Here is a 144179-nt window from a genome sequence, read left to right on the forward strand (position 1 = left end):
AAAGAAAAAAAAGTATTACTCAAATTATACCACTTCGCTATCTGTGCTTTTCATTGTTAAGCAGTAAACTACTCAACTGGCTACCTGTGCTCTTCATTGTTAAGCAGTAAACTACTCAGCTGGCTATTTGTGCTCTTCATTGTTAAGCAGTAAACTACTCAGCTGGCTATTTGTGCTCTTCATTGTTAAGCAGTAAACTACTCAACTGGCTCCCTGTGCTCTTCATTGTTAAGCAATAAACTACTCAGCTGGCTACCTGTGCTCTTCATTGTTAAGCAGTAAATTACTCAGCTGGCTACCTGTGCTCTTCATTGTTAAGCAGTAAACTACTCAACTGGCTACCTGTGCTCTTCATTGTTAAGCAGTAAATTACTCAACTGGCTACCTGTGCTCTTCATTGTTAAGCAGTAAATTACTCAACTGGCTACCTGTGCTCTTCATTGTTAAGCAATAAACTACTCAGCTGGCTACCTGTGCTCTTCATTGTTAAGCAGTAAACTACTCAACTGGCTACCTGTGCTCTTCATTGTTAAGCAGTAAACTACTCAGCTGACTACCTGTGTTCTTCATTGTTAAGCAGTAAACTACTCAGCTGGCTACCTGTGCTCTTCATTGTTAAGCAGTAAACAACTCAGCTGGCTACCTGTGCTCTTCATTGTTAAGCAGTAAATTACTCAACTGGCTACCTGTGCTCTTCATTGTTAAGCAGTAAACTACTCAACTGGCTACCTGTGCTCTTCATTGTTAAGCAGTAAACCACTCAACTGGCTACCTGTGCTCTTCATTGTTAAGCAGAAAATTACTCAACTGGCTACCTGTGCTCTTCATTGTTAAGCAGTAAACTACTCAACTGGCTACCTGTGCTCTTCATTGTTAAGCAGTAAACAACTCAGCTAGCTACCTGTGCTCTTCATTGTTAAGCAGTAAATTACTCAACTGGCTACCTGTGCTCTTTATTGTTAAGCAGTAAACTACTCAACTGGCTACCTGTGCTCTTCATTGTTAAGCAGTAAACCACTCAACTGGCTACCTGTGCTCTTCATTGTTAAGCAGTAAATTACTCAACTGGCTACCTGTGCTCTTCATTGTTAAGCAGTAAACTACTCAGCTGGATACCTGTGCTCTTCATTGTTAAGCAGTAAATTACTCAACTGGCTTCCTGTGCTCTTCATTGTTAAGCAGTAAACAACTCAACTGGCTACCTGTGCTCTTCATTGTTAAGCAGTAAATTACTCAACTGGCTACCTGTGCTCTTCATTGTTAAGCAGTAAACTACTCAACTGGCTACCTGTGCTCTTCATTGTTAAGCAGTAAATTACTCAACTGGCTACCTGTGCTCTTCATTGTTAAGCAGTAAACTACTCAGCTGGATACCTGTGCTCTTCATTGTTAAGCAGTAAATTACTCAACTGGCTTCCTGTGCTCTTCATTGTTAAGCAGTAAACAACTCAGCTGGCTACCTGTGCTCTTTATTGTTAAGCAGTAAATTACTCAACTGGCTACCTGTGCTCTTCATTGTTAAGCAGTAAAGTACTCAGCTGGATACCTGTGTTCTTCATTGTTAAGCAGTAAACTACTCAGCTGGATACCTGTGCTCTTCATTGTTAAGCAGTAAATTACTCAACTGGCTTCCTGTGCTCTTCATTGTTAAGCAGTAAACAACTCAGCTGGCTACCTGTGCTCTTTATTGTTAAGCAGTAAATTACTCAACTGGCTGCCTGTGCTCTTCATTGTTAAGCAGTAAACTACTCAGCTGGCTACCTGTGCTCTTCATTGTTAAGCAGTAAATTACTCAACTGGCTACCTGTGCTCTTCATTGTTAAGCAATAAACTACTCAGCTGGCTACCTGTGCTCTTCATTGTTAAGCAGTAAACTACTCAACTGGCTACCTGTGCTCTTCATTGTTAAGCAGTAAACTACTCAGCTGACTACCTGTGTTCTTCATTGTTAAGCAGTAAACTACTCAGCTGGCTACCTGTGCTCTTCATTGTTAAGCAGTAAACAACTCAGCTGGCTACCTGTGCTCTTCATTGTTAAGCAGTAAATTACTCAACTGGCTACCTGTGCTCTTCATTGTTAAGCAGTAAACTACTCAACTGGCTACCTGTGCTCTTCATTGTTAAGCAGTAAACCACTCAACTGGCTACCTGTGCTCTTCATTGTTAAGCAGAAAATTACTCAACTGGCTACCTGTGCTCTTCATTGTTAAGCAGTAAACTACTCAGCTGGATACCTGTGCTCTTCATTGTTAAGCAGTAAATTACTCAACTGGCTTCCTGTGCTCTTCATTGTTAAGCAGTAAACAACTCAGCTGGCTACCTGTGCTCTTTATTGTTAAGCAGTAAATTACTCAACTGGCTACCTGTGCTCTTCATTGTTAAGCAGTAAACTACTCAACTGGCTACCTGTGCTCTTCATTGTTAAGCAGTAAACCACTCAACTGGCTACCTGTGCTCTTCATTGTTAAGCAGTAAATTACTCAACTGGCTACCTGTGCTCTTCATTGTTAAGCAGTAAACTACTCAGCTGGATACCTGTGCTCTTCATTGTTAAGCAGTAAATTACTCAACTGGCTTCCTGTGCTCTTCATTGTTAAGCAGTAAACAACTCAGCTGGCTACCTGTGCTCTTTATTGTTAAGCAGTAAATTACTCAACTGGCTACCTGTGCTCTTCATTGTTAAGCAGTAAAGTACTCAACTGGCTACCTGTGCTCTTCATTGTTAAGCAGTAAATTACTCAACTGGCTACCTGTGCTCTTCATTGTTAAGCAGTAAACTACTCAGCTGGATACCTGTGCTCTTCATTGTTAAGCAGTAAATTACTCAACTGGCTTCCTGTGCTCTTCATTGTTAAGCAGTAAACAACTCAGCTGGCTACCTGTGCTCTTTATTGTTAAGCAGTAAATTACTCAACTGGCTACCTGTGCTCTTCATTGTTAAGCAGTAAATTACTCAACTGGCTTCCTGTGCTCTTCATTGTTAAGCAGTAAATTACTCAACTGGCTACCTGTGCTCTTCATTGTTAAGCAGTAAACTACTCAGCTGGCTACCTGTGCTCTTCATTGTTAAGCAGTAAATTACTCAACTGGCTTCCTGTGCTCTTCATTGTTAAGCAGTAAACAACTCAGCTGGCTACCTGTGCTCTTTATTGTTAAGCAATTAACTTTCAGCTGGCTACCTGTGCTCTTCATTGTTAAGCAGTAAACTACTCAACTGGCTACCTGTGCTCTTCATTGTTAAGCAATAAACTACTCAACTGGCTATCTGTGCTCTTCATTGTTAAGCAGTAAACTACTCAACTGGCTACCTGTGCTCTTCATTGTTAAGCAATAAACTACTCAACTGGCTACCTGTGCTCTTCATTGTTAAGCAATAAACTACTCAACTGGCTATCTGTGCTCTTCATTGTTAAGCAGTAAACTACTCAACTGGCTATCTGTGCTATGCCTACCGCGGATATAGAAATCTGATTTTTAACGTAACAGACATTCAAACTTACTGCCAAGCCACCAGTTAAGAGTTTAAGTTTTATGAAAGATCGTCGCTTAATGTTTATCGTTCTAATATTAAACGTTGTTTTTTTCTGGAAACGGAAAACTGAATTGAAAATTCAGCCCATGTTTAGCAGATAGATGCTCATGGTAGGTTCTGTACAACAGACTTAGAAGAAAGGAATATTTACATACTTCGTAGTGTAGTAGCTACCAACAATTTTATTACACTTATAAGCTCTTTCTTGTCACGTATTTCACTCGACTTTACTACATTTATTACTCATATTCCTCATTCCACGATATGTCATTAACCTAGCTGGTTTTTTTTTTGTCTTGTATTTAACTTTACCTTCTATCTCGTGATGTCACTGGCAGTTCTTATGTTTATTAATCTTATACGAATTTGATTGTGTTGGTTTTTCTTTCAAACCTTATTTTTGACAGTCTGTTAATTTTTCAAATGTAAATATATACAATTAAGCCTTCTCATTCTAAATAATATTTACCTTACTACAAGTTAAGTCAAAGGTCAAAGTATATCTCTCCTAGCTTAACCCTTCTTTGGCGTACTGTCACGCTACCTGTTGTTCAGTTGTTACTGAAGATATTAATACATAGGATCGTTTCGTGTTTCTTTTATTTTTGTTTAGATCATTTAACCAACAGAAAGTTATTATTTGAGAACCACCAACAGATGGGAAGTAATACATTAAATTAACCATCATACAACTTGTAACAAGCATTGTACTGATTATAAATTTTAAACAGAATCCGTTCTTTTGAAAAAATATTAATAAAATCAAATATATTACAAAATACGTGGTGGTTTTATAAACTGTAACATACATTCACATATACATAAAAGGAAAAACCAGCCATTATTAAAATAAACAAGTTAGCATTTTGAAATAAACTTATTGCGACCTAAATAGCAATTAGTGTTTTAATTTAAAATGAATAAACTTAATCTGATAACGGCATGAAAAACAAAATAAAACAGTTACAAATGCAACATAAAGTTTAAAGAAACAATACTTATTTTTAAGGGAAGTTGGAATGGCCAGACTAGTTTCCAAGTATATGATGTTTGAATTACAAGAGTTGGCATCAGGATAGATGTTAGAGTGGTTAGACTAGCTATCAGGATAGATGTTAGAGTGATTAGATTAGCTATCAGGATAGATGTTAGAGTGGTTAGACTATCTATCAGGATAGATGTTAGAGTGATTAGACTAGCTATCAGGATAGATGTTAGAGGGGTTAGACTAGCTATCAGGATAGATGTTAGAGTGGTTAGACTAGCTATCAGGATAGATGTTAGAGTGGTTAGATTAGCTATCAGGATAGATGTTAGAGTGGTTAGACTATCTATCAGGATAGATGTTAGAGTGATTAGACTAGCTATCAGGATAGATGTTAGAGGGGTTAGACTAGCTATCAGGATAGATGTTAGAGTGGTTAGACTAGCTATCAGGATAGATGTTAGAGTGGTTAGACTAGCTATCAGGATAGATGTTAGAGTGGTTAGACTAGCTATAAGGATAGATGTTAGAGTGATTAGACTAGCTATCAGGATAGATGTTAGAATGGTTAGACTAGCTATCAGGATAGATATAAGAATGGTTAGACTAGCTATTAGAACAGTTGTTAGAATAATTAGGCTAGCTATCAGGATAGATGTTAGAATGATTAGACTAGCTATCAGGAAAGATATTAGAATGGCTAGAGTAGTCACCAGGATAGTTGTTAGAATGGTTAGACTAGCTATCAGGATTGATGTTAGAATGGCTAGAGTAGTCACCAGGATAGTTGTTAGAATGGTTAGACTATACATCAGGATATTTATTGATATCACACGCTTTGCAGCTGTTTCAATTAAACAAAATATGAAAACGTATATGACAGGTGTTAATTTACTCATATGACACAAAATACAGGGTATGTCAATTAATCGCAACGTTAATAAACTCTTAATGTTTCATACTGTTGCGAATGACATGCATTCACACTTTACTGATTTGTTATCAATGTGTTTAACACGGTTCATCATTCGCTATCTCTCACCTCTTTTCTACAATTCTAAATTTGGACGTAAAACAAAGTGAGTTGAATAATAAAAACGTTTTAACAACTTTGACAGTAAAACACGAATTTGAGTTTGCAATAAAGACGGAACTTGGTTTTCTAATTAAAACTGACTTTTGTGAAATACTTTTTGATAACTAGAAACAGTTCCGGAAATATTTGAGAGATTCCTTGAAGGCCCCGGCATGGCCAGGTGGTTTAAGGCGTTCGACTTGTAATCTGAGGGTCGCGGGTTCGAATCCCCATCATACCAAATATGCTCTCCATTTCAGCCATGAGAGCATTATAATGTGACGGTCAATCTCACTATTCGTTTGTGAAAGAGTAGCTCAAGAGTTGGCGGTGGATGGTGATAACTAGCTGCTTTCTCTCTAGTCTTACATTGCTAAATTAGGGATGGGTAGCGCAGATAGCCCTCGTGTAGCTTTGCGCAAAATTCAAAACCAACAAACAAATCATTTACTTAAAAAAAGATTCAATAGTTTGAACCGTTTATTCTTTTTTATGTCATTTTGTTTAAATAATCCAATATTAAGAATACGGATGTTTTAAAATGCTAAGTCGCTTTAAAGTACAAAGTTTGGGGTAGTGACTGAGATGAAGAACACAATGTTCGGTGAATGTTTTTGTTTTGTAAACTTGTATAAAATAGCATATCACTATTATTTGCTTAACGCTGGAGTATTGGAAAGTTTTTGGAGAGACATTTGGATTCTGTTCAAGAACTAAAAGTAATGTTACGGATGTCCTTACCGTGACAGAACACTAGCAATGAATGAATGTCTTTATTGTTAACGACATTTGTTGTATTTATATTAAATAATTTTGACAGCTGAATCTATCTTGACTGGATGGTAACAGTGGCTAATTATCTCAGGCTTCACATTCAATTACAAAACAGTAATTTCAAATCATGAAATTATATTAACTTATTCCAAAACAACATGTATGCAATATGAGCCCCCCCCAGTTGCTCAGCGGTATGTTCGTGAACTTACAACGCTAAAACCGGGTTTCGATACCTGTGGTGGGCAGAGCATAGATAGCCCATTGTGTAGCTTTGTGCTTAATTCAAAACAACAACAACAACAATGCAATATGGTGTCAACTAAACGCCTAGATTGGTCAAGCGTGATCTATCTCTTCATATTACCTTTGTTGTCTCACAAACGACCCATATAATGAACGTTTTGAATAAGGCTTTGCGTGTATTGAACACGATAACTTGTTGAGCTATAAATTTGAGTAAAAAGTCTCGTCGACAAGAGCGTGTCACGTGCAAAGCGTGTCATTGAAATGTTTTCATACACCCATCTTTCTGTCACATGGGACAATTAAATAAAAGTGTAAGAAGAATTATTGTACTTTTTATTATGCGTGATATTACTAACATATGTATCCAATATTTCGTTAGGTTATTTTGTTTGAATGAGCAGCCAATAGAAAGAAATGGACCAGAAGATTATATAAATGGTAAACAAAGGCAACCAAAAGAAAACTAAGATTACTGAATACAAATGTGGACGTGGATGATTTCTAACAAAACAAAATACAGGTTTATCCTGAAAATAAGGTTCAAGAGTTGAGTTGCAAGAATTTTGTATTTTCAAGTTGCAACGCAATTAGAAACTGCAATGCTCAGCTGGAACAACAGACCAGCGCGTGCGACAAAAAGGAGAAAACAACACCCACTCGCTGCCTACTTAAACCCGCTTCGCTTCTTCTTTGTGGGTATTTGGGTATGTTTAATTTTTCAATACCCAGGAGGGTCAGGTGCACAAGACCTCTTCCTCCATCCATAGCTTTCATGTCGGCTACTATTAAGAATTTGTTGTTGTAGTGCTTTTGGGCCAGAGTGACCCACAGTACTCTGACCCTTTTCAGGGCAATGTCCATGTACTGTCTTGATTTGCCCTTCTTTCGTTTTTTTTCTTTTATCCATTTACAACTTAAACCCATAGAAAGGAGGTTGGTTGTTTGTAAGCACTAGTTGCTCTGGGTAAATCTGACGCTAGGGTTTCAGTAACTAACATGAGAGTTATTCAAACTGGAAAACTTTCCCCAAAATCTGAATAAACAGTAAACCTGTAAAAATTATGGTGAATTAATTCAATGATATAAAATATCGAAATTAAATGTTATTATTTTTACTATGGTACTGTTTTATAAAACGTTATGCTAAAGTACTGTGTGTAAGGGGGGGATATTTGAAAGCATTTTCGTGATTAAAACTTGTTTTATTCACACCAAGGGAGCCTCAATCTAAAAGAGTTTGGGAACCACTGATCTGGAATACAGCCGTTAGAGATAAAGTTTGGAATTAGAAATATCCAGTTCACATAATTGGTACTTTAACTGTCTTGTAGAAGGACTCGTCCTTTGTAACTTTATTTCTTTTAAATAAATATTGTGTATTGTGATTGTACGTTGTGTTCGGTCTCTATTTATGACGAGCTTGACAGTTAGTAGACATAGAATTTCAATCAGAGTAAACATATTGTCGGATGTTCCGCTGTTAGAGGACTGTTTTTGTCTCCCTGAGTGATACCAGTCTTACCTGAAAAGTACCACACACGCACGCACAAAATTCAGAAATGTAACTACACTAAATCTGTCATACATACTGGCACCGTTGACAAAATATTGGAAAATGGTTTTAGGCTAAACTGTTCAGATGTAAAATAAAACCATACACTTCTTGACTCACCTTGAAAACAGCAACTGTTAACTTAATTTTGATTGGCTCACAAACGAAATTACTGACACGTGATTGCCTCGTCTATACATTTTCTGCGTCTTTGTTGGCCAAGTTTCATTTAGCAAAACTTATTTAGTTAAATTAACTATGGAATGTGAGGTTAGAGTATAATTTGGGATGGGGAGTACATTCCCCCTCATTTGTAACAAGCTTGTCTTTCGTTCCTTTATATTCTGCACCCACCGAATGATCTACTCATTTATGGGTTATAGTTCAAAGGATAAACAACATCTGAACTACACATACGACGATAATCACGTAAAGCGCACAATTATTGGATTTTACGGTAGGAAAGGAAAACCTTATTTTCGCGAGACCTTGACATGGATCGTTTCAACGTTTTAGCGGCAGGTTCAAACTATCCACAGAATGTAACTCATCACAGGGTAAACGACATTCTTTGTCCGTAACTAATATTAAAGTGCTAACTTACATCACGTTCGTGACTAGAATTCGCTTTTTATTTTACTAAAATGTTTTTTCTGCTCAAAAACAAAAGATTGGCGGACAGTTTGAACTTTATTAAAGTTTTGAAAGTACGTCGTAATGCGTTCTTACTACAGTACTCGAAATAATCATTGGCTCAGGGCTGATAATAGTTTTTAGTGTACGTGCTCTAATACAGATTATGTTACCACTTAGGCCTGGCATGGCTTAGCGCGTTAAGGCGTGCGCTTCGTAATCTGAGGGTCGCGGGTTCGCGCCCAAGTCGCGCCAAACATGCTCGCCCTCCCAGCCGTGGGGGCGTTATAATGTGACGGTCAATCCCACTTTTCGTTCGTAAAAGAGTAGCCCAAGAGTTGGCGGTGAGTGGTGATCACTAGCTGCCTTCCCTCTAGTCTGACACTGCTAAATTAGGGACGGCTAGCACAAATAGCCCTCGTGTAGCTTTGTGCGAAATTCCAAAACAAACAAACAAACAAATGTTCCCACTCACAGAACGACGGTTGCTTATTTTTACGTGTGAAACATTCCAAATATTATTTAATAATGTTTGTTTTGTGTGTTTTTTTTGCAATTCACAAAATCACACGTTCATCCTCTAAATGCTAATATTTACTATTAGCTCAGTAGTAGGGTGAACAACACAGAATTATTAATAATGAGTAACAGACAAGCTGCTTGTAAAAAAAAAAAGTAATTTGATTTGTTTTGAATTTCGCGCAAAGCTACACGAGGGCTATCCGCACTAGCCATCCTTAATTTAGCAGTGTAAGACTACAAGGAAGGCAGTTAGTCATTACCACCCACTATCAACTCTTGGGTTACTCTTTTTACCAACGAATAGTGGGATGGACCATTACATTGTAACGCTCCCACGGCTGAAAGGGCGAGCATGTTTGGTGCGACTGGGAATCGAACCCGCGACCCTCTGATTACGACTTGAACGCCTTAACCATCTGGCCATGCCGGGCCAAAAAGTAATTTATCATCGAAACTTTGGCTTAAAAAAAATTTTTAATCTATCAAAACATGTTTCATTACATTTTATGTCTGACCCGACAGGTTAGGGCGCTCGATTCGTAACCTGAGGATATCCAGTTCGAGTTCCTGTTGCACCAGATGCGCTCACCCTTTCAGCTGTGAGAACGTTACAATATTAAAGTCAACCCCACTATTCGTTGGTAAAATAGTAGCTCAAGAGTTGGCGGGGGTAGATGGTGATTAGCTGCCCTCCCTCTTGTCTATCACTGATAAATTAGAGATGGCTAACGCAGATAGCTCTCGTGTAACTTTGCGCAAAATTGAAAAACAAACAAACATCTTTCCACGCTAGACAAAACCTTTATTTCTCATGAATAAAATAAATACACCTCACTTGAGTTTTTACAGTTTCGAATAAAGAAATAGTTATTTATTTGGCAAATTCTTGCAACAATGAAAAATGGATTTTCAGATCTGTATGAACAAGGAAATGACAAAAGACAGCGCGCGAGTTTAACAGTATCCGGTTTTAACTTACGTTTAAGCATCTTTAGTATGTTTTCAATCAATCATGTGATAGGCCTTATCTTTGGTACATCAGACGCTGTTGTATTAGAGAACTTGAAAAGCTTATAGCGAAAAATAATAACGAAACAAAAAAAGTAAAAAGTGAGAGACAACAATATTTCTTTAAGCCATCCTTACTAAATCCTATTAAATGTTGCCACTGAAAGTGACGTACTAAACTGTACCTGAACATAATCTTGCCAACAAATATGACGTAATTAGTGAGTCGTCACTATTTAAGGTTTGGCATCCAAATTCATGCTATCAGTCATGACGTTAGAAGCTATTGATAACAAATTAGCTTTTAGGAAACAACCAGATGTTCTTTTGTCACGGAATCGTGACTTTATTTAGCTTCATATTTAACATTATGATATTTTACACTGATATTTTATCACGTTTAATAAACGTTCTCAGAAATATAACCTTGAATAGTTAAGTACTTGTATTACGCCATAAATTTCATTTCTCTTCTAATTTAAGAAAAATTCTTACGCTTAAGTTAGCAGTCTTTACGAATCCATGGGCCCAACATGGCCAGGTGGATTAAGGCGTTTGACTCGTAATCTGAGGGTCGCGGGTTCGAATCCCCATCGCACCAAACACGCTTGTACTTTCAACCGTGGGGGCATCATAATGTGACGGTCAATCCCACTATTCGTTGGTAAAAGAGTAGCCCAAGAGTTGGCGGTGGGTGGTGATTAGTTGCTGCATACCCTCTAGTCTTACACTGCTAAATTAGGGACGGCTAGCGCAGATAGCCCTCGTGTAGGTTTGTGCAAAACAAACAAGTATCGGGATAATAAACGCTAGCTAAACGTATCTATATGAACTATAAGGACATACGCAAGAAGTGGAAACTTATCTCTCTATATTCGTGAATAACTGAATTTGTTCTGCGTATTCCTTTTAGAACGCGGTGTGTTATCATACACAAAAATAATATTCATACATTTTAGTAAATGTAGAAGGAAACGTACGGTGTAAATTTGCTGTAAACATTGAACAAAAGTAACTTATTGTTTTCAGTAAAATTATAATTTAAATGTCAAAGGTAATGCATATTATAAACGTATTGAACAAAAATTGGCATACTTATTTGTTTCCAATAAAATTATAATCTCACATTAAGTTGGTCCAGTTGGGAAATCTGAGTACAAGATCAATAACCATTGAAATTTGAACATATATTGTATGTTTGTCTGAAATTAAGCTCAAAGCTACACAAATGGTTATCTGTATTCTGGCCAGCACGGGTTTCAAAAACAGGTTCTTATCGTTATAAGTCCATAGACATACCGCTATGCCACTTGGGGAGGTTCAACATTAAAGAGTTGCACAATCAGCAGTGTTTTTAAACGTTAGGTAATTTGCAACGCATAAAAAAAAACACGATTTTATCTTACTCTTAAAAATAGCTGTACATTTATTTAAAGTAGCCTAGCTGTGGTCGGTTCTTTATAGTCTGAACTCAAAATAAATTTGTGTTTATTCTATCAAAAACCTGAACCACATATTCTAACATAATGCAGTATTTGCCATAGGAACCATGAGAGAATTCGGAACCTTTTCCATTTCTGTCTCATTGATTCCAGCCACATAAGGTTTATACTTACATACGATATTAAATGTTTATGATTATTACAAACAGTATGTATTCTGCGCACATACGTTCCGTAATTTTATTCGATATCAAAGCGTCACTGTTTAGAAGGAAATGTGTCGTAATTAACATAAGAACGTTGTAAATAAATTCACGAGCACTTCATTGGCAGTCGTCAAGTTGATCTAGGTCAAACAATAGATTTTCATAACCTTGGTATCATACAGAAGAAAACTGTTCGTTCATTTTTTTCTGCTCTAATCATGTAAGGTAGGGGTCACCAAACTACGGCCCGCGGGCAGGGTACGGTCCTCGAGGTCATTTTGTCCTGCCCGCCAGCAGCTAGCCGCTTGGAAATAAGAAGTGACATTTCATCAAATGTCCGACTGTCATAACAAAATAAATCACACCGATGGTCGCTTTAAGCTGACAAACACAAGACGTTATGATAAAAAGAAACAAAGATGTCACGCGCATTTTTAACCAATAGGATAATTCTTCTTTCGTCCTTGCTGCCCGTTTATTCATATCGAGGCGCGTGTTTATGAAAGCATTAGGATTTCAAAAACAAGTACAGACTTAACCCTCGTCATATCGACTCGTCTTGTAATTTCAGCTGCCTTGGGTTACCGCTTCAGCAAGCTCATTTCTCTTAGTAGTCGGGTTATGCGCTTTTCGTAACTCGTTCTTAGGTAAGTGTCGTGGCAAACCTACGTTTCAATATATTTTGTTTGTGCGTTCTTGGACCAGTACAATACTTTTCTCACAGTGTTCTGTGTTTTTCATTTTCAGGTCCTGTTTTTTTTTTTCACACATCATTATGGCTGCTTTTAAAAATAAGAAAAGTGGACTCTGAGTCTCGTGCTTTCAATGCAGAATGGGGAGAAAAGCACTTCTTTGTGGAAACAAAAAAACCAGAAAGCTACTTGTGTGATATGCACCGAAAGTGTTGCCGTTTTGAAAGAGTACAATCTTCGGCGTCACTATAAAACAAAACATCTATCAACATATTTGAAATTTTCAGGAAGGTTCGGTTCTGAGAAATTTGAATCCATGAAACGTGTTTTTGAATCTCAAAAGAATCTCTTCACGAGAAAGTTTGCTGAAAATAAATCTGTCACTCGTACAAGTTACAAAATAGTTCATAGGATGGCAGAGCGAGGAAAACCTTTTACTGACGGCAACTTCATCAAAGAGTGTGTGATGGAAGCAGCAAATGAGCTGTGTCCTGAAAAAGACAATTTCTTTGAATGTATCAGCCTTTCAGCAACTTCAGTTGTACGGAGAGCAGAAGAACTTGGAGAGAACATCGCATTACAGATACGCCAAAAAGCTAGAAACTTCCTATGGTACTCTCTAGCACTGGATGAGTCTACTGATCTCTCGAATACGTCACAACTTTTCGTGTTCATTCGTGGAGCTAATTTGGACTTTTAGATCACGGAAGAGTTTGCATCAGTTTGCAGCAAGCACGGAAGAACAACTGGAGAAGACGTTTTCATGGAAGTGCATAAAACTTTGCAAGACTATAACCTTCAGTGGAATCAGCTTAGAGGTGTAACAGTTGATGGAGGAACGAAAATGGCTGGAGTAAAGAATGGTCTGGTGGGGCTGATCAGGAAACAGTTGGAAGATCTTCAACTCTCAAGCACTCTGTTCATACACTGCATCATACATCAGAAAGCACTCTGTGGAAAAGACTTAGATATTTCTTGCGTACTGAAACCAGTCATTTCTGCAGTGAACTTCATTCGGGGTCATGCACTTGATCATCGCCAGTTCAAGGCGTTTCTTGAAGAAATTGATTCGGATTTCTGTAACTTGCCTTATCACATGGCAGAGAGGTGGCTCAGCTGCGGTAAAGTCTTGTCTCACTTTTATAAGCTGAGAAGAGAAATAAATATATTTTTTATCGAGAAATACAGAGCCGATCCACTTCTGTCGGATCCAACCTGGTTGTCAAAGTTGTCATTTTTGGTTGACATCACATCCCACATGAATGAATTGAACTTAAAACTTCAGGGGAAGAATAACCTTGTCTGTGATCTCTATAGAATCATTAAAGGATTTCGGAGAAAGCTGTCATTGTTTGAAGCACATTTGGAAGGAGGAAACCTCTCTCATTTTCAGTGTTTCAATGGGTTTCATGCTGGAATCACAGAAGATGTCAACCTGGAGTTTCAGAAAAAAATTATTGGTGATTTAAATAAACATTTTTAGAGATATTTTCGGATCTCAACAGAATCGAAAATGACATTCTCCTTTTTCAGAATCCTTTTGATTGTATCATTGATGACGTGCCAGTGGAACTTCAGCTGAAGATCATCGATTTGCAAGGAAATGACTTGTTGAAAGCAAAACACAGAGAGAAGCAACTTATTGAATTTTACAGCTGGATGCCTGAAGATGATTTTCCAAAGCTGAATCAGTTCGCATCTGGTATGGCATCAGTATTCGGAACAACTTATGTCTGTGAACAAGCATTTTCAAAAATGAAGTATGTGAAGTCGGTACTTCGATCAAGGTTGACTGATGAACATTTGAAAGCAATTCTAATGATTGGATGCAGAAATTCAAAACTAAACATTGAAGATATTTTGAAAGCCAAACGCCAGTTTAATAAATCTTACTAACATTTTTGCGGCTCAGTGAAATTCAAATATGTACTCACTATATGCGATGTGATAATTGTTTTTGCTAATGTCACCTTCTTTGATAACCTTTTGGTAAATAAAAATGTTGGTTGTATTTCTGTTTGTTTTTATTATATGTATGTATTGCATGCTACTCCCACATGGCTAATGTAGCATCCTAAACTTAGTGTTAAGTCTTTTACAGAGAGCTTTCGTTCTAACTTATGAGTATTGAACATAATGATAATGTGGCCCGTGCTTCTCATTCCCCAAGTAATCTGGCCCCCTGTGAAAAAAGTCTGGTGACCCCTGATGCAAGGTGTAACTGAAGCACAACCATTGTTAATAAATAATATCATTAAAGTTCATGTTTATTTGGTTTATTTTACAATCTCGGACACCAGCGCATGTCGTACGTCGATTAAGTGAATTCGGAATGATTAATTCAATGTGTTGCTATGGCACCATAGTTTACCTTTGACCTGAAATGTTTTCCAGTTCATCTATTGATTGAAAATGGACCACGTGATGCCAATTATCTTCCCATGGTATATTAGTTTGGTCCATTTTTCGATCAGATCTGTGTTTCAATTCATCAACACGATTTGAGAATGAATCACTTGAACTAACCATCCTTTATTTGACCAATACACGTGTTTTTCACACCACTGAAAGGTGACCAATTTATATTGATGAGTTAGAGTAACGCATAGCCTTTACCATTTGGCATGGTCTGCCTTTTACGTCCTTTAGAGGAATACCGGTAAGTCTACGGCCTCATAACTCTAAAATTAGTGGTTCAATTTCTTGCGATAGACACAGCAGATAACCCACTGTAGCTTTCCTCTGAAAATCTCATCTGCTGTCTGTTATCTTCTCTGTGTTATTGATTAAACTAGAAAGTTGAGGTTATGTTGAGTTCCTGTTTTTAACAAGTGACCATTTTGTAGGGTTGTCTACATGGTTCTACCCTGTGGAGGTCTCCGGCCAGTTGTATTGGACGAGACTAGCCACACGTTGTGAAGTAGCCACTCTGCTACGACACATTGTGTCTTAGTAGTAAATAGCTCTAGATAAATAATAAAATTATCTTATGTCTTCTCCGGGGTTCTGACATATTTCACTTTAAATATGGGTGTCTTTACTCAATATACGAATTTTAAAAGTTATGTTATGTTACTTTAACTTTGGTCCGGCATGGCCAGGTGGTTAGGGCGCTCAACTCGTAATATGAGAGTCGCGGATTCGAATTCCCGTTGCACCAAACATGCTCGCCTTATCAGCTGTATGGGCGTTATAATGTGACAATCAGTCCCACCATTCGTTGCTAAAAGAGTAGCTCAAGAGTTGGCGGTGGGTAGTGATGACTAGCTGCCTTCCCTCTAGTCTTACACTGCTAAGTTAGGGACGGCTAGCACAGATATCCCTCGAGTAGCTTTGTGCGAAATTCAAAAACAAACAAACAAACATTAGGAGATAGATAGCAAACGAACGTCACACACAACCAACACATTGTAATGTTTCTACGTCTGAAAGAGCAAGCTTTTTGGATGACAAGATTCGACATTTAAATGGCTTATCAATGTACCTGTACATATATATATATATATATTATGCAACAATTTATTTTCAACTTTAAAACTGTTTTGAATTATTTTCTTTCAAACTGACCCTATACCTGAAAATTTTGACGTCACAGGTTTTTGCAAGGAACTGATTGAATGAATCTCCATACAAGATTGGCAGAGTGACTCAGGGTGGCCCTCGGAAATCGATTTTAAGTGAAATAAGTAACTAGGCAAAGTATTTTGGAAAGCATCCATCTCAATTTTTACTTCGTAGAAAAGTGACGTCAAATAGAAGAGTTAACTACGTGAGTGCTCAGTTGACTTGAATGACAAATTACTTACAACGTGCTAGTTCTCCATCGAATGAAGCACGTGCCATACGAAGTTCGCTTACATTTGCTAGTATCGTATACAAAATAAGACATTACTTTTGACGTCACTATAATTTATATCTTACACAGTCACCTCTAGTGACCATGCAATCATCTTTTTATTACCGTTTGTCTGGTTTATATGAAAATGTTTTGGAAAATAGGAAAAGAAACTGAAATCCTCTTCAAACTGATATATATAAACATATAAAGTAATAACAACTATTTTCTTCACAGTTTTCATCAAGACTACAGAAACAAGAGGAATATTCAATAGCCACGGCTTTATTTTTCTTCCAAATTGCTCAACAGATGGAGCTGTGAACTAAAAGTTTCTACTTGAAAAATGTAGATTTTACTAACGAAATACTCTGTAAATGAAAGCCAACCTTAAACTTCTGTCTTAATTAAAGGTTCTTATTTAATTGGAAAGTTGTAGTTATTTATGAAGATACATCTTTTCTATGGTATTTCTACAGAGTTTTAATATTAAAACTAATAAATTTAATATTAAACTCGTAACGTAATTAAATAGACTGAATTAATTATGTTATCTGGTTTATATACCGGTCAAACATTAGGGAGACTTTTAATTGAATATTTGAGTAGGTAACTCCGAAATCCTACAATTAAAATATCCAGAATTTCCTAATCAACGATAACTAGTGGAATTTACATGTTTCAAACAACTCTTGACTGAGTCTTTTGATGTTAAATGATTTAGGTTTCTATTTGCTTTCACTATTAAAACTATAGCTTAGAAACGGCAACCTTTGTACTAATCGACATAAAATGGATAAATTACTATTGAAGGAAACTGAATAATCCATAACGTAATTTTATGAAATGAAGCGCAGTGAAGTAATTTATATAAATAGACGAAACATGAAATATTTATTGTTATACCCTCTACAAGTGAGGCTGTTGTGTTTGTTTTTGAATTTCGCGCAAAGCTACACGAGGGCTATCTGCGCTAGCCCGTCTCTAATTTAGCAATGTAAGGCTAGAGGGAAGGCAGCTAGTCATCACCACCCACCACCAACTCTTGGGCTACTCTTTTACCAACGAATAGTGGGATTGACCGAAACACTATAACGCCCCACGTCTGAAAAGGCGAGCATGTTTGGTGTGGTGGCGATTCGAACCTGCGACCCTTCGATTTCGAATCGAGCGCCTTAACCACCGTTAGTTATTCCTCAACTATCACAATATTACTGTTGCCTTTGTTGTTGTTGTTATCTCATCATCAGAAGTATGTTTAAAATAAACCTAATGCATTTCACGAAACTCGTACTATTCCTTAATAATCAAAGTTATTTAATTAATTTAAACTAATGAACGATCAAGATAATTATATTTCGGTTAGCTGTTTTTTTCTATCTCTCTCGAAAAAGGCCCGGCATGGCCAGGTGGTCGCGGGTTTAAATCCTCCGTCGCACCAAATATACTCGCCCTTTCAGCCGTGGGGACGTTATAATGTTGCACTCAATCCCACTATTCGTTGGTTAAAAAAAGTAGCCCAAGAGTTGGTGGTGGGTGGTGATAACTAGCTGTTTTCCCCTCTAATCTTACACTGCTAAATCAGAGACGGGTGGTGTCGCTAACAAATACAGCGTAATATTTTAATAAAATTGCAAAACGATTAGATGTTAGATACTTAAAAATTAACATGCCGGAATGTGTACCGAGGTTCCATGATTCGCGCTAAAAAAAAAAAAAGAGAAATATACATGAATGTTAATACAGTAGTAAGGTTACGATATAAAAACTTGTAATTATTTATTTACCGGAATCTCTACTTTATTAATGATAGAGTGCAGAGCCGGTGTTTCACTGTAGATATAATGGACAAGTAAGACGGTTATTGATTTTTATTTTGCATTTTATTTATTTTATGGGAACTAAAATATACATAGTGTTTCGTGTCAGGTTCTCTTATGAATGTTGAAAGTGACCTTTTTTTATCAATCGTATCCCTCCAACCAAGAAAATCGAAAATCTACCAAATAAATCGTAAGACTAAAAAAGCCAACTTTACTTCCAATGCTTTTGATGTGACCCAAAGCTTTAATTTTTATTTTTACTGATAAAAGCAGTGTTACTCTATATTCAAACAATAATGCTCATGATAAACTATGGATTTTTAATAATCTAATAAAAAGTAATTTTCTAGGATCAAAAGCCATAACAATTGCATCATTAAACCTAACGCGTGAGCCATCTGTTGGGAAATACTGAAGGTACGTTGTATATCGCGGCATAATGAAATACATTGTGGAATGTGAAATTGCTGGAGAGATAATAAATATTATTCCACTGATAATGTGATGCTACACGAAGATTTTACTTAATTTGTCTATGTAAAATAAAGCCGATAAAGAATTCATAGGTTGTCAAGATATAAACTCGTTTTCATCCTCTAACCTATATAAAAGCTAGATTGTACCACGTGACTTCACGCTTGATTTATCGAAATAGGAGGAGTCATAAAAACGAAACTGCCTTTAACGGGAAAGAATAATTAGATTACTGTCTGCTTATTAAAATTTTAGTGAGGAAGTGCAAGTGGGTCTTGAAAAAGAGGATGCCATGAAACCTTATAAGTGTAGTGAGTATTGGTAAAATAAGCCTGAGGTAAGTAAAGATATAGTGTGGAATTACTTAGCATAGAGCAGAACATTTAGCCTGAAAATGAAAGTGTCGAATCATTTTTAAACATAAATTGTTTCTGAATTAAGTCATCTTCTGCTATATCACTAACGATTTTAACAAAAAAAATCCAACAAATAAACCTTTTAAATCAAAGGAGACTCTAAATTAAGAAATCAACAAATATTTTTCCAGATTTTTGTTGTTGTCTATACGTTTCATTTTACACTTTCAGTACATAAGTAACAACAATATTAGGTTACACTTTTGTTGCTAAGCAACATCACATAAAAGCCAAACCCTCCTCAGCCCCCAATATTGTTTTCTACATATATTCATAAAATATGGAAGACACAATTGTCGTTGTTGCTTAATAATTAACATCAAAGAGATAATAGATCTGTAGAACTCAACGTATTCATTAAGACGGAAGTATGTGTCATGCATCCCATAGCAACGTACTGAATGCACTGAAACTCATGTATTGTATTGCCGCTCTCTGTGTAATGTCATTCTATCTTGATCTTTGACGAAGATTAGACAACCACGTTGATTTCAAGTTACAACAGATCATCAGGGATTTTACTTGATAAACCAAAGATTTCACAGGTATTTACCCATTAATTTCATTTATCTTTGATTGAAAAGTAAAACATAGTATGCATGTATAAGTGTATTGTGTATAGGTCAAAACTATGAAGCATTTAGCCGGTGTTGTGTCTTCTGTGAGATCATTTTGCATTGTGTATCAGCCATCCAAAATTGTACTGATGATTGTGGCATACACTTAAAATTGCGATTTACAATCCAATTAATACTATACTTATGACTAGATAATAACCTTACATGTTAACTGACCAAGTAATATTTCTAAACAATTCTAGAATGAATTTTGAAATTGTCATTGGGCTATTTAGAAGTGCCTAATTTAATGTAATGTAGTAGTTACATTATTGTAACAGGTGCTTGTCACACTTATGATAATGAGAACAATATCACAATCACAGTTTGACCTGTGTGAATAATGTGAAAAACCAGCCTTTCTGTGAAGGCCAACTGTAATTTAGACATTTTGTTTTGGTGCTACTATGACCATTCAATATCCAGGCCGCGGGTTTGCTTTGTTCCAGCGCGCGATTCCCGCCTCGAACGTCTTAAGTGTATGATCACCGAGCCGCTGACCATGGTGTACGCTCTGCATACGGCTAACGATCAGCTCAGCACGATCGAGATCCAGATGCCAGCCGCACGCCATCCCCCGCTCACTCCCATTAGCTGCCCACAGTTTTACAACATGCCCTATCAAAGCTGTGTTTGTGTTCCCCAATTAGCCCTGTAATTTGACATTATCACTACCCTCTGATTAAGTACTAGTGCTATATGGATAAAGATAAGCACTTTCTTTAACAGTGTTTCACGGATATGTTCTGGATTTTTATGTGCTATTAATATAATTTGATTATTTCAATGCCGCAGAGCAGTTGTTCGTAATGTTGAACTATGTTTAGTTGTTATTTGTTCCTTATTCATGAAATGACCCAATAGTATGTATGTTACATCTTTTTTTTTAGATTTCGATGTCTGAAATGAATATCCTTTGTAAACCCTAATGCCAATATAAGGAGAGAAATTCCCATTTGTTTCATACAAACTAACACAACTTGGAAGTAAGAAGTGGTACCAGCATTCAGCCTGCTCGGTGGTCACTTTGACGTTCGTGCGCTCTGTATAAAAGGGAGTTATGTTTGTTTACGCGGCTCTCGCTCTCTCTGGTACTCGGCCTCACACTGGAACACACACTCAGTTTAGATTAATAAAAGGATATCAAAATCAGCGCTCGTTTTCAAACAAGGACACCAACACACAAGACAAGAGTCAGACATCACCCACCAAAATATGAACTGGTCATACTACACATAGGGTTGATTATGCAACGCTACCTGCTACCCAAGAAGAGACAGCAAGTAGATGGTCCTACAAACACATGTGGTGCAAGTGAGGAGGACAGTGGTGATCGTGATGGTGAGAATGCGGGCACGACTAGTGCGGGATCCAGCCGCAAGAGGACACCACTAACACCTAGGGTGAAAAACTACTACCAGGACCCAAGGACCTGAGCCAGCTTCCAGATAGTGGTCCAACCTGTCCATACTTGAAGAGATACCCGGCCACAGAATACAGCGGCCAGTCAAGGTCATTCAACAAGAAATGGCGTGATCAGCACTCGTGGTTGGAGTACTCTGTGACCCAAGATGTTGCATTCTGCTTCGCATGTCGTATTTTCATTCACACACACTTCAGTAAAACTGAGAAGTCCTTCACCCTTGAAGGCTTCCGGAACTGGAAGAAGGCGACCACATCACTGAAGTCCCATGATAACTCTACAGGACACAAGTTTGCCATGCAAGCTTGGGCAGAGTTTAAATTGCAGAAAACAAAGGGTGCAAGGATCCAACATGCTCTCGATGCAAGCCATGCTAAAACTGTGGAGGAAAGCCGACATTACATAAGAGTCGTGATAGATGCACTGCTCTACACAGCCTGCCAGAATGAAGCCCAGAGAGGTCACAGGGAAGATAGTCAGTCAGATAACAGGGTAAATTTCCTGGAACTTCTTAACATGATCTTCAGGTATGATGAAATCGTGAAGAAGAAGCTAAGTGGTCCTGGCAATGCCAAGTACACACATCATGATATCCAAAACGAACTGCTTGACATCATAGCTGAAATGATCAGGAAGGATATCAGTTAAGAGGTCATGGAAGCTGAGCGTTTTGCTCTAATGGTGGATAAAACAAAGGATGTGAGCAAACAAGAACAGTTATCCATTGTGGTAAGGTACCTCCACCAACAGAGCCTTGACAAGGAGTTCCTGGACTTCACAACTGCTAAGGGTCTGGATGCAGATTCATTGCTCAAGAAAATCATGGAGACTCTGGCTAAATGTGGTATTGACCACAATGCCTGCATTGGCCAGTGCTATGACCGAGCTACAGCCACGTCAGGGCACATCAGTGGCGTACAGAAGAGGTTCAGGAGAGAGGTGTCTCAGGCTGTGTATGTCCACTGCTATGCACAAAGGCTCAACCTTGTGCTAGTTGATTGTGTGCACAACGTCCAGGCTGCAGCAGAGTTCTTTGTGACAATTCAGAAGCTGTACAAGTTCTTCTCTACATCTGTTGTGCATGAAGAATTTCTGAAGGTACAGAAGGAGCTTGAACCCGTGAACCAGCACATAGAGTTGAAGCGACTGTCAGATACAAGGTGGGCCTGACAACATGCTGCTTGTCTGGCTGTGAAAAGAACCCTCCCTACCATTGTGTCAACCCTAAAGCGTCTTGTGGAGGGGGACAATGTCCACAGAGCCACTGAATCAAAGGGCCTGTGCATCCTCCTAGATAAGCAGTTCGTAACCAGTCTAGTGGTCATAGAAAAACTACTGCTGATAACAAAACAGCTATCAGACCCCCTCCAGTCACCTGACCTGTAGCTGGCCTTTGCAGAGGACCTAGTACAATCTGTCATCTCTGATCTCTCAGAAATGAAAACTGAAGCAGTATGGAAAGTCTTGGATGAATCTGCTGAGGATATATGTAAGAAAGTGGGAATGCTTGAGACGGTGCGTCAAGGTGGACAGCGATCTGTCCCCAGACACCTGGACGAAATCATAAGCACATCTAGTACTGGCCAAAGAGATGAACCAACACCAGATGTCAGGAGACACACCTTCTATGCTATAATAGACAGGATGCTTAACGAATTGAATAGAAGATTCTTCTCTGATGCTTGCAGTGTTCTGATGGGTGCAACTGCAGTGAACCCCAAACACTCCACATTTTGGACAAGCAAGCACTCTTAGGAATGGCAGCAAACTATGGTGTGGCAGAAGATGACCTCGCAGTGGAGGCTCACCAATTGAACTGGCTAATTGCCAGAAAGAAAGATAAAGGGCAGGAAGTATCCACACCATTGGAGCTTGCAATCATGCTGGAGCCATACAAGGATGCCTTCATGGATCTCCACAAACTTGTATGCATCACTGTGACCCTGCCTGTCACTTCAGTTGCCTGTGAGAGAAGTTTCTCATGTCTGAAGCTTCTCAAGACATACTTGTGCAACAGCAGTGGTAACAACCACACCAGCAACCTTACTGTCATATCAGTAAACTCCAGGAGGACAAAACAACTTGATATTAATACTGTTATAGACACATTTACTGCCAATCACCAGAACAGGTGAATTGTTTTGAAGTAATATTGACTATAAACACAACATGATAAAAGATAGTTAGCCTGATAGTGACCTTACTTTTCCTCAGAGTGTATTAACTTCACATGGGATAATTCGTTTCTGCTATGTAAACTATGTCTTTATGTTATATTTCTTTTGATTTGTAGCTTTACTCTTAATGGTATATTAAATGTTCAATCTAAGCTAATCTTGATTTTCTTTATTATTATGTATTACCTTAGGTGGAATTTAGGTGAGCTTCCTCTTTTACATATACGCATATTTTCATAAACAGATTATTTCTAATTTGTAATAATGAATTATTAATCAGAGTATGAGTTTCCAATGATAACTGTATTAAAAACACAGTTCAAAATAGTACACCTTCCTGATATGTACCTTGGTATTTACATTATTATAATTTGCCATCTATACTTCATATTGATGGCATTTTGGGAAGTCCCTCCACAGTTTACCTCGGCCCTCCCCCCAACGAAAATATCCTGGCGCCGCCACTGATTTGTAGGTTTTCATGTTATGTACTCTTATAACCGTTGAAGATCATCTATTATGCTTCTCCAGTTATCTCAGTGGTTAAACTATAAATCTACAGACCTAAAACGCTAAAATTCGAGGTTCGAAACACGTGGTAGGTAAATTACACATGGTTCATTATGTATCTTTGCGTTTAACAACAACCAACTCTGTCATTTTATTTATTTACTTTTGCTAGAGGAATTTTGATCTTTAAGTACCGATGACTTCCACATTAGAACTGTTACAGTTTAATAGATATTAGACTTTTCGATACTGTCGAAAACTCGAAAGTACAACAGCTATTAACGTTCGCTTTGATCAAGCGTGTTGCCAGGAGCTCACAGGTCTTCACGTGTTAAGATTGCAGCTGTGTCAAAAAAAATCACGTTTTAAAGAAAGCCACAGTGATTTTGTTGCACTCAATGTGGTTTCATACGCATGAGCATTACCCATAATCCTTGCGCATGAATGCCGATAAATTCGAAAGGTTAACTCCAGTTTCGTATCACTGTTTATTGTTGGTATAGCTACACAGTGGATTGTCGTTGCTGTGTCAACCAGGGGTATTTAAATCCGTATTTCAGCGTTATAATGTTTCAAATGTATCACTGAGCCACTGGAATGAGGTTGGCGTTGCAAATACGTCTTTTCAATCGCGAATTTTAAGGACTGATATAAGTTAATTTACCGAAGTTCATGGTTATGTGCGTCATTGTGATAAATATGAAATATTGGAGTGATTTCAAGAATTTAAATGACACATTGACATCAGAAGCGTCATCTACTGAGCATGTTGATAAATTATTCCGGAAGAATAACGTTTCCCGCCATAAACTAGGTATGACCCACGCCTGATTTCAAAGTAATAAAATCAGTAAGTTGAAGTGAATATTACCCTTACAAGTCGTAAGGGGACGATACGAAGCAGGTAATTCGAGCGCTTGGACCAGGACCTTCAAGTTTACATCTGATGAAGCTTACTGGACCGCTATAAAACCAGACTACAGAAGATACCGTGTTACAACCTTCTCTCAGAGAAGCAATAGTTGTTTAGGATAATGGTAGAACAACATTGTTATACTAAGCACGTTAACAGTACAGATCGACAAGGATATCAAATAATTCATGCGACTTAAAATCACCCTATCAAGTTCTTAAGCGAAAAACCGACCATTCAAAACATTAGTTACGATATATCATGCGTTAAGAAGATCGTTAACATTTTCGGTATAATAATTTAAAATGTTCTTAATAATTAACGTTTTCGTCTACTACGTATCTACCTGACCACATCACCGGGGCTAGTGCCTAGACGGGTCGGATTATCGCTACAAGGTTTCTCTAGGTTATCTAACAGGTCTGTTAATATCCGCTTATAATATTCTGATAAATATATGTTTCTTTGTTGTTGTTGTTGTTTTTTTTATAAATGGTAAACAAATCACGCACGTACCTAAACATCTTTTCATTCCAATTTAACCCAAGAGATGGCGATACATATCGTTGGATATACATGCGATCGTTTTAAACATAAAGTGTATGTATACCTTATACAGGTATAACACGACAAAAAATAAACAAACAAGAGTATTAAACATTAAGAATTTTAAAATGACGTAGAGTTAGTCCTATAAAACGTAATGAAGAAATAATTTAAACCACAATCATAGATTTATAAAATATAATCTCTACTTTGGCAACATTATGCACTTATATATTTGTGATTGTGGGTTTTAAATCTTGTAAAAGTTATATCTGTCAGGGATTTGGCTATACTGAAAGTTTATAGATGTTGTCTTCATTCCATGCACATACAAAACCTGAACAAACCAATGGGGAAGAAAATAAATTAACGGAAAGTAGAGGTCAATAATTATTTGTATAATTTAACAGAAAGTAGAGGCCAATATTTATTTGTATAATTTAACAGAAAGTAGAGGTCAATATTTATTTGTAGTATTGCCATGAGAAATACCAAAAACAAAATAAATGCTGAAATACAAATATCACTGATACTCGCTGGATAGATATGAAAACGATTTTATTAAACTGTTTCATTTAGCAACTCAAGTCCCAATGGCTGGACCAAAACCCTTAATTTCACGAGTGATAAAACTTATGAAACAATGATATAGACACACAGGTTTGATTTTGTTTGGTTTCTTTTGAATTTTGCGCAAAACTACGCGAGGGCTATTTGTGCTAGCCGTCCCTAGTTTAGCAGTGTAAGACTAGATGGAAGGCAGCTTGTCATCACCACTCACCGCCAACTCTTAGGCTACTCTTTAACCCACGAATAGTGGGATTGACCGTAACATAACGCCCCCACTGCTGATAGGGCGCGCATGTTTGGTGTGACGGATAGGCAAAGAGAAAAAGACAATTAGCTACAGGGATAACAATGAACAGAACAGATCAAAAATCCCAGTTTCACAAGTGATAAAAGATTATGAAACGATGGTATAATCAAACTGAACAAAAGAGCTACGCAGATCACGATGCCACTTACATTAACGAAACAAACTCACACTGTCATTCTCAGTACAACTAGTTTGTATATCAAATCGTACGGGTACTTTTAAATAACCTTCATTAGAATTGGGGAAGAAGCCAACACGGAACTTACAATATATACAAAAAATGTTCATATAAAACCTACCAGTTCTTTCACTCATGTTTAGAAACAAACTATACAAAACTAGTAGTTCTACATCTCATGTTTAGAAACAAACTACACAAAACTAGCAGTTCTACATCTCATGTTTAGAAACAAACTAGCAGTTCTACATCTCATGTTTAGAAACAAACTATACAAAACTAACAGTTCCTCCCCTCATGTTTAGAAACAAACTACACAAAACTAGCAGTTTTACATCTCATGTTTAGAAACAAACTACACAAAACTAGCAGTTCTACATCTCATGTTTAGAAACAAACTACAGAAAACTAGCAGTTCTACATCTCATGTTTAGAAACAAACTACAGAAAACTAGCAGTTCTACATCTCATGTTTAGAAACAAACTACAGAAAACTAACAGTTCTACATCTCATGTTTAGAAATAAACTACACAAAACTAGCAGTTCTACATCTCATGTTTAGAAATAAACTACACAAAACTAGCAGTTTTACATCTTATGTTTAGAAACAAACTATACAAAACTAGCAGTTCTACATCTCATGTTTAGAAACAAACTATACAAAACTAGCAGTTTTACATCTGATGTTTAGAAACAAACTACAGAAAACTAGCAGTTCTACATCTCATGTTTAGAAACAAACTACACAAAACTAGCAGTTCTACATCTCATGTTTAGAAACAAACTACACAAAACTAACAGTTCTACATCTCATGTTTAGAAACAAACTACACAAAACTAGCAGTTCTACATCTCATGTTTAGAAACAAACTACAGAAAACTAGCAGTTCTACATCTCATGTTTAGAAACAAACTACAGAAAACTAGCAGTTCTACATCTCATGTTTAGAAACAAGCTACAGAAAACTAGCAGTTCTACATCTCATGTTTAGAAACAAGCTACAGAAAACTAGCAGTTCTACATCTCATGTTTAGAAACAAACTACACAAAACTAGCAGTTCTACATCTCATGTTTAGAAACAAACTACAGAAAACTAACAGTTCTACATCTCATGTTTAGAAATAAACTACACAAAACTAGCAGTTCTACATCTCATGTTTAGAAACAAACTACACAAAACTAACAGTTCTACATCTCATGTTTAGAAACAAACTACACAAAACTAACAGTTCTACATCTCATGTTTAGAAACAAACTACACAAAACTAGTAGTTCTACATCTCATGTTTAGAAACAAACTACACAAAACTAACAGTTCTACATCTCATGATTAGAAACAAACTACACAAAACTAGCAGTTCTACATCTCATGTTTAGAAACAAACTACACAAAACTAGCAGTTCTACATCTCATGTTTAGAAACAAACTACACAAAACTAGCAGTTCTACATCTCATGTTTAGAAACAAACTATACAAAACTACTTTTCAAAAAACAATAATTTGTGGAATTAACGTTCATCGTTTAAATAAAAACAGGAGTTTCGAGCTGTTTAAAGTGAGTTGTGTAAGAACAGCCAATCAAACTCTTAGTTAAATAATCCTTCTTTATTTATCGGTGTTTTTCTCCAATGAATGACTATAGTACATACAGGAATACAGAATATATATTTCATAATGAGGATATACTTTTGTTCACTTTAAGTAATGAATGAATGATGTTTCTGAATACCAGGTTTAGATGAAAACTTAATCATACCTTAACATTTATTAGTAGATATAACACTTAGCAGAACAGAAAAAGCATACATTTAGGATTTAGTTTATCAACACAAAACTAGTTAGGAATAATGTACATTGTTTACCAATCACATTGTATAATGACATAAGTTAAAGTTAGTGGACTTTATACTTGGAAATATATTTATGTTTCGACATCATAAAAAAACTTATTATTCTTTAATTTATTTAAAAATATATACTTGCAAAAGGTATAAAATCTTGCACGTTTAATTACGGTTTTTACAAAATACGTGTTAAAAGCTCTCCATTTATTTCTTTTTATATTAAATCGTGAATAGTTTGATCTTGGAAGATTCTTCTTTTGGTCTCCAGTTACAGTCACCATGTTCTGTAAAAAGGAAACAAATATATCTTAATTAGAGTATTTAAAAAATCACTAAGGTAAAAACAGCATATTACTGGTGAACAATATGTATTTTTAAACAATACTTATAAAGTAATGTAAACAGGTTTGATTAGTTACACGTGAGCATAGAAACCCAACTCTGACAATATTTTAAACTAATTTAAACATAACAAATATTCGTCACTGTACTTACACTAGATAGAACTATATACGTGTATTAAAGACGCTGTTTTATTGGTTATATTTTGATACAAACATAAATCTAAATTATGTATACTTTACGATATCAAACTTACATTCTTTGAACATTCCTCGAGAATCTGTCTTCTTCATTCTACAAATGGAAACAGACAGATTAATAAGCATCTATACAATATCATCATTATATTAATAGGTAACTACTCTATATTGTGCCTTATGTTTGACGTACTTTAGTTATTGAATGACAGCCTACATTATAATAAATATGAAGGCCTTGCTCGACATATAATCACCAAGCTACATGTGCTCTTAAAACGTATATAAACTGTATTAAAATTAATGTATAATACATACATAGTATTTTTGCTAGCGGCTTCTCTTCAAAGGTTTGTTTGTTGATGTATTTGTAATTAAGCACAAAGCTACACAATGAGCTATCTCTGATGTGCCCACCATGGAAATCGAAACCCGGGTTCAAGCGATGTAAGTCCACAGACATACCGCTATGCCACTAATGGGCTCCCTTCAAATTAGTAATTCATTTATTAGGTAAATACAAAAAAAAGATATTTACCTGAATATTACCACTCCGCTGATAACAAGGATTAGCAGTAAAACAACGCCAAGGACAACACCCACAACCACAGTGTTTGTCTGTGCAGCTGTAACAAAGAAATAAAGTTCACACAAGTGTTGTAGTTTACTTCTGTATCTGAGAAACTAATCAATCTAAACACAACGAAAACTTTGTGCTAAAAGCAATTCAGTAGGAAGTATTTAAGCTACATAAAACGTTACGTAATTTAGTCACTTATAGGTTTATATCATTAATTTTCTAGCTGTTTGTATTAATATTTCTTTCGTTAAATGACACACAGAATATTTATAAACAATCATAAATTAGGTTCTCACCACTGCTGACTTAGATTATGATGTAGAACCAAACAAATCAACACATTGTTTGAGGAACATTAACAGAACCAAACAAATCAACACATTATTTTAGGAACATTAACAGAACCAAACAAATCAACACATTGTTTGAGGAACATTAACAGAACCAAACAAATCAACACATTGTTTGAGGAACATTAACAGAACCAAACAAATCAACACATTGTTTGAGGAACATTAACAGAACCAAACAAATCAATACATTGTTTGAGGAACATTAACAGAGCCAAACAAATCAACACATTGTTTGAGGAACATTAACAGAACAAAACAAATCAATACATTGTTTGAGGAACATTAACAGAACCAAACAAATCAACACATTGTTTGAGGAACATTAACAGAACAAAACAAATCAACACATTATTTTAGGAACATTAACAGAACAAAACAAATCAACACATTGTTTGAGGAACATTAACAGAACAAAACTTAAAACATAACAGAATTACCAATGTGATATAACAGATAAAAACAAAATTACGGTTTAAACAGTAAATTAAGATATAGTTAACATTCTCACCAGGCAAGACAAGAAATTACAATGTTTCCGAATCATGAACAGTGGTTACACAATAACGAATCCAGACACACAAACACCGTGTGACTAGACAATAAAGAATCCAGACACACAAACACCGTGTGGCTGGACAATAGAGAATCCAGACACACAAACACCGTGTGACTAGACAATAAAGAATCCAGACACACAAACACCGTGTGACAGGACAATAAAGAATCCAGACACACAAACACCGTGTGACAGGACAATAAAGAATCCAGACACACAAACACCGTGTGACTGGACAATAAAGAATCCAGACACACAAACACCGTGTGACTGGACAATAAAGAATCCAGACACACAAACACCGTGTGACTGGACAATAAAGAATCCAGACACACAAACACCGTGTGACTGGACAATAAAGAATCCAGACACACAAACACCGTGTGACTGGACAATAAAGAATCCAGACACACAAACACCGTGTGACTGGACAATAAAAAATCCAGACAAACAAACACCGTGTGACTGGACAATAAAGAATCCAGACACACAAACACCGTGTGACTAAACAATAAAGAATCCAGACAGACAAACACCGTGTGACTAGACAAAAAAATAATTCAGACAGACAAACACCGTGTGAGTAGACAATAAAGAATCCAGACAGACAAACACCGGGTGACTAGACAATAAATAATCCAGACAGACAAACACCGTGTGACTAGACAAAAATAATTCAGACATACAAATACTCTGTGACACAACCAGACAGTGAATAACCAAGTTAAACGAATATCATGTTATTAGAGAGTAAAACAATCAAGAAGAATGAATATCTAATTAAATATTAAGGAATCAATACATGCGAGTATGTTGTTGTTAAACAGAAGAGAATCAACACATGCGAGTATGTTGTTGTTAAACAGTAAAGAATCAACACATGCGAGTATGTTGTTGTTAAACAGTAAAGAATCAACACATGCGAGTATGTTGTTGTTAAACAGTAAAGAATCAACACACGCGAGTATGTTGTTGTTAAACAGTAAAGAATCAACACATGCGAGTATGTTGTTGTTACACAGAAAAGAATCAATATATGCGAGTATGTTGTTGTTAAACAGAAAAGAGTCAATACATGCGAGTATGTTGTTGTTAAACAGTAAAGAATCAACACATGCGAGTATGTTGTTGTTAAACGGTAAAGAATCAACACATGCGAGTATGCTGTTGTTAAACAGTAAAGAATCAACACATGTGAGTATGTTGTTGTTAAACAATAAAGAATCAATACATGCGAGTATGTTGTTGTTAAACAGTAAAGAATCAACACATGCTGTTGTTAAACGGTAAAGAAAGTCATGTAAGTAGACAATATTTCAGTAATATAAAATATATGTTGGAAGAAACACCATAACTGTGTTTAGTTGAAGAGCAGTAAACAGTTGTGTACAAAAATAAATATTTATCCTCGGTTTTATTTATAGAAGGTACGTCACTTCTGGTACAGAATCAGACACTATGGTTCTAAGTGGACTTTGAAATTCACGATAAAGGGAAGACAACTTCTCTTTAATATGTTCCAAAATTGTTCACTTACACTTTAGAGCTTTGTTCTCTTCTTTACAAAGTCTTCCAATGTATCCTTTTTCACAACTGAAAAATGCATAACAAATCTCTGTTACTTTAATACCAATCATAAGAATATAAGGAAACAGTTCTAGCTTTCAAATACACACATTATACCATTCTAAATATACAAGTTTATCGTTAAAAATAACTATTTGATCACAAACTTACTTGCAAAAAAAACCATTATCTTCCCTGATACACTTTCCGTTTTCACAAGGATCGTCTTCACAATTACCTAAAACACAAGAACATTTGTTACAATAACCTATTTTACACGTTTTCTTTTTATATTTATGGCAAAGATTGTTGTTGTTGTTTTTGAATTTCGCACAACGCTACTCGAGGGCTATCTGTGCTAGCCGTCCCTAATTTACCAATATAAGACTAGAGGGAAGGCAGTTAGTCATCACCACCCACCGCCAACTCTTGAGCTACTCTTTTACCAATGAATAATGGGATTGACCGTCACTTTATAACTCCCCATGGTTGAAAGGGCGAGTATGTTTGGTGCGACAGGGATTTGAACCCGCGACCCTTAGATTACGAGTCGAACGCCTTAACCCACCAGGCTATGCAGGGCCGTAATATAAAAGAGACAGTTACTATCCTAGCTAGCTCTCATAAACACGTTATCTTTCCGTAAACAGAACTGAGAGTTATTTTATCTAAGTTTCATTGGATAATTTTGTGTGAGCTTCATCCATCAATGAGAACCCGCTGTTAATTACATGCATCACTTATAAACATTACCTCCAGTAATTTGATCAACATCTAATAGCTTTGCTAGCAGTGTCAAAAGGATAGCTTCATAAAATCCGGACACTGAATAGGTTGTTACAAGGTTCGGCATGGCCAAGTGGTTAGGGGGCGCTCGACTCGTAATCTGGGGTCGCGAGTTCGACTCCCCGTCACACCAAACATGCTCGCCCTTTCAGTCGTGGGGAGCGTTATAATGTTACGTTTAATCCCAACTATTCGTTCGTAAAAGAGTAGCCCAAGAGTTGGCGGTGGGTAGTGATAATTAGCTGCCTTATACTTCTAAATTACGGACAAATAGCCCTTGTGTAGCTTTGCACAAAATTCAAAAACACAAAAACGTGGTTATTACTCTAAGAATTATCTATGGCACTGGTATTCCACCTTACTTTTAACTTAGTTCATCTTAGCACGGCTACTATAAGTATGACTAGTGAAATATTAGCTAATAAACATGTTACAGTGACAAACAATAAAACTATACATTATCATGCGCAGATATTTAATATTAATAATGAATATAGTAGCACGCTTACCGATACAACCCTGTCTTGGGTCTGTCTTATGTTTGGGTAACTTGTAACCGCTTTTACAAACACACGTGTAGTTGCCTTCTTCGTTCATACAATCTGTGGAATCCGATGGGCAATCATGTGATTTCTTAGCACATTCGTCAATATCTAAGTAAAAATAAATAACGTCATTGAATGTTGTTTTCATAATGTAAATAATCAATTAATCTTTTTTTATCAACTGAAAATTAAACACACATAACGTGGTCCTCACATTAATGCAAAGAGAATTGCTTCAAACAGAATTAAAAAAAAAACACGCTTGCGCATACATCGAAATAACGTTTCGTCAGTGTTAGCGTATAAACATGATATAAAGAAAGTAATTTTAATTAAAGAATGATATATAAATACGAAGGAAATTAAACAACACCGATTTATATCTGATTTTAAGTTCTTTGAGCTATTCATGTGATGTCATCTAGGTAGTGTTGGTGAATTATTCATATACGGTGACGTAGAAGACATGATATTTCCAAGTTCTACTCTTCCTATGATTTTAAGAAAGCATTTTTGATGAAATAATCATATTTTATGAGGTTTACACCAATATACTTTTTAATTTCGAGAATACTTCATGAATATTCTATTTGTTACTCGTCCAAAAATAGCTTAATTGGAACTTACTAATGCTTCACTTATTACATATTTACATTTTCTTTATTTTGGGGGGAGATGGTACATCATGCAGATGTAGTTTGTCACGTGTCCAGAATTAATTTAATTATTGGAACTTACTAATACTTCAGTTATTATATATATATACATTTTTTGGGGGGTACATCATTCAGATGTTGTTTGTCACGTGTCCAGAATTAACTTAATTGGAACTTACTAATACTTCAGTTATTATATATTTACATTTTTTGGGGGTACATCATTCAGATGTTGTTTGTCACGTGTCCAGAATTAACTTAATTGGAACTTACTAATACTTCAGTTATTATATATTTACATTTTTTGGGGGGTACATCATTCAGATGTTGTTTGTCACGTGTCCAATTGGAACTTAACTTAATTGGAACTTACATCATGCAGATACTTCAGTTATTATATATTTTATTATTTTTTACATTTGGGGGTACATCATGCAGTTGTTGCTTGTCACGTGTCCAGAATTAACTTAATTGGAACTTGCTAATACTTCAGTTATTATATATATTTACATTTTGGGGGGGGTACATCATTCAGATGTTGTTTGTCACGTGTCCAGAATTAACTTAATTGGAACTTACTAATACACGTGCACAACCTTATATTTTTACATACCATGTCTAAATAACCATATGACGAGTCTAGTTATATACCATATTATAAATTTTTGTAGAAGAGATGTATTGGTTATAAAAAAAGACCTATGATTATCCTATTTAGTGAATATTGCAAACTTGTAAGCGAACAAACTCAGGTAATGACGACAGGTCAGACTTAGAATGTTTCGAACCTTGTATTCAGTTGTTTCTTATTACAAACAGAAGTAATAATCTGAAACGTAAACCGGAAAAAAATATTGTTTTTACAGATACGCAACACCGACATGACCTTCATAAATACAGTTAGTGGCGCTTCTCAGTGTGAGATCAAATCTAATGTAACGTGGAACTACACAGTTTGGTAAATACACAGAGATACTTCCATAAACGGTCAGTGAAAGTCAAGTGGTAGCTATCCGTGAACTTACACTTGTTGCACCACTTAGAACTGGAAATTATATTACAGTTACTGAAAGAAATTAGTTTCGTAAAGTAACTACAGCCTGATTTTAAAGTGATTTCCTTCGAAATAAGTGAAAAAATAAACAAAGAGCTTTGGAAACCCTGTGAACAAAACAAAACACAAGTTTTACACTGATCTTAATAAAGCTTATAAAGAATCAGTACATTTACTCATATGCAAAAATTACTAACCAATGCAGTGGTCAATTTCTGCAATGTCGGCTATTTTAGTTGACCAAACGTTTTGATATCCTTTATAGCATCGACACTTGACCTGTCCATTTTCGTCAGAACACGAACTGGGAGTTGGACAGAAGTTGGGTTTGTTGTTTGCATCACATCGTTTATACTCTGATAAACTGTCTTCTGATAAAAGAAACAGAGAAACAAAAATATCCACATTTCATAGAGGTAAACTAAATAGGTTGTATGTTTAATTTGCTCAACAGCTATAACGTTGTGTATTCCAGAACACTACTTAACATTGTGTCACAGATAATATATTTTATTACTAGTTTCCTATACTAGTAATTGAAAACAATCCCATCAGGAAAATAGGAAACGGTGAACTTATGTATAATATAACATTTTAAAACACATTATTGTAAGCTGTTGTTATTTAAAAAAATCGCCTTTTATTTGGAAAGAGTGTTTGAATCTAAGTTATTGTTTATACCCTTTCTGTTTGGTCTGAGAAAAGTTTTCTGTTTATTAAACAACCAAGAAAACAGATTATCTGATATACAAGTAAGATATAAAATAGTTATTAAGATATATATTATTAGGATACTTTAATCGTTAACATAAAGTATCCTGTGTACAAACAATATATTATTATAATTTGAGAGCAAACAATGGTAATGTGTTTCAACAATCGCGGAATGTTTTGTCGTTTGTTAGGTAAAATAATACTTCTAGAAGAATAGTTTTCACGTGAGGTCATAAAATCCAAAGGCCAGGCATGGTCAGCTGAATAAGGCACTCGACTCATAATCCAAGGATCGCGGGTTCGAATCCTTGTCACACCAAACATGCTCGCTCTTTCAGCCGTGGAGGGTTATAATGCGACGGTAAATCCCACTATTTGTTGGTAAAAGAGTAGCCCAAGAGTTGGCGGTGGGTAGTGATTATTAGCTGCTTTCCCTCTAGTCTTACACTGCTAAATTAGGGACGGCTAGCGCAGATAGCCCTCGTGTAGTTTTGCGCGAAATTCAAAACAAACAAAATCCAATAATTCTAAGTTACATGAAATTCAAGCAACTAAACACAAGTTAGTAAAAAAAAACTTGTTACAAAGAAGAACAAAGTAACAACTTCATATAACTAAAGATTTTGGTTTGTTTTGAATTTCGCGTAAAGCTACACGGGGGCTATATGCGCTAGCCGTCCATAATTTAGCAGTGCAAGACTAGAGGGAAGGCAGCTAGTCATCACCACCCACCGCCAACTCTTGGGCAACTCTTTTATCAACGAATAGTGGGATCGACCGTCACATTATAACTCCCCCACGGCTGAAAGGGGAAGCATGTTTGGTGTGCTCTCAAATTGAATACAAATAATACTTACTGAAATTTTCTATGCTTTCACTTGCAACAACCAAACTTGGTGGAATTATGCAGATTCCTGATGATGTGTTTGCACTCTTACAAACTCCTTCAACACTTAAACGAGTTATTGGAGCTTCCTTGGAATTAAAATGAATGAAAATCTCATAATCAGCTTGTCCATCTTTCTTCTCTCTGAAATACACAATCAACCTATGAGAAAATCTATTGTTTCATAAAGAAAATAAATAATAACTTTTTTTTCTTTTGTGGATTTTAGTGATACATTTGAAGGTGAACTTCCAGTTGTTTTTGAATGTAGATGGACAGTTGATTTCAGTTAATAGGGAATCCGAAAAATAAGTATGATGCACACGTGCAGTTCCTACCAATTTATTATATCTTATAAATTCGATCATTAAAAGGGAATATCTTCCAAAATAAACATTTTTATAGCTCGTCCATTGTCACAATTTTGCGAAATCTATTGAAATAGAAACGTAATGTATTTATTAACATAAAACAAATAATATCTTTAAAAAATCTTCATATAAAGCTTAAAATTGTATTTTCAACTAAAATCTCTATACAGAAAATCATTGTTGACTAGTTGTACATTTATTGAATATTTAAATCAAATTATTGTTGACTAGTTGTACATTTGTTGAATTTTTAAATCAAATTATTGTTGACTAGTTGTATATTGGTTGAATTTTTATATCAAATTATTGTTAACTAGTTGTATATTTGTTGAATTTTTATATCAAATTATTGCTAACTATTTGTATATTTATTTGATATTAATATCAAATCATTGCTAACTAACTTTATATTTGTTGAATTTCTATATGTCAAAGCTGTTAAAGACATTGAGCGAGGAAAGAAAATATATTAACTAGTTTAAACGAACTGTTCGTGTTTTATAAAAAATGTGAATAAAAACAAAGACTAATGGCTCTAGCGATGGTCGGGATATGAGAGTAAATCGGTACATTTTAATTTAGACCGAAAATATCAAAGCATTTTTATTAAGCGCAACAATAAACATTAAACAATAAGTCTTGTTTAATAAATCGATACTGATATATTTAAAGATGTTTTATGAACATAATAGTATAAGCCTTAAATACTTGAAAGCAAAACACACTTTATAGCACCAGAACATTAGACTTTAGGTATTGTTCTAATTATATGTTTATGAATAATATTTCGAGCTTTAAGTTTAGGGACAATGTAATTTAACACTCAATTTTGAAATCAATCTTCTAATTTCTCAGGTAAAAACTTAATGTCTAATTTTGTGACAAAATCACAAGTTACACTATCAGCTAGAAGAAGAAATATTTATTGGAATTTATCTTAAGGAATGTTAACACTTGTTCATTTCATCCATTCACAATTGAATTTTACTTACGATCGATCAGAAATATAAACATCTGTGAAAGTTTGTCCAAACAAAGATTTTAGCTGAAAAAAAATGAAAAAACAGAGATTTTTAAAAATCCTTTTCGTATATGAATTCAAAGAAATAAATAAAAAAACGAGTTCTTAACATATTTTATTTGAAATATTAATCGTAGTGAGAAAGAACCTTGCTATTTAATACCCTGTGGGCACTTGAAGAGTTAATATTCGTGGTAGTTACAACACTTAATCATGAATATTTTGTTCTTTAATTATAATAATTGCAGATATGTAACAGTTGGATATATGCTCTGTTTTAATCGCACGAGTGTCTATATAACACTACTTTAACCAAATTAGCTCGGTTAAAATATTTACCCATAATACTTTCCTAACATAGTAAAATGTTCTTAGTTTGAGAATAGCATGGCAGATGTGCCGTATTTACGTCAAGAGACGTATTCGTAATACTTCCTTAGCATAGTATGTTGTTTTTAGCTTAACGCAAAATATGCTGCGCTAAAGTAGAGTTTTTAAAACAACGGTTTTGCTGTAGGATTCTATTACAGACTAACAATATTCTTACTGCCTTTACATCATGGGCAAGATGAAGTTAACAATAGCATTTAACACTTTCGTTCTCGTGTCATATATGATTGAAGCACAATATGATGTTAAATCCATATCACGAAAATGTAATTCACAATACGCTTACATTTCTATTTAAGTCTGACTCTGTAAGCTTTTGTTATGGTTTTAAAATTATGTTTAGGCAGAAAACGAAAGCGTTTACTGGTATACACATACATTATATTACAACACAAAATTTTGTGTATATACAGAGGGCGGACAAAAAGTGACCTCTCTTGAAAATGTTGTTAATTTATTATATAGTTTATTAGATAACAGAAATATAAGTTAAACTTTATATATTTTTAGAACTTACTCTATAAGATCTGTTCAAATATGATATCAAATCCTAATTTTAACAATGGATTTAGTAAACACTTGAACTTTTCATGATTTTACTTACATTTTCTCATAAACTATGTTGTTCACCTGCTGTAGTTTATTATAACAATGTTGTTCACCTGCTGTAGTTTATTATAACAATGTTGTTCACCTGCTGTAGTTTATTATAAAAATGTTGTACACCTGCTGTAGTTTATTATAACAATGTTGTTCACCTGCTGTAGTTTATTATAACAATGTTGTTCACCTGCTGTAGTTTATTATAAAAATGTTGTACACCTGCTGTAGTTTATTATAACAATCTTGTACATCTGCTGTAGTTTATTATAACAATGTTGTTCACCTGCTGTAGTTTATTATAACAATGTTGTACACCTGCTGTAGTTTATTATAACAATGTTGTTCACCTGCTGTAGTTTATTATAACAATGTTGTACACCTGCTGTAGTTTATTATAACAATGTTGTACACCTGCTGTAGTTTATTATAACAATGTTGTTCACCTGCTGTAGTTTATTATAACAATGTTGTACACCTGCTGTAGTTTATTATAACAATGTTGTACACCTGCTGTAGTTTATTATAACAATGTTGTTCACCTGCTGTAGTTTATTATAACAATGTTGTACATCTGCTGTAGTTTATTATAACAATGTTGTACACCTGCTGTAGTTTATTATAACAATGTTGTACACCTGCTGTAGTTTATTATAACAATGTTGTTCACCTGCTGTAGTTTATTATAACAATGTTGTTCACCTGCTGTAGTTTATTATAACAATGTTGTACACCTGCTGTAGTTTATTATAACAATGTTGTTCACCTGCTGTAGTTTATTATAACAATGTTGTTCACCTGCTGTAGTTTATTATAACAATGTTGTACACCTGCTGTAGTTTATTATAACAATGTTGTACACCTGCTGTAGTTTATTATAACAATGTTGTACACCTGCTGTAGTTTATTATAACAATGTTGTACATCTGCTGTAGTTTATTATAACAATGTTGTACACCTGCTGTAGTTTATTATAACAATGTTGTTCACCTGCTGTAGTTTATTATAACAATGTTGTACACCTGCTGTAGTTTATTATAACAATGTTGTACACCTGCTGTAGTTTATTATAACAATGTTGTTCACCTGCTGTAGTTTATTATAACAATGTTGTACACCTGCTGTAGTTTATTATAACAATGTTGTACATCTGCTGTAGTTTATTATAACAATGTTGTACACCTGCTGTAGTTTATTATAACAATGTTGTACATCTGCTGTAGTTTATTATAACAATGTTGTACATCTGCTGTAGTTTATTATAACAATGTTGTACACCTGCTGTAGTTTATTATAACAATGTTGTACACCTGCTGTAGTTTATTATAACAATGTTGTACATCTGCTGTAGTTTATTATAACAATGTTGTTCACCTGCTGTAGTTTATTATAACAATGTTGTACATCTTCTGTAGTTTATTATAACAATGTTGTACATCTTCTGTAGTTTATTATAACAATGTTGTTCACCTGCTGTAGTTTATTATAACAATGTTGTACACCTGCTGTAGTTTATTATAACAATGTTGTTCACCTGCTGTAGTTTATTATAACAATGTTGTACACCTGCTGTAGTTTATTATAACAATGTTGTACATCTGCTGTAGTTTATTATAACAATGTTGTACACCTGCTGTAGTTTATTATAACAATGTTGTACATCTGCTGTAGTTTATTATAACAATGTTGTACACCTGCTGTAGTTTATTATAACAATGTTGTACACCTGCTGTAGTTTATTATAACAGTGTTGTACACCTGCTGTAGTTTATTATAACAGTGTTGTACACCTGCTGTAGTTTATTAGATCTTATTATTCTAGTTAACCAACAAAATGATCAAACAAGTTTCTCTTTAATTGTGGAGTATTTAAAAGATATCTTAGAGATAAGAGAATTGATGTTAATTAATGGCCAAGTCAATCACCTGATATCAATCTGACTTACAATTTATGGGCTGATTAACAAAAGATCTCAAGCCAAACACGGAAGATGAACTTTTTGAAGTAATACAAAGAAAGATGGCAAACAATCACTCACTAATATCTGTACAAACTCATTGAAAGCTTGCCACGTCGATGTGAGGCAGTACTGAAATCTAAGGGAATGTTGACTAAATATTAACTTGTGAAACTAGTTTGTGTTATTTTAAGTTTTATTTTACGTTTGATTATTACAGAGAAACTTGTTTGATCATTTTGTTGGTTAACTGAAATAATAAAATCTAAGAAACTACAGCAGGTGTACAACACTGTTAAGAGAAAATGTAACTAAAATCATGAAATCTTCAGGTGTTTACTGAAGCCAGTAATAATATTAGGATTTGGGATCACATTTGAACAGATCTCGTCGAGGAAGTTCTAATAACATATAGTTTTACATATTTCTCTGTTATCTAATAAAAGATATAACAAATTAACATTTTAAGGGGTTCCATTTTTTTACCCCATGTGTGTTTATATAAATATATATATATATTGCAAACAAACTTCTGATTTGTAAATCTTTGTCAAATTAATTTGGTTTGTTTTTTTATGTCTCAACTGGGTTATTTATTACAAAAATAAGATTTACTTTTTAATGAAACTTTGTAGAATGGACGACAACTCCCTGTTGTGGAGATACAAATGTAGAGGACGACGTTTCGAAAGTCTTCCGCCTTTCGTCTTTCGGCCAGTGTGTGTGTGTGTGTGTGTGTGTGTAGAGAGCCATCACGGGCCCCAGGGCAGCAAGCATTAAGTCCCCCCCCCCAAACCCCCCAAGTGGGAAGGTATTATATATAGGTTCTCCTCCCGGACCTCGGCCACACTCCAAGTGGGAAGGTATTATATATAGGTTCTCCTCCCGGACCTCGGCGCACTGGCTCCTCTTATCCCCCTCTTGTTGGACCTCTGTGTGTGCAAATTAACGTGGCAGGGGTTTAGTTTAGAGAGAGAGAGAGATCAGAAGATTTCTCTCTCCAACTGGGGTGTTCAGGAACGTTGTGTTTCTCTTCGTCCCCTCACGTGAGAAATTGTTAAAATGTCCATGGGTTTTTTTTTCCTTTAGTTTTGTTTTGATATTTTTGAGGTGGAGTGGGGTATTTGTAAGTAATAAGAAAGACGGGAGAACTGGACGAGAGCAGCATAAGTGAAGTGAGCCAGACCTTGGACAGAGTACTCTGGCGGCTGGCGAGTTAATTTAAAATTAACTATAACTGGATAAACTGTAAGCTATAACTGAATAAACGGCTCTTTTCAGGATTGGGTGAGTATGTGGCTGGGACCTACAGGTCCTATGCCAGAGATTTTGCTGTGGGGGGAAACGGGTCTGAACAGTTTTCTAAACAGAGATCCCGGATTAAAGGCGAGTAACCCGTGGCTGCCATTGGTTGAATCTACAGGAAATCTCGCCTCCAATCAAAAACAGTAATAATCCAACCAATTATAACACGCTCTTCATTATCCACCAGGACACTATGAAAGACCGACAACACCTTACACACACACTTTCTGTATGCATTAATAACCTTGATTTTCTTTACAGCTACTTCCGGGCACAGTCTGGTTAGATTATCCAGCGCCCTGGCCGTGAAAATGGGTTTTCTCGGGGTACTCTCATATCTTCACACACACACACCTAAATCTGATGCAGTGGATCTTTAGATCCCCGTCAAGGCAACATCCTTGCCAGGCCCCGATTGTGTCGTTTGAGCTATTTTTTTTCTCATGTGTATTCCTCCTTTTCGGACTACGGGCGCCGCCCTGGCCTACCTCCCTTGTTCTCACTTAACACGTCCATACTGCTTCAACTCACTTCAGAGCATCAAACAAACCAAATTAAAACAAAGGAAAACCTCCACGCACAGGTAGATAAATAATCTTCCACGGGAGAGGTCGAAGAGGAACTACAACGTCCCTGAACAACTCTGTTGGCGAGAGAATTTCTCAGACCTCTCTCTCTCTAAACTAAACTTAACCACTGCCAATGTTTCGACAGTGACCTGAAGGTGAAAGGCGAAAGACTTTCGAAACGTCGTCCTCTTCACTTGTGTCTCCACAACAGGCAATTGTCGTCCATTCTACAAAGTTTCATCATGAATACTCTGCCAAAACAATCTATAAAAGATTTATTTCTTGTCAGAATAAAAACTATACGAGCGACATGGATTTGGAAGTGAATAAATGAACTTTCGTGTAGATACAGGAAAACCCTATTTATACCTATTAACCTTAAATATGGTGAAAAGTATTATTTAGTATGAGGAAAAATTAGGGCCAAAGCGAAATTCTACAAATATGTTTACTGTGGTTATATATATTAAAATAAATTCAACCTACACTTTCTTCGATCTCTCTTCTCACTCTACTTGTGGTCGAATCTATACTTTCTGTAAACGCTACTGAACTAGAAGTTAGTTTTTCAATTACAGTAAATGTCCCCTTGTAGGTACTCGTGGCTGGAAACGAAGATATTAACAATGTTGTTAGCACAACTAAACCCGTTCTGTTATCAACTCCAAGATATAAATAATTAAACATACCCATTAAGATACATTATGGGATAATAATTATAAAACAAAGATCATATTGTATAATGTCAAACTATTTTGTAAAGACAGTTATCTAGAATGATAATATAGCAACCATATTACCAATATGATAATTGTACTGAAGAATATATGCAGGAAATAATATCAAAAATAGCACAAATTGAAATTTAAATAAAACCTACAATACAACTTATTCCAAAGTAATAAACACATTATTTAATGTCGTATAAGTGACCGTATCATCAAACAAAATACAAATATTGTAAAAATACGTTGTTTTTTTCATCCAGTGTTATTTTCAAATTATACCTAATATTTGTTTCTCTAATTTGGATAATTAAATTTTATTTTCGGAATGAAATAATTCATATTTTCATATAATTAAGAAATAATGAGGGCATATTTCAAGAAGCCCACAGAATAATTTATTGTACTATGCTTTGGCAGAAAGTGTGTTCTGTTTTCTTCTCAGTATATCTCTGGTTGCCTAAAACCTTTTAAATATCAGAGTTTCATTTTCATTAACCCTGTAAACATTATATTGGAGGTAAAGTACATTTCATCCTTAGTTGTTAGTTACAAAAATCAACCTCAGCGCAAAAAAAAAGAGTGGTATACTTATGATACTGTTCATAGAGGTGGTATACTTACGATACTGTTCATAAAATTGGTGCACTTACGATACTGTTCATAGAGGTGGTGTACTTACGATACTGTTCATAGAGGTGGTGTACTTACGATACTGTTCATAGAGGTGGTGTACTTACGATACTGTTCATAGAGGTGGTATACTTACGATACTGTTCATAGAGGTGGTATACTTACGATACTGTTAATAGAGGTGGTATACTTACGATACTGTTCATAGAGATGGTGTACTTACGATACTGTTCATACTTAAATATATTGTTAGCATTATAGTTGTGAAAACAGAGAGTAAAAATATACAATTATTACAAACATTAAATAATCAGAGAGTAAAATTTACAATTATTACAAACACTAAATAATCAGAGAGTAAAAATATACAATTATTACAAACACTAAATAATCAGAGAGTAAACACATACAATTATTACAAACACTAAATAATCTGTGAGTAAAAATATACAATTATTACAAAAACTAATTAATAGTGCCCATGGACACAGCGATATGTCTGAGGATTTATACCGCTAGAAATTGGGTTTTGATACCCGTGGTGAGCAGAGCACAGATAACCCATTGCGAAGTTTTGTGCTTAATTCTAAACAACACAAACAATTGTATTTTTAAAATCTGAAGGCCAGTAGAACTATAGTACAATATGCATAACATCTAATCAGTTTGAACATGTCATACTTAACATTAATTTCTTTTAAAATAGTCTGTATTTGTCTTTTAAAGCTGTCTTACACCAACCATGACAATTAGTGTGGATTATTTGATACTTGAAAGTCCACAGTATTTGTATCTTCTAACAAAATACACCAATACAGTTCACAGTATTTGTATCTTCTAACAAAATACACCAATACAGTTCACAGTATTTGTATCTTCTAACAAAATACACCAACACAGTTCACAGTATTTGTATCTTCTAACAAAATACACCAATACAGTTCACAGTATTTGTATCTTCTAACAAAATACACCAACACAGTTCACAGTATTTGTATCTTCTAACAAAATACACCAACACAGTTCACAGTATTTGTATCTTCTAACAAAATACACCAATACAGTTCACAGTATTTGTATCTTCTAACAAAATACACCAATACAGTTCACAGTATTTGTATCTTCAAACAAAATACACCAACACAGTCCACAGTATTTGTATTTTCTAACAAAATACACCAACACAGTTCACAGTATTTGTATCTTCTAACAAAATACACCAACACAGTTCACAGTATTTGTATCTTCTAAGAAAATACACCAACACAGTTCACAGTATTTGTATCTTCTAACAAAATACACCAACACAGTTCACAGTATTTGTATCTTCTAACAAAATACACCAATAGAGTTCACAGTATTTGTATCTTCTAAGAAAATACACCAACACAGTTCACAGTATTTGTATCTTCTAACAAAATACACCAACACAGTTCACAGTATTTGTATCTTCTAACAAAATACACCAATACAGTTCACAGTATTTGTATCTTCTAACAAAATACACCAACACAGTACACAGTATTTGTATCTTCTAACAAAATACACCAACACAGTTCACAGTATTTGTATCTTCTAACAAAATACACCAACACAGTTCACAGTATTTGTATCTTCTAACAAAATACACCAACACAGTTCACAGTATTTGTATCTTCTAAGAAAATACACCAACACAGTTCACAGTATTTGTATCTTCTAACAAAATACACCAACACAGTTCACAGTATTTGTATCTTCTAACAAAATACACCAATACAGTTCACAGTATTTGTACCTTCTAACAAAATACACCAATACAGTTCACAGTATTTGTATCTTCTAACAAAATACACCAACACAGTTCACAATATTTGTATCTTCAAACAAAATACACCAACACAGTTCACAGTATTTGTATCTTCTAACAAAATACACTAACATAGTTCACAGTATTTGTATCTTCTAACAAAATACACCAACACAGTTCACAGTATTTGTATCTTCTAACAAAATACACCAATACAGTTCACAGTATTTGTATCTTCAAACAAAATACACCAATACAGTTCACAGTATTTGTATCTTCAAACAAAATACACCAACACAGTCCACAGTATTTGTATCTTCTAACAAAATACACCAACACAGTTCACAGTATTTGTATCTTCTAACAAAATACACCAACACAGTTCACAGTATTTGTATCTTCTAACAAAATACACCAACACAGTTCACAGTATTTGTATCTTCTAACAAAATACACCAATACAGTTCACAGTATTTGTATCTTCTAACAAAATACACCAACACAGTTCACAGTATTTGTATCTTCTAACAAAATACACCAACACAGTTCACAGTATTTGTATCTTCTAACAAAATACACCAATACAGTTCACAGTATTTGTATCTTCTAACAAAATACACCAACACAGTCCACAGTATTTGTATCTTCTAACAAAATACACCAACACAGTTCACAGTATTTGTATCTTCTAACAAAATACACCAATACAGTTCACAGTATTTGTATCTTCTAACAAAATACACCAACACAGTCCACAGTATTTGTATCTTCTAACAAAATACACCAACACAGTTCACAGTATTTGTATCTTCTAAGAAAATACACCAACACAGTTCACAGTATTTGTATCTTCTAAGAAAATACACCAACACAGTTCACAGTATTTGTATCTTCTAAGAAAATACACCAACACAGTTCACAGTATTTGTATCTTCTAACAAAATACACCAACACAGTTCACAGTATTTGTATCTTCTAACAAAATACACCAATAGAGTTCACAGTATTTGTATCTTCTAAGAAAATACACCAACACAGTTCACAGTATTTGTATCTTCTAACAAAATACACCAACACAGTTCACAGTATTTGTATCTTCTAAGAAAATACACCAACACAGTTCACAGTATTTGTATCTTCTAACAAAATACACCAATACAGTTCACAGTATTTGTATCTTCTAACAAAATACACCAATACAGTTCACAGTATTTGTATCTTCAAACAAAATACACCAACACAGTCCACAGTATTTGTATTTTCTAACAAAATACACCAACACAGTTCACAGTATTTGTATCTTCTAACAAAATACACCAACACAGTCCACAGTATTTGTATTTTCTAACAAAATACACCAACACAGTTCACAGTATTTGTATCTTCTAACAAAATACACTAACACAGTTCACAGTATTTGTATCTTCTAACAAAATACACCAACACAGTTCACAGTATTTGTATCTTCTAACAAAATACACCAATACAGGATCAAACGTTACGATAGTTGGCTAAATTATCGTTAAGCCTTCTTTGAAAAAAGGTCGGTAATCCTTTTGAATGTAAAATAACAATTAATTAAAAGTTTCGTGTGTGTGACTTAGGAGTGAACGTTAGATAACAAAACGTTTGCTTACCTGCCTTACAATTGCCATCAGCATCAGTGAAAAATGAAGGTTTACAAACACACATGGCTTCGTTCTTCTCTACATCCACAATGCAATCTTTATATTCTTTGGAACATTTATCCTTATATCTGGCAATGTCACATAAAGCTGCAAAAAATAGTAATAAACTTAGCATTAAAGAACTGGTGTTTATTTATTTGTTTGTTTTAAATTTTCGCTCAAACTTACACGAGGGATGTGTGTGTGTTTTATTATAGCAAAGCCACATCGGTCTATATTCATTATTCGCCAAAGGAAATCGAATCCTTGATTATAGAGCTGTAAATCCGAAGGCTTACCGCTGTCCCAGCGAGGGACTACACGAGAGCTATCTGCGCTGGCTATCCGTAATTTAGCAGTATAAAACTAGAGGGAAGGCAACTATTCATTACCACCCACCGCCAACTGTTGGGCTACTCTTTTATTAACGAACAGTTGGATTGACCATCACATTATAAAGCCTCGTCGGCTGAAAGGGCGAGCATGTTTGGTGTAGGGGATTAGAACCCGTGACCCTCAAATCATGGGTCTAGCGCCCTAATCACCTAGATATGCCGGGCCCGAGTGATGTCCGTTTGAGTGTATCAATTACATATTTTCAACAGCTATACATTTCTGTCACTTACATATAATCCAATCTATTTAAACACGAAATTAAACTGAAAGCAAGAAAGCAGCGGAGAATTCCAACGCTTTAAAATCATAATGTATAAGATGTTCCGTATTATGATATGAAAATATCTTATATACCTATGTACTAGCATTGTCATAAAATCACACCGACAACCCTTTAACGTCTACTTAAAATTCATCCTAAGTTAGAAATTACAAACAAAGTTAAAACTTTTGTTTAAAAAAACAACAACAGAAAAAAATGGCTGTTTGTTGTGTCAACCTTGGGTAACTGAATCCTGGATTATAGCATTGTAAGTCCACGGGACAATTTATTATTATCAAGACAAAGAAATATTTTTATAATATTCAATAAACTTCATTAAAACCATGATAAACGTAAAATAATTTTTTCATAATTTATCTATATAAAACCTAATTGCATTACAATTATGTATTACATTAAAACTTGTCTTAATATATACTAAAGAGCAACATAATAAGCCAAATTAAACAAACTAACAAAATAATTAAAACACGTTTCGTTTTCATTTTACACCTAAAATAACAATATACACGTTCTACAAAAATAAACACACCGCATTTAACACGTATTACCGGATATCTTTAAGTAAAACTAATGAAAACTATGTAAGATACTCTAGTTAAAAGCAGTTATTGATAAAAGATTACACTTAAAAAAAAAGAACAAAGATTGCAAACAAAAGCCTAACTTACACACACATTTTCCATCATTGACCTCTGTACCTTCAGGACATTTACATTCGTAGCCAAGTTCTTCATCCACGTTGATTTCACATTGAGCATTCTTCTCACTGCAGTTTCGGTATCCTTCGTTGTCTTCGTCACACAACGGTTTTACTGAAAAAAACGTCTTCGTTTAATATTGATTTGCGAACTCAACTGCCAGCAGTTTCTTTACTTATGCCCAAAGAAGGTAATCCAACAGTGTTTAAAATTGGTGGCGTCTTTCTATAGCTCCGATTAATAATAAATACTGCAAAGAAAACAAATTGTACCACTTCACAATAAGAATACTAGTTGATCATAATTTTAGATCAGCGTTTCATAGCCTTTTCGATACCTCCCTAAACTGTCGTAGAATAACGAAATGGAAGTGCAATGGTTGTTTTTGTTTGTTTGTTTTTTAAAATTCGCACAAAGCTATAGGTGGGTTATCAGCGCTAGCCGTCCCTAATTTAGCAGTGTAAGACTCTTAGGCTACTCTTTTATCAACGAAGAGTAGGATTGACCATAACATTATAACAGTCCCACTGCTGAAAAGCGAAAGTGTTTGATAGGGTGATAGATTTGAGCCCGCATCCCTCAGATTGTGAATCAAGCGCCCTACCCATCAGGCCATAGCAAGTGTAAAATTACTCACTAAACACCGAACTGTAAAGGTAGTATTCAACTTTGTATATACAAAACAGGACTTCGTATTCTATATGTTACTATTTACTTAGTTAATAAAGATTGTGTCTAAAAAAAAACTGCTTACTTGGATAAACGTAAACTGCACATCTACAAACATCGTATTGTTATTGTACAACAGCTATGTCTTCCTTTTTATAATATTGACCCATAAGCAATTTGTAAGGGTCTTTTTTCAAATTTCGTGTAAAATTTCTCGAGATGTATCTGTGACAGTTGTCCATAATTTTGCTGTAATAAACGAGAGGAATACATCTATTCATCACTAACCACCGACAACTAATGTTCTACTTTAATTAGAGAGTGGGTTTTAACTGTTACAAACCCACAGCGCTGAAGTGCAGCTGCGATTTTATGATTGGCGGTGACTGGGAGCAGACCCATAAAACCTCAGTCCAGCACACTAACCACTAGTAAGTGTTCAACCTAACATATGAAGAATGTAAGCATCGTATACTATGAAAGTGATAAGTGATGACACCTCCGTAAGGTGGCACTGCTGTTATATTTTCATCCGCACAACATGTTTCGTTTTAAAGAAATATTTTCCTTGTTCAACGTACCACAAGGTACCTGCTTTAAGATGTACGTTTATAAATATCTATTTGTAAATTATAACAGTTGTAAGATTTGTTTCATTCTCAACTTGCATCAAGCAACTTACTTTTACAACTGCCGCTTTCTTGGTCCAGTTCGTAATGTCCTTCGCATACACACTGAAAGCCAGTTTCGGTTGGTTCACAGTCCCCGGGACATAAAATTTTGTCTTTGTTGTCTTCGTTCCATGCTTGACTTCTGCAGTAATCTGATGAGAAACAAACTTTACTATATAGATACAACTAACTAAAACTTAAGTCTTAATAGTTTTTTTTACACCTATATAGATGTGAAAGACTTAATTAACAACGACTGTTTGTTTTAGAGCAAAGCCACGTTGAGCCATCTGCTGTGATCACAGCGGGTGATCGATCTTCGGACCTTTACTTTGCAAGCCTGCAGATCAACTGCTATCCCACTGAACAGTTTGTTTGAAACGCCTGGTATATTTGTAAATGTTTCCTTTAACAATTGTTTCAGCAGTTCAATGTTTAAAAAAGGTTACTTGTTTAAAGAAAAGTGATTCGAAAAACCCTTCAATAGTTCTGTTCATTTACGAAGCATATAAAATTATTACTTTTATAACTACCATTAAAAACATAGATAATTATGTTATTTTATATAGAGTTGGTTTGTTTTGAATTTCGCGAAAATTTACTTATTCACGAATATAGAAATAAGTCTCCTCTTTTTGTCTTGGTTCATATAGATACGTTTAGCTGGTGTTTAATACCCTGATGCTTGTTTGTTTTGGATTTCGCGCAAAGCTACTCAAGGACTATCTGCGCTAGCCGTCCCTAATTTAGCAATGTAAAACTAGAGTGAAGGGAGCTAGTGATCACCACCCACCGCCAACTCTTGGTCTACTCTTTTACCAACGAATAGTGGGATTTACCTTTACATTACAACGCCCCCACGGCTGAAAGGGCGAGTAAGTTTAGTGTGATGGGGATTCGAACCCGCGACCCTTAGGTTACGAGTCGAGCTGGGCCTATTATATAGGTAAAATAGTATTAAAAACGTGCGCTCAAAAACAAATCACTTCAGCTACCAAGTAATAATTAATAATGTAAATAAAAGTTCGTTATAAAAAATGAATTTTTGATGTAATTTTTTATTCATTGAAAACGTTAATACTATATGTAACCGAATGTTTATAGACCAACATGAATTATGATGCAACATGATCTTCCAAGCATATTCAAGTTTTTCATGTTCAGGATAAGACATTCCACAGCGATTTTTGTACGTAAGAGCATTGCATGTTCCGAACTGAAACTCGTGAATTATTATCAAGTTTTTGTTTTAAAGTACAAATAATACATCATATTCAGAATTAGGGTATTGTATGTTTAAACTGTGCAAGTCCACTTGTCTTAGGCCTGATATTAGTTAAGTCTTTATTAAGTAAGGCCTAAATTCAATAAAGAGATAAATTAGCACTGTAACGTGTAGATTTTTCGCTTCAGTTTAGTTAAAGATACACTTTATCGCACTTAGTACTATCAGTAAATTAACTTATAATGTTAATCTAAATCTAAACCTTTTTAAAAATGTTGATAAACTTTTAATACGTTGCTGTACAAAATGTCCAATTATATTTACGTCCGTTAGTGCGCCCTCTTGCGCAATACTGACTATTATTACAAGAAGTATGACTTTCCTTCATTGTTGTCTTTTACGTTATCAGTCATAAAACCGTCTTCAGATTTTTGTTTTTGGCTAAAAAGTACAAGTATAGACGGGTTAAAGCGATTCTTCGCTTGTCCCGTTAAGCTAAGGTAAGACTATTTATTAGCTTTATTATAAGTGTATATTTAAGAATATTTAGATTTATGTAGACACCCCAGGCGATTGTTTGTTTTTGAATTTCGCGCAAAGCTACTCGAGGGCTATCTGCGCTAGCCGTCCATAATGTAGCAGTGTAAGACTAGAGGGAAGGCAGCTAGTCACCACCACCCACCGCCAACTCTTGGGCTACTCTTTTACCAACGAATAGTGGGATTGATCGTAACATTATAACGCCCCCACGGCTGAAAGGGCGAGCATGTTTGGCGCAACCGGGATGCGAACCGGGATAAGCAGAATGCGCGTAATACGGTTCTACGACAGAGAATATTCACGAAAGAACATTATTTCAAGAAAATTCTATTTTTTTGGAACAATAAATTGATAACACCTCTTATTTTGCATTTTCAATTCAGGTATACAATATGTCTCCACACTAGAGTGGTTAAGTCTACGGATTTACAACGCTAAAATTAGGGGTTCGATTCCCCTCGGTGGGCTCAGCAGATAGCTCGTTGTGGCTTTGCTAAAAGAAAAACACAAACACACACACTAGATTGGTCAATTTTAATGTGAAAAGTTGAGAGAACAACCAAGAGTAAACGTTTGGTTTGAATTTCACACAAAACTAAACCACATCTAACTGTGCTAGCTGTTCGTAATTTAGCAGTGACAAACCCACAGCTATTTTGGCTACTTTTTACCAATTAATGGTGGCACTGACTGTAACATTGCAACGCCCCCACATCTGAAAGTTCGAGCTTGTTCAGCGTGAAGGGGTATTCGAACACGCGACTCTCAGATTACGAGACAAGCACCTTAATTACTAGGCCGTGCCATGCCCAAAAATAATGGTCAAGATAGTTTTGTAGGTACAACATCTAAGTGAAAGTCAGTATGTTATCATATATAGGAAGAACCACACATGTAAGTGTTAATATACTTCGTGAATAAATAACTGAACGAAGTAGTAATAAACACACACGATACAATCTGTTTACTTACGAACACAGCTCTGATTCCCTTCTTTCTCTTCTGCAATATACCCAGATTTACATCTGCATATATTATTGTCGCCACTCTTCACGCATGCGCCTCCGTCACCACAGTCTACGTCACATTCATTTTCTTCTTTCACCTCTACGAGAGTTTAAGGAACAAATATACAGTGAGAGGCAGAAAAAACAATAGCAATAAATGCAGTAGAGAATTCATCTGTCTAAAACAAATAACATTACTCTGCGTTTATAGATAGTATTTAACACAAAATTTATACATTAAATGAAAAACATGTTTTTCCACATCTAGGCGAAGATAATTGAAAGCAAATACTTGTGAAATTATCAGACTGGGTAAATAACATAATTTTTAACGAGAGAAAAAAACGAGCGTTGAATCATAGAGTATCTCCTGCGATATTCAATGATTTCTTGTTCTACAATATATACAAAGGCTATCTTCACCTATGTTGCTATTATTTTTTTTCTCAAACACTATCATTTTCTCTAAAATTACCAAAAGTTGATTCGCAATTTATGCGGTCAACATTGCTCTACGTATTGGTCAACCCTCGTAAAGTACCAGTACTTCCTATTGGATGCTTACAGTTTGTAACAACACATCTTATCGTGAATGGTCTGTACCAAACTGACCACGATTTGATTATTCCACGTATAATCATTTACGATTTGTTTCACAACTTAATTTATGAATGCAATCAAACTGAGTGCGTATTGTTTGAGTTTCAAATACCGTACTTTAATGTACAAAATACAAATAATTACGTGAGTTTAGTACAGAAATGAGATCAGTGGTTATGTCAGTACAAATCAGAAGGAGAAATTCCTAGCTACTGTGTTGCATGCTGGAAACATTTATTAATATCAATAAGATAACAATATTTCCAGAACATATATTTACTAACTCAGTATTTTGCTATCTAAGCTTCGTAAGGAACTACTATTAACTTATAAGTCCACTAGACTGATATAAAAGTATTGTCACAACTTTCTGAACATATTTTTGACCCACAGGGGGAATACTCTCTTCATACTAAAACAATTGAATATTAAAAACAATTGTAATAGTAATTCTGCAGGGTAAAGAAGAAATTTATATCACGTATTATTTGATAAACAAGGACATAAAATAAATAATGGGATACTTTAATTTGATAAACGTGAACACAATATCAATAATAGGATACTTTAATTTGATAAACGTGAACACTGTAAATAATGGGATACTTTAATTTGATAAACGTGAACACAATATTAATAATAGGAGAGTTTAATTTGATAAACGTGAACACAATATAAATAACGGGATACTTTGATTCCCATATTTAATCGAAAAAAAATTAATGGCTAATAAAATTGACTTGCATAGTAAATATTACTGTAAACAAAACTAAAACCTAACTTTCTAAGTAAAAAAAAATTAACATAGTGTTGTACTTTAATAACTTTAATAAACTTTAATAATGTACAATTTAAAACTAATACACACTGTTATAAGTGAATAACTATGTTGTAGTACAATTTAAAACTAATACACAATGTTATAAGTGAATAACTATGTTGTAGTACAATTTAAAACTATTACACAGTGTTATAAGTGAATAACTATGTTGTAATACAATTTAAAACTAATACACAGTGTTATAAGTGAATAACTTTGTTGTAATACAATTCAAAACTAATACACAGTGTTATAAGTGAATAACTATGTTGAAGTACAATTTAAAACCAATACACAATGTTATACGTGAATAACTATGTTGAAGTACAATTTAAAACTAATACACAATGTTATAAGTGAATAACTATGTTGTAATACAATTTAAAACTAATACACAATGTTATAAGTGAAAAACTATGTTGTAATACAATTTAAAACTAATACACAATGTTATAAGTGAATAACTATGCTGTAATACAATTTAAAACTAATACACAATGTTATAAGTGAATAACTATGTTGTAGTACAATTTAAAACTATTACACAGTGTTATAAGTGAATAACTATGTTGTAATACAATTTAAAACTAATACACAGTGTTATAAGTGAATAACTATGTTGAAGTACAATTTAAAACTACTACACAGTGTTATGAGTGAATAACTATGTTGTAGTACAATTTAAAACTAATGCACAGTGTTATAAGTGAATAACTATGTTGAAGTACAATTTAAAACTAATACACAATGTTATAAGTGAATAACTATGTTGTAATACAATTTAAAACTAATACACAGTGTTATAAGTGAATAACTATGTTGTAATACAATTTAAAACTAATACACAGTGTTATAAGTGAATAACTATGTTGAAGTACAATTTAAAATTAATACACAGTGTTATAAGTGAATAACTATGTTGAAGTACAATTTAAAACTAATACACAGTGTTATAAGTGAATAACTATGTTGAAGTACAATTTAAAACTACTACACAGTGTTATAAGTGAATAACTATGTTGTAGTACAATTTAAAACTAATACACAATGTTATAAGTGAATAACTATGTTGTAGTACAATTTAAAACTAATACACAATGTTATAAGTGAATAACTATGTTGAAGTACAATTTAAAACTAATACACAATGTTATAAGTGAATAACTATGTTGTAATACAATTTAAAACTAATACACAATGTTATAAGTGAATAACTATGTTGTAGTACAATTTAAAACTAATACACAGTGTTATAAGTGAATAACTATGTTGTAATACAATTTAAAACTAATACACAGTGTTATAAGTGAATAACTATGTTGAAGTACAATTTAAAACTACTACACAGTGTTATGAGTGAATAACTATGTTGTAGTACAATTTAAAACTAATACACAGTGTTATAAGTGAATAACTATGTTGAAGTACAATTTAAAACTAATACACAATGTTATAAGTGAATAACTATGTTGTAATACAATTTAAAACTAATACACAGTGTTATAAGTGAATAACTATGTTGAAGTACAATTTAAAACTAATACACAGTGTTATAAGTGAATAACTATGTTGAAGTACAATTTAAAACTAATACACAGTGTTATAAGTGAATAACTATGTTGAAGTACAATTTAAAACTACTACACAGTGTTATGAGTGAATAACTATGTTGTAGTACAATTTAAAACTAATACACAATGTTATAAGTGAATAACTATGTTGTAGTACAATTTAAAACTAATACACAATGTTATAAGTGAATAACTATGTTGAAGTACAATTTAAAACTAATACACAATGTTATAAGTGAATAACTATGTTGTAATACAATTTAAAACTAATACACAATGTTATAAGTGAATAACTATGTTGAAGTACAATTTAAAACTAATACACAATGTTATAGGTGAATAACTATGTTGTAATACAATTTAAAACTAATACACAATGTTATAAGTGAATAACTATGTTGTCGTACAATTTATAACTAATACACAATGTTATAAGTGAATAACTATGTTGTAATACAATTTAAAACTAATACACAATGTTATAAGTGAATAACTATGTTGTCGTACAATTTAAAACTAATACACAATGTTATAAGTGAATAACTATGTTGTAATACAATTTAAAACTAATACACAATGTTATAAGTGAATAACTATGTTGTAGTACAATTTAAAACTAATACACAATGTTATAAGTGAATAACTATGTTGTAATACAATTTAAAACTAATACACAATGTTATAAGTGAATAACTATGTTGTAATACAATTTAAAACTAATACACAATGTTATAAGTGAATAACTATGTTGTAGTACAATTTAAAACTACTACACAATGTTATAAGTGAATAACTGTGTTGTCGTACAATTTAAAACTAATACACAATGTTATAAGTGAATAACTATGTTGTAGTACAATTTAAAACTAATACACAATGTTATAAGTGAATAACTATGTTGAAGTACAATTTAAAACTAATACACAATGTTATAAGTGAATAACTATGTTGAAGTACAATTTAAAACTATTACACAGTGTTATAAGTGAATAACTATGTTGTAATACAATTTAAAACTAATACACAATGTTATAAGTGAATAACTATGTTGTCGTACAATTTAAAACTAATACACAATGTTATAAGTGAATAACTATGTTGTAATACAATTTAAAACTAATACACAATGTTATAAGTGAATAACTATGTTGTAGTACAATTTAAAACTAATACACAATGTTATAAGTGAATAACTATGTTGTAATACAATTTAAAACTAATACACAATGTTATAAGTGAATAACTATGTTGAAGTACAATTTAAAACTAATACACAATGTTATAAGTGAATAACTATGTTGTAATACAATTTAAAACTAATACACAATGTTATAAGTGAATAACTATGTTGTCGTACAATTTATAACTAATACACAATGTTATAAGTGAATAACTATGTTGTAATACAATTTAAAACTAATACACAATGTTATAAGTGAATAACTATATTGTAATACAATTTAAAACTAATACACAATGTTATAAGTGAATAACTATGTTGTAATACAATTTAAAACTAATACACAATGTTATAAGTGAATAACTATGTTGTAGTACAATTTAAAACTAATACACAATGTTATAAGTGAATAACTATGTTGTAATACAATTTAAAACTAATACACAATGTTATAAGTGAATACCTATGTTGAAGTACAATTTAAAACTAATACACAGTGTTATAAGTGAATAACTATGTTGAAGTACAATTTAAAACTAATACACAATGTTATAAGTGAATAACTATGTTGAAGTACAATTTAAAACTACTACACAGTGTTATGAGTGAATAACTATGTTGTAGTACAATTTAAAACTAATACACAATGTTATAAGTGAATAACTATGTTGTAGTACAATTTAAAACTAATACACAATGTTATGAGTGAATAACTATGTTGTCGTACAATTTAAAACTAATACACAATGTTATAAGTGAATAACTATGTTGTAATACAATTTAAAACTAATACACAATGTTATAAGTGAATAACTATGTTGTAGTACAATTTAAAACTAATACACAATGTTATAAGTGAATAACTATGTTGTAATACAATTTAAAACTAATACACAATGTTATAAGTGAATAACTATGTTGTCGTACAATTTAAAACTAATACACAATGTTATGAGTGAATAACTATGTTGTCGTACAATTTAAAACTAATACACAATGTTATAAGTGAATAACTATGTTGTAATACAATTTAAAACTAATACACAATGTTATAAGTGAATAACTATGTTGTAGTACAATTTAAAACTAATACACAATGTTATAAGTGAATAACTATGTTGTAATACAATTTAAAACTACTACACAGTGTTATGAGTGAATAACTGTGTTGTCGTACAATTTAAAACTAATACACAATGTTATAAGTGAATAACTATGTTGTAGTACAATTTAAAACTAATACACAATGTTATAAGTGAATAACTATGTTGTAATACAATTTAAAACTACTACACAGTGTTATAAGTGAATAACTGTGTTGTCGTACAATTTAAAACTAATACACAATGTTATAAGTGAATAACTATGTTGTAATACAATTTAAAACTACTACACAATGTTATAAGTGAATAACTATGTTGTGGTACAATTTAAAACTAATACACAATGTTATAAGTGAATAACTATGTTGTAATACAATTTAAAACTACTACACAATGTTATAAGTGAATAACTATGTTGTCGTACAATTTAAAACTAATACACAATGTTATAAGTGAATAACTATGTTGTAATACAATTTAAAACTAATACACAATGTTATAAGTGAATAACTATGTTGTAGTACAATTTAAAACTAATACACAATGTTATAAGTGAATAACTATGTTGTAATACAATTTAAAACTACTACACAGTGTTATGAGTGAATAACTATGTTGTAGTACAATTTAAAACTAATACACAATGTTATAAGTGAATAACTATGTTGTAGTACAATTTAAAACTAATACACAATGTTATAAGTGAATAACTATGTTGTAATACAATTTAAAACTACTACACAGTGTTATAAGTGAATAACTGTGTTGTCGTACAATTTAAAACTAATACACAATGTTATAAGTGAATAACTATGTTGTAATACAATTTAAAACTACTACACAATGTTATAAGTGAATAACTATGTTGTGGTACAATTTAAAACTAATACACAATGTTATAAGTGAATAACTATGTTGTAATACAATTTAAAACTACTACACAGTGTTATAAGTGAATAACTATGTTGTGGTACAATTTAAAACTAATACACAATGTTATAAGTGAATAACTATGTTGTAGTACAATTTAAAACTAATACACAATGTTATAAGTGAATAACTATGTTGTAATACAATTTAAAACTACTACACAATGTTATAAGTGAATAACTATGTTGTGGTACAATTTAAAACTAATACACAATGTTATAAGTGAATAACTATGTTGTAATACAATTTAAAACTACTACACAGTGTTATAAGTGAATAACTATGTTGTGGTACAATTTAAAACTAATACACAATGTTATAAGTGAATAACTATGTTGTAGTACAATTTAAAACTAATACACAATGTTATAAGTGAATAACTATGTTGTAATACAATTTAAAACTACTACACAATGTTATAAGTGAATAACTATGTTGTGGTACAATTTAAAACTAATACACAATGTTATAAGTGAATAACTATGTTGTAATACAATTTAAAACTAATACACAGTGTTATAAGTGAATAACTATGTTGAAGTACAATTTAAAATTAATACACAGTGTTATAAGTGAATAACTATGTTGAAGTACAATTTAAAACTAATACACAGTGTTATAAGTGAATAACTATGTTGAAGTACAATTTAAAACTACTACACAGTGTTATGAGTGAATAACTATGTTGTAGTACAATTTAAAACTAATACACAATGTTATAAGTGAATAACTATGTTGTAGTACAATTTAAAACTAATACACAATGTTATAAGTGAATAACTATGTTGAAGTACAATTTAAAACTAATACACAATGTTATAAGTGAATAACTATGTTGTAATACAATTTAAAACTAATACACAATGTTATAAGTGAATAACTATGTTGTAGTACAATTTAAAACTATTACACAGTGTTATAAGTGAATAACTATGTTGTAATACAATTTAAAACTAATACACAGTGTTATAAGTGAATAACTATGTTGAAGTACAATTTAAAACTACTACACAGTGTTATGAGTGAATAACTATGTTGTAGTACAATTTAAAACTAATGCACAGTGTTATAAGTGAATAACTATGTTGAAGTACAATTTAAAACTAATACACAATGTTATAAGTGAATAACTATGTTGTAATACAATTTAAAACTAATACACAGTGTTATAAGTGAATAACTATGTTGAAGTACAATTTAAAACTAATACACAGTGTTATAAGTGAATAACTATGTTGAAGTACAATTTAAAACTAATACACAGTGTTATAAGTGAATAACTATGTTGAAGTACAATTTAAAACTACTACACAGTGTTATGAGTGAATAACTATGTTGTAGTACAATTTAAAACTAATACACAATGTTATAAGTGAATAACTATGTTGTAGTACAATTTAAAACTAATACACAATGTTATAAGTGAATAACTATGTTGAAGTACAATTTAAAACTAATACACAATGTTATAAGTGAATAACTATGTTGTAATACAATTTAAAACTAATACACAATGTTATAAGTGAATAACTATGTTGAAGTACAATTTAAAACTAATACACAATGTTATAGGTGAATAACTATGTTGTAATACAATTTAAAACTAATACACAATGTTATAAGTGAATAACTATGTTGTCGTACAATTTATAACTAATACACAATGTTATAAGTGAATAACTATGTTGTAATACAATTTAAAACTAATACACAATGTTATAAGTGAATAACTATGTTGTCGTACAATTTATAACTAATACACAATGTTATAAGTGAATAACTATGTTGTAATACAATTTAAAACTAATACACAATGTTATAAGTGAATAACTATGTTGTAGTACAATTTAAAACTAATACACAATGTTATAAGTGAATAACTATGTTGTAATACAATTTAAAACTAATACACAATGTTATAAGTGAATAACTATGTTGTAATACAATTTAAAACTAATACACAATGTTATAAGTGAATAACTATGTTGTAGTACAATTTAAAACTACTACACAATGTTATAAGTGAATAACTGTGTTGTCGTACAATTTAAAACTAATACACAATGTTATAAGTGAATAACTATGTTGTAGTACAATTTAAAACTAATACACAATGTTATAAGTGAATAACTATGTTGAAGTACAATTTAAAACTAATACACAATGTTATAAGTGAATAACTATGTTGAAGTACAATTTAAAACTATTACACAGTGTTATAAGTGAATAACTATGTTGTAATACAATTTAAAACTAATACACAATGTTATAAGTGAATAACTATGTTGTCGTACAATTTAAAACTAATACACAATGTTATAAGTGAATAACTATGTTGTAATACAATTTAAAACTAATACACAATGTTATAAGTGAATAACTATGTTGTAGTACAATTTAAAACTAATACACAATGTTATAAGTGAATAACTATGTTGTAATACAATTTAAAACTAATACACAATGTTATAAGTGAATAACTATGTTGAAGTACAATTTAAAACTAATACACAATGTTATAAGTGAATAACTATGTTGTAATACAATTTAAAACTAATACACAATGTTATAAGTGAATAACTATGTTGTCGTACAATTTATAACTAATACACAATGTTATAAGTGAATAACTATGTTGTAATACAATTTAAAACTAATACACAATGTTATAAGTGAATAACTATGTTGTAATACAATTTAAAACTAATACACAATGTTATAAGTGAATAACTATGTTGTAATACAATTTAAAACTAATACACAATGTTATAAGTGAATAACTATGTTGTAGTACAATTTAAAACTAATACACAATGTTATAAGTGAATAACTATGTTGTAATACAATTTAAAACTAATACACAATGTTATAAGTGAATAACTATGTTGAAGTACAATTTAAAACTAATACACAGTGTTATAAGTGAATAACTATGTTGAAGTACAATTTAAAACTAATACACAATGTTATAAGTGAATAACTATGTTGAAGTACAATTTAAAACTACTACACAGTGTTATAAGTGAATAACTATGTTGTAGTACAATTTAAAACTAATACACAATGTTATAAGTGAATAACTATGTTGTCGTACAATTTAAAACTAATACACAATGTTATAAGTGAATAACTATGTTGTAATACAATTTAAAACTAATACACAATGTTATAAGTGAATAACTATGTTGTAGTACAATTTCAAACTAATACACAATGTTATAAGTGAATAACTATGTTGTAATACAATTTAAAACTACTACACAGTGTTATGAGTGAATAACTATGTTGTCGTACAATTTAAAACTAATACACAATGTTATAAGTGAATAACTATGTTGTAGTACAATTTAAAACTAATACACAATGTTATAAGTGAATAACTATGTTGTAATACAATTTAAAACTACTACACAGTGTTATAAGTGAATAACTGTGTTGTCGTACAATTTAAAACTAATACACAATGTTATAAGTGAATAACTATGTTGTAATACAATTTAAAACTACTACACAATGTTATAAGTGAATAACTATGTTGTGGTACAATTTAAAACTAATACACAATGTTATAAGTGAATAACTATGTTGTAATACAATTTAAAACTACTACACAATGTTATAAGTGAATAACTATGTTGTAGTACAATTTAAAACTAATACACAATGTTATAAGTGAATAACTATGTTGTAATACAATTTAAAACTAATACACAATGTTATAAGTGAATAACTATGTTGTAGTACAATTTAAAACTAATACACAATGTTATAAGTGAATAACTATGTTGTAATACAATTTAAAACTACTACACAGTGTTATGAGTGAATAACTGTGTTGTCGTACAATTTAAAACTAATACACAATGTTATAAGTGAATAACTATGTTGTAGTACAATTTAAAACTAATACACAATGTTATAAGTGAATAACTATGTTGTAATACAATTTAAAACTACTACACAGTGTTATAAGTGAATAACTATGTTGTCGTACAATTTAAAACTAATACACAATGTTATAAGTGAATAACTATGTTGTAATACAATTTAAAACTACTACACAATGTTATAAGTGAATAACTATGTTGTGGTACAATTTAAAACTAATACACAATGTTATAAGTGAATAACTATGTTGTAATACAATTTAAAACTACTACACAATGTTATAAGTGAATAACTATGTTGTGGTACAATTTAAAACTAATACACAATGTTATAAGTGAATAACTATGTTGTAGTACAATTTAAAACTAATACACAATGTTATAAGTGAATAACTATGTTGTAATACAATTTAAAACTACTACACAATGTTATAAGTGAATAACTATGTTGTGGTACAATTTAAAACTAATACACAATGTTATAAGTGAATAACTATGTTGTAATACAATTTAAAACTACTACACAGTGTTATAAGTGAATAACTATGTTGTGGTACAATTTAAAACTAATACACAATGTTATAAGTGAATAACTATGTTGTAGTACAATTTAAAACTAATACACAATGTTATAAGTGAATAACTATGTTGTAATACAATTTAAAACTACTACACAATGTTATAAGTGAATAACTATGTTGTGGTACAATTTAAAACTAATACACAATGTTATAAGTGAATAACTATGTTGTAATACAATTTAAAACTACTACACAGTGTTATAAGTGAATAACTATGTTGTGGTACAATTTAAAACTAATACACAATGTTATAAGTGAATAACTATGTTGTAGTACAATTTAAAACTACTACACAGTGTTATAAGTGAATAACTATGTTGTGGTACAATTTAAAACTAATACACAATGTTATGAGTGAATAACTATGTTGTGGTACAATTTAAAACTAATACACAATGTTATAAGTGAATAACTATGTTGTAATACAATTTATAACTATTACACAGTGTTATAAGTGAATAACTATGTTGTAATACAATTTAAAACTACTACACAGTGTTATAAGTGAATAACTATGTTGTAATACAATTTAAAACTACTACACAGTGTTATGAGTGAATAACTGTGTTGTCGTACAATTTAAAACTAATACACAATGTTATAAGTGAATAACTATGTTGTAATACAATTTATAACTATTACACAGTGTTATAAGTGAATAACTATGTTGTCGTACAATTTAAAATTAATACACAGTGTTATAAGTGAATAACTATGTTGAAGTACAATTTAAAACTAATACACAGTGTTATAAGTGAATAACTATGTTGAAGTACAATTTAAAACTACTACACAGTGTTATGAGTGAATAACTATGTTGTAGTACAATTTAAAACTAATACACAATGTTATAAGTGAATAACTATGTTGTAATACAATTTATAACTATTACACAGTGTTATAAGTGAATAACTATGTTGTCGTACAATTTAAAACTAATACACAATGTTATGAGTGAATAACTATGTTGTCGTACAATTTAAAACTACTACACAGTGTTATAAGTGAATAACTATGTTGTAATACAATTTATAACTATTACACAGTGTTATAAGTGAATAACTATGTTGTCGTACAATTTAAAACTAATACACAATGTTATAAGTGAATAACTATGTTGTAATACAATTTAAAACTAATACACAATGTTATAAGTGAATAACTATGTTGTCGTACAATTTAAAACTAATACACAATGTTATGAGTGAATAACTATGTTGTACAATTTAAAACTACTACACAATGTTATAAGTGAATAACTTTGTTGTTTTAATTTTTAAAATTTTTAAACTGCTCTTAAAGAGCAACAAACAAATCTACTAATTTCAGAAATCATTTAAAATATAGAACACCAATAAGAAAACCAATCAGATTAAGACGTTTACATTTCATATCTAAAAAAAAACTAACAAAAACTGAAACAAACAGTTATAAGTTTTTCAAATAACCTATTAAAGAGAAGTAAGCAAAGCAACAAATTTTGAGTAACGTTATGTTTAAATTTTGTTCTTAATATAAACAGTAACCGTGATTGAAGTAACCAATTTCAAGACAAAACTATACATTTTAGGCCTCTTCAATTGCACTCTTAGGAAAAAGAAACTAAAATAAACAATTTGAAGTCAAGATTATTAGGTTTAAGCCCAAATATACAGTTAAGAGTAAATGTTCACAGTTAACAAGCACTAAAATATATCAAGATACGTGAAATTTATTGCGACAAAGTGTTGACATTGTAACATTAAATACAAAGATGTAACTTCGAAGGAACGTGAGACGTGGGGAACAGAGGGAGGGACACAAGATTTTTAACTTACCACATTTTCCATCTTTTTCAGTGAATGGATCTTCACACGTGCAACTGTATCCATTCTTATTGTCTTCGGAATCATCTTCTAGTACACAATTCTCAAATGCTTTACATGGATTGTTGACGACACAGATAGCTATGTGAATATAGATGCAAATAAGAATTTTTAGGATGTTACTTAAGTTTGTTTGTTTTTTAATTTCTCGCAAAGCTACACGAGAGCTATCTGCGCTAGATGTCCCTAATTTAGCAGTGTAAGACTAGAGGGAATGAAGCTAGTCATCACCACTCACCGCCAACTCTTGGGCTACTCTTTTACCAACGAATAGTGAGATTGACCGTCACATTATAACGCCCTCACGGCTGAAATGGAGAGCATGTTTGGTGTAATGAGGATTCGAACCCGGGACCCTCGAATTACAAATCGAGTGGCTTAACCACCTGGCCATGCCGGGCCTGTTGATTAAGCTCCCCAAAATTAAGAGTTTTAGCATCACGCCTGAAAATAATTTCTGTTCCTAAGTTATCATGCTCTATATAACAGAAAATACTTAAAAGAACCATATGTGTCACACTATGATTAAATTTAGTGAAAAACATTTTAAGTAGCATATCATATTTACAGTCAAATCTCAGCATCTTAACATCTCTCAGCAGTTAGAAAACTATAATATTGTGCTTTTAACAAGCGTTTCTTCAAAACAGACTTATTCTCTCTTTTGTTATCAGGTGTTGTTTACACAGTGGAAAATCCTAAATATTCACAGATTTTGTATTTGGCACATTTTGGTAAATAATTTATAAACAATATGTTATTTACAGCAAAGTTTGGTTCGATTTGAATTTCGCGCAAAGCTACTCGAGGGCTATCTGCGCTTTACAGAAAAGATTGTACTTGTATGTTTAGTTTATTTTACATTAAAATCTAACCGAAGATTTTAATTTATACCCTGTAATATATTTACACTAAAAATGAAACACCAATAAAGCACTGTTGAAACGTTTCGTACAAGTTCTACATTTCTTCCACGAATTTTTGTCAACCAGTGACGAAACTGAACCTTTCGAACCTTTATACCTAAAGCGTGGTTTTATGTGTGGAGGAATAGCTTAGCTGACATCGAAGGCTAGTATAAAATATTACTTACATGTGCATTTGCTTCCAATCCTTACGTAGCCTGTTTTACAAATACACCTCGTTTTCCTTGGATGATCAGCTGGTCCTTCGACACACACTTCGTTTTCATCACACGTTCTTTCTTCACAGAAATTTTTGGCTGTATAAATTAATAACACACATGCAAATTGAATAATTATTTTTAAATATCCGAATCAAAACAAAGGTGGTATTTATTATTAAAATTAAATTCGATGTTTCGAAATAGTTGGATAGTCATTAAAAAGACAATTTATGATTCGGATAAAAACAGAGACAGTGCTCTTTCGTTTCGTTATAAAAACAGAGCAAGCTAGTCTACATATCTAACTCTCAGTACTGTTGAAGTTTTTATGAGTAACCACGATTATTTTGGGTGATGATTTGATTTAGAAGTACTCAGTTGGCTAGATTTGGATACATTTATCATTGTTGACCTTACTCAGTTGGCTAGATTTGGATACATTTATCATCATTGACCTTACTCAGTTGGCTAGATTTGGATACATTTATCATCATTGACCTAACTCAGTTGGCTAGATTTGGATACATTTATCATTATTGACCTTACTCAGTTGGCTAGATTTGGATACATTCATCATCATTGACCTTACTCAGTTGGCTAGATTTGGATACATTTATCATTATTGACCTAACTCGACTTAAGAAAGTTGATATAAAAAAACAATTCTAACAATTTTCAGTTGGACAGAGAATGCAACTTGTTAATCTATAACATTTTCCAATTGGAACCATAGTTAGTGATAGTGACTAACAAATACCACATCAATTTCTTTAAGCACTTCACATTTTTTATACCTGTTTGAAAGAATTAGAGATGCTTATTGACATTATATATAAAATTTACAACTATATTCATTTATCCCAAACCACTGACATTAAACTGAGTAATTTAAAACGATAAATTATGGAGGAACGGTAAGACTGTTGTCTCACGACGCTAGAATTGGAGTTTCGGCGCTCGTGACAAGCAGACCACAGATAGCCAATAGGGTAACTTCATCCTAAAGAAAAGCCATTCAACCAACCATTTCTAAGTGCTCAATTACAAAATATTTATGGAATTTACGAATGTAACATTTTAACTGCTACATCTTTGAAGTGGATAGGCGTTACTTTTCCACTAACTTATGTTATATTTAGCGTTTAAGCGTCAGAAGTAAAACAGTGAGGACTACAGGTGTATAATTTCACAACAAAATCATTTCATTTACAACAATACTTTCACAACCATTGTTTTACTGTAGCAGAACTACGCTGTAAGTTACTTTCGTTTGCCCACTGCGAGAATCACACAGGTTAAAGAGATCAACAAATGCACCAGTCACTCTTCTTATATGTTCCTATCAACACATCACAGCTACGTAAATTACATATGAAACATACAAAACATATATTTAAAAATGATATATTTAGAGATGTTTCGCCTCAGTTATATTGAATATTATATGACACTGACATTACACAACAAATTCAGAAGTAATTGGTTTTATGGATAAATCGTGCTATTGTAGTTGTATTATATTTCCTGCACGCTAGTAATAGAAATAAAGTTATTTGTGTAATTTTTTAAGACTAAACCAACGGTAATTACTAAGTCTCGTGCTATATTATCTGCACTTGTTACAGTAATATTTCTTCAATATATATCACTATTTGTTCAATTCAAGTATTTATTATACAGCAAAAAATAAAGACAAATGTGCTTTATAAAGAAATTTAAACGGTTACATTAATATGATAGAATATAATAATAAACGTTTTGGTTTGAATTAAGCACAAAGCTCCACAATGGGCTATCTGTGCTGTGCCCATCACGAGTATCGAAACCAGGTTTCTAGAGGCGTGAGTCTCCAGATATACCGTTGTGCCACTAGGAGGACAATAATAAAATAATTTATGTGGTTTACAATTTTTGTTAATGTGATATTTTTTTTAAAAACGTTTAACTTCTCGCACTTCGTCTTATTTTCGAATTCCTTCAATTACTATAGAGTAAATTAAAACGATAAATTATTTAAAATAAAGTTAAATGAGAACATAATTTTCAATTGCATGGATCAATTTACACATAATGAGTTGGAAAAAAATATATTAATTAGATAGTTCAATTACAAACCTATTGACAGATTGTCTGTTTTGCCCCCTCCCCGCTAGTACAGCGGTATGTTTCCGGATTTACAACGCTAAAATCAGGGGTTCGATTCCCCTCAGTGGGCTGAGCAGATAGCCTTTTATGGCTTTGCTATAAAAAACACACACACACTGCCTGTTTTCTATACGCTCAATTTCACCTTTTTAAAATTAGTGATGTATAATTTTAATAAACAAGAAATGACGAATCAAAGTGTGATGAATATTTCACAGAACTTTGTCTCGAACTTTCTATTCTTACGTTTGCATTCATCGTTTTCTTCTGTGTAGTCCCCTTTGCATTCACAAGTTGGAGTATCTTCTGTTATTTTACACTCTCGTCTTTCCGGACATAACTTCAACTTACATGGATCGAGTTCTTGAGAAAACAATAAATAAATTGTATGTATTTGTTTTTACAAACTTATCTAAATCATCGTATTCTCACAAAAACAAATACTCGTTGAAAATCTACAGTTAAAAAAAGAACAAAGGTCAAATAAAGTTGTACTTTTCCCCACAACACTCATAGTTTCACAATCAGTATCATAAAACATTCCAACAACAAATATTTATATTTCTGTAAAAACTACACAGGCCTACAATGGTTTAATTGTCTTGAAATGTTCACATGTTCCACAGTAATTTCTGTACGATGGATATATATGAAAATGATATCCATTTTTCTACATCACGTGCACATTTTTCCCAAAACGCTATAACGCTGTTCATAAAAGAAAGACCACAACACACAGTTTTGAGACTTAAATGACACATACGAAAAAATTAGGGTGAACGAAAATACACATTTATTTAACATCAAATTGTAATGAAAAATGTTAATTGTGGTAAACGATACAATAATTTGATTTAAGTAAGAGTTATTTTGTATTCTTAATTTCGAACTCTGCGTAATTGAATTATGTAAGATCTGTCATTAAAACCAAAATAACTTTTATGAAGTTTAAATTCACAGGCCTGTGTTATTGACACAAAAACTTATAGTTTCTTACTCAATTCTGTATCATTTTTAAAATAAAAATATCAACATGTGTTCAAATTATTGGATATAATTTTTGTAGTTTTATTCTATACTGCATTCTCACTATGCCTTTAAAGTAAATCACTATTAGCATATTTGTGTGTTTTTTTTCTATTCCAGTTCGTAAATTGTATTCCAATAAATGAAAACGGTGTGTTATTTGAACCAACATCAGAATATTAAAAGTTATGGTAAAAATCAAGGTAACTAAAGAAACATTTTCAAACAGAGTGTGGAAACTTCTGGACATAATGAGATATCTTGAGAAAGATTAGGCCTACTGACTGCTAATACTACGTAGGCTCTCGGTTTTCAAACTGTAACTTTTAAAAGAGTATACGTAAGTTGTAATCAACATTGCTATTTTTAAACGTTTATAATATATAATAATCATTAACCTATTAACTGACTTTGCTCGAGAATGTAATATATTTACAATACGTAAACCAGCATATTTATTTATAAGTGTTACTTTATGGATGTATTACATATCCATTAAATGTTGTTCAAAATATCATATTACGTTGTAAGTCTTAATAATTAATTTATAAAATTTATCTTTGTTCTAAGAATGACGACACTAGAAAGGTTATTGCACTCTACAATTGTTAATATATAGTAACGTATCGCCTGATTACAACCACAACTTTTAACTGTGTTTTTGACGTCTTGTGAAGAAATGTGTAAAAAATACATCATATTACAATTATTTTTAATGGAAAGGAAATAAATACTAACTGTCAGTACAGGTGGCTCTGTAGTAGTCGAAGTATTCAGGTTCATCACATTCACAAACAAAGGTTTGAAGGTCGTCAACAGTATTGCACTTAGCCTGGCCACATGCTTTTATCCCATTGTTTCCGTTCTCTGGATATTTACAGAAGTCCACTTCTGAACAGGTTTTATTACCAAAACCAGTCAAACATTCACAACTGTAGTCCTTCTCATCACTGCCGGGTATGCAGGTGCCTCCATTTTCACAAGGGTTTGGGTTACATGGATCTGGAGAAATCATTATAAAACAAAACAATAAAACTCTCTTTAGGCATACACTTTGATAAAACGTGACATTATATAACCTGTAGTTGTTACACTTTCCGATAACATGATATTATATAACCTGTATTGTTACACTTTCCGATAACATGATATTATATAACCTGTGATTGTTACACTTTCCGATAACATGATATTATATAACCTATAATTGTTACACTTTCCGATAACATGATATTATATAACCTGTGATTGTTACACTTTCCGACACATGATATTATATAACCTGTGATTGTTACACTTTCCGATAACATGATATTATATAACCTGTGATTGTTACACTTTCCGATAACATGACATTATATAACCTGTAATTGTTACACTTTCCGATACATGATATTATATAACCTGTAATTGTTACACTTTCCGACACATGATATAATATAACCTGTAATTGTTACACTTTCCGATACATGATATTATATAACCTGTAATTGTTACACTTTCCGATACATGATATTATATAACCTGTAATTGTTACACTTTCCGATACATGATATTATATAACCTGTAATTGTTACACTTTCCGACACATGACATTATATAACCTGTAATTGTTACACTTTCCGATACATGATATTATATAACCTGTAATTGTTACACTTTCCGACACATGATATTATAAAACCTGTAATTGTTACACTTTCCGATACATGATATTATATAACCTGTAATTGTTACACTTTCCGATACATGATATTATATAACCTGTAATTGTTACACTTTCCGATACATGATATTATATAACCTGTAATTGTTACACTTTCCGATACATGATATTATATAACCTGTAATTGTTACACTTTTCACACATGATATTATATAACCTGTAATTGTTACACTTTCCACACATGATATTATATAACCTGTAATTGTTACACTTTCCGACACATAATATTATATAACCTGTAATTGTTACACTTTCCACACATGATATTATATAACCTGTAATTGTTACACTTTCCGATACATGATATTATATAACCTGTAATTGTTACACTTTCCGATAACATGATATTATATAACCTGTAATTGTTACACTTTCCGATAACATGATATTATATAACCTGTAATTGTTACACTTTCCGATACATGATATTATATAACCTGTAATTGTTATATTTTCCGATAACATGATTTTATGTAACCTATAATTCTATAGTTTAGTATAACGTATGTTTTATAACCTGTAGTTATTACACTTTGGTATAACATGATATTATATAAACTATAGTTATTACACGTTGGTATAACATATTTTATAACCTATGAATTAGTGGGAGTACAACAAAAAGTAATGTAATGTTTATGAGACACAAGATAATTAAACACTATAAAAACAGAACATATAATTATAACGATAGTTCAGGGTAGTTGTTTTAGTAAGTGCTGAAATTGACATTACATATTTCATTTCTACTCACGTTCACGGTAACAAAACATGCCCAGCCTTAATTTTAAAATGTTTTATTCGCACCATAATAAAAATTATTTGCTACCGATTCCAAGAAAAAAAAATGCAACATTTTAAATTAAACATATTATTTGATTTATATTTCGTTATGCTTTAATTCATAGCTGTCTGACTTATCCATAACGCTTTTACGTTTGCTTCTTCTTTGTGAGCACGTACACGTATATACAGTAATAAACGTTTTTGGACAAACTGAGTGAAAAATTAATAATTCTTTTTACTTGTAGTACCAATTGGTAATGCGTATAAGTGTTGATAAGTGGGATTTTGTAAATGACATCAGATTACTTTCAAACCCAGCGAACAAGCACCTGGAAGCTGGAAAAATCACGAAGTTTCAAGTATTTTGCGAATGATCTGGATTCTAGGAATCCACAGATAGTATTTCTAACAAAGAAAGCACACATGTAATCATGAAGCATTACGTCTAAAAATAATAAGAGAAACACGTTGGAGATATTTTGGTCACGTTTTATTGTTGTTGATGATGCTATGGTTGTAATGTGGGTTGGTGATCCCCATTTGTTATACTTAAAGTTAAAGACACTTGTTAAAGTCTACACTAACCACTCTCACACAAGCACTAGTCAATTATTTTAGTTTTAAAGCTGCGACATCACTAATATAATACATTAGATACGCGGAATGGTTAACAGTACATAGGAAATAATTAGGCGACTGTTTATGTTTTACTACACAACTATACAGTAGGCTATCTGCGAGCTGTCAACCATAGGAATTGAGCCCCGAATTTTACTACCGTAAGTCCAAAAACCTACCACTGACCCACTGGTGAACATTCCTAAAGGTCGAACTATGATCGTGGACAATGTCGCTGAAGCAATAGAAGCTTTTCAAAAGGGGAAAAGAATGGCACTGACTGCACTAATTAAGATAAACTACCTGGAATTAAACATAAAGCTACACAATGGTTATCTGTGTTTTGTCACCTACAATATCGAAACCAGGTTGTAAGTCCGCAGACTGGTCACTGGGGAGCGCAAAATGAAGTAAAGGTATTATAAGTAGAAACGTTATCCTGGAATTATTTATTAAAGTAATTTATTTACTTTCGTTCTACATTAACAAATGCAATATTAATTAGTCTACATACAAAACTTGGTTCAGTACTTACTTGTTTAAGAAGTGGTAATAATTATTTCTTTAGCCCAATTCAATGAAAATAATTATAATTTTAATTATAATTTTCGTTCAACATTTTAATTTTAAGCTACTAAAGAATGGTACATCACATAATATATATACATATATATTACATTTCTGTTTGTTTGTTTTTTGAACTTTGCGTAAAGCTACTCGAGGGCTATCTGCGCTAGCCGTCCCTAATTTAGTAGTATAAGACTAGAGAGAGGGCAGCTAGTCATCACCACCCACCACCAACTCTTGGGCTACTTTTTTACCAACGAATAGTGGGATTGACCATCACATTATAACGCCCCCACGGCTGAAAGGGAGAGCATGTTTGGTGCGACCGGGATTGGAACCCGCGACCCTCGGATTACGAGTCGAATGCCTTAACACGCTTGGCCATGCCGGGCCGTTTACATTTCTATAACAGACAAAATGTTTGAATGAAAGAAAGCTGTTAAAATGTTTTTCTAATTTTTCTTCCCGTTTTATGATCAAAGACTGGTTTTGTTATTCTAATCATGAATAGATTAAAATATCTCACAAACAACAAACTGTAAATTGACAAGGCTTGTATAACAAGGTTTGTCGTGGTGAATTTTCGCAATATGAACAAATTAGAGATTTTTAATATTACATAATTCACAATAAATAATATCTAGTTTTATGTAATAATACACATTAATTACAGAATAGCAATTATTAATATACAAAAAAAAACAGTAAGTAATAGTTAACAGAGAGTTAAGTATGTCACATTAAACGATTTTGGAGCCTCACAACGTCGTTACAGTCTGCTTCGCTGCACCAACTCGTGTTCTATATTATGCCCGTCCATTTTGACAATAGTTTTACAGTATCATTTCCACAGCAAAATGCTTGGTCGTAAGGCTGTAATATAAAAGCTGATTACTTGTCCCTGCATGCTTTCCATAATACACCTAGTGTAGGAGGAAGGTAATTTTCCAACGTTAGTTTTAAAAGTTTGATTGCACAGAAATCCATAGATGCTGAGTCATATGACTTGAAAAGCACGTACTCATATGAAATAATATAAATTCCTGGTTCGTTCTTCAAATACTTGAGGTATGATATGGCTAAATGGGAGGTATGGTTACAAATCTTACCTAGATGGATTCATACCTTATTTGCCTTGTTTCCAGACAGAGATATTTACTGATTAAAGTTCATACTGGTACTTTTGGTAGATGGAGCTTTTGTCACCAGCGTCTATATCCGTGGATTCTAATACATTACAAGATGCTTCACTTTGTTAAACCATTCTGGTTACAACTTGTTACATATCTCTTTCTCGATGACCCTGGTTTCTTAATCCAATATTTATATTCCTTAATTTCCTAAAGTTGTGACGTACATGAGATATCACCTGTCCTGATCTGAGTTACGTGATCTGAGTGTATAACTACGTTGAACACGAAAAAACAATTATTATTGCCAAGTTACGAGCAAGTCTTTTCGGAGTGTGAGAAAACAGCCAACTTTGGGTATGTCTTTAATTAATCAGAGGATTACAATGATCTGATCATTATAAAGTAATTAGAATAAGCAAGTGTATAAACCGTATTTCTAAGTTAAATCGGCAATTGTAATAAGACATACAGGTGGAAGGCCAGAAGGAAAGGAAATTGCTATGTGTGGTTTTTTTGAAAGAAATAACAAAAGATACGAATCCAACTAAAGTAAGAACAGAGATTTGTTGTAGACAAAAATTAAATACAAATTTAGAGAGGCAAAAAGAGAAATTAATATGCTGCCAATAACCCATATTTAGATTTATGTATTATCAATTATCAGTAATAAACAGCAACGTTTTTATGTTTATACTGATACCAGTCAATTCCTGATAGGACAAAGTACGACCTATATAATTGGTTCACATCAGTGTTAAATATTCTTCACCAGAGTGGTAAACCTTGGTGGCATCATATTACGTACAAAATGTAACACAATGACAAAGGGTAGTACAGATATATATATACATATCTTTCCACCAAAATCTTGTATCGGAAAGTGAATAACTAATTTATATATTTGAAAACGAGTTAATAAAAATAGAAAAATCGTCTTTAATGTTACTTTTGGCCGAGTACTGTTCTTTAGGTTGTATATATGAGATTCCAAGTTTTTGCGTCCAGTTAACACGAAAGAAAGACAAAATATTGATATTCGTGTTGTTGGATCGTGGGTGTGTTATAAGAATGACATTCTAATCTCACGAGAGTGAGTTCATTATGAGTACATTTTTCAGGCTGCTTTTCTTCTAGTCAGCTACACTACTGGCACAGCGGTAAGCCTATGGATTTACAATCAGGGGATCGGTTCTCCTCGTTGGACTTAGCAGATAGTCCGATTTGGCTTTGCTATAAGAAAACATACACACACCTTCCAGTCTGACGCTTGTAAAATTAGGTACGACTGGCTCAAATATCCTGCGTAAAAATCTAGGTGAAACAGTATTTTATACAATATTTAACATATCCGTGACTATTACTTTCCATTTATGATTGTAATATCTCTATTAAAAGGATTATTTTACAATATTAGATAAGTATGTGAATCTGAAACAAACCTTAGGTTAGTATTATTGAGATCAGACAAAAATTATTGCAATGTCTTGGGAGATTTTAGAGTATTTCTCTTATATTGTTAATAGAAAGATGACTCTAAGAAAATTTACCACTTTGCTTTATTAACATTAATTTAATACACATAAGCGATCATACTTTAATCGTTGGACAAATATTTGTTTCATCGAAAGTTCCAAAAGGCATAAGATGGAAATAATAAATAAGTTAGTATTCCAAATATATATAATAATAAATAAGTTAGTATTCCAAATTAATTTCTAAATTTTTTCTGACATACACATTGTTCTAATTTTGTAGCTTCTGATCACGTTTTTATTATAACTTTTCTATAAACACGGTTATGATTTTATTAATGAATTCGATCAGAGGGTTTTGTTTAATAGTATTATATGGCTCATTAGTTGTATGCCTTTATCTATCATACACATAATAGTGAACATTCGAATTTTAAAAAAAAAGGAACCGGTCAGACACATTATACTCTATTGTCATATAAAGATACTTCTAGTGAGAAACGGCACTAAACCTAAAAAGTAAACAAAAATGTTTCGTTTAAAAGTAATTACAAATCTACACAATAGGATGTCTGGTGGGCTCTGCCAACCACGGGTATCGAAACCTGGTTTCTCGCGGTGTGAGTCTCAACTACAGGAGGAAAGAAATATGGAACATGTTTCTTCATTGTACAGTTTTCCACTTAAGTATAACCAGGATTTGGTATAAAGAACTGACAGCAGTGTTTAAGTTAATAACAACACAAATGTATCGTAAAGCGTATTACAAATAGAAGACAAATAATATTCGGTGTAAGAGGAGATAACGAAATGCCACTGTAAATAGTAAATAGTACAGCTATTTTAAGAAGATTTCATCAAAAAATTTAAATCATGCTACTTTAAAATTATGTAAATTCATGATTAATTAAAGGTTATCTCAAAACATTAAAATTCAATCCTCTGACATATTATTATAAGAAAAGCAAAAATGCTAATAAAACAGGAACTGTTGTTGTTGTTTAGAATTAAGCACAAAGCTGCACAATTGGCGATCTGTGCTCTGCCCACCACGGGTATCACAACCCGCATTTTCGTGTGTAAGTCCGCAGACATACCGCTGAGCCACGGGGGGGGGCTCAAACAGGAACAAACAAAATACTATAAATTTGTATGTACCGTCACATGGACCAAATGAACCTGTATACCAACTTCTATGAAGATCCGATCAAAGAAGGTAAGGTATTGGTAAAAAAGGAAAAAATCTCACTAGAAACATCAAATCGAAAAATGTAAAACAAGAATAAAACACGAACATAACAAATATATGTCTGTGTGATTTCTTATGGCAAAGCCACATTAGACTGCTGAATCCACCGAGGGAAATCGAAATCATTATTTTACGTTGTAAATTCGTAAAATTACTGGTGTACTAGTGGAAAACAAAACGGATATCGAAACCAAATTTATGAAATATGCAAATACACCCCGCGAGAAAGATACATGAATATAATACAGAAGATATCGCTTTATTTCGAAATATTAAAGATCATTTCAACAGAATAAAAAAACAAACAATTTCAAATCTCTCATCACATATTCTATGTTTAACTCCTGTGTCCTATTCGCTAATTTGTGAAGAGAAACAGATTTGATTAAATAGGTCATCCAATTATTTAATCTTATAGCATAATTAAATATTCTGCACAGCGAAGCAACTAGAAAAAGTTTCTAGGCTAAAATAACAAGTGTGAGTTTTTCCAAAATAAAAAAAACATTAATTATAAAAAAATATATTTTTTAAAACATACATTGATTTTATTTCCTTGAGAAATTTTATAAAAGTTGAACAAAAGCTTATATCATAAATTAGAGTACTTGATAGTACATTTATACAAGAGTATGGTATTTCAAATAATTAGAAACAAAAAGAGAAATAAACGGAAAACTAACCTGGTGGATCTTTACAGATTTTCTGCTCTTTATCGAACACTTTTCCATCCGGGCATTCACATGAGAAGCTGTTATCATCCTCATTTGGCTCACAGTTCGCTTCACCACACTCCTCATTTCCTATTTTTCCAGCCACTTCGTATTTACACAAATCTTTTTCGCTGCAAGTTTCGTCACCGTATCCATCCTCACACTTACACTTAAAATTAATGTTCTCAACGACAGAACAAATTCCGCCATTTTTGCAAGGATTAGGTGTGCATGGATCTATCATAGAAAGTTTAGAACTCGTATCACGTTTAAAACTACTAGGAAACTATATGTTATTTACATTCTATCTCTTGCAATAATAAATTAACAATCATGCGCATTAAGTATCATTCCTTAAGATACGCAGTGCAAATTGGAAAAAAAATATTTAATTTAAGATGTATTTTAATATCTAAAAACAGAGTTACGTAATTCTTATAAACAAATCCTCAAAGTTCTTCCCGAAAATATATTATAAATTTCGTTCATTAGTATTACACACTTTAAGTAGAGTGAAAATACTGGCATAATAAGTTTTCTAAAAAAATTTTCCACACAAAGACGAAAAAATTTAAAACATTGAATATTTAGGAACATCTCGTATTTGGTGAATGATTTTAAAATCACTTCTAACAAATATAAAAAAAACATAAATATTATGAGAAAGAAATAAAGGTTTGAGAATTTTAATATATAGTTAATCTTCTTGTTTTTTCACTGAGTATAAAATGTTTCACAGTAACTTTAACATATCGAAATTTATCTTGATGTAGAATGCGTCAGCTTGAAGTCACCTAACGATTTCCATTAGCAAACTAATTAATATGAAATTATCATTCTATCTAATTTGTTAAAGTCCTCTCCTTCGTATACGAGTTTTTTTGGGTTAGACATCTGTAAGTTTACAGTCACACCATACGTTTTCTTATGAGCTTCTATTTTACAACTCGACAAGAGAAACTGTTTGTCATTCGCAAAATGTGCTTTCATGGACCGAAACCGTGGAGCGTGAATTTCTTTTACGTTTTCGCTCACGACGAAGAAGATAATGATACAACTATGTTACGGATAAATTACAATGAACAACTACCATTACTGTATTTGTTCCATATGAAGAATTTGGCATAAAATAACGACGCTTTAATCTTTACTTGTATGAAAGAATCAAAAAATTTCTATATTTTAATTAAAGCTTCGTTTTAAAATAATCCTTTTCTTTACTCAAGGATTTTTTCATGAATATGTAAACATAGGATCGTTTAGATAAACCATCAATGCAGCTCTAAATTTACATATATATTTTTACAATGATAATAACTTTCGACGTTTAATCGTATTATTATTTCTTCTCCTACACGGATAACCAATGTTACTAATTCTTGTATTGATCATTTTTTAATTAGTGGAAATACTGTTAAAAATTGTTATTCTTATATTGTTGAGAGTTTTTTGACCGATCATTTTCCAATTGTTTTATGTATAGACATTTTATCGGATCTAGAACATGTCTCAAATGTTCAAAAGATTAAGTTTAATGAATTGAGTTCTTGTTTGAATTTTTCAGATTGGTCCTGTGTTATGAATTGTTCTGATGTTAATGTTGCTTATGATAATTTTGCTGAAGTGTTAACTGATTGTATTCAAAGTTGTACTACTACTGTTTCTGTGTCACGAAAGTTTAGAAAAATTAAGCCATGGATTACCAGTGAATTGGTTTTGTTAATGATTAAAAGAGATAAGTTAAAAAAGAAAGTACATCAATTTCCTGATGATATTTATCTAAAGATTAGATTTAAGTGTTTAAGGAATTATGTTGTTAGTTTGACCCGTAAGACTAAATGGACTTATTATCATAACCTGTTTAAGAATGCTAAAACTATTAAACAGAATTGGAATATTGTTAACTCTATTATTGATGTTAAAAAAAAAAGAAATTTTGTAATTTTGGTACTACTGATTTATCTGATTTGAATTATTTTTTTGTTAATGTTGCTAAATCTACTTGCTTCGATCCTAAATTTTGTTCTCAGGGCATGCCTCCTGCTCCTTCTTCTTCTTGTTACCTATATCCTGTTACTGTATCTGAAACTATGAATAATATTTTCTCCTTATCAAATTCAGCTTCTAATGGTGTAGATGGTGTTTCGGTTAAGATTTTGAAAGCTAATGCTAATCTTTTTGCACCAATTTTGACTTTTTTAATTAATTTATCTTTTACTCAAGGGAAGTTTCCTAATGCTTTAAAGTTATCATTGGTCATTCCTATTTATAAATCTGGTAATATTTCTGATTTTACGAATTATAGACCTATTTCCTTATTAATACATTTCTCTAAACTATTTGAAAAATCTATGAAGATTAGAATTTTATCATTTCTTGATAGACATTCGGTTTTGTCTCCTTCTCAATTTGGCTTTCGGCCTGGGCTTGGAACGGAGGTTGCTGTTGCTAAACTTGTGGAAAGTATTACAGAAGCTTTGGATTCTGATCTTCATCCAATTGCTGTTTTTCTTGACTTAGCCAAAGCTTTTGATTCTGTTAATCATAAAATATTGTTAAATAAATTATCTTATTATGGTTTTAGAGGCATTGTTTTTGATTGGTTTTTTTCTTACTTTCACAATAGAAAGCAATCGGTTTGTATCTATAATAATTATAGTGATTGGCTTACAATTAATGTTGGAGTACCACAAGGTTCTGTTCTGGGCCCTTTATTATTTCTCATTTATATAAATGATATTCTTTACCAACAGTTTTTTGGAGATATCCAAGCCTATGCCGATGATATTGCTGTTGTTTATAGTAAGCCAAATCTAATTAATGAAGCCATTATTTCTAGTGATCTTAATAAAATTAAAATTGGCTTTTCTGTAATGGCTTATCCTTAAATATATCTAAATCTTTTCTTCTTCAGTTTAACCTTTATGGTGTCATTCCAGCTTTTCCTTCTATTTTTTATCATTCTAGTGATTGTTATACTTACCCTAATTGTAAGTGTCCCAAATTGACTCAAGTTTCCTCTGTTAAATATTTAGGAATTATTTTAGATCGAAAATTAAATTGGCAATTTCATATTAATTCTTTAGTTAATAAATTAAAATATAGTTCTATGCTAATTTTTGAACTTAGTCATTGTGCTCCTTATCATATTTTGTTAAGTGTATATTATGCTCTCTTTCAATCTTTCTTACAATATTGTATTTCAATTTGGGGTGGCACATATAAGACTTTTTTAATTCCTATTCACAAGTTGCAAAAAAGTGTTTTCTCTCTTATTTTTACTCATAGGCTTGATACCGATTTCAGTGAATTTAACTCCCCTCTTTCATATGATAAACTTTATTTATATTTTTTAGCTTTATCTACATTGCATGTTTCTTTTAATAGGCCTTTTAAAGTCACTTCATATTTTACACGACTTCAATCTTTTTTCCAATTAATGTACCCACACCAAGTAAAACAGTTACACTTCATCAAAATCTTTATTTGGCACCTCGTATTCATAATTTTATTCCTTATAGTATAAGATCTTCTATTAATCGTGTTAATCAAAAGAAATACTTAAAACAATGGATCTTAAATACTGATGATAATATTCTGGGAACTTTATATTGATTTTGTAAGTTTTGATTTTACTTTATTATATGTTTAACCATCACAGGACGAGTTAACTCTTTGTTGATGGTTTTATATTGATATTTGATTTTTTGTGTCTAATTTATTGCTTAATAAATTTATTATTATTATTATTATATTATATTAATCTTCAGACAAATAATAATTAACTATTTGAATGGGGCTCGAATTTCAGGTCTCGTTTCTAAATATTAAATCTTTTGTAGATGATAACTTATTAAACAGGATCTTTATATTTCTTTAACAAGACTCTATTGCATTTTTGCTTTACGTAACTATTTGGTTTTTGTCAGAGTTTCATTTGAACATGGGAAATATTAATAATTTAACGTTGTTAGAAGCAACTGAATGATTACAGTTAATGGATCTGTGTTATCAAAATGTTATAATATAGTAATTTTTGTTGACCCAATAAGGAGTTTAGTCGTTTTTTTTCTCTGAAAAGAACAGTAGAGAGTATTTATTGGTTCTTACACTTATTTGTAAGTTGTGGGAAAATTATACAGAGATAAGGGCACAACACTTTATAATTTAATTAATATTTAACAAAATGTTTATTACTAATTCAACATTAGTAGTTATTTAAAGATATTGGAGCCGTTTCTTTGTATATAAAAGAATGTTATTTCGTTATTGCAGAAGACATTCGTTTCCTTTCTTAACAAAATATAAGTATTAAAAACATTAAACTGTATTCTATAAAAAATATGACGACGATTCGTCTGTAACTTTCTACCATACGTTGTATTTAAATTGGGTGACGAAAATAAGTGTTCACTGAAGTCTTAGAGAAAGAAAGACTTGACAGAAAACGATTTTAGTGAAATAAATCATAATGACTGACGGAACAAAGAAACCGTTCTACATTTGTAATACGTTTTCTTCCAAATGTCTACATTTTCATCATAAATGTTATATCTAAATCTCGGCAATATTTTTGTTTTAATGATTTCTAGTATTTTCAGATTCGTTTCCTGTCTCCCTCACTATGAAATTAAAAAGTTTATTTAAGAAAACAATCATAAGATGCGTAACTAAGAATACTGTTATCTATCATATATGACGACAGAAATATATTGAAATGATTTCACGATTCTTAAAGTATTTCGTATATCATTCAATTCAGTTCGTTAATTCAGAATTTATCTTTTCTTTGACCCGTACCAAATATATAAAAGGCGGCACTGACTCTTTTTATTTCCATGTTGATAATTTATAGATTAGAAACAGATTTTATTCAGTCAGTTCTCGAATTATCTCAATTTCCTTAGTAAACTTATCGACAGAATATAATTTATGATTCTCTACGTCAACACAATCAAAACCAACATATATGATAAATTGAGAACTAAAGTTATTTCCAACATTGAAAATGTTACTTTTAAATATTTAAAGTCATACGATAATATTTTATATTGTGGCTAATTTTATTAAATTTCACCAAATGTTTATATAACAAATTAGAGTACTTGTTAACATTTTTACGATAATATGCTGTTTCAAATAATTAGAAACAAAAAGAGAAATAAACGGAAAACTAACCTGGTGGATCTTTACAGATTTTCTGATCTTTATCGAACACTTTTCCATCCGGGCATTCACATGAGTAGCTGTTATCGTCCTCATTTGGCTCACAGCTCGCTTCACCACACTCCTCATTTCCTATTTTTCCAGCCACTTCGTATTTACACAAATCTTTTTCGCTACAAGTTTCGTCACCGTATCCATCCTCACACTTACACTTAAAATTAATGTTCTCAACGACAGAACAAATTCCGCCATTTTTGCAAGGATTAGGTGTGCATGGATCTATCATAGAAAGTTTAGAACTCGTATCACGTTTAAAACTACTAGGAAACTATATGGTATTTACATTCTATCTGTTGCAATAATAAATTAACAATCATGCGCATTAAGTATCATTGCTTAAGATACGCAGTGGAAATTGGAAAAAAAATATTTAATTTAAGATGTATTTTAATATCCAAAAACAGAGTTACGTAATTCTTATAAAAAAATCCTCAAAGTTCTTCCCGAAAATATATTATAAATTTCGTTCATTAGTATTACACGCTTTAAGTAGAGTGAAAATACTGGCATAATAAGTTTTCTAAAAAAAATTTCCACACAAAGACGAAAAAATTTAGAACATTGAATATTTAGGAACATCTCGTATTTGGTGAATGATTTTAAAATCACTTCTAACAAATATAAAAACAACATAACTATTATGAGAAAGAAATAAAGGTTTGAGAATTTTAATATATAGTTAATCTTCTTGTTTTTCACTGAGTATAAAATGTTTCACAGTAACTTTAACATATCGAAATTTATCTTGATGTAGAATGCGTCAGCTTGAAGTCACCTAACGATTTCCATTAGCAAACTAATTAATATGAAATTATCATTCTATCTAATTTGTTAAAGTCCTCTCCTTCGTATACGAGTTTTTTTGGGTTAGACATCTTTAAGTTTACAGTCACACCATACGTTTTCTTATGAGCTTCTATTTTACAACTCGACAAGAGAAACTGTTTGTCATTCGCAAAATGTGCTTTCATGGACCGAAACCGTGGAGCGTGAATTTCTTTTACGTTTTCGCTCACGACGAAGAAGATAATGATGCAACTATGTTACGGATAAATTACAATGAACAACTACCATTACTGTATTTGTTCCATATGAAGAATTTGGCATAAAATAACGACGCTTTAATCTTTACTTGTATGAAAGGATCAAAAATTTCTATATTTTAATTAAAGCTTCGTTTTAAAATAATCCTTTTCTTTACTCAAGGATTTGTTCATGAATATTTAAACATAAGATCGTTTAGATAAACCATCAATGCAGCTCTTAATTTACATATATATTTTTACAATGATAATAACTTTCGACATTTAATCTTCAGACAAATAATAATTAACTATTTGAATGGGGCTCGAGTTTCAGGTCTCGTTTCTAAATATTAAATCTTTTGTAGATGATAACTTATTAAACAGGATCTTTATATTTCTTTAACAAGACTCTATTGCATTTTTGCTTTACGTAACTATTTGGTTTTTGTCAGAGTTTCATTTGAACATGGGAAATATTAATAATTTAACGTTGTTAGAAGCAACTGAATGATTACAGTTAATGGATCTGTGTTATCAAAATGTTATAATATAGTAATTTTTGTTGACCCAATAAGGAGTTTAGTCGTTTTTTTTCTGAAAAGAACAGTAGAGAGTATTTATTGGTTCTTACACTTATTTGTAAGTTGTGGGAAAATTATACAGAGATAAGGGCACAACACTTTATAATTTAATTAATATTTAACAAAATGTTTATTACTAATTCAACATTAGTAGTTATTTAAAGATATTGGAGCCGTTTCTTTGTATATAAAAGAATGTTATTTCGTTAATGCAGAAGACATTCGTTTCCTTTCTTAACAAAATATAAGTATTAAAAACATTAAACTGTATTCTATAAAAAATATGACGACGATTCGTCTGTAACTTTCTACCATACGTTGTATTTAAATTGGGTGACGAAAATAAGTGTTCACTGAAGTCTTTGAGAAAGAAAGACTTGACAGAAAATGATTTTAGTGAAATAAATCATAATGACTGACGGAACAAAGAAACCGTTCTACATTTGTAATACGTTTTCTTCCAAATGTCTACATTTTCATCATAAATGTTATATCTAAATCTCGGCAATATTTTTGTTTTAATGATTTCTAGTATTTTCATATTCGTTTCCTGTCTCCCTCACTATGAAATTAAAAGTTTATTTAAGAAAACAATCATAAGATGCGTAACTAAGAATACTGTTATCTATCATATATGACGACAGAAATATATTGAAATGATTTCACGATTCTTAAAGTATTTCGTATATCATTCAATTCAGTTCGTTAATTCAGAATTTATCTTTTCTTTGATCCGTACCAAATATATAAAAGGCGGCACTGACTCTTTTATTTCCATGTTGATAATTTATAGATTAGAAACAGATTTTATTCAGTCAGTTTTCGAATTATCTCAATTTCCTTAGTAAACTTATCGACACAATATAATTTATGATTCTCTACGTCAACACAATCAAAACCAACATATATGATAAATTGAGAACTAAAGTTATTTCCAACATTGAAAATGTTACTTTTAAATATTTAAAGTCATACGATAATATTTTATATTGTGGCTAATTTTATTAAATTTCACCAAATGTTTATATAACAAATTAGAGTACTTGTTAACATTTTTACGATAATATGCTGTTTCAAATAATTAGAAACAAAAAGAGAAATAAACGGAAAACTAACCTGGTGGATCTTTACAGATTTTCTGATCTTTATCGAACACTTTTCCATCCGGGCATTCACATGAGTAGCTGTTATCGTCCTCATTTGGCTCACAGTTCGCTTCACCACACTCCTCATTTCCTATTTTTCCAGCCACTTCGTATTTACAAAAATCTTTTTCGCTGCAAGTTTCGTCACCGTATCCATCCTCACACTTACACTTAAAATTAATGTTCTCAACGACAGAACAAATTCCGCCATTTTTGCAAGGATTAGGTGTGCATGGATCTATCATAGAAAGTTTAGAACTCGTATCACGTTTAAAACTACTAGGAAACTATATGGTATTTACATTCTATCTGTTGCAATAATAAATTAACAATCATGCGCATTAAGTATCATTGCTTAAGATACGCAGTGGAAATTGGAAAAAAAATATTTAATTTAAGATGTATTTTAATATCCAAAAACAGAGTTACGTAATTCTTATAAAAAAATCCTCAAAGTTCTTCCCGAAAATATATTATAAATTTCGTTCATTAGTATTACACGCTTTAAGTAGAGTGAAAATACTGGCATAATAAGTTTTCTAAAAAAAATTTCCACACAAAGACGAAAAAATTTAGAACATTGAATATTTAGGAACATCTCGTATTTGGTGAATGATTTTAAAATCACTTCTAACAAATATAAAAACAACATAACTATTATGAGAAAGAAATAAAGGTTTGAGAATTTTAATATATAGTTAATCTTCTTGTTTTTCACTGAGTATAAAATGTTTCACAGTAACTTTAACATATCGAAATTTATCTTGATGTAGAATGCGTCAGCTTGAAGTCACCTAACGATTTCCATTAGCAAACTAATTAATATGAAATTATCATTCTTTCTAATTTGTTAAAGTCCTCTCCTTCGTATACGAGTTTTTTTGGGTTAGACATCTGTAAGTTTACAGTCACACCATACGTTTTCTTATGAGCTTCTATTTTACAACTCGACAAGAGAAACTGTTTGTCATTCGCAAAATGTGCTTTCATGGACCGAAACCGTGGAGCGTGAATTTCTTTTACGTTTTCGCTCACGACGAAGTAGATAATGATGCAACTATGTTACGGACAAATTACAATGAACGACTACCATGACTGTATTGTTTCATATGAAGAATTTGGCATAAAATAACGACGCTTTAATCTTTACTTGTATGAAAGGATCAAAAATTTCTATATTTTAATTAAAGCTTCGTTTTAAAATAATCCTTTTCTTTACTCAAGGATTTGTTCATGAATATTTAAACATAAGATCGTTTAGATAAACCATCAATGCAGCTCTTAATTTACATATATATTTTTACAATGATAATAACTTTCGACATTTAATCTTCAGACAAATAATAATTAACTATTTGAATGGGGCTCGAGTTTCAGGGCTCGTTTCCAAATATTAAATCTTTTGTAGATGATAACTTATTAAACAGGATCTTTATATTTCTTTAACAAGACTCTATTGCATTTTTGCTTTACGTAACTATTTGGTTTTTTGTCAGAGTTTCATTTGAACATGGGAAATATTAATAATTTAACGTTGTTAGAAGCAACTGAATGATTACAGTTAATGGATCTGTGTTATCAAAATGTTATAATATAGTAATTTTTGTTGACCCAATAAGGAGTTTAGTCGTTTTTTTCTCTGAAAAGAACAGTAGAGAGTATTTATTGGTTCTTACACTTATTTGTAAGTTGTGGGAAAATTATACAGAGATAAGGGCACAACACTTTATAATTTAATTAATATTTAACAAAATGTTTATTACTAATTCAACATTAGTAGTTATTTAAAGATATAGGAGCCGTTTCTTTGTATATAAAAGAATGTTATTTCGTTAATGCAGAAGACATTCGTTTCCTTTCTTAACAAAATATAAGTATTAAAAACATTAAACTGTATTCTATAAAAAATATGACGACGATTCGTCTGTAACTTTCTACCATACGTTGTATTTAAATTGGGTGACGAAAATAAGTGTTCACTGAAGTCTTTGAGAAAGAAAGACTTGACAGAAAATGATTTTAGTGAAATAAATCATAATGACTGACGGAACAAAGAAACCGTTCTACATTTGTAATACGTTTTCTTCCAAATGTCTACATTTTCATCATAAATGTTATATCTAAATCTCGGCAATATTTTTGTTTTAATGATTTCTAGTATTTTCAGATTCGTTTCCTGTCTCCCTCACTATGAAATTAAAAGTTTATTTAAGAAAACAATCATAAGATGCGTAACTAAGAATACTGTTATCTATCATATATGACGACAGAAATATATTGAAATGATTTCACGATTCTTAAAGTATTTCGTATATCATTCAATTCAGTTCGTTAATTCAGAATTTATCTTTTCATTGACCCGTACCAAATATATAAAAGGCGGCACTGACTCTTTTTATTTCCATGTTGATAATTTATAGATTAGAAACAGATTTTATTCAGTCAGTTCTCGAATTATCTCAATTTCCTTAGTAAACTTATCGACACAATATAATTTATGATTCTCTACGTCAACACAATCAAAACCAACATATATGATAAATAGAGAATTAAAATTATTTCCAACATTGAAAATGTTACTTTTAAATATTTAAAGTCATACGATAATATTTTATATTGTGGCTAATTTTATTAAATTTCACCAAATGTTTATATCACAAATTAGAGTACTTGTTAACATTTTTACGATAATATGCTGTTTCAAATAATTAGAAACAAAAAGAGAAATAAACGGAAAACTAACCTGGTGGATCTTTACAGATTTTCTGATCTTTATCGAACACTTTTCCATCCGGGCATTCACATGAGTAGCTGTTATCGTCCTCATTTGGCTCACAGTTCGCTTCACCACACTCCTCATTTCCTATTTTTCCAGCCACTTCGTATTTACACAAATCTTTTTCGCTGCAAGTTTCGTCACCGTATCCATCCTCACACTTACACTTAAAATTAATGTTCTCAACGACAGAACAAATTCCGCCATTTTTGCAAGGATTAGGTGTGCATGGATCTATCATAGAAAGTTTAGAACTCGTATCACGTTTAAAACTACTAGGAAACTATATGGTATTTACATTCTATCTGTTGCAATAATAAATTAACAATCATGCGCATTAAGTATCATTGCTTAAGATACGCAGTGGAAATTGGAAAAAAAATATTTAATTTAAGATGTATTTTAATATCCAAAAACAGAGTTACGTAATTCTTATAAAAAAATCCTCAAAGTTCTTCCCGAAAATATATTATAAATTTCGTTCATTAGTATTACACGCTTTAAGTAGAGTGAAAATACTGGCATAATAAGTTTTCTAAAAAAAATTTCCACACAAAGACGCAAAGATTTAGAACATTGAATATTTAGGAACATCTCGTATTTGGTGAATGATTTTAAAATCACTTCTAACAAATATAAAAACAACATAACTATTATGAGAAAGAAATAAAGGTTTGAGAATTTTAATATATAGTTAATCTTCTTATTTTCACTGAGTATAAAATGTTTCACAGTAACTTTAACATATCGAAATTTATCTTGATGTAGAATGCGTCAGCTTGAAGTCACCTAACGATTTCCATTAGCAAACTAATTAATATGAAATTATCATTCTTTCTAATTTGTTAAAGTCCTCTCCTTCGTATACGAGTTTTTTTGGGTTAGACATCTGTAAGTTTACAGTCACACCATACGTTTTCTTATGAGCTTCTATTTTACAACTCGACAAGAGAAACTGTTTGTCATTCGCAAAATGTGCTTTCATGGACCGAAACCGTGGAGCGTGAATTTCTTTTACGTTTTCGCTCACGACGAAGTAGATAATGATGCAACTATGTTACGGATAAATTACAATGAACGACTACCATTACTGTATTGTTTCATATGAAGAATTTGGCATAAAATAACGACGCTTTAATCTTTACTTGTATGAAAGGATCAAAAAATTTCTATATTTTAATTAAAGCTTCGTTTTAAAATAATCCTTTTCTTTACTCAAGGATTTTTTCATGAATATTTAAACATAGGATCGTTTAGATAAACCATCAATGCAGCTCTTAATTTACATATATATTTTTACAATGATAATAACTTTCGACATTTAATCTTCAGACAAATAATAATTAACTATTTGAATGGGGCTCGAGTTTCAGGTCTCGTTTCTAAATATTAAATCTTTTGTAGATGATAACTTATTAAACAGGATCTTTATATTTCTTTAACAAGACTCTATTGCATTTTTGCTTTACGTAACTATTTGGTTTTTGTCAGAGTTTCATTTGAACATGGGAAATATTAATAATTTAACGTTGTTAGAAGCAACTGAATGATTACAGTTAATGGATCTGTGTTATCAAAATGTTATAATATAGTAATTTTTGTTGACCCAATAAGGAGTTTAGTCGTTTTTTTTCTCTGAAAAGAACAGTAGAGAGTATTTATTGGTTCTTACACTTATTTGTAAGTTGTGGGAAAATTATACAGAGATAAGGGCACAACACTTTATAATTTAATTAATATTTAACAAAATGTTTATTACTAATTCAACATTAGTAGTTATTTAAAGATATTGGAGCCGTTTCTTTGTATATAAAAGAATGTTATTTCGTTAATGCAGAAGACATTCGTTTCCTTTCTTAACAAAATATAAGTATTAAAAACATTAAACTGTATTCTATAAAAAATATGACGACGATTCGTCTGTAACTTTCTACCATACGTTGTATTTAAATTGGGTGACGAAAATAAGTGTTCACTGAAGTCTTTGAGAAAGAAAGACTTGACAGAAAATGATTTTAGTGAAATAAATCATAATGACTGACGGAACAAAGAAACCGTTCTACATTTGTAATACGTTTTCTTCCAAATGTCTACATTTTCATCATAAATGTTATATCTAAATCTCGGCAATATTTTTGTTTTAATGATTTCTAGTATTTTCAGATTCGTTTCCTGTCTCCCTCACTATGAAATTAAAAAGTTTATTTAAGAAAACAATCATAAGATGCGTAACTAAGAATACTGTTATCTATCATATATGACGACAGAAATATATTGAAATGATTTCACGATTCTTAAAGTATTTCGTATATCATTCAATTCAGTTCGTTAATTCAGAATTTATCTTTTCATTGACCCGTACCAAATATATAAAAGGCGGCACTGACTCTTTTTATTTCCATGTTGATAATTTATAGATTAGAAACAGATTTTATTCAGTCAGTTCTCGAATTATCTCAATTTCCTTAGTAAACTTATCGACACAATATAATTTATGATTCTCTACGTCAACACAATCAAAACCAACATATATGATAAATAGAGAATTAAAATTATTTCCAACATTGAAAATGTTACTTTTAAATATTTAAAGTCATACGATAATATTTTATATTGTGGCTAATTTTATTAAATTTCACCAAATGTTTATATCACAAATTAGAGTACTTGTTAACATTTTTTACGATAATATGCTGTTTCAAATAATTAGAAACAAAAAGAGAAATAAACGGAAAACTAACCTGGTGGATCTTTACAGATTTTCTGATCTTTATCGAACACTTTTCCATCCGGGCATTCACATGAGTAGCTGTTATCGTCCTCATTTGGCTCACAGTTCGCTTCACCACACTCCTCATTTCCTATTTTTCCAGCCACTTCGTATTTACACAAATCTTTTTCGCTGCAAGTTTCGTCACCGTATCCATCCTCACACTTACACTTAAAATTAATGTTCTCAACGACAGAACAAATTCCGCCATTTTTGCAAGGATTAGGTGTGCATGGATCTATCATAGAAAGTTTAGAACTCGTATCACGTTTAAAACTACTAGGAAACTATATAGTATTTACATTCTATCTGTTGCAATAATAAATTAACAATCATGCGCATTAAGTATCATTGCTTAAGATACGCAGTGGAAATTGGAAAAAAAATATTTAATTTAAGATGTATTTTAATATCCAAAAACAGAGTTACGTAATTCTTATAAAAAAATCCTCAAAGTTCTTCCCGAAAATATATTATAAATTTCGTTCATTAGTATTACACGCTTTAAGTAGAGTGAAAATACTGGCATAATAAGTTTTCTAAAAAAAATTTCCACAAAAACACGAAAAAATTTAAAACATTGAATATTTAGGAACATCTCGTATTTGGTGAATGATTTTAAAATCACTTCTAACAAATATAAAAACAACATAACTATTATGAGAAAGAAATAAAGGTTTGAGAATTTTAATATATAGTTAATCTTCTTGTTTTTCACTGAGTATAAAATGTTTCACAGTAACTTTAACATATCGAAATTTATCTTGATGTAGAATGCGTCAGCTTGAAGTCACCTAACGATTTCCATTAGCAAACTAATTAATATGAAATTATCATTCTTTCTAATATGTTAAAGTCCTCTCCTTCGTATACGAGTTTTTTTGGGTTAGACATCTGTACGTTTACAGTCACACCATACGTTTTCTTATGAGCTTCTATTTTACAACTCGACAAGAAAAACTGGTTGTCATTCGCAAAATGTGCTTTCATGGACCGAAACCGTGGAGCGTGAATTTCTTTTACGTTTTCGCTCACGACGAAGTAGATAATGATGCAACTATGTTACGGATAAATTACAATGAACGACTACCATTACTGTATTGTTTCATATGAAGAATTTGGCATAAAATAACGACGCTTTAATCTTTACTTGTATGAAAGGATCAAAAAATTTCTATATTTTAATTAAAGCTTCGTTTTAAAATAATCCTTTTCTTTACTCAAGGATTTGTTCATGAATATTTAAACATAAGATCGTTTAGATAAACCATCAATGCAGCTCTTAATTTACATATATATTTTTACAATGATAATAACTTTCGACATTTAATCTTCAGACAAATAATAATTAACTATTTGAATGGGGCTCGAGTTTCAGGTCTCGTTTCTAAATATTGAATCTTTTGTAGATGATAACTTATTAAACAGGATGTTTCTATTTCTTTAACAAGACTCTAATGCATTTTTGCTTTACGTAACTATTTGGTTTTTGTCAGAGTTTCATTTGAACATGGGAAATATTAATAATTTAACGTTGTTAGAAGCAACTGAATGATTACAGTTAATGGATCTGTGTTATCAAAATGTTATAATATAGTAATTTTTGTTGACCCAATAAGGAGTTTAGTCGTTTTTTTTCTCTGAAAAGAACAGTAGAGAGTATTTATTGGTTCTTATACTTATTTGTAAGTTGTGGGAAAATTATACAGAGATAAGGGCACAACACTTTACAATTTAATTAATATTTAACAAAATGTTTATTATTAATTCAACATTGGTAATTTTTTAAAGATATTGGAGCCGTTTCTTTGTATGTAAAAGTATGTTATTTCGTTAATGCAGAAGACATTCGTTTCCTTTCTTAACAAAATATAAGTATTAAAAACATTAAACTGTATTCTATAAAAAATATGACGACGTTTCGTCTGTAACTTTCTACCATACGTTGTATTTAAATTGGGTGACGAAAATAAGTGTTCACTGAAGTCTTAGAGAAAGAAAGACTTGACAGAAAATGATTTTAGTGAAATAAATCATAATGACTGACGGAACAAAGAAACCGTTCTACATTTGTAATACGTTTTCTTCCAAATGTCTACATTTTCATCATAAATGTTATATCTAAATCTCGGCAATATTTTTGTTTTAATGATTTCTAGTATTTTCAGATTCGTTTCCTGTCTCCCTCACTATGAAATTAAAAAGTTTATTTAAGAAAACAATCATAAGATGCGTAACTAAGAATACTGTTATCTATCATATATGACGACAGAAATATATTGAAATGATTTCACGATTCTTAAAGTATTTCGTATATCATTCAATTCAGTTCGTTAATTCAGAATTTATCTTTTCTTTGACCCGTACCAAATATATAAAAGGCGGCACTGACTCTTTTTATTTCCATGTTGATAATTTATAGATTAGAAACAGATTTTATTCAGTCAGTTCTCGAATTATCTCAATTTCCTTAGTAAACTTATCGACACAATATAATTTATGATTCTCTACGTCAACACAATCAAAACCAACATATATGATAAATTGAGAACTAAAGTTATTTCCAACATTGAAAATGTTACTTTTAAATATTTAAAGTCATACGATAATATTTTATATTGTGGCTAATTTTATTAAATTTCACCAAATGTTTATATCACAAATTAGAGTACTTGTTAACATTTTTACGATAATATGCTGTTTCAAATAATTAGAAACAAAAAGAGAAATAAACGGAAAACTAACCTGGTGGATCTTTACAGATTTTCTGATCTTTATCGAACACTTTTCCATCCGGGCATTCACATGAGTAGCTGTTATCGTCCTCATTTGGCTCACAGTTCGCTTCACCACACTCCTCATTTCCTATTTTTCCAGCCACTTCGTATTTACACAAATCTTTTTTCGCTGCAAGTTTCGTCACCGTATCCATCCTCACACTTACACTTAAAATTAATGTTCTCAACGACAGAACAAATTCCGCCATTTTTGCAAGGATTAGGTGTGCATGGATCTATCATAGAAAGTTTAGAACTCGTATCACGTTTAAAACTACTAGGAAACTATATGGTATTTACATTCTATCTGTTGCAATAATAAATTAACAATCATGCGCATTAAGTATCATTGCTTAAGATACGCAGTGGAAATTGGAAAAAAAATATTTAATTTAAGATGTATTTTAATATCCAAAAACAGAGTTACGTAATTCTTATAAAAAAATCCTCAAAGTTCTTCCCGAAAATATATTATAAATTTCGTTCATTAGTATTACACGCTTTAAGTAGAGTGAAAATACTGGCATAATAAGTTTTCTAAAAAAAATTTCCACAAAAACACGAAAAAATTTAAAACATTGAATATTTAGGAACATCTCGTATTTGGTGAATGATTTTAAAATCACTTCTAACAAATATAAAAACAACATAACTATTATGAGAAAGAAATAAAGGTTTGAGAATTTTAATATATAGTTAATCTTCTTGTTTTTCACTGAGTATAAAATGTTTCACAGTAACTTTAACATATCGAAATTTATCTTGATGTAGAATGCGTCAGCTTGAAGTCACCTAACGATTTCCATTAGCAAACTAATTAATATGAAATTATCATTCTATCTAATATGTTAAAGTCCTCTCCTTCGTATACGAGTTTTTTTGGGTTAGACATCTGTACGTTTACAGTCACACCATACGTTTTCTTATGAGCTTCTATTTTACAACTCGACAAGAAAAACTGGTTGTCATTCGCAAAATGTGCTTTCATGGACCGAAACCGTGGAGCGTGAATTTCTTTTACGTTTTCGCTCACGACGAAGTAGATAATGATGCAACTATGTTACGGACAAATTACAATGAACGACTACCATGACTGTATTGTTTCATATGAAGAATTTGGCATAAAATAACGACGCTTTAATCTTTACTTGTATGAAAGGATCAAAAATTTCTATATTTTAATTAAAGCTTCGTTTTAAAATAATCCTTTTCTTTACTCAAGGATTTGTTCATGAATATTTAAACATAAGATCGTTTAGATAAACCATCAATGCAGCTCTTAATTTACATATATATTTTTACAATGATAATAACTTTCGACATTTAATCTTCAGACAAATAATAATTAACTATTTGAATGGAGCTCGAGTTTCAGGTCTCGTTTCTAAATATTAAATCTTTTGTAGATGATAACTTATTAAACAGGATCTTTATATTTCTTTAACAAGACTCGATTGCATTTTTGCTTTACGTAACTATTTGGTTTTTGTCAGAGTATCATTTCAACATGGGAAATATTAATAATTTAAAGTTGTTAGAAGCAACTGAATGATTACAGTTAATGGATCTGTGTTATCAAAATGTTATAATATTGTAATTTTTGTAGACCCAATAAGGAGTTTAGTCGTTTTTTTTCTATGAAAAGAACAGTAGAGAGTATTTATTGGTTCTTATACTTATTTGTAAGTTGTGGGAAAATTATACAGAGATAAGGGCACAACACTTTACAATTTAATTAATATTTAACAAAATGTTTATTATTAATTCAACATTGATAATTTTTTAAAGATATTGCAGCCGTTTCTTTGTATGTAAAAGTATGTTATTTCGTTAATGCAAAAGACGTTCGTTTCGTTTCTTAACAAAATATAAGTATTAAAAACATTAAACAGTATACTATAAAAAATATGACGACGTTTCGTCTGTAACTTTCTACCATACGTTGTATTTAAATTGGGTGACGAAAATAAGTGTTCCCTAAAGTCTTAGAGATAGAAAGACTTGACAGAAAATGATTTTAGTGAAATAAATCATAATGACTGACGGAACAAAGAAACCATTCTACATTTGTAATACGTTTTCTTCCAAATATCTACACTTTCATCATAAATGTCATATCTAAATCTCGACAATATTTTTGTTTTAATGATTTCTAGTATTTTCATATTCGTTTCCTGTCTCCCTCACTATGAAATTAAAAAGTTTATTTAAGAAAACAATCATAAGATGCGTAACTAAGAATACTGTTATCTATCATATATGACGACAGAAATATATTGAAATGATTTCACGATTCTTAAAGTATTTCGTATATCATTCAATTCAGTTCGTTAATTCAGAATTTATCTTTTCTTTGACCCGTACCAAATATATAAAAGGCGGCACTGACTCTTTTATTTCCATGTTGATAATTTATAGATTAGAAACAGATTTTATTCAGTCAGTTTTCGAATTATCTCAATTTCCTTAGTAAACTTATCGACACAATATAATTTATGATTCTCTACGTCAACACAATCAAAACCAACATATATGATAAATTGAGAACTAAAGTTATTTCCAACATTGAAAATGTTACTTTTAAATATTTAAAGTCATACGATAATATTTTATATTGTGGCTAATTTTATTAAATTTCACCAAATGTTTATATCACAAATTAGAGTACTTGTTAACATTTTTACGATAATATGCTGTTTCAAATAATTAGAAACAAAAAGAGAAATAAACGGAAAACTAACCTGGTGGATCTTTACAGATTTTCTGATCTTTATCGAACACTTTTCCATCCGGGCATTCACATGAGTAGCTGTTATCGTCCTCATTTGGCTCACAGTTCGCTTCACCACACTCCTCATTTCCTATTTTTCCAGCCACTTCGTATTTACACAAATCTTTTTCGCTGCAAGTTTCGTCACCGTATCCATCCTCACACTTACACTTAAAATTAATGTTCTCAACGACAGAACAAATTCCGCCATTTTTGCAAGGATTAGGTGTGCATGGATCTATCATAGAAAGTTTAGAACTCGTATCACGTTTAAAACTACTAGGAAACTATATGTTATTTACATTCTATCTGTTGCAATAATAAATTAACAATCATGCGCATTAAGTATCATTCCTTAAGATACGCAGTGCAATTGGAAAAAAATATTTAATTTAAGATGTATTTTAATATCTAAAAACAGAGTTACGTAATTCTTATAACCAAATCCTCAAAGTTCTTCCCGAAAATATATTATAAATTTCGTTCATTAGTATTACACGCTTTAAGTAGACTGAAACTACTGGCATAATAAGTTTTCTAAAAAAATTTCCACACAAACACGAAAAATTTAAAACATTGAATATTTAGGAACATCTCGTATTTGGTGAATGATTTTAAAATCACTTCTAACAAATATAAAAAACAACATAACTATTATGAGAAAGAAATAAAGGTTTGAGAATTTTAATATATAGTTAATCTTCTTGTTTTCACTGAGTATAAAATGTTTCACAGTAACTTTAACATATCGAAATTTATCTTGATGTAGAATGCGTCAGCTTGAAGTCACCTAACGATTTCCATTAGCAAACTAATTAATATGAAATTATCATTCTTTCTAATTTGTTAAAGTCCTCTCCTTCGTATACGAGTTTTTTTGGGTTAGACATCTGTAAGTTTACAGTCACACCATACGTTTTCTTATGAGCTTCTATTTTACAACTCGACAAGAGAAACTGGTTGTCATTCGCAAAATGTGCTTTCATGGACCGAAACCGTGGAGCGTGAATTTCTTTTACGTTTTCGCTCACGACGAAGTAGATAATGATGCAACTATGTTACGGATAAATTACAATGAACGACTACCATTACTGTATTGTTTCATATGAAGAATTTGGCATAAAATAACGACGCTTTAATCTTTACTTGTATGAAAGGATCAAAAATTTCTATATTTTAATTAAAGCTTCGTTTTAAAATAATCCTTTTCTTTACTCAAGGATTTTTTCATGAATATTTAAACATAAGATCGTTTAGATAAACCATCAATGCAGCTCTTAATTTACATATATATTTTTACAATGATAATAACTTTCGACATTTAATCTTCAGACAAATAATAATTAACTATTTGAATGGAGCTCGAGTTTCAGGTCTCGTTTCTAAATATTAAATCTTTTGTAGATGATAACTTATTAAACAGGATCTTTATATTTCTTTAACAAGACTCTAATGCATTTTTGCTTTACGTAACTATTTGGTTTTTGTCAGAGTATCATTTGAACATGGGAAATATTAATAATTTAAAGTTGTTAGAAGCAACTGAATGATTACAGTAAATGGATCTGTGTTATCAAAATGTTATAATATTGTAATTTTTGTAGACCCAATAAGGAGTTTAGTCGTTTTTTTCTCTGAAAAGAACAGTAGAGAGTATTTATTGGTTCTTATACTTATTTGTAAATTATGGGAAAATTATACAGAGATAAGGGCAATACACTTTACAATTTAATTGATATTTAACAAAATGTTTATTATTAATTCGACATTGGTAATTTTTTAAAGATATTGGAGCCGTTTCTTTGCATGTAAAAGTATGTTATTTCGTTAATGCAGAAGACATTCGTTTCCTTTCTTAACAAAATATAAGTATTAAAAACATTAAACAGTATACTATAAAAAAATATGACGACGTTTCGTCTGTAACTTTCTACTATACGTTGTATTTAAATTGGGTGACGAAAATAAGTGTTCACTGAAGTCTTAGAGAAAGAAAGACTTGACAGAAACTGATTCTAGTGAAATAAATCATAATGACTGACGGAACAAAGAAACCGTTCTACATTTGTAATACGTTTTCTTCCAAATGTCTACACTTTCATCATAAATGTCATATCTAAATCTCGACAATATTTTTGTTTTAATGATTTCTAGTATTTTCAGATTCGTTTCCTGTCTCCCTCACTATGAAATTAAAAAGTTTATTTAAGAAAACAATCATAAGATGCGTAACTAAGAATACTGTTATCTATCATATATGACGACAGAAATATATTGAAATGATTTCACGATTCTTAAAGTATTTTGTATATCATTTAATTCAGTTCGTTAATTCAGAATTTATCTTTTCTTTGACCCGTACCAAATATATAAAAGGCGGCACTGACTCTTTTATTTCCATGTTGATAATTTATAGATTAGAAACAGATTTTATTCAGTCAGTTCTCGAATTATCTCAATTTCCTTAGTAAACTTATAGACAGAATATAATTTATAATTTTCTACGTCAACACAATCAAAACCAACATATATGATAAATTGAGAACTAAAATTATTTCCAGCATTGAAAATGTTACTTTTAAATATTTAAAGTCATACGATAATATTTTATACTGTGGCTAATTTTATTAAATTTCACCAAATGTTTATATCACAAATTAGAGTACTTGTTAACATTTTTACGATAATATGCTGTTTCAAATAATTAGAAACAAAAAGAGAAATAAACGGAAAACTAACCTGGTGGATCTTTACAGATTTTCTGATCTTTATCGAACACTTTTCCATCCGGGCATTCACATGAGTAGCTGTTATCGTCCTCATTTGGCTCACAGTTCGCTTCACCACACTCCTCATTTCCTATTTTTCCAGCCACTTCGTATTTACACAAATCTTTTTCGCTGCAAGTTTCGTCACCGTATCCATCCTCACACTTACACTTAAAATTAATGTTCTCAACGACAGAACAAATTCCGCCATTTTTGCAAGGATTAGGTGTGCATGGATCTATCATAGAAAGTTTAGAACTCGTATCACGTTTAAAACTACTAGGAAACTATATGTTATTTACATTCTATCTGTTGCAATAATAAATTAACAATCATGCGCATTAAGTATCATTGCTTAAGATACGCAGTGCATATTGGAAGAAATTATTTCATTTAAGATGTATTTTAATATCCAAAAACAGAGTTACGTAATTCTTATAAACAAATCCTCAAAGTTCTTCCCGAAAATATATTATAAATTTCGTTCATTAGTATTACACACTTCAAGTAGAGTGAAAATACTGGCATAATAAGTTTTCTAAAAAAATTTCCACACAAACACGAAAAATTTAAAACATTGAATATTTAGGAACATCTCGTATTTGGTGAATGATTTTAAAATCACTTCTAACAAATATAAAAACAACATAACTATTATGAGAAAGAAATAAAGGTTTGAGAATTTTAATATATAGTTAATCTTCTTGTTTTTCACTGAGTATAAAATGTTTCACAGTAACTTTAACATATCGAAATTTATCTTGATGTAGAATGCGTCAGCTTGAAGTCACCTAACGATTTCCATTAGCAAACTAATTAATATGAAATTATCATTCTTTCTAATTTGTTAAAGTCCTCTCCTTCGTATACGAGTTTTTTTGGGTTAGACATCTGTAAGTTTACAGTCACACCATACGTTTTCTTATGAGCTTCTATTTTACAATTCGACAAGAGAAACTGTTTGTCATTCGCAAAATGTGCTTTCATGGACCGAAACCGTGGAGCGTGAATTTCTTTTACGTTTTCGCTCACGACGAAGTAGATAATGATGCAACTATGTTACGGATAAATTACAATGAACGACTACCATTACTGTATTGTTTCATATGAAGAATTTGGCATAAAATAACGACGCTTTAATCTTTATTTGTATGAAAGGATCAAAAAATTTCTATATTTTAATTAAAGCTTCGTTTTAAAATAATCCTTTTCTTTACTCAAGGATTTTTTCATGAATATTTAAACATAGGATCGTTTAGATAAACCATCAATGCAGCTCTTAATTTACATATATATTTTTACAATGATAATAACTTTCGACATTTAATCTTCAGACAAATAATAATTAACTATTTGAATGGGGCTCGAGTTTCAGGTCTCGTTTCTAAATATTAAATCTTTTGTAGATGATAACTTATTAAACAGGATGTTTATATTTCTTTAACAAGACTCTAATGCATTTTTGCTTTACGTAACTATTTGGTTTTTGTCAGAGTATCATTTGAACATGGCAAATATTAATAATTTAAAGTTGTTAGAAGCAACTGAATGATTACAGTAAATGGATCTGTGTTATCAAAATGTTATAATATAGTAATTTTTGTAGATCCAATAAGGAGTTTAGTCGTTTTTTTTCTTTGAAGAGAACAGTAGAGAGTATTTATTGGTTCTTATACTTATTTGTAAGTTGTGGGAAAATTTTACAGAGATAAGGGCAATACACTTTATAATTTAATTAATATTTAACAAAATGTTTATTACCAAATCAACATTAGTAATTATTTAAAGATATTGGAGCCGTTTCTTTGTATATAAAAGTATGTTATTTCGTTAATGCAAAAGACGTTCGTTTCCTTTCTTAACAAAATATAAGTATTAAAAACATTAAACAGTATACTATAAAAAATACGACGACGTTTCGTCTGTAACTTTCTACTATACATTGTATTTAAATTGGGTGACGAAAATAAGTGTTCACTGAAGTCTTAGAGAAAGAAAGACTTGACAGAAACTGATTCTAGTGAAATAAATCATAATGACTGACGGAACAAAGAAACCGTTCTACATTTGTAATACGTTTTCTTCCAAATGTCTACACTTTCATCATAAATGTCATATCTAAATCTCGACAATATTTTTGTTTTAATGATTTCTAGTATTTTCAGATTCGTTTCCTGTCTCCCTCACTATGAAATTAAAAAGTTTATTTAAGAAAACAATCATAAGATGCGTAACTAAGAATACTGTTATCTATCATATATGACGACAGAAATATATTGAAATGATTTCACGATTCTTAAAGTATTTTGTATATCATTTAATTCAGTTCGTTAATTCGGAATTTATCTTTTCTTTGACCCGTACCAAATATATAAAAGGCGGCACTGACTCTTTTATTTCCAAGTTGATAATTTGTATATTAGAAACAGATTTTATTCAGTCAGTTCTCGAATTATCTCAATTTCCTTAGTAAACTTATAGACAGAGTATAATTTATGATTTTCTACATCAACACAATCAAAACCAACATATATGATAAATTGAGAACTAAAATTATTTCCAGCATTAAAAATGTTACTTTTAAATATTTAAAGTCATACGATAATATTTTATACTGTGGCTAATTTTATTAAATTTCACCAAATGTTTATATCACAAATTAGAGTACTTGTTAACATTTTTACGATAATATGCTGTTTCAAATAATTAGAAACAAAAAGAGAAATAAACGGAAAACTAACCTGGTGGATCTTTACAGATTTTCTGATCTTTATCGAACACTTTTCCATCCGGGCATTCACATGAGTAGCTGTTATCGTCCTCATTTGGCTCACAGTTCGCTTCACCACACTCCTCATTTCCTATTTTTCCAGCCACTTCGTATTTACACAAATCTTTTTCGCTGCAAGTTTCGTCACCGTATCCATCCTCACACTTACACTTAAAATTAATGTTCTCAACGACAGAACAAATTCCGCCATTTTTGCAAGGATTAGGTGTGCATGGATCTATCATAGAAAGTTTAGAACTCGTATCACGTTTAAAACTACTAGGAAACTATATGTTATTTACATTCTATCTGTTGCAATAATAACTTAACAATCATGCGCATTAAGTATCATTGCTTAAGATACGCAGTGCAATTGGAAAAAAAATATTTAATTTAAGATGTATTTTAATATCCAAAAACAGAGTTACGTAATTCTTATAAACAAATCCTCAAAGTTATTCCCGAAAATATATTATAAATTTCGTTCATTAGTATTACACACTTTAAGTAGAGTGAAAATATTGGCATAATAAGTTTTCTAAAAAAAATTTCCACACAAACACGAAAAAATTTAAAACATTGAATATTTAGGAACATCTCGTATTTGGTGAATGATTTTAAAATCACTTCTAACAAATATAAAAACAACATAACTATTATGAGAAAGAAATAAAGGTTTGAGAATTTTAATATATAGTTAATCTTCTTGTTTTTCACTGAGTATAAAATGTTTCACAGTAACTTTAACATATCGAAATTTATCTTGATGTAGAATGCGTCAGCTTGAAGTCACCTAACGATTTCCATTAGCAAACTAATTAATATGAAAGTATCATTCTTTCTAATTTGTTAAAGTCCTCTCCTTCGTATACGAGTTTTTTTGGGTTAGACATCTGTAAGTTTACAGTCACACCATACGTTTTCTTATGAGCTTCTATTTTACAATTCGACAAGAGAAACTGTTTGTCATTCGCCAAATGTGCTTTCATGGACCGAAACCGTGGAGCGTGAATTTCTTTTACGTTTTCGCTCACGACGAAGTAGATAATGATGCAACTATGTTACGGATAAATTACAATGAACGACTACCATTACTGTATTGTTTCATATGAAGAATTTGGCATAAAATAACGACGCTTTAATCTTTATTTGTATGAAAGGATCAAAAAATTTCTATATTTTAATTAAAGCTTCGTTTTAAAATAATCCTTTTCTTTACTCAAGGATTTTTTCATGAATATTTAAACATAGGATCGTTTAGATAAACCATCAATGCAGCTCTTAATTTACATATATATTTTTACAATGATAATAACTTTCGACATTTAATCTTCAGACAAATAATAATTAACTATTTGAATGGGGCTCGAGTTTCAGGTCTCGTTTCTAAATATTAAATCTTTTGTAGATGATAACTTATTAAACAGGATGTTTATATTTCTTTAACAAGACTCTAATGCATTTTTGCTTTACGTAACTATTTGGTTTTTGTCAGAGTATCATTTGAACATGGCAAATATTAATAATTTAAAGTTGTTAGAAGCAACTGAATGATTACAGTAAATGGATCTGTGTTATCAAAATGTTATAATATAGTAATTTTTGTAGATCCAATAAGGAGTTTAGTCGTTTTTTTTCTTTGAAAAGAACAGTAGAGAGTATTTATTGGTTCTTATACTTATTTGTAAGTTGTGGGAAAATTTTACAGAGATAAGGGCAATACACTTTATAATTTAATTAATATTTAACAAAATGTTTATTACCAAATCAACATTAGTAATTATTTAAAGATATTGGAGCCGTTTCTTTGTATATAAAAGTATGTTATTTCGTTAATGCAAAAGACGTTCGTTTCCTTTCTTAACAAAATATAAGTATTAAAAACATTAAACAGTATACTATAAAAAATACGACGACGTTTCGTCTGTAACTTTCTACTATACATTGTATTTAAATTGTGTGACGAAAATAAGTGTTCACTGAAGTCTTAGAGAAAGAAAGACTTGACAGAAACTGATTCTAGTGAAATAAATCATAATGACTGACGGAACAAAGAAACCGTTCTACATTTGTAATACGTTTTCTTCCAAATGTCTACACTTTCATCATAAATGTCATATCTAAATCTCGACAATATTTTTGTTTTAATGATTTCTAGTATTTTCAGATTCGTTTCCTGTCTCCCTCACTATAAAATTAAAAAGTTTATTTAAGAAAACAATCATAAGATGCGTAACTAAGAATACTGTTATCTATCATATATGACGACAGAAATATATTGAAATGATTTCACGATTCTTAAAGTATTTCGTATATCATTCAATTCAGTTCGTTAATTCAGAATTTATCTTTTCTTTGACCCGTACCAAATATATAAAAGGCGGCACTGACTCTTTTATTTCCAAGTTGATAATTTGTATATTAGAAACAGATTTTATTCAGTCAGTTCTCGAATTATCTCAATTTCCTTAGTAAACTTATAGACAGAGTATAATTTATGATTTTCTACATCAACACAATCAAAACCAACATATATGATAAATTGAGAACTAAAATTATTTCCAACATTGAAAATGTTACTTTTAAATATTTAAAGTCATACGATAATATTCTATACTGTGGCTAATTTTATTAAATTTCACCAAATGTTTATCTCACAACTTAGAGTACTTGTTAACATTTTTACGATAATATGCTGTTTCAAATAATTAGAAACAAAAAGAGAAATAAACGGAAAACTAACCTGGTGGATCTTTACAGATTTTCTGATCTTTATCGAACACTTTTCCATCCGGGCATTCACATGAGTAGCTGTTATCGTCCTCATTTGGCTCACAGTTCGCTTCACCACACTCCTCATTTCCTATTTTTCCAGCCACTTCGTATTTACACAAATCTCTTTCACTGCAAGTTTCTCCACCGTATCCATCCTTACACTCACAGTTAAATCTATTGTTTTCAACGTCGGTACAAATTCCGCCATTTTTGCAAGGATTAGGTGTGCATGCATCTATCATAGAAAGTTGAGAACTCGTGTCACGTTTAAAACTACTAGGAAACTATATGTTATTTACATTCTCTCTGTTGCAATAATAAATTAACAATCATGCGCATTAAGTATCATTCCTTAAGATACGCAGTGAAAATTGAAAAAAATTATTTCATAAAGAAACATCATTTTATTTGAGATGTATTGTAATATCTAAAAACAGAGTTACGTAATTGTTATAAAAAAATTCTTAAAGTTCGTTTCCGAAAAAATATTATAAATTTCGTTCATTAGTATTACACGTTTTAAGTAGAGTGAAAATAGTGGCATAAATAATTTTCTAAACTAAACTATCCTCACAAAGACAAAAAAAAAATTGCCCTTCGCTTTTACAGCGGTATGTCTCCGGATTTACAACGTTAAAATCAGGGGTTCGATTCCTCTCAGTGGGCTGAGCAGATGGCCCTTTGTGGCTTTTCTATACGAAAAACACACACACACACACAAAAATTTAGAACAATTAAAATTTAGGAACATCTACTATTTGGTGGAAGATTTTAAAGTCACTACTAATAAACATTAAAAAATAAATTTTATGAAAAAGAAATAACAGTTTGAGAATCCTTATATATTGTTCATCCTCTCGTTTTTTCACAAAATACAAATTGCTTCAGAGTAGCTTTAATATATCGAATTTTATCTTAAAATAGAATGCGTCAACTTGAAGTCACCTAACGATTTCCATTAGCACACTAATTAACATGAAATTGTCACTTTCTAATTTGTTAAAGTCCTCTCCTTCGTATACGAGTTTTTTTTGGGTTAAGACATCTGTAAGTTTAAAGTCACACCATACGTTTTCTTATGAGTTTCTATTTTACAAACAGACAATAGAAACTAATTGTCACTCGCAATATGTGCACTCATGGGCTGAAACCATGGAGCGTGACTTTCTTTCACGTTTTCGCTCACGACAAAGTAGATAATGATGCAACTATGTTACGGATAAATTACAATGTACGGCTACCATTTCTAAAGTGTTTCATATGGAGAATTTGGCATAAAATAACGACGCTTTAATCTTTACTCGTATGGGAGGACCAAAAGATTTTCTGCATTTTAAATAAAGCTTCGTTTTAAAATAATCCTTTTCTTTACTCAAGGATTTTTTCATGAATATTTAAACATGAGATTGTTTACATAAACCATTAATGCAGCTCTTGATTTACATGTATATTTTTTACAATCATAATAACTTTCAATATTTAATCTTCTGAAAAATAATACTTAACTATTTGAATGAGGCTCGAGTTTCAGGTCTCGTTACAAAATATTAGATATTTTGTAGGTGATAATTTATTAGGCAGGATGTTTCTATTTCTTTAACAAGATTCTAATACATTTTCGCTTAAGCAACTATTTAGTTTTTGACAGAGATTCATTTAAACGTGGGAAATATTAATAATTTAAAGTTGTTAGAAGCAACTGAATGGTGTATAATGTGACGGTCAATCCCACTATTCGTTGGTAAAAGAGTAGCCCAAGAGTTGGCGGTGGGTGGTGATGACTAGCTGCCTTCCCTCTAGTCTTACACTGCTAAATTAGGGACGGCTAGCACAGATAGCCCTCGAGTAGCTTTGTGCGAAATTCCAAAACAAACAAACAAACAAACAAAGCAACTGAATGATTACTGTTAATGGATCTGTGTTATCAAAATGTTATAATATAGTAATTTTTGTAGACCCAATAAGGAGTTTCGTGGTTTGTTTTCTCTGAAAACAGCTTGAAGTCACATAACGATTACCATTAGCACACTAATTAATATGAAATTATCATTTTAATTTGTTAAAGTCCTCTCCTTCGTATACGAGTTTTGTTTGCGTTAGACATCTGTAAGTTTGAAGAAACATTCTAGAGGAATGTCATTCACAACGTACATGAGCTAATATTTTAAAATTTTTCACCATAGATGTGCCTTTCTAAACCATGGATGTTTAACAAATAAAGAGCAGCTTGTAAGAAAATATTGTATTATATAGTTTATTCGAGTAACATTCATTAAAATTAATTACTTATTTTAATGTAAACACAAAATTAGTAGAATTAACACTAATTGATATTTTGATGTTATTCAGTGTATCTTGAGCATTATAACAAAAACAATCAAACAAAAGAAACCAAAAAAAAAACGTGCTATCGAGCCGTAAGTACTCCCTGACTCGAACTACACAAGCAAAGTGTGTTTGTTCATGTGCTTAGGTATAAAAAATAAACGTTTTTTTATCTTTACCACTCGATTCCCTCAAGGAACATAAGGCTCCAATCACTTGCTGTTTTATGAACAAGTATTTAGGTGAGCAGGTTATTAACCGTTACATTATAACACCCCCAAGGCTGGGAGGGCGAGCATGTTTGCGCGGCTCGCGCGCGAATCCGCGACCCTCAGATTACGAAGCGAACGCGTTAACGCGCAGGCCATTCCAGGCCCTTTTTATTATATAATTGAAGTTAATTTATCTTGGATGTACAGGTGTGGATGTCGGTAAGAAAAATGAAAATAATGATAGTGAGATGTAGTTCTATCTTCGTTATGCTATTTTTACGAACCATAAGGTTTTTACTTTAGTGGCTATCTGGAGGTCTTGTGTGGCCTGGAACCCTAGTGACGTTAATCCAGTGCTGGAGGTGAGTGAGGTGAGGTTTGTGAATTTCAGAATATAGAAAATAATAAATAATAATGATAAATTTCGAAATAATTACGTCACTAAATAAAATATATTAAATTTTTTTCTCATTCTTACAAGAAAATTATATTATTGTGGTGACATTAAAAAAACACAACTTTAACTGTCTGAACATAACAGCATTAACATCATATGAAACTACTGTTGTTATGTTATTTATATGTGCATATGTGTGTGTGATGGAAAATATTATTGTAAAATCAGGCGAGATCTGGGTAGGGATTTTGGTTAAATTATCATTTCGTTCTTTGAACGAAAAATAACCAGGGGCGGTCAGAAACTATTGCTTCTCTTCACCCCACACATGACAAGAATAAATAAACAAACTGATTACGGGAGAAGAAGATTAGGCTAGAGTGGCATGTTAGTTGTGTAACTAACGCGACGGTCGCAAATAAACTAAACTGGAAGTTAATAGTTTACTGAATGTAAATGGGGAGCGTCAGGAGAAACTGAGAAGATTTGCCGGCCAGTGGAGACAGCGAAGAATGACGAGGAAGGTTCAGCATCACATCCACCAAAGTTCGAAGAATTACATCAGAAATACATCAGAAAAGAAGTGGTCGACGGTTTCTCAGAGTGAGCGAGCCGAGAGATGCAAGCAGTGCGTCAGCTGAGTTAAGTCTTATCTTCTGATTTTTTCCCTAAACATCTCAAACTTTTAAACTTTTGGATAGACTAAAATGTGTGCTCTGACAAGCCTCTTTTCAGGGCTGGGATCTATAGATCCAAGGTAACAGGAATTTTGTTGTGGGGGGAAACGGGAGTACCCCGAGAAAAACCACTTTCACTGGTGAGGCGCCGAAAGAAACCAACCTCACCAGTGCCCGATGCTGAAAATGAAAAATGGAACATGAATGATTAGACATTCAGGAAAAATTTAATTTTCCTTAAATATCACGGCCCGGCATTGCCAGGTGGCTAGGGTGCTCGACTCGTAATCTGAGGGTCGTAGGTTCAAATCCCTGTCACGCCAAACATTCTTGCCTCTTCAGCCGTGAGGGCGTTATGATATGACAATATATAATTGTCAATCCCACTATTCTTTGGTGAAAGAGTAGCCCAAGAGTTGGCGGTGGGTGGTGATGACTAGCTGCTTTCCATTTAGTCTTACACTGCTAAATTAGGGATTAATTTTCCTTAAATATCAGACCGTATTGATTGATATTGTCCATTATTATTTACACAAGAAATATTTATTGACACAATTCCGAGCAAAAAGACAAAATATTCCTTTAAGGACATTGCACATTTTAATTAAGAAATCATTATATCGTGCCATTAAACTGGGATTTGTTTGTTTGAAGTCAATGGGCTATCTGTGCTCTGCCCACCACGCCATCAAAGTAATGAGGATATTTGTTAATTTGCTTTGAGAGAACGAATAATCTATCGACATGTTTTATGAAACTTCATTTTTGTATTGGATACGTCAAAACGGGCCCGGCACGGCCAGGTGGTTAGGAAGCTCGATTTTCAATCTGAAGGTCGCAAGTTCGATCCCCCGCTACATCAAACATTCTTTTTCAGCACATGGGGGGTGTTATAAAGTGACGAACAATCCCAGTATTCGTTAATAAAAGAGTAGCCCAAGAGTTGACGGTGGGTGTTGATGACTAGCTACCTTCTCTCTTGTCGTACACTGCTAAATTAGGGACGGCTAGCACAGATAACCCTCGTATAGCTTTAACCGAAATGGAGAAACAACAACTACGCCAAAGCAAACACGGATTGGTTGATTGGTCCCAAAGAATCATAAAATTGTAACATAAAATACAACCGTATTTCCGGCTTATTAATTAACCAGAGATAATCTATTAAAGTTTTGACCCTCAACGTAGTATTGTCATTTTGAGAATGGTGAGTTTTGAACATCAAAAACATATTTGCCAAACTTTTGGCAAGAATTTGAAGTAAATTACAAAACGTTAAACGTATGTCCGACAGATGGCAGCACATCGTTTTTGTATATCTTTTTCTTATTGTTTATTTCCTTGTGTTGCGGAGTCTGCTTACTATTCGTTTCCACCTTAGTAGACTTCGAACTGTCGAATCAATCCAAATTTTTTGGTATACATTCCGACAAATGTTTATTTAAAGGATATGAGATATAAAGGAACAGAATAGGAACAAAATTGAGTTCTGTCGTTTCTATGAGAGGTGCACTGCTGGCCAAAATCTCAAGACCAATGAACATAAAAACAAAATATGCATTTTGCGTTGTTGGACTCAACCACTTATTTGAGTAGAGCTTTGAAAGATGAAAATAAGAAAAGGAAAATAAAATAAAAAACTTTTTATTGATTAATTTCGAAATTAATAAGATTTACCAACAAGATGGTTAAAGAATAACTGATGCTAAAAGGTTTTTTTTTTTATTTTCCCTTTTTTTATTTTCATCTTTCGAAGCTCTATTCAAATAAGTGGTTGAACCCAGCAACGCAAAATGCATATTTTTTTTAATGTTCACTGGCCTTAAGATTTTGGCCAGTAGTGTATATCATGGGCTATTTGTGCTCTGCCCACCACGGGTCTCGAAATCCACTTTCTAGTTTTGTAATTCATGAAATATATCAGTGTGCCACTGTTGGTGGGAAAGATGTATAGGACTGTAAATATTTTAGAACTTGTTTTCAGGTTTGGGAATTGTATCTCAGTGAAAGTTTATTCCTAACCCAAGCTCTCCAGTGGCTCAGCGGTATGTATGCGGACTTACAACGCTAAAAACCGTGTTTCGATACCCGTGATGGGCAGAGCACAACTAGCCCATTGTTTAGTTTTGTGCTTAATTCAAAACAACATAACACAAATAAATAATAATAATAAAAAGTAAGACGTGGCTATTTTAATTTTTCACGAACTGCGAATTCGCTTTGAAATTAATACACTATATAAACGATTTGCGGACTGTCATTCCAGGATTCTGTTGGTAAATAAATGTAATTGGGATATATGTGATGAAATACCTTCATCAGTATCATAGAAGGTATGCACCATAATACCTATATGCATACTTTGATCTCTATAAATGACCTGATTTATATTTATAATAACTGATGGCATTTTATAATGCGAAAAAAATATTACTTATCCAATAATAATTGTAAAATATCTACTTATAATTTAAACACTGGATGTCGCACAAAATTTATAAAAAGAACTTATCACCTACAGACATCTTCTTAACCAGAGGTGTAAGCACCGTTAGTGTGTTTGTAATTTTCAGCAAAGCTACTCGAAGACAATCTGCGCTAGCCAACCTTAACTTAGCAGGGTGAGACTAGAAGGAAGGTGGCTACTTATCACCACCCAACTCTTGGGCTACTCTTTTATCAACAAATAATGAGGTTGACCGCTTATAGCACGTGATACTGAGATGAGGTAGCCTTCTGTAAGAATAGAATCAAATAGTGACTAGGTTCTGGTTACTGTGCGACAGTTATGGGCTGAGCGATTAGTTTATAGAAAATGGTTAAGCCAGATTTTAGCTTACATGTATATAAACATACTTAGGCTGAAAAAGCATCAAACGTTTGGCTTTTCTCGATGGATGATATGGGTTGGTCCTGTGCTAGTACACAGAATGGATGATATGGGTTGGTCTTGTGGCAGTATACAGGAGAGGTGATATGGGTTGGTCCTGTGGCAGTACACTGGAGGGATGATATGGGTTGATCCTGTGGCAGTACACTGGAGGGATGATATGGGTTGATCCTGTGGCAGTACACTGGAGGGATGATATGGGTTGGCCCTGTGGCAGTACACAAGAGGGATTTTATGGGTTGGTCCTGTGGCAGTACACAAGAGGGATGATATGGGTTGATCCTGTGACAGTACACAAGAGGGATAATATGGGTTGGTTCTGTGCTAGTACACAGTATACTTTGGTGTTAAAGGTAATTTAGGCTTTGTATACACAGTACAGTTTTAGTTTGAAGGGTATTTTCGACGAGTGGGCAGTTGTAGCAGCAGTACTATAGCCATGACGAATTTTCGGAGGGTAGTGGGAGGGGGCGGTTAGAAGAGAAAGATTCTTTCCACTCCTGATTGGCTAGCAACGAGTAGGCAGTATAACTAGTCTATATGGATAATTTCCACGTTATCTACCAGTTTTAACGAAATCTTTAACGAAATTAAATTATTTCTGATTAATACAATGTTGGCTTGATGGTTAGAATGCTTGACTCACAACTCGAGGGTTCGTATTCCGGACACCAGACATACTCGCCCATTTTCAGCCGTGAGGACGTTATATTATAAAAGAATGGTAATGGATGGTGTTCACTAGCTGCCTTCCCTCTTGTCTTACACTGTTAAATTGGGGCCGGCTATCACCGATAGCCCTCATATATATTTCTTCGAAATTCAAGCCAATACTTTGAATGAAGTACATTTCTATAATGACCCAGCATAGCCAGATGGTTAAGACACTCGACTCGTATTCTCAGGGTCCCGGATTCGAATCCCCGTCACATCAAACATGCTCGCTCTTTCAGTCGTGAGGACGTTATAATGTTATGGTCAGTCCCACTATTCGTTGATGAAAGAGTAGCCCAAGAGAGTTGATAGTGAATGGTGATGCCTTCTCTATAGTCTTACGCTGCCAAACAAGGGACGGCTAGCGCAGATAGCCCTCGTGTAGCTTTGCGCGAAATTCAAAAACAAACAATTTCTCTCACATGCGATCTTGTAAACACTACATCAGAAAGCAAGTACACTTATTCGAGGTTATTGAATTACACAGTATATAAAGCACGATAAACGAAACAAACTGCTTGTCCATTATATAAGGATTTATTTATATTTTAAATATATATTTATCTCAATTTTTTTTTGCCCGCGATATTTGCTTTATCTAACCAGACAACTTTTGCTACACTTAGTCTGAACGGCCAAATCAGATACCCAAATATTCAGGTGTAACTTTCCCTGATTTAAGTCTGCTGACCTCGGTGAGGGTAACCAGTTAAAATTACCCGTATGAATAGTTGGAATAACTATCACGATTATAACACCCATGAGCAGGAAGTGCTGCATACGTTCAGTGGCACTTTACGGTTTAAAACCAAGATTATTTGTTGTTTGTATATATGTTTTGTGTGTAAAACATCAGGGTTTGTGCACTTATATCATCACGGTGTGTGTAAAATATTAGGGTTAATGCATATGAATCATCAAGGGGTGTATAAAAGATAAGGGCTGATGCTTTTGCATCATCATGGCATCTATAAAAGATTAGGTTTATTGCTTTTGCGTCATCATGGTGTGTGTGTGAAAGATTCGAGTTAAAGCTTTTATATCATCTAGGACAGACTGGAGACAGGTAGGCGCATTGAAAACAAAGGCCTCTCAAATTATCAAACAGCACATGCTTTAAAATAAAACTGAATCAATAGAGAGAAAGAAACAAATGAGGTGAATAGATACAAGAACGGACGCACAATAAAATATAAACATTTTTATCTGTTTTGGACGATAGCAATGTTTCGTAATTTTTTATCTCGCATCGCAACATTTTGAGTATTTATCGAAATTAATGATTCTGAAAAAAACAAACGAAGATCTGTGTACTGTTTCTAAGTTGAAACAACAGTAGGCATTGTGTGTGATATTCTTACGCGCCAGCGTAAGTTTAGTTTAATCAGGTTTATTAAGAAGTATTTGTTTGTTTTTGAATTTCGCGCAAAGCTACACGAGGGTGAACTGCGCTAGCCGCCCTAATTTAGGAGTGTAAGACTAGATGGAAGGCAGCTAGTCATCACCACTCACCGCCAACTCTTGGGCTACTCTTTCGCCAACGAACAGTGGGATTGATCGTTACATTATAACGTTCCTACAGCTGAAAAGGGGCGAGTGTGTTTGGTGGCGGGGATTGGAACTCGCAAATTATGAGTCAAACGCCCTAACCATCAAGCACGGCCAGGTGGGTTAAGACGTTCGACTCGTAATCCGAGGGTCGCGGGTTCGAATCTCCATAACTCCAAACACGCTCGCCCTTTCAGCTGGAGGGCGTTCTAAAGTTTCGGTCAATCCCTTTGTTCGTTGGTAAAAGAGTAATCCAAGAGTTGGCGGTGGGTGTTGATGACTAGCTGCCTTCCCTCTAGTCTTACATTGCTAAATTAGGAACGGCTAGCGTAAATAGCCCTCGAGTGGCTTTGCTCGAAATTGGAAAACAAACTTCCTGGCCAAGCAGGTCCTGGAAGATTGTTACCGTTTGCCTTCTAATTTGGCCTGGCATGTCCAAGCGCGTAAGGCGTGCGACTCGTAATCCGAGGGTCGCGGGTTCGCGCCCGAGTCGCGCTAAACATGCTCGCCATCCCAGCCGTGGGGGCGTATAATGTGACGGTCAATCCCACTGTTCGTTGGTAAAAGAGTAGCCCAAGAGTTGGCGGTGGGTGGTGATGACTAACTGCCTTCCCTCTAGTCTTACACTGCTAAATTAGGGACGGCTAGCACAGATAGCCCTCGAGTAGCTTTGTGCGAAATTCCAAAAAACAAACAAAACAAAGCCTTCTAATTTAGTTCTGAAATAATGGGCTTATAGAATAAGACTTGACTCTCAAAATATATGCATCACAATCATCTGTTACGTAATTTATAAATTATAGTAGAAACGTTTGTTATGATAATGTTTGATTCGATTAACGTTTTGTACTTAGGAAATAATGTATAGTTGTCAGTGATTATTCGTTTTTCACCTGAGATGATAATGCATATTACTGAACTGCACGTGGCCTTACTCTGCGCAAGGATAAACGAAAAACTTTAATTTATATCTCATGGATATATTAACTCACAATTACCATTTACCAAAAAAAATTAATTTTGTACCAGTCAGGATTAAACACAAGCACTTAATTTTTTTAGGGGAGCTTTTATGAAGACATAAGAATTCTCAATAGCCGTGGCTGTAATTGAATCTGAAACCGGTCAGGAGATGAAGCTAAATTTTTTTTTTGATAAACAAAACCAGCAATTCTATGACCAATTATGCCACGACTAAAAATATACACAGCAAAGAGAGACTACCATAGTATCTATAAGTTGAATAATAAAAAAGTAAAACAAATCACGTTTGAGTCAAACAGGTCCTAAAGAAAAGGCGTTCCATATTAAAATCACAAAGGTTAGTAGATAGAGTAGTTACTAATCTAGCATCATTGATGTTATTCAAATTCTAACTTAACGGGCAAAAATCATATATAATTTCTGTTCTCTGTAGTCGTTTTTAAAATTTCAGCAAGGGCAAACATAAATCTTAAGTGCACATCTGGCTGCAAATGGTTTATGATTTTCTTTATGGCAAAGCTACCTACCACCATCCCTAATTTCGAACTACTGACCAAAGTAAATGTTTTGTTTGTTTTTGTTTTGAATTTTGCGTAAAGCTACACTACGGTTATCTGCGCAAGCCATCACTAATTTCGCAGTAAAAGATCGGAGGGAAGGTAGCTAGTCACAACCACCCACCGCCAACTCTTGGGCTACTCCTTTACCAACGAATATTGGGATTGACCGACACTTTATAACTTCCACATGGCTGAAAGAATGAGGATGTTTGGTTGGAGAGGGATTCGAACCCGCGACCCTCAGATTGCGAGTTAAGCACCTTAACCACCTGGCCACACTGGGCCCATAGGAAAAATAACTGTTGGACAACAACCACCATCAACTGTTGAGCTACTCTCTACCAAATAATGGTGTAATTGACCGTCATATTATAAGACTCCCAAAGGCTAGAAGGGCGATATCGGGTTTCATTCTCTCGACCTGCAAGTTTTGAGTTGGGCGCTTCAACCACCAGTTGATGCTTAACAATTATAGATGGTAAAGTATGGCTCCATGTATATGATATGTTTTAGGACTAACTACCCTAACGTGTCTCAGGTGCTTATTACTATTATTATTTACTAATAATGAATATTTTGTCTTTATCTTTTTGTAATTTGTATCCTAGTTATACACGCCTGTCTTTTACGTGCGACAATATTCGTTTCTGTCCAATAAACAATCGATATGAGCGTATCACATATACATAGAGTGGAGAGAAAAAAAAAAAGTGACCCACTTCGAACTTCTGACCCCAATTAGCCTAATAAAGTACAACAGGTACACAACACAGGTACGAAGTGTAATTAAAATAACGAAACGTTCAAGTGTTTACTAAATCCAGTGTTAAAATTAGGATTTGGTATCACATTTGAACAACTCTTGTCGAGTGTATTCTAATAACATATAGTTTTATGTATTCTTACGTTATCTAACGATAACAAATTAATAACATTTTCAAGGAGGGCCACTATTTGGTCCAGCCCTGTAACTACATATATTCTATAGTTACTGTTAACTCTACTAACACCATCCATCAGTGACTTTCGTTATTTATATAAATGCAATATTTGCAAAAGTCCACCAACAGAATAGGATCATGATAAAACTCATAACGCGATACATCTAAGCCTAAGAAACTATTTTCGAAGGATCTGTTTAGTTTCCAACATTCTAAAGTAAGAAAATAACTATTAGTTGAGCAGTACAACTCGTGTGATGTTCTTTTAAATGGACAAGGTCAGGTTTATATGCTTTTCATTGAGAAGTAATTTCCATGAATCCACGGTTATCTGAGGATAAAAATTCAACATTCTACAAGCTATATTATTTTAACATTATATTATATTAGAGAAGTAGCAGTCAATTCTTTACAGCCTGGGTGTCTGTGTTTCAATCGCTCATTTTAGCATAAAAAGGAAAAATCAAACTAATTTTATGCTGTTAAAGACGTATGTAGATAAGTTTTTTGTTTTAAACGCCTCTATAATGGTGTCTCAGCAATAAACCAGAGAACTCATAACGTTGGAGCTTTGGGTTCGATCCCTGAGATAGTTATAGCTTATACACCTTACTATGTAAGTTCGACCTAAAAATCCAAACGAGACAACGTATCAGTTAATTAAAAAATATCCATCTGTTTATAATATTTTTTATATCTTGTTCTTATGGATTTACGTTTCCCTAAGAACTGATTTCCTTCTATAAGTTTCACGATCTGATATTATTGATTGCTTCCTAGCGGCACAGCGGGTTTACACCGCTAAAAAATTGGAATTGGGTAGCCGTGGCAGGCAGAGCATAGATAGCCCGTTGTGTAGTTTTGTGCTTAATTCTAAACAACCAAAACTTATATCAACTTGTTACACCTTCCAAGTCGATAAGTTTCAATCTAATTTCTTTTTGACCGTTTAAGTACTTAACAACGTACTTTAAGCGTTCTGTATTTTTACCGAAAACAAATCTACAGGATCTACAGTTTACATAAATCAGCAGTTTAATTAGACGCCTCAAACATTAACACGTAATGTTAAAATCAACTCACCGAATTCTTCGTTTCTTCTTAACCTGGTTGGTACACTTAGAGTTGTAAGCACACAAAGTGAAAGAAAAACGCATATTGAAATGTACAGTTTAGAAGGAACCATAACTGGTCGTCAGTCTTCCAATGCAGGCGTTTGATTGAAACCACTAGTAACAACTTAATACTGATATTGTTCTGGTCCTTTTATTGGTTCGTTTAATCATATTACTAATTCATAAAGCTAATCGTGATTGGTTAACGTTTCGAAATCCCTGAATATGTGTTAAACATTTTCTGGTAAAAGATTATAGATAAACCTAAATGCATGTCAAGGGGTGGTATGTTCATTTCATATAAGCATTTTAATGTTAACTTCCTCCGCAAATTGTTTAATATAAAATAAATCATAACAATAAAAGGGAATTGTTCACAAAATGTCGTTATTTGAATTGTTGTATATTCTTAAATCGAAGATGAAAAAGTGCGAGTTCCGGTATACGTTTAACAGAGCAAGTTTGCAAAATATAATAACATTCTGATTCCTAAATATTAATTTACATCATTATGTGATATTGAAGAATTGTGGTTCGATAATTAATTTCATTTTGTTCCTTCAACGTTTCTTAACTTGTATATAAAATATGTCTGTTCTAATTTTGTTTCCATTACGTCACACATTCTTCTCTCATTCAAAATTTAAAAACAAATTTGAAATGAACTGATCGAAATATCCAACTTAATTCAATAAATATACATAAATTATTTGACGTGATTACAATATAAGTTTAAACACAAACTAAAATATCTCACTACTCTTAGAATACGAACAATTTTAACAGATATCAATGAATCACCAGTTATGACGTACAAATACTTTAGCAGATGGAGACCTTAACATGAGCGATACGTTCTTACAGACGTATTCTTTACATTTGGGCCCGGCATGACCAAGCGTGTTAAGGCGTTCGACTCGTAATCCGAGGGTCGCGGGTTCGAATCCCGGTCGCACCAAACATGCTCGCCCTCCCAGCCGTTGGGGCGTTATATTGTGACGGTCAATCTCACTATTCGTTGGTAAAAAGAGTAGCCCAAGAGTTGGGTGGTGATGACTATCTGCCTTCCATCTAGCCTTACACTGCTAAATTAGAGACGGCTAGCGCAGATAACTCTCGTGTAGCTTTGCGCGAAATTCAAAACAAACAAACAAATGTACACGATTTGGTTTAAGGATGTTTGTATTTTGTGCATCAAGTTGAAGACACAATATGGAAGAACACTATAATTTACTATAATCCTCGTCGTTTATCCATTTTGGATTCTAAATGTTAGGATATTGAAAACAAAATTTCTCATATAATCAAAGTTACTGCCCCTATGGCTTTTTGTTTGCTGCATGTAAGACGTAAAGAAAATAATATCCAAGTTTAGGTTTACTATCTATACTTATGTGCCGAAGTTCTTTTTTTTTTATGCTCTATTTACAAAGTTCATGTTTTAGTGTGGGTATGTCCACCACACTTTTTGTTTACTGGATTATTTTAAGGTGTATTTATCCACCATAAATTGGACGTAGCTCAATGAGTTGGATTTATTTTCACACGTTTTTTTTTATTCAGTATAACAAATTTGTTCATGACACGTTCAGTTTTGTTTCACATTTTTGTTATCAGTATATTGAATTTGTTCGTGACATTCTCAGAGAAGGTTTTGAAATCATCAACTCGTGGCAAGCTAATCCTGATGTAATAATCATATCTGATGAGCATATTGTTCTTTTCAAGTAATTTAGTAATCTTTTATTTGGAATTATTTCTGAATGCCTTTTCTGAAACGTCAAATAATTCGCTCCAGGATTCAGAAATTTCAAAATGATGCAGTGTAACGTGGGAGAAAAAATGGGTAAAGCATTTTATCAACAGCAGATAAAGTTTTTCTGTGGCCCCTTTTAAGATTAACATTGTTTGTGTATGTGTGTGTTTTCTCATGACAAAGCCACACAGAGCTACCTGCTGAATCTACCGAGGGGAATCGAACCCCTGATTTTAGCGTTGTAAATCCGTAGATTTACTGCTGTACTTGTTTGTTTTCAAGTACGTAGTTGTTGTTAGCATTAAAAGCCCTCTGCTTAGTCACAGAAAGCTTAAATAATTAACTGTGCACCAAACTGCACAAAATGGGCTATCAGTGTTCTGCCCACCACGGGTATCGAAACCCAGTTTCTAGCGTTCTAAATTCGCAGACATATGATTTAGATACTGTTGTGATCTTCCTCAGGAAGAAAGTTGTGGCCTCTTTTTCATTCCTCTTGTACATCTGAATTACACAACCATGGTGGAAATGTAGATATTAATATGAAACAAACAAACTCAGTTTATGATCACGAGAAACCCACTTGAGGCCCGGCATGGCCAAGCGTCTTAAGGCGTGCGACTCGTAATCCGAGGGTCGCGGGTTCGCATCCCCGTCGCACCAAACATGCTCGCCCTTTCAGCCGTGAGGGCGTTATAATGTGACGGTCAATCCCACTATTCGTTGGTAAAAGAGTAGCCCAAGAGTTGGCGGTGGGTGGTGATGACTAGCTGCCGTCAATCTAGTCTTACACTGCTAAATTAGGGACGGCTAGCGCAGATAGCCCTTGAGTAGCTTTGTGCAAAATTCAAAAAACAAACAAAGAAACAAACCCACTTGAAGTAAAAATGTATTATAAATACACACCGTAGTTCAACCTTCTTTAATAAAGGAAAGATTATCACTTCTTTTTATGTTATTTATTCTTCTATGAAGCTGATTATTAATTAACTCTTTATTATTCGAAAAATCCAAAACTTTATGCGGGTGGTTTGAACGTCACAGCAGAAGTATGCGTTTCATTAACACATTTGTGTATTATTTTATTATTTATAATATATATTTTGTCTAACTTAGAATAACTAATGTTTATTAATATATTTTCCTGTTCCATTACTTAACCTTTCAGATTACCTATTTCCACAATACCTTTTAATTTTTATCTTCCTCTTCCATTTTTCTTTGTAATTTTAAAAGAACCAAACGCAGTAAACATATTTCTTTAATACTCAGGATCAACATGTCGATCTTTTTGATTTTCGGTTGTCATCGGAGTTCTTTTTATTGTTTTTTTGTTGTTTAGGCTTAGTAATGATAATGACCTTCATATAAGCAGAGAAAAAATGTGCATTCGAAACGTAAAGTATACACTTTACGTATACTTTAAGGTATACGTAAGTGCCATTTAGGCACTTGTACTATTTTGAATCATTCAGGATATTCCGGTTCATATCTTTTAATAAGAGTTGTTTGTTCTGTTTTTAGGTTTATTGTTCGCAGTTGAGATATACAGCTATGTTAGCTGTAACATGTTGTACATTTCAAAATACGGTTTCTTTTCTTGCTACGTCTTTCGAAGCAGCTGATAAGATAAAACGTTTAGTTAAAAAATAGAGTGTTTAAATGTCTAGTTTGTAACGTTGCAACTACAGATAAGTAGAGATTTAACCAGAACCATCAATCATCTGCAGACAGCTACCTCGGATTAAATTTCTTTTATAAATATCTATGTCTTTTATAACGACGTAATGAATACTCAAACAATAATTCGTGCAGAAAAAACCGATAAAGATATCGAAAACATGACGACAGTCCACTGCTGAGAAAACACTTTGAAACTTCGTTGTTTGCAAACGTACGTCAGTATCTCATACAGCTTCACCTGCTGGATTTTATTTAATCTGACTTACTCCCTAGAAAAGTACACAATTTATTGTAAAAAAATGTAACTCCTAGAATGTGACGAAGTACTTTGATAAGAAAATTAAAGAAGACTCTCGGTGAGGCAATAGTAAGTAAGTCTGAGAACTTATAGGGCCAAAATCCGGGGTTATTTCCCCGAGACGGAGATAGCAACTAGTCTATTATTGCTTTTCTCTAAATAATCAGACAAAATTTAAAATAGATATATAAGCAAGGAAAAACATTACTATTAATCTCACAAATGAATGTCATGCTTTTGATAATCCCATTACTATTAATCTCACAAATAGATGTCATGCTTTTGATAATCCCATTACTATTAATCTCACAAATAGATGTCATGATTTTGATAATCCCATTACTATTAATCTCACAAATAGATCTCATGCTTTTGATAATCCCATTACTATTAATCTCACAAATAGATCTCATGCTTTTGATAATCCCATTACTATTAATCTCACAAATAGATGTCATGCTTTGATAATCCCATTACTATTAATCTCACAAATAGATGTCATGCTTTTGATAATCCCATTACTATTAATCTCACAAATAGATGTCATGCTTTTGATAATCCCATTACTATTAATCCCACAAATAGATGTCATGCTTTTGATAATCCCATTACTATTAATCCCACAAATACATGTCATGCTTTTGATAATCCCATTACTATTAATCTCACAAATAGATGTCATGCTTTTGATAATCCCATTACTATTAATCTCACAAATAGATGTCATGCTTTTGATAATCCCATTACTATTAATCTCACAAATAGATGTCATGCTTTTGATAATCCCATTACTATTAATCTCACAAATAGATGTCATGATTTTGATAATCCCATTACTATTAATCTCACAAATAGATGTCATGCTTTTGATAATCCCATTACTATTAATCTCACAAATAGATGTCATGCTTTTGATAATCCCATTACTATTAATCTCACAAATAGATGTCATGCTTTTGATAATCCCATTACTATTAATCTCACAAATAGATGTCATGCTTTTGATAATCCCACTACTATTAATCTCACAAATAGATGTCATGCTTTTTATAATCCCATTACTATTAATCCCACAAATAGATGTCATGCTTTTGATAATCCCATTACTATTAATCCCACAAATACATGTCATGCTTTTGATAATCCCATTACTATTAATCTCACAAATAGATGTCATGCTTTTGATAATCCCATTACTATTAATCTCACAAATAGATGTCATGCTTTTGATAATCCCATTACTATTAATCTCACAAATAGATGTCATGCTTTTGATAATCCCATTACTATTAATCTCACAAATAGATGTCATGCTTTTGATAATCCCATTACTATTAATCTCACAAATAGATGTCATGCTTTTGATAATCCCATTACTATTAATCTCACAAATAGATGTCATGCTTTTGATAATCCCATTACTATTAATCTCACAAATAGATGTCATGCTTTTTATAATCCCATTACTATTAATCCCACAAATAGATGTCATGCTTTTGATAATCCAATTACTATTAATCCCACAAATACATGTCATGCTTTTGATAATCCCACTACTATTAATCTCACAAATAGATGTCATGCTTTTGATAATCCCATTACTATTAATCTCACAAATAGATGTCATGCTTTTGATAATCCCATTACTATTAATCTCACAAATAGATGTCATGCTTTTGATAATCCCATTACTATTAATCTCACAAATAGATGTCATGATTTGATAATCCCATTACTATTAATCTCACAAATAGATGTCATGCTTTTGATAATCCCATTACTATTAATCTCACAAATAGATGTCATGCTTTTGATAATCCCATTACTATTAATCTCATAAATAGATGTCATGCTTTTGATAATCCCATTACTATTAATCTCACAAATAGATGTCATGATTTGATAATCCCATTACTATTAATCTCACAAATAGATGTCATGCTTTTGATAATCCCATTACTATTAATCTCACAAATAGATGTCATGCTTTTGATAATCCCATTACTATTAATCTCACAAATAGATGTCATGCTTTTGATAATCCCATTACTATTAATCTCACAAATAGATGTCATGATTTTGATAATCCCATTACTATTAATCTCACAAATAGATGTCATGCTTTTGATAATCCCATTACTATTAATCTCACAAATAGATGTCATGCTTTTGATAATCCCATTACTATTAATCTCACAAATAGATGTCATGCTTTTGATAATCCCATTACTATTAATCTCACAAATAGATGTCATGCTTTTGATAATCCCACTACTATTAATCTCACAAATAGATGTCATGCTTTTTATAATCCCATTACTATTAATCCCACAAATAGATGTCATGCTTTTGATAATCCCATTACTATTAATCCCACAAATACATGTCATGCTTTTGATAATCCCACTACTATTAATCTCACAAATAGATGTCATGCTTTTGATAATCCCATTACTATTAATCTCATAAATAGATGTAATGCTTTTGATAATCCCATTACTATTAATCTCATAAATAGATGTCATGCTTTTGATAATCCCATTACTATTAATCTCACAAATAGATGTCATGATTTGATAATCCCATTACTATTAATCTCACAAATAGATGTCATGCTTTTGATAATCCCATTACTATTAATCTCACAAATAGATGTCATGCTTTTGATAATCCCATTACTATTAATCTCACAAATAGATGTCATGCTTTTGATAATCCCATTACTATTAATCTCACAAATAGATGTCATGCTTTTGATAATCCCACTACTATTAATCTCACAAATAGATGTCATGCTTTTTATAATCCCATTACTATTAATCCCACAAATAGATGTCATGCTTTTGATAATCCCATTACTATTAATCCCACAAATAGATGTCATGCTTTTGATAATCCCACTACTATTAATCTCACAAATAGATGTCATGCTTTTGATAATCCCATTACTATTAATCTCATAAATAGATGTCATGCTTTTGATAATCCCAGTACTATTAATCTCATAAATAGATGTCATGCTTTTGATAATCCCATTACTATTAATCTCACAAATAGATGTCATGGTTTTGATAATCCCATTACTATTAATCTCACAAATAAATGTCATGCTTTTGATAATCCCATTGCTATTAATCTCACAAATAGATGTCATGCTTTTGATAATCCCATTACTATTAATCTCACAAATAGATGTCATGCTTTTGATAATCCCATTACTACTAATCTCACAAATAGATGTCATGCTTTTGATAATCCCACTACTATTAATCTCACAAATAGATGTCATGCTTTTGATAATCCCATTACTATTAATCTCATAAATAGATGTCATGCTTTTGATAATCCCATTACTATTAATCTCACAAATAGATGTCATGCTTTTGATAATCCCATTACTATTAATCTCACAAATAAATGTCATGCTTTTGATAATCCCATTGCTATTAATCTCACAAATAGATGTCATGCTTTTGATAATCCCATTACTATTAATCTCACAAATAAATGTCATGCTTTTGATAATCCCATTGCTATTAATCTCACAAATAGATGTCATGCTTTTGATAATCCCATTACTATTAATCTCACAAATAAATGTCATGCTTTTGATAATCCCATTACTATTAATCTCACAAATAGATGTCATTCTTTTGATAATCCCATTACTATTAATCTCACAAATAAATGTCATGCTTTTGATAATCCCATTGCTATTAATCTCACAAATAGATGTCATGCTTTTGATAATCCCATTGCTATTAATCTCACAAATAGATGTCATGCTTTTGATAATCCCATTGCTATTAATCTCACAAATAGATGTCATGCTTTTGATAATCCCATTACTATTAATTTCACAAATAGATGTCATGCTTTTGATAATCCCATTACTATTAATCTCACAAATAGATGTCATGCTTTTGATAATCCCATTACTATTAATCTCACAAATAAATGTCATGCTTTTGATAATCCCATTACTATTAATCTCACAAATAGATGTCATTCTTTTGATAATCCCATTACTATTAATCTCACAAATAAATGTCATGCTTTTGATAATCCCATTGCTATTAATCTCACAAATAGATGTTATGCTTTTGATAATCCCATTACTATTAATCTCACAAATAAATGTCATGCTTTTGATAATCCCATTGCTATTAATCTCTCAAATAGATGTCATGCTTTTGATAATCCCATTGCTATTAATCTCACAAATAGATGTCATGCTTTTGATAATCCCATTACTATTAATCTCACAAATAGATGTCATGCTTTTGATAATCCCATTGCTATTAATCTCACAAATAGATGTCATGCTTTTGATAATCCCATTGCTATTAATCTCACAAATAGATGTCATGCTTTTGATAATCCCATTACTATTAATCTCACAAATAAATGTCATGCTTTTGATAATCCCATTACTATTAATCTCACAAATAGATGTCATGCTTTTGATAATCCCATTACTATTAATCTCACAAATAGATGTCATGCTTTTGATAATCCCATTACTATTAATCTCACAAGTAGATGTCATGCTTTTGATAATCCCATTACTATTAATCTCACAAATAAATGTTATGCTTTTGATAATCCCATTGCTATTAATCTCACAAATAGATGTCATGCTTTTGATAATCCCATTGCTATTACTCCCCTTCGCACCAAACATGCTCGCCCTTTCAGCCGTGGGGGCGTTATAATGTGACGGTTAATCCCACTATTCGATGGTAAAAAAGTAGTCCAAGAGTTGGCGGTGGGCGGTGATGACTAGCTGCCTTCCATCTAGTCTTACACTACTGATACTACCACATCAATAATTTTCAAAAAAAATGTGTCGAATATTTGGACAACCATTAAAAATATGTATTTCATCAGTACATTAATAACTTTGCTGTTTGTTATTTTATTACACGATAACACTGTAACCCGTGTCCATGATATTTCATTTGCTCAACAAGCGTTCACAAATGCAATATTGCAATTCAAGCTCGTAACGCCCTCTGGCAATTATTTAAAAATCTCTCTCCTAAATCTTTAATGCCTGAAGTATAACACTCTTAAGTTGTCTTCCTTTAAGCCGTTTAAGTCAGAAGAATTTAACACAAAGTTATGTCAGTGTGTAAGAGTTCAAACGACGATTCTAGACGCACGAGGACCCGGAATGGCCAAGTGTGTTAAGGCGTTCGACTCGTAATCCGAGGGTCGCGGGTTCGAATCCAGGTCGCACCAAACATGGCCGCCCTTTTAGCTGTGGAGGCGTTATAATGTGACGGATATTCTTGCTATTCTTGGTAAAAGACTATCCCAAGTGTTGGCAGCGGGTGGTGATTACTAGCTGCCTTCCCTCTAGTCTTAAACTACTAAATTAGGAACGGCTAGCGCAGATAGCCCTCGAGTAGCTTTGCGCGAAATTCAACGAACATCAAATGAGGTTGATATAATTGTATTGACAAATATTGAATAACTTCAGGTTAAGACTTCATCGTACTACAGGGTGGCCCGTAAGTCCCTACTCATCCATATATCTTATGTATCCAGTGTATCTGTGTGCTGTCCCTCATTCTCCCTGCATAATATTATGCAACGCCATGTTTTGTCAGACATATTCCTCAACACAGCAGGGGTTATTGTTCCAAATGCCGCGATAACGGCTGCCTTCAACGCATCATTAGTATTATTGAATATAACATAATGACATATGGATGGGTAGGGACTTACGGGCAACCCTGTAGATTACGTTGTATTAATACTATAGTAGGCTAATTAATTAGAGTGTATGCGTGCTTTCTAATAGTAAAGCCACACTGAGCTTTCTGCTGTGTCCATCAAAAAAAATCGAACTTCTGATTTTAGCGTTGTAAATCCGTAGACTTGTCGCTGTCCTATAACTGAAACATCTGTAAACAATAGTTTATCTCTTTATCACAATACTCTAATTTTGCTGGGTTAGGTTGTCCCGTGGAAACATTACATGAAAATGACCAAAATAAATGATAAAAAAACATTCAGAGATGGTTCTTACATATTAAAAGTAATATACAGTTACTTAAACCTGATACAGTTTTGAAATTATCAAATTATTATCTGTAAGGATAAGTCTACAAAAGAAATTATGCAGTATATAACAAATAATTTATGGTTATAAAAAGGTTCAACTGTTTCGATTCTACTTGTTGAAATACAGCAGTGCATTATTTGATTTTCTGTTATTTGACGGTTTTCAACATATTACACTAACGTGTATTCTTTTTTCCCAGGAACAATACTTTAAGAGAAAGCGTTCCAGGTTTTCTGTTTATCAAAGTACATGATTTTTAAACTTTAAGTTCCGACCGCATTTGACCTTCTCATGGAAGTATTTAAATATCAAGGTGAAGAAACATAGATTAAAATATGAACTAGTGCTAACTAGCAGTTTTGTGTCCTTTGAAATTTTTACCGTTACTTGGTTACAAGATAAAGGTGTAATTTAGTGTGTCAGTCGACACCTTTGTTTGTATAGTACGTACCACTTCTTACGGACACTGTTGCACAAGATACAAAGTACTATATTAGTTTCAGATAAGACAAATTACACAAATAGGGGTGACTAGAGTACATTGCGACAGTTTTTTATTATTATTATTGTGGCGAAATGATGGAGTCCTTTAAATTATGTTCGAGAATTTCAGCGACGACAATCGTTATTGGAAAGAACGTTTATGGTTTTAAGGTTAATTTGTACCTCCCTCTAGTGAGACATCGACATGTCTTTTGACGCTAGAAACCGGATTTCAACACAAACAATGAAATAAACTTTCGTAATTGTTTACCAGAACTTTCTAAAAACAATTTTCGGAAGTTACAACATTTTCTGAAGATTTTTATCATCTAAATCTGAAGGATTTTCAAGGAATTAAAAAAAAAAAAAAAGGGTTCAATGGTTAGTGCTCGAGTCAGTAGAATATTATCCAACTAAAATGTTAGGTTGTGGTAGAGCTGTTTGGCTTTCTATAACGAGTATGCTCACGAACACCAATGTTAGAAATGGGGGTTCGATACCCGTGATTGGCAAACACATATAGCCCATTGTGTAGCTTTGTGCTTACCTTCAAAGAAACAAGGAGTATTTTTGTAGAATACCCATTTGAGGATAAAATCCTATTTTTATCTTACCCCTGCTCCTATTTTTACACATTAAAATAAACTTCTTTATTTACGGATTCTCCTTTGAAATATATTTCTTGCATTTGCCCCTGTGATATTTAAATTGTATCGAAATACAAGCCTTTTTTTTTTTAGTGTTCTAACGTCAGCACAAAAGCTTGTTTGTTTGTATTGAATATGGCGTAAAATTACACGAAGGCTATCGTGCTGTAAGCGTCCCTAAATTAGCAGGGACAGACCAAAGAGAAGGCAACTAGTCCATATCATCCACCAGCAGCTCTTGGGCTACTCTTTTACCAAAGAATAGTGGGATTAATCGTAATATTATAAGGATCTCCCGGATAAAAGAGCAAGCATACTGAATAGGAAAGGGGGTGATTCGAACCCGCGATCCTTATATTGCGAGTCTAACGCATTAACCACATAGCCATGCCAAGCTCAAGACAGTGACATTTAATAATAATTTTTACATCCGTGAAACACAAAGTAACAAAAAAATTTGTTCCAGTATTACCTTGTAGAATACTTTTTGATAATTATGACAGGGCGCGACATATTGACTCTCTACAGAACAATGATATCGAAGGAAAGTTCGGTTTGTTTGGTAATAAATCAAAATTATCACATTTACTGAGTGAATGAAATAACTCCCCAATTAGTGATATCACTATAAAACATTATACGCCCAGTTTTGTTTTCGTTTCATGGTCAGGTGATTAGGGCGTTTGATTCGCAATCTGAGAGTCGCTAATTCGAATCACCGTACTATCAAAAATGTTCACCATTTTAGCCATTGGAACATTATAATGTGAGGGTCATGCTCACATTTCGTTGGTAACAGAATAGCCCCAAAGTTGGCGGTGTTTAACTAGCTGTTTTTACTTTAGTCTATTACTGCCAATTTAGGGATGGCTAGAACAGATATATACCGTGTAGATTTGCGAGAAATTCCAAATAACCCAAACCCTTAAAATGGAGTTTCGTAAAGTTTGTCTAATCATAAACTGCTATCACTTAAATAAGAGGTTGTTTGTTTTGAATTTTGGGCAAAGCTACACGAAGACTATCTGCTCTAGCCGTCCCTAATTTAGCAGAGTGAAACTAGAGGAAAGGCAACTAGTCATCACCACCCACCGCCAACTCTTGTGCAACACTTTTACCAACTGTTTGTTTTGAATTTCGAGTAAAGCTACACGAGGGCTATCTGTACTAGCTGTATCTAATTTAGCATTGTAAGACCAGATGAAAAACAGCTAGTCATCACCACCCAACGCCAACACTTGAACGATTCTTTCTCCAACGAATAGTGTGATTAATAGTCACATTTTAATGCTCCCACCGCTAAAATGGTGAGCATCTTTTGTCTGACAGAGATTCAAGCCCTAGACCCTCAAATTTCAAATCGAGTGTTCTAACCACCTGGCCATGCCGGAGCCTAGATGAATAAGTGAGGGCCAGGTCTCATTTGAAAACCACTAGAAAAAAAGTAAGTAGACAATGACACCCGCCTCCGAACTCTGTGGTTATCTTCATGGAATAGTTGAGATTCGATGTTCCCTGACATACCGTGGTCACGATCACATAGTAAAGAGAGCGATTTTGCGACAAGACAATTACGAACCTTTAACTACATAGTCAGGTACACTAACCCGCTTATTTTATCATTGGATAAAAAATAACAATCAATAGTATTACACTTTCAATTCAAAATTAGAGACAGCTATGCATGGGGAGTACTTTGTGTAGCTCTGCCCAAAAATTCTGTAAAAACAAAGTATATTTATTATTAAAACAAAACTTTTAAACTGGAACGATAGTAAAATTTAAAGTTTACTTTTGATATAATTTTACTGTGATTGTATTAAATAATTTGTGTTATTTTCTATGGGAAAGTTGGAAAATTATTTAAAGTTATATATTGCTTATTGGGGTTTCTTTTTTCTTTGCTCACGTTTTTTTAAAACATATTAATATAAAAAAAAATGTCACCATCTTAACATCACTAACATAGATTTCGATTCGTTTTTTTTGTGTAATCCAAACTGATATAATAATTACATTCTGTTCTCGTAATGTTAGTGTTAAAGACGTTGTTCAGGGAGAATTATTGTTACGAATGATGCTTAAATTATTATTTTGTGTGTCGTCCACCAGAAGACCTGATGAGACAAGTATTAGTGAAAAGTCTCGAAAGGACTTACGGTGACAGAAATAGACAGTTGACATACTGAACCATATTCTTTGCTTTCGCTCAAGAGTTCTTAAAATCAGTAGGTCAAGCACTTCAAAGATAACTAGTGTTTTTATTGTTCGTTTTTTAATTTCGCGCAAAACTACATGAGGGCTATCTGCGCTAGCCGTCCCTAATTTAGCAGTGTAAGACTAGAGGGAAAGAAGCTATTCATAACCACCTACAACCAATCCTTGGGATACTCTTTTACCAACAAATAGTGGGATTTATCATAACATTATAACGCCCCTACGGTTGAAAGGGCGAGCTTGTTATTTGTGATGGGGATTCGAACTCGCGACCCTTAGATTACGAAAAAAGCGATCTGATCACCTGGCTACCTGTGCTCTGCCCACCACGTGTTTCGAAACTTGGTTTTTAGCGTATAAGGCCACAGACATACCGCTGTGCCATTGGGGGGGGGGGGTGTAACTTTGTACTTAATTCGAAACAAACAAATACCTGTTTGACACATGAACTAACATGGTGTTTTGCAAATTAAAACTTAGAACTTCTTTAAGATTAAAGAGACTTCCACGTTTATTTGGAATAGGCAACATCAAATACCGAAAACAAAGTGAACATATTAGAATCTACTGCTTAAGTTATTATAGGCTCAGCAAGTCTTATATCCACAAATGATTTCATGTACTCTGTGTTAAAAATGACCAGTATTGGTCCAGCTGTGTCACATGATCAAGACAAAAGGAGTTACTAATGTTATATATACACATTACATGTACTCTGTGTTAAAAAATGACCAGTATTGGTCCATGATTGGTCCATCTGTGTCACATGATCAAGACAAAAGGAGTTACTAATGTTATATATACACATTACAACTTTTATAGAAGTAAGTGTTTATCACATTATGGCTTACACACACACACACACGTATACACACATACATATGACGTTAGTTAATGTTGTATTTCTTTTTCAGGATTTTTCTAAAGTCCTTTAACCCTTAAATAGGGGGAATGTTGTATGTAGTAGTGTCAATTGATGATGGCCGCCATTTAAGGGTTAATCTTAGACCTCATGTAACAATGTTTTTGTAGTTAAACACGAAGCTACATAAAGGGCTTTCTGTTCTCTGCCCACCATGGGTATCGAAACCCTGTTTACAGCTGTATAGTTCCGCAGACATACCGCTGGGGAGTGTAATAATATTTACAGCGTTACAATTTTCAGCCGTAATGGTCAATGTTTCTTTCACAAGAACAACCAGTATGACAGAAAAATCTGTTAGATTTGACATTTGATAATGTTTACAAATAAACATAAAACATAATATTATACGTTAATATATTTCTTGTAGAGATTGTTTTGATGACAGTTGCTGCTCCACTACGAATTTCTCAGATGGATACGAAATCAATATAATACTTAATAAATCTTACCCAAACCAGCTGATGGTGTGTAACAATACACAAACATATAATAAATTAATATGAAAGATAAGATAGTAAAGACAATATGACAAAATATATGTAATAATGCAAACGTTTTCTTGCTACATACAAAACTTTCTTTCTTTGTAATGGAAGGGTTAATACTTAACATATTTGTTTGTTGTCCCCCGCTGGTACAGCGTTAGTTCTACAAATTTGCAACGCTAAAATTTGGGGGTCGCTTTCCCCTCGGTGGACTCAGCAAATAGCCAGATGTGTTATTGTTATAAGAAAACATAAACACAATTTGTTTACTTTGAAACTACCTTAAAATTATCTTAAGACTAAATTATACTTTTTATTTATTCACAAAAACTATCGTGTGGACAGCTCCTCTTTGTTCCCATATTTTTGTTATTATGAATAATATATACATTGTTATCCCTCATCCCCAGTTAAAGAACGTAAAACGTTGGTAATAAAATAAATATTACTTTTGCCTCTCTTTAAGCGTAAAAAAGCATAAAATTCTGAAAAATTGACAAAAATTTAAAACTATTCTCCTTCATAAATCTTTTAAATTGTGTTTTGTACTATGACGTATTTGGAATTGGAATTCTGAATCTAAATGCCAGCTTATATAACCATTGGTTACGATAGACCCCCTAAAATATAGGTGTACTCTAGCTACGAGACACCCTCTAGGATTCAGGTATAGCCTAGCTACGAAAATACCCGTAGGATTCAGGTATAGCCTGGTTACAAGAGACCTTTCAGAATTCAGGTATAGTCTAACTACGAGACCTTCTAGGATGTAGGTATAACCTAGCTACAAGAGACCTTCCAGATTCAGGTACAGCCTAGATACGAAAAACCTTCTATGATTCAGGTATAGCCTGGCTACAAGAGACCTTTTAAGATTCAGGCATGGCCTGGCTACAAGAGACCTTCCAGATTCAGGTACAGTCTAGATACGAGACACCTTCTAGGATTCAGGTATAGCCTAGCTTCAAGAGACCTTCAAGGATTCAGGTATAGCCTAACTTCAAGAGACCTTCAAGGATTCAGGTATAGCCTGGCTACAAGAGACCTTCAAGGATTCAGGTGTAGCTTTTCTAATGTCAATCAACCAAGAAGACCGCTACCATTATAATTTCGTCCATTATTTTTTGAGTCGAATAACAGGTTTTATTATAATTTTTATAACTGTCCAAGCTGAAAGCTCGAAGCTTGCTTAGTAACGTGGTATCTGGATCCTCGGTCTACAATCTGAAACACTGTCTTCTGGGTATATGTATTAACTAATTAACTGAATATTACATTTCGTATTTCCCAGTGACTAACACTAGTTCATCTTTTTTATCATTTCCAGGATAGAGAAATATCCTATTCATTCTTGTGTTTAAAAAATCTCAGGTACTTATATGATAATGTTATATTTCGTCAATTCTTTTCACTCGTCATCACCAACACGAAGTACTGATAAAGTAATCTGCGAAGTTGCTATAGGAATACATTTATATTACTTTGGTGAAACTTATTCATGTATACATTAAAATAAAAAAAAAAAAAACGTTATGTGGTTAGCACTTATCAAGAAAGGTGCAATATTTTTCCTATATCTGAAGCACTGATAAAGGATAGCTCTTAAGTGCGTCACAGCTGCCATTTTTGAATTGACGTGTTCTGTGTTTATTTAGTCATAAGTTGGTTAGTTCACTGTATCTCGCTTATTCATTTCACGGAATTTCGTTTGAAAGAAAAAAAAACAACTTACAGTTGTTACTCACAGTTTCTGCAAACAGCTTCGAACACATGCTAAGACAACTTGTAAGAAAATAAAACAAAGTCGTTTAGTTGTCACAGCTATGCCAAATGGCTCTTATAAAATAACAATAAATTCAGTAAGATGAATAAACGTAAGGAAATGATCTGAGGCTAAGAAAACTACATGTGTTCTTTGCATATATATATATATATATATACAAATATGGTTGTCAGTTTGCTAATCTCTATATTCCAGTGTGAATTACTTCGAGAAAGACCACATTTCTTTACGTTCTATAATTTAAAGTATAGATTCAACAGTGTAATTATACGTGCACATATTGGCATAAATTGTGGACACTTTTGTTTTATGTGGAATATTGAAAACACAGCTAATATGAGAGTACAGTTGTTATCTATCGAAGTTATCCAAGCGAGTTAAGGCGTGCGACTCGTAATCTGAGGGTCGCGGGTTCGAATCCTGTCATCGAACTTGCTCGCCCTATCAGCCGTTGGGGCGTAATAATGTGACGGTCAACTCAACTATTCGTTGGTAAGAGACCAGCCCAAGAGTTGGCGGTGGGTGGTGATGACTAGCTGCCTTCCCTCTAGTCTTACACTGCTAAATTAGGGACGGCTAGCACAGATAGCCCTCGAGTAGCTTTGTGCGAAATTCCAAAAAACAAACAAAACGTAAAGTTGTTTTTACGTCATACAAAAATAACTGAAAAAAAAATTGTTTTCTCGGTTAATTTCTCACGTCTCTCCTACAGTGATCTTTTTTGTGTAACCTGAGTCACGGTCATACTGGTAAATATGAATATTACTGTGCAGGTTTTAGATTTTTAGTTATGTTTTTAATTGCTTCTGGTGCTTCCAGAATGAAAATGGGATATAGATTTAAAAATGGTTGAACTGTGATAAAAAAGTAACATAGGTGGGCAAATTTTATACAGCCTGACCTTATGAGAATCTCAAATATTTATATTTGATTGAATATATGCTTGTCTTAAGGAGACAGGGACTGTTACCCAGTGTGTCTAATTATGGACATCCTCAGGTTGTACCACAACACATTATGAAACATAATTTTATATAGTTTGTATAGGTTGCTATTGAGTAGGCTTAGATATTTAAATACTTTGTCATGGCAAACATAAATGAAGCTGTTACATGTTAGATTAACCAGTAACATTATGTGACTAAATATTTTTCGAAGTCCTAATATAATAATCAGTATACCTGCGGATTCTGACATGACCAGGTGGTTAGGGCCCTTTCAACCTTGGGAACATTATAATGGATCGACATTTTTCCACTATTTGGTAGTAAAAGAGTAGACCAACAGTTGGAAAGAGCGAAAAGGGGTTAGTGATCACTGGTCTTTATACCGAGGTCAGTGATGGAGTGGCTCGGCATTACTTCTGAAAATAAGCATATACAGCAATATATAAGCCCAGCATGGCCAGGTGGGTTAAGGCGTTCGATTCGTATTCCAATGGTCACGCGTTCGAATCTCCGTCGAATCAAACATGCTCACACTTTCAGCTGTGGGGGGCCTTATAATGCGACGGTCAATCCCACTATTCGTTGGTAAAAGAGTTGGTGGCGGGTGATGATGTCAAGAGTAGTCCAAGAGTTGACGGTGGGTGCTGATGAGTTCCCTCTAGTCTTACACTGCTAAATTAGGGACGGTTAGCGAAGATAGCCCTCTCGTAGCTTTGCGCGAGATTCGAAAACCAAACGAGGAGATTATATTCAGTTAAAGTACTAAGTTAAAAGGTTTATCTATTTATGATTATGCTAGCACGTTTAACCTAGTTTTGAATGGATAACTTATAATATTTATTGTTTTTTTTTAAGAATGTTATAAACTTTTTTTAACAAACTGTTTATCTTAGAGTTAGATGGTGTATCGACTTGGAGCTTACAATGTCGTTTGAAAAAACGTATCACCTTTGAATTTAAATATACATTATCGCTGTTATCAGTGGTAATTTACCGCTTTCAATTCAAACAGTGGACTTAATAATAATACATTAAAATTACTAAACAAATATTGAAAATACTGCTTTACTTAAAATATAATAACTAGAGGGTAAAACAAAATTTTTGTTCTTGACAGTTCCGCCAGATGTCAGAGCAATATGCTGTAATGAAAAGTAAACATAAAAGTTACGCAAGTACTTTAAAAAATTAGGTAAACATTAATCATGCATTTCTAAGCACTAATAAGTGTGAGTGAAAATGGTTGACCGTCGAAACAATCATTTGTTGTATGGTTTGTTTCTTTGAAGTTAGACCCCAGCATGTCCAGGTGGTTAGGGTTGCGAGTTCGAGTCCCCGTCACACCAAACATACTCGCCCTTTCAGCCATGGGAGCGCTATAACGTGATGAAAAATTCCACTTTTCTTTGGCAAAAGAGTAGCCCAAAGCTGGCGGTAAGTAGTGATGAGTAGTTGCCTTCCCTTTAGCCTTACACTGATAAATTAGGGACGGCTAGCGCAGATAGCCCTCGTGTAGCTTTGCGTGAAATTAAAACCCAATCAAACAAAAACACACAATCTTCGGAGTTAAGCACAAACTACACAATGGGCTATCTGTACTCTATCCACGACAAGTATCGAAATCCGGTTTCGTTGGCATTATGCTGTGCCAGTGATGTGCTCGTTCCGCAGTGGTGGAAAAGTTAAAATTATTGGATAACTATTTAATCTGGCAATGAATCGAAACTCCTAACTAGCCCCTATGGTCACACGTATAAACCAGTTATTTATGGACAGATATATTTAATAGTTTTAACATGACAAGAGAATTGATTTCAAACAATTTCACATTCATTAGGTTTTCGCACGTGAACATATGTTAAATTATTTAAAATACTGATTACAAGAGAATATAATCATTTTACACTAAACATTATTAAGTTTTAGAATTAATAAAATATCTGGGTCTTTGTATAGTTCTGGACCCAGCTAAATGAACAGTTTCGTATCTATATCAGAGTTTATTAAACTGGGATCTGCGATGGTACTACAAAATAGTTTAAAATACAATTTATGGAATACTCAAGATTTTCGAAAAATTAAATTTTTATGAAGTAAAGTTTTACATCTGAAATACAACTTTTTATACACACATATTTTTTTTTAAAACAAAAACAGCGAAATGTTTTAGGGTCCGTTAAATGTTTAGAAAGAATTAAAAGGTATCCTAAAATGACTAATATTTGAAAACCACTGATCTAAATTATATTACGTAATCCTAAAAGTGAAAATAAACAATTGCAATTGTTTAATCAAGCCTGTAAGATGGCATTGGGCTTAACTGTATCAAAAGTGATACCATTTTTACATGTGGAAAAACATTTTGAAAAGGGTGATCTCGTATCATTCCGAACACTTCTTTAACTAGAAGAGCACTTAGTAGAACATATACCTCCGCCACTCAGGCTTAGTCAATTAGCACTTAGTAGAACATACACCTCCGCCACGCAGGCTTAGTCAATTAGCACTTAGTAAAACATACACCTCCGCCACGCAGGCTTAGTCAATTAGCACTTAGTAGAGCATACACCTCCGCCACTCAGGCTTAGTCAATTAGCACTTAGTAGAGCATACACCTCCGCCACTCAGGCTTAGTCAATTAGCACTTAGTAGAACATACACCTCCGCCACTCAGGCTTAGTCAATTAGCACTTAGTAAAACATACACCTCCGCCACGCAGGCTTAGTCAATTAGCACTTAGTAGAGCATACACCTCCACCACTCAGGCTTAGTCAATTTCGTTTCTCAAAAAACAAAACGAAAATGTGTCTGTATATCCGTCACTACCAACAGCCAAAGGTAATTTTGGCCGCACCATGAGAATTAATATTCTACATAAGTCCAACAAATTTCATCAGAAATGAGTTATAGAGGAAACGTAGTGTGAAAAATCAATCACCATGTTAACAGGTGGATATTTGATTGGATTTTTGTGACTTTGGCCTTCCAAAAACTAAACACTTATAAGTTGGGCCATATATGGTCCAAATATTTATACATTTTTATATGAATTTAATCAGCCATTTTTTGAGATATATTGGTGACAAACACCCACAGATAGAAACGGGGGGGGGATTATGTCCGTTTACCTTTGGCGAAGTAGGTAACTAAAAGCTAGAAGAGATATGATTATATATACATCATTAGTTAGAAATATTTTCACTTTTGTTTAAAACCCAAAGAATGGCCTAGCATACCCATCTGCAGGCCGTGAGTTCGAATCCCCGTCACCTTCCGAAAAGCTCTGACCGAATTTCAAACCAGTTCTTCTAAGAGGATATAATGATGTGTTTGGGAGAATTAGCTCTCTATATATTATTGCTTGAGTTTTGTTTGTTTTGAATTTCCCCTAATTTAGCAGTGTAAAAAACAGAGGGAAGGCAGTTAGTCATCACCACCTACCGCCAACTCCTGGGCTACTCTTTTGCCAACGAACAATGGGATTGACCGTAACATTATAACACCCCACGGCTGAAAGGGTGAGCATGTTTGGCGAACGCTTGTAGAGAAATCAAAATATAATCGTACATTTTCTGTAAAAGCAAAAGTAAATCATAATTTACATATTTCGCTTCGTTTATTTGTTTTTGAACAAAACCACGCGAGGTCTGTTTGCTGTGTCCACCACGGAAAATCGAACATCTGATATTAGACTTGTAAGTCCTTAAAACTAACGCTGTCCTACGAGTGGACCTTCATTTATAGAAACAGGACACATTATGTCTCGAGAAGATTGCGTTACAAAAAAAAAATTCATTTATATTTTGTTTCTGCCCCTATTTTTTGTAGATTAGATCCTTTTCAGGTATTATCATCTCTTGTCTGTTATCCGGTTTAGATCTGAGCAAAGTACAAATATTAAGCTTTATTTGAAGACTTAAGGTTATTACTGGTAGAAGGTACTGCCTCGTTCGAGTTTCACCTGCAAGAGTAAACGGATATAAAAGAAATGATTGTTTGTCATTGTTTGTTTGTTTTTTATCTCAGTGCAAAAATAAACTATGAACTATCTGCACCACAGATAATATGGTCGCGGATTTCTAGCATTGAAAGTCCATAAATTACCACCAGGACCCTATGAAAATAATATAAATTACGTTATTGTTTTTTCGTCACAGAAATGATTGGTTGCTGTTTGTAGTTAAACACAAAGCTACACAACTGGCTATCTGTACTCTGCCCACCAGGGGTATCTAAACTTGGTTTCCAGTATTGCAAGTCCGCAAACGTTCCGTTTTGCCATTAGAGGGGGTTAAAAATGAAAAAAAAAAAATGAGAGACTTGAAAAATTATATTGAGAACAACAAATGTTAAATTGAAATATTTTTATAATAAAAGATAATATATTCGTCATTTTGAGATCAAAAGGTCTTTGCACAATAAACCTTAAAACTATGCACACAACAATAGCTCTACTTGGAATATGTTAATTGAAATGTATGCATAAATAAAGGTTACAACAGGCTACTATTTTATTGGATTTTCGACACAGATAGAAGAAAAACATTTAGAAGACGTTTTAAAGTGGATAACTGTTGAAACATTAAAAACTTAGTAGTCAGAAACCCACGGATTTAATGGATAATTATCCACAGAAGTGTTGTTTCTAGTTATGGAATGATAGAGATATTTCTTGATGACTGCGAAAGTTTGGATTTATAGTTATTACACCAACAAATGACCAATATGTGTCAATAATGTATGACTGGAATTAAACACAAAGCTACGCTATCTGTGCTTTGCTCACCAGGGGTATCGACTAGCATTGTAAGTCGCGGACATACCGTTATGCCACTGAGGAGTGTGTAAGTAATGACAAGAAAGAAGATGGCCACTATTCCATATGAACTGTGTGGACTTAGCCACACATACACACACATATATATATGTATATTAATTACAATAATTAATAATAAAGAGTTAATTTTTTACCAATATGAAATGAAATTAAAACATTCTACCCAATGTTTGTGTTTATACCACCACTACTAACATTTAGATAGAATTTCCAAACTTTTACCGTCTTTGAAACAGATATTGTTTGTACATTAACATTTGTTTTACTGAAAAATATTTAAGTGTAATATTGCTTTTGCCATATTTGAGTACATTTCACACATAATACATTCTATTTCACTTAGAAACGACTTTAAATTGAAAAATGAACTGTATTCTATCAAACACAGCGTTTCAGCAACAAGTATTTATCAAGTTTTGTTTTCTTAAGTTCGCTGAATCAAACCTAGTGGCTGACATAGCTGGACTGTGAATCAAAGGATTCTACGTTCACATCTCTTTGTCACAAAATTCAATACATACTTTGAGATCGCGATTTTGTGACATCAGATTGCGAACCATGAATCCTCGAATTCTTACACCGGTACTTTAAGCACTTGTTCACACAGACCCTGGTTTTAAACTATATTTTTCTAACCTGTTGTGTATAGTCATGTTTTGTATAAAAGTATTACAAGAAGACACACGTGATCGAAAGAGCTGCTCTGTGTATTTGGAATTGTTCTAGGATACTCAATAAAGCAAAAAAAAAAAAAACTTTCACAAACTGTCATAAATATCTATGAAACATTACTCGAACATAGCCGTATATTTACACTGGTTTTCATTTTAGAATTATCTCTACGTAACTTACCGATAGTTAATTGTCTGTCAGGTACGTCGCAAATATCAAACTTTTAACATAATAGCATAAGTTGATCACAAACAAAAAGAGTTGTTCTTATCTTAATGGATTGATGTAATATAAAATCATTCAAATACGTGTCACATAAGAGTACAAATACGAATATAGTCGTTTAGGAAAGGAACACAGCGCCAAGGCTCATTTAAACTAGACAAATAAGAGACATACTAAAGATGGACCTGAGAATGACCTAATATTGTCAAAACGTCGTACATTTACAATAAAGGTCGTTTTATCACTACCTAGTCAAACCGTTTCCAAACTTTTATTTCTAAAAAGTGAGTTTCTCATAATGAATTTTAATAATAGACAATCTGTCATCTACCAGAAATTTAATTTTGTAAATTCAACCCTGACTTGTTGGGCATAATAAACTGAAATATACATATTGTTTAAAATAATTCAAGTGCCATTCCTTTATTCAATATAATTAACACTAACTGGGAAAATGTGACGCAGTAAGTTTTTAGGCCATGTTTTTATTAGCAACCGCATTCTCGGTTATGTATATGGTAAATGATAGAAACAAAATAAAAGGTTTTAAGACTCATAATGCACCAGAACATTCATACATCATAAATTAATACATTTGAAATGATTAAATATTAGGTTAAATCAAATAAAATTAATATTAATAAAAATATGTGAGAGTAAGTTTCAAAAATACTTACATCTTTCATAATAATAATTGAATGTGAAGCGCGTATTTTCTCTGTTGATCAGGCTGCGTCTACTTCTAAACAAATAATTCTTTAGCAATGTTACTAGAAGATAGGATATCTTCGGAAAATGGCTGTGATAACGTCTTTCCATTGCTTTTGAGCATATTTTCATAAGACGGCTAGGCCCAGCCTGGTCAGGTGGCTAAGGCACTCGACTCGTAATTCGCGGGTTCGAACCCTCGTCACACCAAAATTGCCTGCCCTTCCAGCCGTGGGGGCGTTATAATGTGACGTTCAATAACATTGTTTTTTTTTTTTTTGTAAAAGAGTAATTCAGGAGTTGGCGGTGGTTAGTGATGACTAGCTGACTTTCCTACTAGTTTTAAGCTGCTAAATTAGGGGCGGCTAGTGCTGGTAGCCCTCGTATAGCTGTGCGCGAAATTCGAAAACAACAAATAAGACGGTTAATGTCTTAGGTCTGCAACTTCCAAGCTCACGCTTAATTGTTATGAGTTAAAAATGAAAGAAAGCGCATTGGAACTGTATTGTAAGACTTCACAAACATCTGGTCGTTAGAATGGTTGTGGTTCTAGTTTTTCAGTCATCTTTTTTTTTTTTTCACAAACACAATCGTTAATTTTACACGACTAGAAATTTGTGAGATTTCACAAATCTTAAATATTCGCTTATCATATTATTAACAGTGTCAAGAGATACGCCCAGCTTAATTATAATAATATTATGGGCCAGAAAGCGTAAATTCGTAAACATACTTCACTTTAAGGATGAGGGCCATGGTTCTGATTCGTATGACAAATGGATTTGGAATCTGTTAATGTCCTAATCGCCTTGTAATGGTAGTTCTCCCTCACATATTTATGAAGAGCATTGAAGACTCCCTTTTTGGAATGTGTCTGTTGTTTCTATCATTCCTTAAAATTTTCACCATATGAACATTTCTTTTAATATAAAGAAATCACATTCCTTTCCAGCCATTAATTACGTAAATTTTAGAAGCATTTTACAAGGGTTAACGTGCGAGTGTGAAGGCTTACAACACTAAAAAAAAATAATTTTCACTACTCTCGGTGTGGACATTACTTTATGTTAAATTATTCGAAAAAGTTTGTAACCTTAAGCTGAGTTTATGGAATTATTATGGTAACAGAATATTGAAGCCAACAAATAGAAGTTCGCTACATTATCACCAAGTAGTAGTAATTATAATTCATTAATTATAGGCCTATTAGTCGTACATGAGTATTGGGCAAAACCTTGGCAAATCTGCTACAAGATGCTTTGGAAAGTTATTTAACAAAGTTAAAATTTTGTTGGATAGTCCACATTGTCATACTGAGGGGAAATCTTACCTTGTAACTGACATTTTCTAAAAACATTATTGCTTATGTACATGAAGGTAAAGGTGTAGATTTGGAACCAAGACTAGGCGCCTAAAAATCACAAAGTAGTACGTTTATACGCCACTAGTTTATTATAAAAACCCAATAATTTTGTCAGTCACTTGACTTGTATCGGCCTACTGCGTTACATTAATTTATTGCATTAAATGAACTGTATAGATCTAAGTCTATTTAAATGTACACCATTATTTAACCTACATGGGTTTAGGTTTATTGCATTACCAGTTCAGTTTACTCCATTATATGACCCATATGGTAACTAGACGATTAATCAATTATAACATACGTATCTTAATGTTCTACTTCCTCTATTTTACGTTTATAATTGTCAAGTTGCTGTAGATTGGTTTATGTTCACTTTCAGAAAGCATTTGACAGTATTAAGCTGAATACACTATTAAGATTATTTTCGTCCAAATTATCCTGAATTTATTATAATTAATACCCTTTTGCCATTTATTTGCTCAACTCATCAAATGATCCAAATTTATATGCAAAAACGGCTCGTTTGGATTGAGAAAATATTTTACATAGAAGAGCGAACAACGTTTCGACCTTCTTCGGTCATCGTCAGGTTCACAAAGAAAGAGGTAACTGACCGGAAGCTGACCACATGTTTGAAAGGGGTTGTGTAACTGTGTGTCGAAATGTAGAGGGCGGTATTAGATGTTTGAATATATAATTTTATTTATTATATTAATATAGGTATAAAGGCGTTCCTTTATATTGGTTTATTTTGGGTTTAAGTTGTTGTATAAGTAAGGCTTCTTTAATTTTGCGTTTGTTTATGTTTGTTTCTTTATTTAGTATTTGAGTGTTTTCTATGGTTATGTTGTGTTTATTTGACTTGCAGTGTTCGAAAACGTGTGAAGGTGACTTTTTATGTTCTTTGAATCTGGTTTCCATTTTCTACTTGTTTCTCAATATAGAAGTCGTGGCAGTTATCACATTGTATTTTATAAATAATGTTGGTGTGACGTTTGTCAGTGTAGTTTTTACATAGTATAGACCTCAGTTTTGTGCCGGGTTTTTGAATAAATTTGGTATTAACTGGAATGTCATATTTTGTTACTAATTTTTGCCAAATGTTGGTTATTTGTTTGCTGATGTCAGGAATGTATGGTATACAGCAGTATATGGTTTCGTGGTTT

General features: G+C 32.6%; 3 protein-coding genes across 5 annotated transcripts; 1 reads left to right on the plus strand and 2 right to left on the minus strand.

The window, feature by feature from the left end:
• Nucleotides 1-21082: 21082 nt before the first annotated feature.
• LOC143227297 (zinc finger MYM-type protein 1-like) lies at nt 21083-21906 on the plus strand. Its single transcript, XM_076458754.1, has 3 exons — nt 21083-21176; nt 21257-21595; nt 21695-21906. Exons 1-3 carry the CDS (start codon nt 21083-21085, stop codon nt 21904-21906), a joined length of 645 nt encoding a protein of 214 aa, XP_076314869.1.
• A 6144-nt stretch (nt 21907-28050) lies between these two features.
• On the minus strand, nt 28051-102829 carry LOC143224811 (uncharacterized). 3 transcript variants are annotated; one of them, XM_076453139.1, is made up of 27 exons: nt 102741-102829; nt 99971-100237; nt 97203-97469; nt 94430-94697; nt 91656-91922; nt 88882-89148; nt 86110-86376; nt 83340-83606; nt 78132-78398; nt 70636-70899; nt 69118-69234; nt 66694-66822; nt 65553-65681; nt 53029-53163; nt 50303-50443; nt 48922-49065; nt 47542-47679; nt 43244-43362; nt 37907-37959; nt 36515-36687; nt 35141-35311; nt 33198-33341; nt 32074-32140; nt 31874-31929; nt 29386-29473; nt 28907-28944; nt 28051-28592 (listed from the first exon to the last, which is right to left on the minus strand). In XM_076453139.1, coding segments are annotated over exons 3-27 (3828 nt in total). In that variant the 5' UTR covers nt 97320-97469; nt 99971-100237; nt 102741-102829; the 3' UTR covers nt 28051-28590. The 3 variants fall into 3 exon arrangements, with proteins under 3 accessions (XP_076309254.1, XP_076309253.1, XP_076309255.1); XM_076453138.1 differs by having other exon boundaries at nt 35141-35314; XM_076453140.1 differs by lacking the exon at nt 78132-78398 and having other exon boundaries at nt 35141-35314.
• LOC143227298 (25 kDa ookinete surface antigen-like) lies at nt 99966-105786 on the minus strand. The gene is made up of 3 exons (XM_076458755.1): nt 105513-105786; nt 102741-103007; nt 99966-100237 (listed from the first exon to the last, which is right to left on the minus strand). Exons 1-3 carry the CDS (start codon nt 105784-105786, stop codon nt 99966-99968), a joined length of 813 nt encoding a protein of 270 aa, XP_076314870.1.
• Nucleotides 105787-144179: the final 38393 nt, after the last annotated feature.

The sequence above is a fragment of the Tachypleus tridentatus genome, chromosome 9, assembly GCF_004210375.1.
Source record: "Tachypleus tridentatus isolate NWPU-2018 chromosome 9, ASM421037v1, whole genome shotgun sequence".
Lineage (NCBI taxonomy): Eukaryota > Metazoa > Arthropoda > Merostomata > Xiphosura > Limulidae > Tachypleus > Tachypleus tridentatus.

Bases quoted from the DNA above. Each gene is read 5' to 3' on its own strand.
- LOC143227298 (XM_076458755.1), bottom strand. From the start codon at position 105,786: ATGATAGATGCATGCACACCTAATCCTTGCAAAAATGGCGGAATTTGT. The intron at 103,008-105,512 runs GTTAGTTTTCCG...TTTCTATGATAG, and splicing joins AATCTGTAAAGATCCACCAG to ATCCATGCACACCTAATCCT. The intron at 100,238-102,740 runs GTTAGTTTTCCG...TTTCTATGATAG, and splicing joins AATCTGTAAAGATCCACCAG to ATCCATGCACACCTAATCCT.
- LOC143227297 (XM_076458754.1), top strand. From the start codon at position 21,083: ATGCAACGCTACCTGCTACCCAAGAAGAGACAGCAAGTAGATGGTCCT. The intron at 21,177-21,256 runs GTGAGAATGCGG...AACTACTACCAG, and splicing joins GGACAGTGGTGATCGTGATG to GACCCAAGGACCTGAGCCAG. The intron at 21,596-21,694 runs GTGCAAGGATCC...TGCTCTACACAG, and splicing joins TAAATTGCAGAAAACAAAGG to CCTGCCAGAATGAAGCCCAG.
- LOC143224811 (XM_076453138.1), bottom strand. From the start codon at position 97,319: ATGAGGAGTGTGGTGAAGCGAACTGTGAGCCAAATGAGGACGATAACA. The intron at 70,900-78,131 runs GTTAGTTTTCCG...TGATTTCTCCAG, and splicing joins AATCTGTAAAGATCCACCAG to ATCCATGTAACCCAAACCCT. The intron at 28,945-29,385 runs GTAAATATCTTT...TTCCATTTGTAG, and splicing joins AGCGGAGTGGTAATATTCAG to AATGAAGAAGACAGATTCTC.